At 38.7% G+C, this 113,246-nt stretch overlaps 1 protein-coding gene across 1 annotated transcript; it reads right to left on the reverse strand.

Annotated features, from left to right (window-relative positions):
- Nucleotides 1–19,983: 19,983 nt before the first annotated feature.
- Nucleotides 19,984–94,856, reverse strand: Otc (ornithine transcarbamylase). Its single transcript, XM_006976903.4, has 10 exons — nt 94,619–94,856; nt 81,909–82,047; nt 80,156–80,237; nt 70,099–70,186; nt 48,400–48,553; nt 41,119–41,241; nt 29,093–29,146; nt 28,856–29,005; nt 25,454–25,591; nt 19,984–20,173 (listed from the first exon to the last, which is right to left on the reverse strand). The coding sequence occupies exons 1-10, from the start codon at nt 94,693–94,695 to the stop codon at nt 20,114–20,116; spliced, it is 1,065 nt and encodes a 354-aa protein (XP_006976965.1). The 5' UTR covers nt 94,696–94,856; the 3' UTR covers nt 19,984–20,113.
- Between the last annotated feature and the right edge of the window lie 18,390 nt (nt 94,857–113,246).

Here is a 113,246-nt window from a genome sequence, read left to right on the forward strand (position 1 = left end):
TGCAATTGACTCCACCAGTATCCTCAGAATGAAGGCTACAGTGACCTTGGTTTTTTTTTATTTTTATTATTATTATTTTTTTTTTTAGCTCATCAACATCAGGCAGACTAAACCACCTACAATGAAATGAAGGAGATGTGGACATTTCTAAGCTTTAGGGACTTCAGAGAAAGATAAAGTCTGTGGCAAAATCTTTCTTGTTCTCAAATACCGAGGCTTCACTTCCTTCCCATCTTTGTCCCTCATCTTCACCATCACACAGCTTTTTTATGTTCCTAATGACAGGCCACATTTTAAGTAGCACATCTTTCAATAATACCCACATCAAGGAAGCTATTGGCACAGTATTCAACAGCTCAGTGAACTGGTGGAGATAAATCTATTAACAAATAATATTTTTTATTTTATAATTTAATTTAATTTTACATATCAGCCATGGATTCCCTTGTCCTACCCCCTTCCCGCCCCCTTCCCCCCACCTTCCCCCTAGCATAGTACAGAATACAATATGTAGGCTAACACAAAACGTGTTCAACGTGTTCTAGACATGGATCTGAGTTTGGAGGGAATCCACTGAAACTTTCAGGATCTTGTATCCCAAGACAAAAATCATATCAGGTATACATGTTAAAAAATAAAAATAGAGATAGTTTATCAAGGAAAGGAAATTATTCCTGGGGATGAGAATGGACTAGTGAGAAGGGAAAAGATATCTGCTCAAAAGGTGCTGAGCCACAAAGCTCATGACTTCATGACACTTGCTTACATAGAACTTACATAGAACTTGGCTCTACTATTTGAATGTTGTGGTTTGTTAGTTTTCCTGAATATGCTCTATCTGTTGCACATAGCTAAGTAGGGAACAGTTTCCATTCTTTCTCTGCAAACTGGCTTCTTTTATATCTTAATCTTTATGTTGCTTTCTCCAGTCCCTATTCTGGTGCCACAGTAGCACATGAACATATTTGTCCAAAACCTCACCTACCTGTCTAGAATGGCACATGCAGTTCACAAAATGCCAAATAAACTATTTAATGCACATGGACTATTAGGAATGATTTTTTTCATTGACAGAAAAAAATATATACTCAAATCAAAATTTTCTGCAATCTCTTTGTTTGTTTTGCAAGATGCTCTGTGAAATTTAAAAAGAAACAAAAAGCTCACCTGGGCTTAGTGGTGTATCTGTAATACCAGAACTCAGGTGGCAGAGAAAGGAGGATGGCAAGTTCAAGGTCTGCCTGAGATACATAGTGAGAACTTGTCTCAACCAAAACAGAGAGAGAGAGAGAGAGAGAGAGAGAGAGAGAGAGAGAGAGAGAGAGAGAGAGAGAGAGAATTTCTCATACATATCATGAACAAGTTTTGGTGAATGAAGATTCCGAAAACTTCCAACTCAATTACTGTTGGAATTCTGGCTGACAAAGTAGAAACAGGGGCTAGTATTATTCCCATGTTATATGACTTAAGAAAATGAGAACCACCACTCATGGCAATGAGCAACCAATGCACTAGGAACAAGTTTTAGATGCATCAACATGTAATATAGCAGGGAGATAGGAGCCAGATCATAGTGGAATGGAGCCTAACTTGATGGTTTCTGGCTATTCCCCTCCAGATTTCCTCTCAGATGGACTATTCTCTTAATGTGCTCTTTCTGACCCCCCAAGAAGAAATTTCTGAAGACAGCTTTGTTTGAGAGCATCTGTGTTCAAAAGCCATAAGATAATGATGAAATAAAGTATGTATGCAAGATTTTCATAGAACCATGAGTTGTAATAAGTGGATTGTTATCATCAAAGTGTGGATGGAAAGGAACACTTTTGGGGGTTTGCTTGTTTATACATGAAGAATAAAAAAAATGAAGTTTGAAGAGGATTGCCCAGCACAACATGTTTTCTTTCATGGACTGAAATGTATTGTGCAGTTCACCTATTGTAGTTCTAAGAAATGTGCTCCTTTAAATGTGCCACGTGATGAACTGTTTTATCAATACTAGCTTATTACTTCCTTTAAGTCAGTAATATAAACTAGTAACATTTGGCCTGTCCCTGTCAAAGTGTACAGTGTTCAAAGTACCTTCTACAGCAGAGCTACTACATCTTCTTTTAATAATGTTGAAAAATCTGGTTCATCATAGACTTGTGTGGCCTTTGTAACATCGACTCACTTAAAAATTGGGCAGCTTTTTCCTGTATAAAAATATACAAAACAGAGAAGAGGTAAGTGACATAGTATTAGTTTTACAAATGACTAAATTTAGGTGCTAAAGAGTGGATGCTTGATCTAGGGACACTTGGGGGAATTAAGTGCTGGCATAGACTTCTAATATATCTTTTGTTCCAAAGAGAATGACCATGCGACTTTAGCCACTGGTGCAGATGGGTATGGGCACAACATGGAAGAGGGTTCCCATCAGTGTGCTGTTCTCTTTTTCCCCAAATCTTGCTACCAATGCCAGAATGCTTCACAGAGGTATTGCTCTTAACAACAAATTATTTATTCCTTTCCATGCTTTCATAAAAGGCTCCACCTCTGCTTATACTCCAGACCCAGCCTCAACCTTTCTTCTGCACACAAGTGACCCTACAAAAGCCATGCAGTCAGCTACATGAAACTGTGTTAGCATCTGGAGGCATTGGGCCATGGAAACACTATAAAGTAAGATTTTTACCAAATCTTTTCCAAATATGTCTTTGCGTATTTGCATGTGTGCACAGATGTATGTAGGTGTTTGCACGTGCATGTGTGGACTCAAAGACAACCTCAACTATCATCTTCAGGGATGTCAGCCATGTTCTTTGAGACAGGGTATTTCATTTGCCTGGAGCTCATCAATTAGGCTAAACTGGCTGGCCAGCAATCCTAGACATTCTCCTGTCTCTGCCTCCCCAGCTCTGGGTTTAAAAGCTCATGCTACCACACTCAACATTGTAACATGGGTTCTAAGGATTATACTCTATCCTTGTACTTACAAGGAGAGCACTTTGTGGACCGATTTAGACCCTCAAAACTCTACTTAACTGTTTTGAAGGCCAAAAATTCAGGAAACATTACCAGAAAAACAATGTGATGGCACAAGGAGAGTGTACAGAATTTGCTTGACACTACTTATATTTTATTATGCTGCAAAACCTTGGGATAATTTCTAATAATATATACATGAATAATTAGGTCAAAGAGATGCATTCTGAATTAGCACTGCCACTAATAAGAGAGAAGGGAATTGTCATCCTTGAAAATCCTCTCCCATGGGGAACAGATCTATTAGGTAGCTAACATGCCTGCTCTTCCAGCAGAACACAATTAATGTCAGAGAAGATGTTCAAGGCTGGTCAGTTTTATATATATATATATAACTGACTGTCTAAACCCTGAAATGAATGCATTTAATTTTCTCCAGAAATGGTTTGCAGTCATCTTGCCTTGTCACTGCATTGCACTTTCTAGGATGGGGAAGCTTGTGTCTTTGTGTTTGCAGTACATTCTTAGAGTAATTGATAGCACTACAGTCTTGGATGATGATGGAAGAATTTGTAGTCCTGTAACATATTGCTTTAATAAGTTAACTTAAGGCAGACTGCTTCTGCAGCTTAATTGCTTCTGTGACATTCTAACCAGTGCCAACTGTTCATACAACAAGGCTGACTTTGTTGGTAGGGTGACCTACCTGGTTAAAGGGAAGAGAAATTACTTTGGGGTATAAACTTGCTCCCAGCATTGACTCATTTTCCAAGATGCTGCATAAAGTGTCATCTTGCCTAGGGATGTATCAAGAGGTATTCACAGTTTGGTCAAGAACTCTTTCATATTCTCTTGCTGGCTCTTGCAAGGCAGCAGTTCTAACTCAGCATCTAGCCAGTGGGCCATCATCAACTTTCTCTTTGTTATAGGCATTTAAGTATATAATGCAATATTTGCTGTTTCAGATCCTCTGAGATAGAACTGGCTGTGGAAGAGTTTTATTTAGAGAAAGGCCTTTAAGGAAAAATGGGGGTGGGGTAGGCGTGATCTGAGGGAACCCCTATAAATCCATAGGCCAGATCTTCCTCCATGGTCAAACTCAGAAGGAGAAGATTAGTGAGATGACTTATGAGCCTTGGGGCTAGATTGGACTTGAGACTAAAGTCACTGCCTATCCTCTTCTCTGCTAGCCGTTCTAATTTTCTATCACCATGAACTCTCATCTATACAGGTCTTATTGGCTTTACCAAGTAGTTTGACCTAAGTTATCTGTCATCTCTCAGTGCTTTGAGTCTTCCACAATCACACCCTCTGACATTAGGGTGACTACAATTGCCTGTTATGGGGGCCCACAGAGGTTTCCTAGTAATATTTGAGCTTGATTTACCCAGCAGGGCTGCATTAGGGGATGGATTGACCACGTGTGTGGTTACCAGGTGTTTGGAAGGGTCTGCACTTGGCTGTGCTAGGGTGAGGTCTTTTGCCCCGACCCTTGGCATTCCTATAAAAAGTCCTTTTGAAGAGATAGAAAGGGCCAGTGGATATTGATCCAGGCCCTCCCAAAGCTATCCTTTTTTTTGTCTGTCTCTTCTCCACACTATCTTTCTATCTAAATATTTCTTATCATTTAGTACCCCAGGAAAAAGTGGTAGTCAGCCTCCTGCAGCCCATTCATAGTCATCATTAGGCAAAGGAGTACTGAGAACCATCCAAGTGTATCAACTGGATAACACTTGGCCCAGAAAAAATTAGTCCTAGTATATGAGAACTGGCCACAAAAAGGTATGAGAACAAACAATGAGAGAAAAAGATACAAATTGTAGAGTTCCATTCATTTGGGACTCACAGATAAAAATGTAATGTGGGTATCAGTAAGACCAGTGAATCACTGAAATTCAGGTCATAAGAAGGAGGCTTATATAGTGGTTAGGATAAATGTGACTTTCATCTGAGCTAAGATGTTATCTGGTTTATTTCAAGGTGAAGTAAAAAAATTATCTGATATATTCCTGGTGCTGACAGCAACAGATCTGGCCATAAACTTTCATGTACCACTGGCATGTTTTTATTTATTTGTATTATTCATGAAAACTAGGTAAAGGAAACAGAGAAGGGATACTCTCTCTGAGGAAGTCATGGTGGTTTCAACTCAAGATCACTGCAATCAGGTATAGCTGGATACAAAACATGTCTTCTCTCATTGGAAGAAATCAACCCCTCTTTCTCTTGAAAATAAGTTTTGCCTCAACTTGCTTGGTCCAGTTGGTAGAACTGTTTGGGAACAATTAGAAGGTGTGGCCTTATTTGAGGAGGTGTGTCACTGGGGGGTTATCAAAAGACCATATCAGGCCCAGCTAATATTTGTGTTCTTTCTCTCTCCTTCTCTCTCCCCATGCTTGTGGATCAGATATAACCTCTCAGCTACCTCCCCAGCATCATGCCTGCCTGTCTGTTACCATGCTCCCTGCCACGATGATCATGTACTAACCTTCTAAAACTATAAGCAAATCCCCAATTAAATAAGTTGCGTTGGTCATGGTATTTTGTCACAGCAATAGAAAACTAAGACAATGGGTGAAGGCTTGCTCCTTTAATAGCAATTGTCTTACAAGAACTCAAAGAGTCAGATTATAACTAATACGGAAACTCCCACAAGCTCTCTCATGCCCCCAATGACCTAAGCACCTCCAATTACATTCAACATCCCAAGGTTTCTGCCACTTTCCAACAGCACCACCCTAGGGACCAAATTTTAATCACAATTGACCATAGATATATGCCCAGACCACATCTAAAACATAGCACTTGGTCAGCTTTCATGGGAATCTTGGCTTATGAATTAGGCTTTCTGTAGTTTCTTCGTGACATGTTGGGTGAAGTTTGGAGGCAGGAAAGACAATCGTACGTTGGAAAATGTATTCATTAGTGTGAGGACAAATTACTAACCCCTTATGGAAAGGCCCTTTATTGTTAACTTGAAACCAGGAGACCAGGAGGAAGTGCTATGGGGATTATCTGGGGAGTTCAGTATGGTCACTGTTGCTAACAAACTGACCATTCAGAAGCATCTTCAGCTAGATTAGCCTTGGAAAGCACTGCTGGCCAATGTCTTTGCCACTATGAGCACCCTGTATATATGTCTGTTGTACTAGTTTTAAATGGTGTAGCTGTCTGGCTAAGTGGCCAAGTCACTATGCCGCCTTAGGTGGCACTTTCTGTGATGGGTACTTACTGGTGGATATTTTTGGTGTGATGTGGAAATCTTTACATGCTAAATTCACTTTCATAGGTCTCTCCACTAGCCTCTATCCCAGAACTTCTTATCTTTTTATCTAGCTTTCTCTTCGGCCTTCTGACCATACGGCCAGAAAATATAGTCAGTTGCCTATTAATCTGTAAGTACTGTTAATATGGCCTACATCTCTTCTCGGACACAATGGATAATCAAAGGTACTACAGTTCCACGTGTTTAGAAGATTTTCCCCTCTGTCTTTCAGGATACTAGATGTCACCATCATCCATTTACTGCTTTCACACCATGTTGATCAGATCCCTCTGAAAACAAACCAGAGGCTTTATTCTTCTCTTCCAATTATTTATTATAGAAGAGCCCCCCCTGTGTGAATGGAGGTGAGAAGCATAGAGGAGAGTACCAATATAACTCCCAAGGGTGACGTGAGGGTTTGGCCTCCATGCTCATGTAACTTACTTGTGTCCTTGGGTGTTGTTCGGGTTCCATCCTAGGCGTTCCATTTCCGTCCTAAGATGGATTGACATTAGGCCGGTCTGACTTTCTCACTTGGTTTACTACAAAGTACCACTCAGAAGAGGTTGCTCAAGCTACATGATTATTTGCTACCATTGCCAAGTATTCTTTGTCAGGGCCTAGTAATATACTGGGACCTATTTCTCAAAAGACATTTATTACTGTGGACTGCAAGTCCTTGCCCCAGATCCTAAGACTTACCTTGCTTTTCTCCTGTTGGATCGTGAAATCCATGCTGTATAGTTCTCCATCACTACCAATTGTTAATACCATCTGCCCACTCAGTTCCTCTATTGGGACATTTTCTCAAGTTTCTATTACTGAAGACTTTGGCACCTGATCCACAGTCTTGTTCCAGGGTTAGTTATCGCTGCCTATCAGCTGGTACAATGTCCTCTTTACATACTGGATAGTAAATGCCTGAGTCCCAAGGTTACATCCTACTTCTTAGCGTTTCATACTACACCTAGTACTACTTGTATAGTCCTTATTTTCCATGAATAGACATTACAGTGGGATTAACTGTGCAAGACATGTAATGTGAACAGTACCTATTAGGAAAGTTGAGAGCCACCTGCCTCTGCTTTCCAAGTGCTGGAATTAAAGGCATATGCCACCATTGCTCAGCACTCAAGGAATTCCTGTTAACGACAGTCAAGACCTGTATCTTTTGTTGGGAGCAGTCTACGGGAGCATGGCCTTTTCTCAAACTTGGTGCTGGACTTCAGAGTGCTAAGGCCATCAGATATATACTACTCTAGGAGTAGGCATGGTGTGTTTTCAGGACTTTCACAAAAGCTTAGATTTTCTTCCCAGGCGAACACCAATATATATGTAAAAATGCCTGGTATCACTAGGTTCATAGATCCTTTTTAGAACTTTATTTCTAAAATGGCAAAAATAATTTAAAAATGAACAAACATGTATCTATTGCTTTTCTTGTGGTAGTTAAGTAGCATAAAGGAGCCTGTACTGGTTATCATATTTATATGCTTGTTACAGCTAGTATCATGCTTGAGTTCTATCCATTTTTGTGAAACAAGAGCCAAGAATCTGACAATACAGCTTACATCTGCTGGTTTTTTAAAGTATAGCAGTATGGCCACAAATAGGTGAGAGACTTTTCTTTTCCTCATGATAATTTCAAGTTAAGTGTTTGATCCTTGTTTTGACTTTAGACCCAAGCACAAACCTGCCAGTTTCCTCTTGGCCCAAGTCTTCCATTTCCATGACTTCTGCTCTAATTCAAAGAACAAGGAATCATGAGACTGACTCCCCCCACCTACAAAATCAACATGGTATTACCAGACCAACCTTGATACAATTTTACTTTGACTGCACATTTCTTTTAAGCCAAAGCTTGCAGTAAAAAAAATTCAAACTTAAGTCTTGATGATGAAGACGTACCTTAGTTTAATACTAACCAACTTCCACACACAAATCCCCTAATTGTATGACATAGAAAATTCCATTATCACCAAATACGCAATGAACATTCTCATCTCACATATTTGCTCACAGTCCTCTCAACTTGAATGCCTCTCTCTTTGCCTATCCAATTTTTGGCAGAGATTGACTTATATTCACCTATAGACTTGAACGGTTTTCTTTCTTCCTTTTGTTTTATTTTTATGTTTGTTTGTTTGAGACAGAGTTTCTCTGTATATCCCTGGCTGTCCTGGAACTCGCTCTGTAGACCAGGCTGTCCTCAAACTCACAGAGATCCGCCTGCCTCTGCCTCCTGAGTGCTGGGATTAAAGGCATGCGCCGCCACTGCCTGGCGTTGAATGATTTTCTTACTGGCTTTAAAGGTGGTAATTTCCCTCTCCTCTTGAGCCTTACTATGTTTCCAAGTTGTACCAAGCAGACTGCAAATATTTACAGAATGCAATTTGACATAGTAGATTAGAAAATAAATGATATATTCCTTAAGTTAAAAGAGGCCAAATATAAGACATAAACACAAACATTTTAAACAGGTAACAAGGAAAGAATTAGTAACTATATATAGCAGGCCATGCACTAAATATTTCCCTTGTACTTGCATGTGTATTTCTTTAAGTAGGCACAACAATTCACTATTTATGGGTGATGGATTTGAAGATATATATCTTAGCAAAGGTTATCACATCAATAAGAGGAGAGGTGGAATTTGAATAGCCAATATTCTCATTGCCTAAGTTGTCTTCTACTTCTGTATTATACTTAAGAGGGAATAAAACGGTTTGATTGCCCTATGAGGAAATCAGAGAGATATTCAGTGGGTTAAAATAGTAATAGAATGGTGAACAGAGAAATGGAGAAGCATGTGTGGCAGGAAACACCAGGAATATGGGCCTCTGAGTATGCCTATGGGAGGCTATCTTACTCACATTAATGGATGTGGAAGACTCATCTTAATTTTGGCTGAATCATTCATTGGGCAGAGGATCCTGGACTGTGTAAAACAGAGAGAGTGAGTTGAGCACTAGCCTGCCTTCATCATTCTGTTTCCCGATTGTGGATACAATAGAACACACTGCTTCAAGTTCTCACTGCCTTGACTTCCTCATCACCATGGACTATGAGCTAAATAAACCTTTTCTCCCTTAAGTTTACTGTCAGAATATTTTATCACAGCAACAGGGGAAAAAAAACTAAGGTTGAGAACTAACAATGTAGAAATAAGGTAGAGTGAAGTACGAGTCAGGAAAATTGACTGTCCCCCACAATACACATTCATCTAGGTTCTTTCTTGGCTCAAATTTGGTAAGATATCTGTTTTTCAATTTAAAGCTGTGGAAAATGGGGTTTTGTTTTGTTGGCTTATCAACAGTTAAGTAGACTTCAAGGGATGTGTCATACCAATTAAATAGCCAAGAAATCCATGTAATCATACACTTAGCATATGGTGTATTAGTTTCTAATGACTAAATTTTATGATGCATAATGATGTAATTTTATGATATATTGACTCAAAGTTGTCTTCACAGAACATTTCTAATAGATAGGCCCTTATTGATACCCTCCAGTTGAACTGAAAATAAAACAAAACTTCTTCCATTAGCCTGAAAGGTCAACATGGGGTAACCCCAGGCAAACTTTCCAGAGTGTCTCTGTGTTTATCTCTTCCTTGCTCACTGCATTTTCACACCCTGTCCTCTCAGATCCTTGAAAAATGCAATTTCCCTTTCCATCTCACACCCATCTATTCAATATTCTCCCCAGCTGGAATTCCATTTCTCTCCATTCTTCACTTAATTATATGGGAATCTGAAATTAAATACTTTAATTTCTTTTACTGACCTTAGTTAAAGAAATGTAATTTTTACAATTATATTTAATGAAAAGCCTTAAAGGGAAGATAATCTTATTAGCACAAGTACTTTGAGAATTAATTTGAAGTGTCATGCTGGTTGTTAACCTTAGCAACACAATGGAGTGAATTTCAGAGAACATTTATAGTCTACTGAGCAAGTAAAAAGATACTATGAGAAAGATAACCTGTGTCATTGGTTGTTTTTACTCTTTTTACTTTTTACTCTTTGCTTTTTGGTGGGCCCACCACCCAGCTCCCAAATAAATCACACACGGAGTCTTATTCTTACTTTTGGCTAACAAGTTTTTTTTAAAGAGTTATTTATGCTAAGCAGTGGTGACACACACCTTTTTTTTTATTTTCGAGACAGGGTTTCTCTGTTAGCTTTGCGCCTTTCCTAGAACTCACTCTGTAGACCGGGCTGGCCTCGAACTCACAGAAATCCACCTGGCTCTGTCTCCCGAGTGCTGGGATTAAAGGCGTGTGCCACCACCGCCCGGCTTATTCTTATTCTTACTTTTGAATGCCTGGCCTTAGCTTGGCTTGTTTCTAGTCAGGTTTTCCTAACTTAAATGATCTCATCTACCTTTTGCCTCTGGGCTTTTACCTTTCTCTATTTCTGTATATCGTTTATCGTTTTTCCTTCTTATTCCACGTCTGGCTATGTATCTGGCCCCTGGAGTCCTCCTCCTTCTCTGGCTCCTTCTTTTTTTTTTCATTCCTTGATCTTTTCCTCCCAGCTTTCTCCTTCTATATAATCTCTCTGCCTGCCAGCCCCGCCTATCCTCTCTCCTGCCTTGCTATTGGCTGTTCAGCTCTTTATTAAACTATCAGGTGTTTTAGTCAGGCACAGTAACACAGCTTCACAGAGTTAAACAAATGCAACATAAAAAAATGCAACACGTCTTTGCACCATTAAACAAATGTTCCACAGCATAAACAAATGTAACACACCTTAAAATAATATTCCACAATATACCTGTTAGGGCAAAAGTTTATAAAGATGTACAGTCTGTCGCATTTTTTTTCTTTAAAAATATAGCTTCACATATCTTTAAGCATATTTAAATGTTACATATTTTACATATGTGATCAGAATTCTATATTTTTATTTTTGAGATAAACCCTACCATACACTCCTCCTTGTTCTCTCTCAAATTCATGGCCTCTTTTTTCATTAATGGTTGTTACACGAATATATGTGTGTGGGGGGTTGGGGGGTTGGGGGGTGGGGGAGTGTGTTTTCTAAATATAACCTGCTCAGTCTGTACGCTGTTACTTGTATGCATGTTTTCAGGATTAATCTTTTGGTATTGGATCCAATTTTAAAGAAATAAATCTTTCAGAGAAATATTTCATGTTAAGACTTGTGTATATCCAATATTTATGCTCAAAACTTCTATTTGCTAAAGGAACATGTAACTTTTAACTAATGTAATAAAATATTTTTGTGATAAGAAATGGAATTCAGGCCCGGAAAGATGGCTCAGTGGTTAAGATCACTGGCTCTTTATAAGGACTGGGGTTTGATTACCAGCACCCACACGGCTGCTCACAGCTGTCTGTAACTCCAGTCCCAGGGGATCCAATGTCCTCTTCTGGTCTCCATGTATACTAGGCATGTACATGGTGTACAGACTTACATGCAGGCAAAAAATAAATATTTTTTAAAGAGAGAAATGAATGGGATCACCTAATGACTCAGTGAACCTGCCAGTCCTATGGGTGAGCCTTTAGCAGAATAGCATCTCCTCCAACAAATATGACCCCATTCCAAGAAGCAGCCTTGACTTCATAGTTGGTCTCATAACTCTGGATTCACTTTTAATGTCACCTTCTTTGAGAGGTTTGCTTTGTGTACTACATTTCAAGTAGTACTTCTAAAATTTTGGAAATCATTTTGTAAAGCCACAGAGACCCAGACTCTCCCTACTTCCACAAGCCAAAACTTCTCTGTTCTTCATTAACTCTCTAAGTGATCCCATTACCCACTGAAAGTGGAGACCTACTGATCCAACTGTGCATTTTTGATGGTATCCCTTCATTTTTCTATCACATTTGCTTCCCACACAGCTCTTGTCACAACTTGGATTTACATGTGGTTGTCAGTCTCAGCTCCTAGGCAAGGCCACATGAGACAATAAACAGATCTTCCTTGCCAATTAGTTTCATCCTAAACCTCAACCCAGTGCCTGGCACAAACCTGGGACCAAAATCTTAGATTAGTAAGATATTCTTCTTAACAATATGTCACAAACTTTATGGAATCCAGGAGAATGTTTTTGGAAGATAAAGTAGAATACAGTCAGTTCTAGTTTAATCAAGAATGTGCATTCCAGAGCTTTTCTCATTTGGCTTTTGTTGGATTCTCAAGGGCATTATAGAATCATGATTTACAAAATGTAGTCTCTGGACCTGATGTATCAGGGAACGATCTGAAAGGAACGATAGGTAAAATTCTTGACACTTTAGCGTAAGTTGAAGTTGGACAGCCAAGAGCTATTGTATTCTTAATCACACAGAGGCACTTTGAAAAACATCTAGGTTCACTTTAGAAGGTCCTTGATTAAGTTGTAAAAAGTATAAGTATCAAATTTCAACCTGTGAATACACATCATTTTTATATTCTCTGTGTTGAAGTTTAGAATGAGCATTAGACCTTTTACTGCATAATGAAGTATGTACATGATAAAATTATACTTAAAAGGACATTTGTGCAGTTCTTTGAGTTATGTATTGAGCAAGTCAGCATTTTTTAAAAATTAGGACACTCATTTTACTTGGAAAAAATGAATAACTATGGTCATTTGGATTTGGATATTTGCAAGACATTGCCCTCTAAAATGAAGAGGTAAGGCTGCTACTTCCAAGAAATCAACTGATTACTGTAAAAGACAAAACTTCAGATTTTAAGAAATATTTCAAATTCTATAAATTTGTATCAGCTTCCCAATACTTAAAAAATTCCTATTCTCAGCCGGGGCGGTGGTGGCGCACATGCCTGTAATCCCAGCACTTGGGAGGCAGGGGCAGGCGGATCTCTGTGAGTTCGAGGCCAGCCTGGGCTACAGAGTGAGTTCCAGGAAAGGCGCAAAGCTACACAGAGAAACCCTGTCTCGAAAAACAAAAAACAAAAAACAAACAAACAAAAAAAATTCCTATTCTCTTTTTCTGGTGATCCCATTCTTTGTACTTATGTTTATATGAGCTATTCTATATTTGTCATGATAGGATATATATATATACATATATATACATATATTCATATATCTGTATATGTATACACACACACATTCTTTTTCTTCCACCCTTTATAATTCTTTTAAAGAATTTAAGTATTAGAAATGCTCAAACAAATAAAAGGTGAATAATATTCACTTAGCATTTTTTTCTGGACCCAATCCTAATACATAATACTACCCTTAATCTTCTCAATAACCCTGTGAAATGAGATGGACATTATTGATTGCATTTTATATATGATGAGAGCATAGCAAAAGAAAGACAAAATGCAGGCCTCAATGACTTCAAAGACTGAGTAATAGTTACAACCTTGGGTTGCGTGGACAGCTCTACAATTTATTCTTCATGTCTGTGGGGATGAAAACAGCTTCCACAAATCTTCAGACCTACCTCAGACCAATGATTCTCAAAGTGCAATCCCTGGACCAGCAGCACAGTACCAGTAACCTTGGGAATCTGCTAGAAATGGAGACAGGGCTCACAGGGGCTCACAGAGACTAAAGCAGGAAACATGGGGCCTGCATGGGTTTGTACTAGGTCCTCTGCATATTTGTTATGATTGTTAGCTTGGTGTTTTTGTGGGATTCCTAACATTGGTGGGGGGTGATCTCTGGCTCTTTCACCTGCTCTTGGGATCCTTTTCCTCCTGCTGGGTTGCCTCTTCTAGTCTTGATATGAGGGTTTATGCCTAGTCTTATTGAATCTTGTTATGCTGTGTTCAGCTGATATATCTAGGAGGCCTGCTTTTTTCTGAAGGGATAGGAGGAGCAGTGGATCTGAAGGAGAAAGGAAGTGGGGGTTTGGGAAGAGTGGAGGGAGGGGAAACTGCAGTTGGGATGTAATATATGAGAGAAGAATAAAGAAAAGAAAAGAAAAGAAAAGAAAAGAAAAGAAAAGAAAAGAAAAGAAAAGAAAAGAAAAGAGAAAAGAAAAAAGAAGAGAAAAGAAAGTCAACCATGCAACATGTGTTGTCAGGCCCTAGAGGATTCTGCTACACAATCAAGTGAAAGGACAACTAAAATATGCCAACCCTACCACAGAAAGGCAAAGCAAAGGGCAGAGCCACTAAACAGTTGTAAAAATTACCTATCTATAGCAATGCTAGCTCACCATAGTAATACAACGTAAGTACTGTATCAGTTAGCTTATGCCTGCTGCTCTGCAGGGAAGTAGATTGCTCTCAATATGTCTCATCTAGGTGATACATTCCCTCGTGTGAATTTGAACATGTGAGAGGAAATATTTGCTATTACTAATATTTCGAATACTAGTGTATGATGTTGGTAACTGCAATGCTTATTGCTAAATACAACCTTGTCAATATTTGTCTAATGGCCTCTTCCTACTTCTCCTTTGATGCCAGAAGAATGAATAGTATAGTACCTCCCACCTCCCAAAATACCTTATTCCAGGAAATCTTTGCTCCAATTCCCTGGAAGCAGAGTCTGGGGTGGGAATTCTGGGGTAAGCAATGTATGAGGAAGCATTCTCAGAAGAAAGGAAATAGATTAGAGCAGTGAGGGGAAGCTAAGCATGTTGGTTGCAGGGTGGCAGTGAATGTGACTTCCTGGCTAAAATTGTTCTCTGAAGCCTGAGAGCAGTACTCCAGACAAATGAGCAGCTAAGAGCCATTATCAGGAAACCATTAATGGCTGGGGGTGGGGGAGGTGAGTGAATAATTCCAGGCAAAGGGATCTAGGTGGACCCTCACCAGCAACTATTACATGAATGAATGTTTTTGTGACTCTGTTTATAGTTTTAGATACCGGTGTCTATCTGTGCCTCATGTGAGAGTTTCTCCTCCTGTTCTAGCCTCTGATCCCACAGAACCATAACCAGCCAGATTCCTATTCTCAACCACACCTATAAATAAATCAAATCAAGTGGCTATATGCTAAACAGTTTATAAAGAAGTATTTAGCCCAAGAATTACCATTCTCAGTTGGATATATATTAATTTTAGAAACACTATTGTTATTTCTTTTTTTACCTGTAAGATGAAAATATAGACTGAATTACTGTTAAATACTGATACACTTTTAAAATTCATTTACCTAATGGTTTCTCTTCAGAAAATAGTTGTACAAAAACATGGATTACAAACTAAATCTAGTATTATCGACAAAATCAAATATTAATAAGACTGAAATGTTTTAGCCCACAACAGGGAATCCCATGCCATTTAATAGGACTATGATCATTTTAGCAATAATTGATACTGTTTTTTCTTGATAATTTTAAAGAATTTCTTTACACTATCATAGAACTGCAAAATTGATTTTCAAATCTTTGTTTCAATAATTTGTGTCATGTATACATGTCACGCAAAGTTATCAAATACCATCATTTTTCTACCATAGGCTCTTTTTTGCATGTGCATATCTACTCTTCTTTTTTTAATTTTATAATTAATTAAATTTTACATATCAGCCACAGATTCCCCTGTCCTCCCTCCTCCCCCCGTCCCCCGCCCTCCCCCAGCCCACCCCCCCATTCCCACCTCCTCCAGGGCAAGGACTTCCCTGGGTATTCAGCTCAATTCAGTCGAGGCAGGTCCATTCCTTCTCCTCCCTTCACCCAGGCTGAGCAAGCTCCAGAAGTCCAATTGGCGAGAGAGAGGAGGGATTGTATGAGCGAGAGATGTTGAGACCATGATTGAAAAAAGCAGAGGGACAAATAGCCAAACTAGTGGAAACACACCAACTGTGAAACCAATAGCTTAGGAGCCCTTAACTGGACCAGGCCCTCTGGATAAGTGAGACAGTCAATTAGCTTGAACTGTTTGGGAGGCCCTGGCAAGACCTGTCCTTAGTACTATAGGCTCTTAAAGAACACAGCAGGAAATGAGGCAAGACATCAAAATGATTGCTGCATTATTTCTGTGTATCTTGTCCTCAAGTACAAGGTCAAGTACAAGGTGATATTGAAAAACTGCCTGATGTAAGTTGTAGATGGCTGATCTACTCACCAGTGGATACCAGCCTTTTTGTCCATAAAAACAAAGCACCTATTCAGGCATATGCAACACTGAAAAAATGTCCTCACTGAGGGGAGAAATTCCAATAGCAACAAAAAAAGGTATTTCTCCTGGCTGAAAGGCCTGTTAGGCAATACAAGAGTGTCATTTGAGGTGCAGATAAGGTCTCAACCTTGACTTGCACTTTCCCTTGTGGTTTTTGCACAGAGTACAACTTGCACAGCACCATATGACATTCCTGCTTGTAGGACCCCTTGACTGACTTTCCATTTTCACTATGACCCTTCATATTTGTCAAAAGATAGCAATCCTGAAGAACCACTGAGCCATGCCATCTCTCAAGTTGTGACCTCAAGGAGTCATCAATGAGAACTTTTAAGACAAAGAGGTCCTGAAGGAATGTGTCCTGGATGTCTTCTCAATCAATATATACTCTCCACTCTTATAATCATGTGAAAAGACTTGCCTTAGAATTTTAGCAATGGAGCAAGGGATCCCTAGCATGTTAACTATGGTTCCAGGGTCTTGTGCCATTATGATTTGACTATGAACTATCCCTCCATGGACTCATGTGTTTGAACAGATTGTCCCTCATAGGTGACATGTTTTGGAATGCTGTTGAACTTACAGGATGGGAAGGTTCACAGATAAAGGTGGGACTCTGGGGATAGGTCTTTGAGGATTAGAGCCTGGCTCTATGTCCACCCTGAGATCTTTGCTTCCTGAAATGTTGAGACATGAACAAAGGTCAAGCCCCTGCCACCGTGCCTTCCCAGCTGTACCTTCAGGAGGTGAGCCAAAACAAACCCTTAGTTTAAGTTGCTTTTGTCCGGTATTTTTGTCACAGTGATGCAGGAAGGAACTAATACACATGCATAAGAAATATAACATGGTGTCAGTTGTCGATCCTCTGGGAAGCTGTTTCTACCCTGGGATTTGTACATTAGTCAAATCATTAGAAATATGTACATTAGAAATATCTGACATTAAATTGTTTTTCTGGAGGTAACTAAAAATTGATCACCAAAAAAAAAAATAAAATAAAACCTCACTGATGTTTCTTTCCCAATGTAGAAATCACTGGAGTGCAATTTTGTATGGCTTTCTATTCCCAATGTTACAGTGAAAAGAGCTTGGAAGACAATAACTCTTTGGCTAGTTTTGTTAATGAAATGTATAGGATTTCTTATGCATGTCTGGGGCCCAAGGGTCACTGTTAGAGTTTTGTTAATCTTTGGAGTTGTAGAAGTTATATAAGGGGTGGGCAGAACAAAGAGGAAAGTAGAAGAGGAAGATTAAAAATAGCGTTGAAAAAACTTTAAGGTCCAACTTTCTTCTTTCACTATTTTTTTTTTCACTATTTTTTTTTTCTGATGACAGAAACAATGCTTTCTTGAAAAGAAAAGTTTTCGGAGCTAACAATTTCTTTCCAGTTTTGTTTGAGATAGAAGTTAAATCATGTGCAACAGATGCTTGGAGAATTCTGAGGAAAAACACTGGACTGGTGGCGCACACCTTTAATCCCAGCACTCGGGAGGCTGAGGCAGGTGGATCTCTGTGAGTTCGAGGCCAGCCTGGTCTCCAAAGCGAGTTCCAGGAAAGGCACAAAGCTACACAAAGAAACCCTGTCTCAAAACACCAAAAAAAGAAAGAAAGAAAGAAAGAAAGAAAGAAAGAAAGAAAGAAAGAAAGAAAGAAAGAAAGAAAGAAAGAAAGAAAGAGAGAAAGAGAGAAAGAGAGAAAGAGAGAAAGAGAGAGAGAGAGAGAGGGAGGGAGGGAGGGAGGGAGGAAGGGAGGAAGGAAGGAAGGAAGGAAGGAAGGAAGGAAGGAAGGAAGGAAGGAAGGAAGGAAGAAAAAGAAAAACATTTATCAAAAAAATGATTTCAAGTTATTTCTGGTTTAGGAACAATGCTAGGCCATACCTGTGGCTCAGGTAAAGTAGGAGAGCCCATCTTCATGGGAGACCATCTGGTACTTGGAAGGATATGACTGTGTATGTGTACACGTGTTTGTCCATGTGCGGATGTGAATGCCAAAGGTCAACATCTGATTTCTTCCTCAGTTGCTCTCCACATTATCTTTTGTTTTGTTTTGTTTTTGGTTTTTTTGAGACAGGGTTTCTCTCTGTGTAGCTGTGGAGCCTGTCCTGGAACTCACTTGGTAGCCCAGGCTGGCCTCGAACTCACAGAGATCCACCTGCCTCTGCCTCCTGAGTGCTGGGATTACAGGCGTGCGCCACCACCGCCCGGCTTCCACATTATCTTTTGAGAAGGATCCACTCACTAAAGCTGGTGCTCATCTACTGGCTAGACTGAATGTCCAGTGAACTCTGGGTGTCAGCCTGTTTCCGTGCCCCAATTCCCCCATGGCTGTGTTAGTGTTACAGACACACAAATCACACCTTGCTTTTTTAAACATGCATTTGGAGATCAGAATTCAGGTCCTCATGTTTGTGTGGCAGGTATTTTACTATTTTACCAACTGAGCCATTAGCCTAGCCTCGTTACTTTTCATGTAGTAGTTTGAAGGTGAGCCTTCATAGTCCATATAGTATCTGCTGGTTGAAATACTTCAATATTCTTTGCTGAAAGAAGATATTCCAGTAAATGCCATTCTATTTCTCTTTTAAGTGTTTCCAATAAACTTCAATAGATGTGAAGGTCACCTTTGACATTTACTGAAAAGTTTGATATTTTTCATGAGATTACAGAATAATGTTTTATCTTCATTGAAAATCTAATTTTTTTATTCATCTCTTGCTTACTCACTTAAGTCATAAATGTCCGTTAAAGAATATCAGTCAACCAGACTGAAAACATTTTTTTTAAAAATAGAGGTGGAACATAAAGTAAATTACATTAATTGGTCCTGCATAAAATTGTCATTTTTAAAAACAACAACCTATCTTATTTAAAATTTCAACTAAAAACATTTAAAACCATATCATAGTCAGTTGATGACACAAATTTCGATCATCCACAAAGGTAGATCTATTCAAAGTGTGATCCCAGGTAGGGAGAAAATGACAAACTAAAATATGGCAAATAGTAGATTATGGAAATAGTCAATGTGTGGTATGAGTAGATTTGTGATAAACACAGATGTGAAAAAAATTAAATTGCTCCCGGAAAAATCGGAATCAAGGCCTACATCAGTCTCTTATCGACCTGAATTCCTGGATGGGTACCCATAGCTTTACCATATGCTAACAGAGCTTCTTTCCACTTGTAATATGAAGTAGTCAATACACAAAGAGATATATGCTCTTGAAGGACTACCATCTTCCCATAAATGATTGGAAAAATACTTCAGTATGGTTAACTTGCTATTTTTAAAGAATTTCGTGATCTCTCTGTGACTGTCTGTCTTCCTCATCAGCCTGAAAATGGTACTCTATTTGCAGGATGTTCATTTAACTTCCTCATTGGTCTTAAGGCCCATGAACATAGCCCACAGACCTACTAGCGGTTGCCTGCCTGGCAAATGTTTATTTATAAATGAGCATAAATTATCATTTATTAAGGTAATAAGGATAGATTACATTTAATGAGTTAGACATTATGCATTGTAAGCATAGTGATTTATGTTTAATAGAAGGAAATGTGTATGATAATTAATGTGATAACTAAATGTAATTCAGAAATTGTGAATTGAAGAGTGAGTTTAAACCCAGTCAAGCAGGTTATTAAAGTGCCTTGGCATTTAAACTAGAGGCTTCAAGAAAATCTCACAATAGAAAATCAATAACATATATTACTCATATCATGTATTAGGGATTTGTTACATTTTAAATTCTTCTTTTCCCATAAACTGATTTATTCTGTTCCTAAAGAGCATTGTTTTTCTCTTGGCATGCATCACAGCATCAAAACTTTGGCTTCTGGAGCACAGGTGAGTAGTCTGTCAGCAGGGATACCATGACAGCCTGGGATGACATAAAAAAAGAGAGATAAAAGTATAAACATTAGCAATAGTCTGCTTTGGGACTTAAACCAAGAGAATTAGGTTTTAGTTTTTCACACCTAGAGTTAAAATGTGTTTTCCCAAGGACATGAAAAGAGAATAGTTCTCAACTGATATTTATGTTCGTTTGGATAAAGGAGGGTCCTGAGGGATTAGACAAACCACAGCATATGCTTAAACACCATGCTTACTTAGGACTCATTCCAGGTCAGAGACTTGAAATGTGATGCCATGGTGCTTAAAATGATTGTTTTTTCCAGTCATTAGTTGGAACATGGGTACTGGTTTTATAGCCTATCCCAGCTCCTCTGTGGTTTGGCCACTTGAAACCTAGAGAAGTTTGGGAGAATCCCAAAGTATAAGTAACAAATATATAAGTAACAAATGTAAACTACTCATTCTAATGAATAATGCCTGCTCTCTGAATTTTTGTCCTCTGGAAAAGAGGGCTAGGTTTATAGACAAGAGTGTAACTTGGTCTTGCGCGATCAACCACAAATAATTATTGTCACTTTTACTTTATTCTTCCCAATATCCATGCTAGGGACAGTAGAAATTTATCAGAAACAATAATACCGAATACACACACACACACACACACACACACACACACACACACACACACACACACCAAGTGCTCATATAGTATACAAAATACCTTATTATGTGTCAGTCAAAAATATTTGCCTGCCACTAGGCTAGACAATTGGCTGAGCTAGAAGTGAACTGTCATGCATTATCTTATTTAATGAAATGACCTAAGGTGGGTGTCTGTAGTTATTAAGAAATGAAAAAGCAGACAGTGCAGAAGTGGGTTTAAAGCAGAAGTCTCTGATCTGCTCTTAAGAAGCAGTTGTAGCCGGGCGGTGGTGGCGCACGCCTTTAATCTCAGCACTCGGGAGGCAGAGCCAGGCGGATCTCTGTGAGTTCAAGGCCAGCCTGGGCTACCAAGTGAGTTCCAGGAAAGGCGCAAAGCTACGCAGAGAAACCCTGTCTCGAAAAACCAAAAAAAAAAAAAAAAAAAAAAAGAAGCAGTTGTAGTGCATCTGAAGTACATTATTTTCCAAACAAGTGTGCTGAACAAGTGTCCACAGGTGACAGCAGAAATGTAGTGTTTCAAAGAAGCTCACTGAATATACTTTAACAGATTTTAATTGTGTATATGTGTGCATCTGTGGCTGGGTATGCGCATGTGATTGTAGTTATGTGCAGGTGCACACAGAATCCAGAAGAGATCTCTGGATCCTGTAGCTGGAGTTAGTAGCTGGTTATCAGCTTCCCTTTGTGGATGCTGGGAACTGAACTCATGTCCTCTGCAAAAACAGTATGCATTCCTAACTGCAGAGCTATATCTCCAGGCCCCTGAATGTACTTTTAAGCAACTAGCCTGTGCTGAGTGGTTTCTGTACATTATACCATTTTAAGACCTTTTATATTATATGAAGTGGTAAAGAGACATGAACTATAAACAATAAAGATGAGGTGCAGTTCTTCTGAATGGTTGGTGGTAAGAAGTGGATTTGTACTTGCTTATCCTGGGAATCTGATCTCTGTGTTCAGATAACTCTTTCCTCATAAAATCTTCTAGACCATTTGAATTTGTTTCTGTTTTTAGCCTCAGTTTTTTCATGTGAGAAAATTTGGTTAAATGAAGTTAAGATATTTTCCCAAGATCAGAGGACTAAGTTTAAACCCACTTTTCAAAGCCCTCGTTCCCAAACCAGTATCATATACTGCCTTTAGAGTAAAAAAAAAATGCTTCAAGCACATATTTCGGTTATATTGCAAGTACTCTTCTAGGCATAATGCAGAACATCACAGACAAGGTCAATGTTCTTAGGAATGATCATTTTCTTTCATTTCAGTAGGAGAAAAAGTAATAGACAAAGAAATAAAATCTTCAAGGTGTTACTTTTGGGCAATAAAATTTTAAAGTGGTTAAAGGGATGCTAAAGAACCTAGGGAGAACTTGGTAAAGAGAGACATTGATAAAAAGGACCTAGGGAGACCATTCTATCCTCAGGGAGAATAAAAACATAGCAGGCAAAAGTGTTTAAGCTCTTTTAGGGTCTTATAGGTCTACATCTTCTGTTTTCTTTTATTGCTTATAGTCACACAACATGCCAAGCTGATCTTCACACACACACACACACACACACACACACACACACACACACACACACACACACAATTAGAAATGGGCAGTATTGCCAGACAGACTCAAATTAAAAATTACATAGAGATGGCAGCTAAACAGTACATTTTTTCACTATAAGTATGTTCTAAATACTGTATGGAAAATATTAATATTAAAAATACATTGTTGATTTGAAATTGCAACTTAACAAGGCATAGTGTATTTAATCTGCCAATCCTAGCTTAGAGAGGAGTGAATGATTTCAAGTACTATGAATTGTATTTGCAAAGGTGTTCCATACTTAAGGGCCATTTAGATAACAGTGCTTTTAAGTATTTGCATTTTTTAAAGAGTCTCTTTAGGCTACTTTAGTAGAATGGGTTTAAAAAATGTAGACATAGGGAAAAAAAATCTACCAAGAGTTTTGCAAGTATTGCTTTCTTATGAATCACATGAAAATACAAAACCAAACTTTCTGGAGAGGAAAGGATGCCTTTTGTTAATGTTTTTAAATGAAAAAGCCCAAAGACCCATGCACTATGGAGATAATGATATGTTCATGAGAATGCTAGGAACGGATCTGTGGGAAAGTACTTAATGTGGAGGCCTTACAAAGAAACTGAATGAGCACACTTCTGCTGAAAGATCTTACACATTTTAGGAACAGGCTCTACATTCTGGGAATGACACTAATAGTCATTGTATGCATCTCAGACATGGAAGCAAGGTAGTATCTTTTCTTCTTCTTTCCATCTTGATTTTAAATGAAGTTATATAGTAGAAAATCATTCCCTAGAGTAGTGTTGTTCAATAGAATTGTCTGTAGTGATGGAAACACACTGCCTGTGCTGTCTAATATGGTAGCCACTAGCTACAGACAATATTGAACACTTAATGTGGGTTTCAAGGTTAGGTTGACCGAGAAATTGAATCTTCAATTTATTAAGTTTAATATAAATGTAAATAGCTATGTGTGCCTACTGGCTCCTGGATTGGTACAACAATTGTAGGGTATTGTCCATTTAGAGCATCCTGTAAAAATTATCACAGTGGTGCTGAATCCAAAGGCCACTCTGAACAAGTAGAAAATTATTTTATTGCCTATAAAACAAGGATGCAGTCTAGATGACCTCCAAAGTCTCATTCTGCTTGCAAATGTTCTGCACTTATAAACTGTAACAGGCTATGTGAGGGCTGCATATCATTCTCTTGTGTTTTTCTTGAAAGCCCTCAGTGCCTGGCAGGGCACTGGGCAAAGGTTTGGAAACTCAAATCATGTGGCTGAAATGAACTGAACTCCAAGCATAGACACAAGGAGTGTAGCCAAGTGCTGGCAAACTTTTCATCACTCATGTCAAGCTTGTTAATTAACCAGTTAGGCCCCCTCTTTGTGTTCTACACCACAGGCAGACACAACATTTCCCTCCACACAGGACTCCAAGTAGCCTATTGATGACATTAGTGACCTAAATAAAATGAAGCCTCAATTATAATCCCTATGACTCAGTGAGCTCATTTTATGGGTAAGAAGATTGGGACAATGTACTCGGGGTAACACAAATGGTTTGTATTGAAACCGTTTGGTAGAAGAGGTTTCTTCATAGCTAGTTCAGTATTCTTTCAACTTTAGACTCTCTACATTCATTGTAACATGGTTCTACTTTCTAGATTTCATTAAGATAAATCTCTTCCTAATAGGAGTATTCCAAAGCAACGGGATGCTGAAACAACAGTGAGACCTAGATAGGCAAAGTGGGGTGTAAAAATTCACTGCATGAGTGTGTGTTCTTATAAGCATTTTAACCATATCAATATATTAGACATATCAATATATTAGACATGTAAGTTTGGAAGTAAACCGAACTTAAACATGTTGTGTAATAAGCTTTCAAATTTCAGAAATATGGACCATCCCTTGTATTTTTACAACCTTCCTTAGCAGACTTACTTGGAAAATCTTTGAAACGTCAGTTGCCCTCTGATTAAAAAAAATAGAGTCTGAGGGGAAACTTTACAGTCTTTTCCTAAGATGAATATTGGAGAGTTTCTGTTTGCTATTTTTCATCATCTAGATCTTTAATACTCAAATGGTGTTCCAAAATGCAATGGCACCTGAATTATCTAGGTTCTCATTAGAAATACCAACTCTCCTACAAGAAGGTAAGGCCACCCATGGGGAGGTACATTTAGTAGAGGCAGGTCCAAGCCCCTCCCCTGCCTCAAAGCTGTGTGAGGTGTCCCATCATAGGTAGTAGGAGTGGGGGGTGGGTGGGTTGGGAGGAGGCTGGAGGGGCAGGAGGAGGGAAGAGGGGGATCTTTGGTTGGTATGTAAAATGAATAAAAAAAATTCTTACAAAAAAGAAATACCAACTCTCCAGCCCCATCTTAGAACTAGTAAATCCAAACTTTCACTTAACAAGATACTTGGGTGAGTAAAATGAACATTAAATCTTCAGAGACTAGCCTAGATGATAGAGCAATTGCAGTTTTAGCCAAAATTGATGTCCTGCTGTTCACTGTATCAGATCAACCCTGAATAAAATAATTATGGTACCAATTATGATAATACTTATAATATATTAGGCACTACACTATTTTTTCATGTATTTTTTAATGTTTACAATGATCTTATTCTCACTGATAGATAAAGAATAAGAAGATAGTCCTTCTTGACTTGCTTTACTCTACTGTGGTGATGAGAAGCCCAGATTTCCTTGAAGCTTTAGTACAGGAATGGTAATAAGTTATATCTACTAAAGACTTGAAAATACAAGTGATACTAGGCTAGCAAAATGGCTCAGCAGGTAGAGACAACTTGCCACCAACCATGAGGAGCTGAATTTGGCCCCCAAGACCCACTGGTAAAAGTAAAGAACTGACTCCTGAAAAAAAACCTCCTCTGGCCTCCAATTATATGCTGTGTTAAATGCATGCCACCCTTGTACATTCAAAAATAATTAAAATAGAATTTCAAAATAAAAAATAGATTCCATATGAACAATCAGTATAGTTAGATAGCCTTGGTTTCTTACCCAAAAGCATGAATTGTCAAGTTGCAAGCACACTTAGAGTTTCTTACCCTTCTACACACACCCTTTTCCTTACCATGATTGTCCACTTTCTATTTTCTGCCTCTGGGAACACTAATGACCGTGGAGAATAAAACACTTCATCATCCACTTCTTCTGGCTTTCTAGGCAAGCAGTGTAAAAATGTCCAGTCAGATGCTGCAACTTTAGCAGTCTAAAGAGATAGGGATAAGATCACATTTTAAGTATTAACTATTATATATGGCAGTCATATATATCTTCTTTAGTATTTAATAACACATTTGTCCTGGCATAATATATCATTACAAAGCAAAGGGACAGAGTGAAGTTTTTAGCTAAAGACACCAAAGATAATGAATTAATTAATTCCTTTAACCTATGGCATTTTGTAGTCACTCTTAAATTTGGGAGCATCACTCCAAGATAAACCAGTAATTCACTTTTCTGATATTCCATCTAGCAGGGCCATAGACATTTTTAGTAATGAACTATCCTGATACATAGTTGCTAGCAAAAGTTTCCAATATACAAAGAAGTTACTTTGATGCATTGGTATTATATTTTGAGCTTTTTTTTTTCAAATTACGAGTTTTAGCATTTGAAGCATACTTTGTCACAAATTAAAATAATTTTGAAGAAAGCAGTGAGGTAGGAGTACATTAAAAGGATTCTGAGCACTCTGCACTAGTTATTTTCTTCCCAATGCAAATGTACTACCACTCTCAATTTTCACCCCCAGTTAATTCCCAAAAGTAACGTTCCCCCATCCATTTCCATTTTTTCACGTACAGATTCAAAACTACATTGCCTTATGCATTCTTACCTCAAAATTACTGCCTTTGTACTGAAATTTTATTTCACATTAAAGTTGAGAATAATTGAGCTTCTAAAGCACTGGCAAAATGAGATGGAAAGGAAGTAACATTTATACCTGTCATACATCAGTAAAATTATTATTCTGCAAGCTTACAGTACCAGAATCAGAAAATCACCCAAGGCAAGCAGGAGGTAAACCATAGGTAAGTTAAAATCGCTCCACCAAATATTTGAAACCTATATGACAAAAGACTAACCATAGTGTATAAAAAGCTCCTGCAAACGGTGATAAAAGGTGGGGGATAGAAACCATGTAAAGACATAGAAATGGAAATGACCAATAAATATGAAAAATGCTTAGCATAATCAGAAATAAGGCAAATTTTAAAAACAGCAAGATACCATTTTCTCTTCAATCTACAAGATGTAAAATGTAAATAACAAAGATGTATAGAGAAAGAGCAATAATATACATCTAGAAGGGTTTAAACTATTCACCCTGTTTAGATGAACACCACTTGTATTTTTGAATATATATAACACCTCACACAAAAATTCTTCTTTCAGAAACTTATGTTCTAGTAACACTTCAGAAAGAAATATGAATAAGGTTTTTCATTGTAGAATTGTTTGAAATTAGCATTTGTAAATACATAGATTAATAAATCAATAGGAATCATTATGGACACATTATCATTTACTTATACTTTGGAATTCTATGTGCAATACTGCAAAAAAATAAAATATCTAAATAGAATTGAGTTGTGACTGGACAGAAGCATCAGGTGATGTTTCTCCATCTAGATGCTGGGAGGAAATTCACTTTGTGGAAATGGGATCATCTTTATACTTACGGTTTGTGCTTTTTTGTTTACATGCATGCTGTTCCTTAATTAAAAAAAAAACCTTCATTTAAAAATATCCAAGGGCAGCCGGGCGGTGGTGGCGCACGCCTTTAATCCCAGCACTCGGGAGGCAGAGCCAGGCGGATCTCTGTGAGTTCGAGGCCAGCCTGGTCTACCAAGTGAGTTCCAGGAAAGGCGCAAAGCTACACAGAGAAACCCTGTCTCGAAAAAAAAAAAAAAAATCCAAGGGCTGGAGAGACGGGACAGCAGTTAAGAGCATTGGTTGCTTTGTCAGAGGAGCTGGGTTCAATTCCCAGAAGCTCACAATTGTCTCTAACTCCAGCGCTAGGGGATTTAATACTCTCTTCTGGCCTCAATGGGCACTGCACACAAGCGGTGTACAGACATACATGGAGGCAAAAGACTCATAAAGATAAAATACAAGTGAAGGGAAATACACTTTTACAAACTAAAAGTATCTAAGTGAATTGATAAGAAAATCTAAATTTTGTCACATGAAAAAAAGCAAATGAGAATAATATGTCTAAAGTATCATGTATCAAAAAAATCAAATCAGTATTTGTATGTAAATGGGCAAACATATTGTAAACATGCAGAAAAGGTCTGAAAAGAACCACATTATATTGTTACATAGTAACTATCTGTGAAAATAATCACTGTTGGGAGAGAAGTAGAGAGAGAGAAAATAAACATGTTTGTATACATTGTTAAAAGGGGGGAAATGGTTTTGCTTTGTTTTTCAAACTTCCATTCCAATTAATATGTAATAAAAAGAAAATTATTTCTGTTGCTTTATTCATAATTTGTGTGTGTTTGTATAATCACTTCTCCACCCTAGTGTGCTCTTGTCATCTGGGGTACACTTTCAACAGAGGTTCTCAAAGTGTGGCCCTCACGTAGCAGAACTACATCACCTGGGAGTCAGCTACAATGCAAATTCTTCTGTGTATGACCTACTGAGTCAGAACCTGTGGGGTTGGGGCTATCCAGCTGAGGATTAGCAATACACACAGGCCATTCTGATGACGGCTCAAGACTGATTGAAGCGGAGAGTGTGTGGAGGAAGATACAGCTCAGTGGTAGAGTTCTTTGCCTAACATGCACTAGGCAAGGGAAGGGAAGGAGGCAATCAGGAAGAAAAGACTGATCTTCCTGGAAGGCATTAGATTCAAAGGGTGTCCCTTAGGAATCTCTAGGGAGGATTGGCAAAGCTGTCATGAATTTAAGAGACATTGGAAAATAAAAGCAAGAACTAACCTGGCAAGCACAGTTATGGGGCTCTTCTTCTGGGAGAAATCTTACGAAATTGCTTGCACCCAAAGTAACCCAATGTTTCCAAACTTACACAGAGTAAAGCATTTTGAGACCTCTATTGTTGTTAGAAGGAGAAAAAATGTACTTGTCTCTACAGCCCAGGTATCATAAGCGTTTTTTTCCAAAGGATATCACTAATGTTTGGGAGTAGAGAGATCATGTTGGGATGCAGTGAGTTCTTTTTTTTTTTTAAGATTTATTTATTTATTTATTATATATACAGAAGAGGGCACCAGATCTCATTACAGATGGTTGTGAGCCACCATATGGTTGCTGGGAATTGAACTCAGGACCTCTGGAAGAGCAGTCAGTGCTCTTAACCTCTGAGCTATCTCTCCAGCAGTGAGTTCTTAATGGAATATGAAAGGTCAGTCTACTGTCCCTAAAGTGAATGAGTACTGAGGTGGTTCTAGTCTTTATGAATGCAGATAATGAAATTTCAGAGAAGCAGCAATTTGTACCTTCATTGTAACCTGGTAACCCTGGAAAGCCTGAAGACGCTTTTTCTTCTCCTCCTCTTGTCCCATACTTATCCAAGTATCTGTAATTAGTACATTGCCTCCACGTGCTGCTTCCAATGGATCATTTGTCATTGACAGCTTGGTACCATTCTAGCATAGAAAAATTTGCTGGTTAAAAAAACAGAAACTTCATGGGACAGCGAAAGGCAATTGGAACATTACAAGTAGAGAGCATACCTCCTTGGCATACTGCTCTGCCAGCTTGACTATATTAGGATCTGGCTCATAACCCTACAAGAAGAAAAAATAGCCATTATTTAGGCAATTAGATTAATTATATATGACACTATTATATCTTATACCTAATATATATCTAATGACTTAAAACAAGACAAAATAAAGCTCGAGAGTAGTCTCTTTCTTAGCTTTTTAAAAGATGCTCCATGTTCCATGTTCAGTAGAGCACACTGGCTTTCATGCTGTGCTTTGGATTTTAAAGGGCAAATAATTGTTCCATCTTTCCTCGGCTATCTGGTTTTTTTTTTTTCAGTTTTAAAGACAAATATACAGAGCATGGCATTTTCCACCTCACGACAGATCTCTCTTTGACCCTTTAATGGCATAAGAAGGTTAGATACATAATTGCACAGCCTAGTACATTTTTATCTGTGCCTTTGCACACATGGTTCTTTTTGTCTACCTAACACCCTTTTACTCACCCATTCCATGGACAATTTTTGAAGTCTCAGTTTGAATGTCTGCTCCCCAGAAAAGAAAGCCCTCTGTGACCACTCCAGCTAAATACTAATGGGCTCCTTCCTGCCTTATTCTTTTCCAGGAGAATGCGACTTGCTTTGAAATGTCATTTATGTATGTGTTTGAATGGTTTGGAGAGGTAAGCAAGGTGCCTATAAAGAGGTATTCATTCTTAGGATTAAATGATTTTGCATCCTGGGGGTCTTGTTTACTCAGCCTACTCCTAGCACTAATGGACATTTGTGGGCAACTAAAGTGGCTAAAGCTATTGCCATGCCGCCATGAACGCCCTCTTGTCTGTTTTGTAGACAACAGCCTCAATTGTTCAATACTTGCTTCTTACGTCAAAGCTGATTAAGAGTCTCCAGCCTCTCTGGCTACATCTCCTGGTTCCATCTCCCTTAATTCTTCTCAAAGTACTGCCACAGGAAAGCCAATCATCTTGCCATCCTTAGACACATTTTGCCCTTTTTTTACATCTCAGCCTTTCACCCTTGAACACCTCCTGATGGGTGTCTTCATCAGAACATGATGAACTCTAGCCTCATCTGCAGTGCCTCCATATAGAATTCATGTCAGATCAAACACCACAATTATGCTCATCCTTCTTCATCTTTCCCAATTTTTGTTTTTTTAAATTTTTCTCTATTAAGAATTTTTTTTTTCATTTTACATACCAACCACAGATCCCCAACTCTTCCCTCCTCATACTCCCCTGCCAGCCTTCCCTGTCAGCAAAACCTGGTACATTCAGTTGAGGCAGGTCCAAACCCCTCCTCCCTGCATCAAGGCTGTGCAAGGTGTCTAACCATAGGTAGTGGGCTCCAAAAAGCCATCTCATACACCAGGGATGGATCCTGATCCTATTGCTAGACCGGTCCTTAAGCAGACCAAGCTACACAATGGCCTTGCTTATGCAGAGGGCCTAGTCCAGTCCCATGGAGGCTCCACAGCTGTTTATCTAAAGTTCATGAGTGCCCACTAGCTTGGTTCGGCTGTCTCTGTAGCATAATCTTGATGCTCCTTGCTCATAGACTCCCTCTTCTCTCTCTTCAACTGGACTACTGGAGCTCGGTCTTGTGCTTGGCTGTGGATCTCTGCATCTGCTTCCATCAGTTACCAGATGAAGGCTCTATGATGACAGTCAGGGTACTCACTGATCTGATTACTGGGGTAAGCCAGTTCAGGTATCCTCTCCACTATTGCTAGTGGTCTAAGCTGGGGTCATTCTTGTGGATTTCTGGGAACTTCCCTGGCATCCAATTTCTCCCTGTCCCCATAATGTCTCCCTTTATCAAGATATCTCCCTCATTGCTCTCCCACTCCACCCCTGTTCCAGCTCAACCATCCCATCCCCTTATGTTTTCATCCACCACCCCGTACCCTCTATTACTCCCTTCACCCCCAGTTTACTCAGGAGATCTCATCTATTTCCCCTTCCTAGGGTGATCCATGCAACCCTCTTAGGGTTCTCCTTATTACCTAGTTTCTCTAGGGCTGTAGATTGTAGTCTAGTTATCATTCGCTTTACATATAGTGTCCGCTAATGAGTGAGTACATACAATGTTTATCCTTCTGAGTCTGGGTTACCTCCCTCAGGATATTTTCTAGTTCCATCCATTTGCCTGCAAATTTCATGATGTCATTGTTTTTCTCTGTTGACTAGTACTCCATTGTGTATATATACCACATTTTCTTCATCCATTCTTCAGTTGAGGAGCATCTAGGTTGTTTCCAGGATCTGGCTATTACAAATAATGCTGCTATGAACATAGTTGAGCAACTATCCTTGTGGTATGATTGATCATTTGTTGGGTATATACCCACGAGTGGTATAGCTAGGTCTTGAGGTAAATTGATTCCCAATTTTCTGAGAAAGCGCCATATTGATTTCCAAAGTGGCTGTACAAGCTTGCACTCCTACTAACAGTGGAAGAGTGTTCCCCTTACTCTGCATCCTCTCCAACATAAGCTGTCTTCAGTGTTTTTTATCTTAGCCATTCTGACAGGTGTAAGATGCTATCTCAGAGTTATTTTGATTTGCATTTCCCTGATGACTAAGGATGTTGAGTAATTCCTTAATGTCTTTTGGCCATTTAAGATTCTTCTGTTGAGAATTCTCTGTTTAGCTCCCTAGACCATTTTTTAATCAGATTGCTTGGTATTTTGATGTGTTTTTTTTTTTGAGTTCTTTATATATTTTGGAGATCAGTCCTCTGTCAGATGTGGGGTTGGTGAAAATCTTTTCCCATTCTGTAGGCTGTCGTTTTGTCTTATTTACCATGTCCTTTGCCTTACAGAAACTTCTCAGTTTCAGGAGATCCCATTTATTAATTGTTGGTCTCAGTGTCTGGTGTTATATTTAGGAAGTGATCTCCTGTGCCAATGCATTCAAGGCTACTTCCTACTTTCTCTTCTATCAGGTTCAGTGTAGCTGGATTTATATTGAGGTCTTTGATCCACTTGGACTTGAGTTTTGTGCATGGCAATACATATGGATCTATTTGTTGACATCCAGTCATGCCAGCACCACTTGTTGAAGATCCTTTTTTTCCATTGTATAATTTTGGCTTCTTTGTCAAAAAATCAGGTGCTCATAGGTGTGTGGACTAATGTCAGGATCATCAAATGATTCCATTGGTCCTCATGTCAGTTTTTATGCCAATGCCAAGCTGTTTTTAATTACTATAGCTCTATAGTAGAGCTTGAGTTCAGGGATGGTGATGCCTCCAGAGGTTGCTTTATTGTAAAAAGATTGTTTTAGCTATTCTGGTTTTTTTGTTTTTCCATATGAAGCTGAATGTTGTTCTTTCCAGGTCTGTGAAGAATTGTGTTGGAATTTTGATGGGGATTGCATTGAATCTGTAGGTTGCTTTTGGTAAGATGGCCATTTTTACTATGTTAATCCTACCTATCCATGAGCATGGGAGATCTTTCCATTTTCTGACATCTTCTTCAATTTCTTTCTTCAAAGTCTTAAAGTTCTTGTCATACAGATCTTTCACTTGCTTAGTTAGAGTTACCCAAGTTATTTTATATTATTGGTGGTTATTGTAAATGGTGATGTTTCTCTGATTTCTGTTTCAGCCCATTTATCATTTGTATATAGGAGGGCTACTGATTTTTTTGAGTTAATCTTGTATCCTGCCACATTACTGAAGGTGTTTATCAGCTGTAGCAGTTCTCTGGTAGAATTTTTGGGGTCACTTATATATATCATATTATCTGCAAATAGCGAAAGTTTGACTTCTTCCTTTCCAATTTGTATCCCCTTGATCTCCTTTTGTTGTCTTATTGCTCTAGCTAGAACTTCAAGTACTATATTGAATAGATATGGGGAGAGTGGACAGCCTTGTCTTATTCCAGATTTTAATGGAATTGCTTTGAGTTTCTCTCCATTTAATTTGATGTTGGCTGTTGGCTTGCTGTAAACTGCCTTTATTATGTTTAGGTATGTTCCTTGTATTCATGATCTCTCCAAGACCTTTATCATGAAGGGGTGTTGGATTATATTGAAGGCTTTTTCAGCATCTAATGAGATAATCATGTGGTTTTTTTTTTCCTTTCAGTTTGTTTATATGGTGGATTACATTGAAGATTATCACATGTTGAACTACCCTTGCATCTCTGGGATGAAGCCTATTTGATCATGGTGGATAATTTTTTAAGTATTCTTGGAGTCTGTTTGCCAATATTTTATTGAGTATTTTTGCATCAATGTTCATGAGGGAGATTGGTCTGTAATTCTCTTTCTTTTGCATCTTTGTGTGGTGAGGGTAACTGTAACCTCATAAAAAGTTTGGCAATGTTCCTTCTGTTTCTGTTGTATAGAACAATTTGAAGAGTATTGGTATGAGCTCTTCTTTGAAATTCTGGTAGAACTCTGCACTGAAACTATCTGGCCTTGGGATTTTTTTGGGGGGGGTTGGGAGAATTTAATGACTGTTTCTATTTCCTTAGGGGCTGTAGGTCTATTTAAATGGTTTATTTGGTCTTGATTTAATTTTAGTATGTGGTACCTATCCAGAAAATTGTCCATTTCTTTTAGATTTTCCAATTTTGTGGAGTACAGGTTTTTGAAGCATGACCTGATGATTCTCTGGATTTCCTTGTTGTCTGTTGTTATGTCCCCCTTTTCATTTCTGATTTTGTTAATTTGGATGTTCTTTCTCTGCCTTTTGGTTAGTTTGGATAAGGGTTTGTCTATCTTGTTGATTTTCTCTAAGAATCAACTCTGTTTCATTGATTCTTTGTATTGTTCTCTTTGTTTCTATTTTATTGATTTCAGCTCTCAATTTGATTATTTCCTGGAATCTATTCCACCTGGGTGAGTTTGCTTCATTTTGTTCTAGAGCTTTCAGGCGTGTTGTTAAGTTGGTAGTGTGAGATTTCTCCAACTTCTTTATGTCTGCATTTAGTGCTATGGATTTTCCTCTTAGCACTGCCTTCATAGTGTCCCTTGAGTTTAAGTATGTTGTACATTCTAGGAAGTCTTTAATTTCTTTATTGCTTTCTTGATCCATTGGTGATTCACCTGAGTGTTATTCAGTTTCCATGAGAGTGTAGGCTTTCTGTGAGTTGTGTTGTTGAATTCTAACTTTAAGCCATGGTGGTCCAATAAAAAAAAATACAATTTTTTTTGTATCTGTTGAGATTTGCTTTGTGAATGAGTATGGGGTCAATTTTTGAGAAGGTTCCATGGGTTGCAGAGAAGAAGGCATATTCTATTGTGTTAGGGTGGAATGTTCTGTAGATATCTATTAAGTCCGTTTGAGTCATAACATCTGTTAGATCCCTTATTTCTCTGTTAAGTTTTTGTCTGGCCGATCTGTCCATTGGTGAGAGTGAGGTGTTAAAGTCTCCCACTATTAGTGTGTGGGGTTTGATGTGCAATTTAAGCTTTAGTATTGTTTCTTTTACATATGTGGGTGCCCTTGTATTTGGGGCATAAATGTTCAGAATTGAGACTTCATCTTGGTGGATTCTTCCTGTGATGAATATGGAATGTCCTTCCTGATCTATTTTGATTGATTTAGTTTGAAGTCTATTTTGTTAGATATTAGGATAGCTAAACCAGCTTGGTTCTTGAGTCCATTTGACTGGAAAGTCTTTTCCCAGACCTTTACTCTGAGGTAGTGTCTGTCTTTGAAGTTGAGGTGTGTTTCTTGTATGCAGCAAAAGGGTGGATCCTGTTTTCATATGCATTCTGTTAGCCTGTGTCTTTTTATAGGTGAATTGAGTCCATTGATATTAAGGGATAGTAATGACCAATGATTATTAATTCCTGTTATCTTTTGGTGGTAGTGTGTGTGTGTGTGTGTGTGTGTGTGTGTGTGTGTGTGTGTGTATTTCCCTTCGTTGGGATTTACGGCTGTGGGGTTATCTATTACCTATGTTTTTGTGGGTGCATGTAACTTCCTCTGGTTGGAGTTTTCCTTCTAGTGCTTTCTATTGGGCTAGATTTGTGGATAGGTATTGCTTAAATCTGTTTTTGTCTTGGAATATCTTGTGTACTCTGTCTATGGTTTGCTGGCTATAGTAGTCTGGGCTGGCATCCGTGGTCTCTTAATGTCTGCATTATGTCTGTCCAGGATCTTCTGGCTTTCAGAGTCTCCATTGAGAAGTCGGGTGTTATTCTGATGGGTCTGCCTTTATAAGTCACTTGGCCTTTTTCCTTTGCTGCTCTTACTATTCTTTATTTATCCTGTATGTTTAGTGGTTTAATTAATATGTGGCAAGGGGACCTTTTTTTGCAGGGGGCGGGGGGCATCTAGTCTGTTTGGAATTCTGTAAGCTTCTTGTATCTTCATAGGCATCTCCTTCTTTAAGTTGGGAAAGTTTTCCTCCATGATTTTGTTGAATATATTTTCTGTGCCTTTGAGGTGGTATTCTTCTCCTTCTCCTATCCCTATTATTCTTAGGTTTGGCATTTCATGGTATACAAGATTTCCTGGACGTTTAGTGTTAGACATATTTGGCTATAGTGTTTTCTTTGACTGTTGAATCTATTTCCTCTATTGTATCCTCCACACCAGAGATTCTCTCTTCCATCTCTTGTATTCTGATGGTTATGCTTGCATCTGTAGTTCCTGTTCATTTACTCAGATTTTTCATTTCCAGCATTCCCTTAGTTTGTGTCTTATTTATTGTCTCTATTTCAATTTCAGATCTGGAACTGTTTCCTTCACCTGTTTAATTGCTTTTTCTTGGTTTTCTTGGCTTTCTCTAAGGGATTTATTGATTTCTTCCAAGGTTTTTTTTCTTTTCCTCAATTTCTTTAAGGGAATTTTTCATTTCCTCTTTAAAGGCCTCTATCAGCTCCATAAAGTTATTTTTAAGGTTGCTTTCTTCTATGTTGTGATGTTCAGGTCTCACTGTTGTAGAACTGCTAGGTTCTGGTGGTGTCATATTCCTCTTTCATTGTTGTATGTGTTTTTTTTTTTTCACTGAAGTCTACCTATCTCTTCCTCCAATAGGTGCAAGAGATGTCTGTGTCTGAAGGACCTGCTCTTGGTCCAACCTGTGCTTACTGTGTCTGTGTCTCAGGGGGCCACTTTTGGTCCAATCAGAACTCTTGGTCCAATTCGGGCTGGCACATTCTGTGTCTCAGTTAGTCACTCTTGGTCTAATAAGAGCTGGTGGATTCTTCATCTCAGGGAGCTGCTGAGGTCAACGGTTAGGGTGTGGGTATATGGGTGGGTTTGGGGGAGGGAGTAGGTCTTGTAGATTTCAGGGTCCAAATGGGGGTGTTGGTGGGGAGGCCTGCCCACAGGATTCTTCCCTGCTGGCCTACAACTGGGGCAGCAATGGATGGGGGTAGAGAGGTATGGGTTGCACCCCAGGGCCTAGTCTTAGAGACAGGACTCTCTGGGTGCGAGAAGAGTCACTCACCTCTTGGTCCAATAAGAGCTGGCAGATTCTGTGTCTCAGGGAGCAGCTGAGGTTGCAGGGGAATGGGTGGGTTTGGGGGAGGGAGTTGGCCTTGTAGATCGCAGGGTCTGATGGGGGGTGTTGGTGGGGATACTAGTTGTGCTCCATGGCCTAGGTCCTTGAGACAGGACTCTCTCACATTTCTCATTTTTGAATGCCTAGCATTTATTACGAATCAATTTTTGTACATTTTAAGTATGGATTTCTGCTGAATGTTGTGATATCCTCTTCACACCCCCACCAATATGGATAATCATGATTAAAGGACTTACTTCTCTCAGTTGCTATGGTAGCGCCAGAAGGTGGCTTTATCCAGCCCCCTTTGGACATTGACTCATCTATAGAAGATGGCCTCACTCAAGCAAACATAGCCTTCTAGGGCCCCATATATTCAAGGGTTGATTGATAGGAATATATGAAAACCAGAGCCTCTCTGCCCAAGCCCAGACTGTTCCAATTGACCATTCCGTATACAAAATGCTCTGTAGGTCGACTGAAACTGTGGCTTGGGAACACATCATATCTCAACTTCTCCCCCTGCACACTCCTGCTTCCTTACCCTGCTCTTTTCCACAGCCACTGATTTCAAGGACATACTGTCATGGGCATCTTATACATCTTACACACTAAACTCTCAGATTCTACTTTCCAAGAACATCAGCTTGTGACAGGCATGCTCAGGTCTGTTCATTTGAAATCTGACTTCTTTACACATGCTGTCTATGATTGTTCTCCCATCATCAATTTCGGGAGGAAAGAAATTGCTGAGATATTGATTATGATAGCTGGAGACATTTTAAAGCAAGCTTTGTTATGCTCAAAATTCCATGAGCTTTCAGAGCCTGGTTTGTAGTGGTTTGGGGAAAGTAATTAGTAAAGGTTTGTGAATTTGGTAACAAATGGTGTGAACAATTGTGCTAGTAAACATGAGTAAAGAGACTTGGATATTACACCAAGTTCCCACTGTTCTGAAAATGTAGTCTTCCCCACAGAGAGCAGGTTTTGGACTCTTTAAAAATAATCATTCTTAGAGGAGGAATCAATAAGTACTTAGAGAACTGACAGAGAGGCTTGGAAATTAGGAAATCATCCAACCTTGCACACTCTGAGCCGTGACTTAGAATGCAGAGACAGATTCTTCTCCTACATCTCAGTTTTCAACACTAGACCACCCATTGGCTTCTCCGTAAACCAGATGAAGAAGGTGATTAACAAAGCCAGTTTAAATGTTCACTTAGAACAATGTTAAAAGGCATTACCGTCGATGGCTTGCGGAACACTGCTGCAAATCGTGGACAAAATCCTTAGTTTTTGAACGTGTAAGTTATTCTTGGTTGAGGAATGAGGAAATGGATTACTTATGACTTTGGAAGCTGTTCAATTTTTCTTAAATTTGCAATAAATCTCCTAGCTTTATCTTTAAGGGAAATTGTTCTACTAACAAGAAAAGACTTACAAATTGATGGACCAAATTCTGCACTATCAGACTTAACAGCAGGATTTTTTTTTTTTAACAAAACCTTGCTCTCACCAAGATTTAAGTGGATTTTTGTACATTTTATCATTTAAATGAGTTTCCATAAAAGAACAATACTGAAATTACTTTATAATACTGGAATTTTTCTTTTAATGTTAATAAAACATTTTTTGACATGCAATAAAATGTTTAAATTGTATATTTCTTCAACAGAATGGAGCAATTCCAAAATAACCTTATAGCAGGGAACAATTATTGTCAGTGCACATTTTAACTATAAAAGCAAATGCAGTCACATTTTGCCTTAATGTGGAGTCTTTCTGCAAACCAGTGTTCTTAAGAGTGTGCTCAAACATGTCACACCTGAGCTTTTATTTCAGTGCATGTTAAATGAAAGGGGTATGATGATTGTTGTAAGGGTCATCTCTCTGAGTCCCTAAAATTCACTGTAACAGAGCTTCCAGAGCAAGCTAGTATTGCATGTGGTTTCCATTTGTTCTACAGCATGGCAGGTACATTTGGGCAAATAATGTCCTTAGAAAAGTCATGCCCTAGAGATAGAGCATAATTCGGTGGCAAAATACTTAGGTAGAATATATGAGGCCCTGGCTTTGATCCCCTGCACCACACACACAGACACACAGACACACAGACACACAGACAGACAGACAGACAGACAGACACACACACACACACACACACACACACACACACACACACACACACAAAATGCCCAGTGGGAATCTCAGACTGTAACTTTATTTAGAAACAGGGTCTTTGCATATTTAAGTACTTTAGATGAGGTCATGGTGAGTAACAGTAGAATTAAATTTAATATGCTATTATTTTGAAGAACAGGAACATTTGCACATAGAGATATATGGACATAGAATGGAGATGATAGAGGAAAGGCTTGGAGTAATTCAGGAAGAAGCCAAGAAACAAATGGAATATGGATATACACAGACCTAGATTTCAGACAACATATTACTATGCTTTTTAAGCCATCCAATTTGTGGTAATTTGTTTTCGCCACCCTAGGAAACTAAGAGAGGACACAGTGACTCAAACTGACTCAGCTGTAACACTAGAGAAAAAGATGTAGTGTTTTTTGTTAACTTGTTCGGGATATAGTAGCCCATGCAAGTATGTTTCCAACACAGAACCTGAAGCTTTTTTCTGAAGGCCACTCTCTGGCTACCGAGCTGCTCTTCTCACTGTAAATACTAGAGAACTTGCCACTCTATTATGCCTGTTGTCACTCAGCAGTAACCAGTGAGAAGGATGGAAACCTGCTCTCATGTCTCCTGGTTGGGACAATTCTGAAGCATACCTTACACTCTAGAGCTCACTTGTATCAAGTTAAGTTTCCTTCTGTTGGACTGAACATATCATGGCGCTAGGGTGAGCAAATCATCCTGGTTTTCCAAAAATTCTTGAAATTTTAGCATTTAATGCCTTTCATCTCCAGAAATACCCAAGGTCTAGGGTGACGAGGATGGTTGGTCCCTGTAAATGGTACCCTTCTTTGATTCTTTCCTTTCCCTGATCTTCTTCCACTAGTTCCCTATAAATCTCCTAAATTCCTACCAGGGATACATTAAGAGGAAACAAAGCCTAAGATACAGGTTTGATCTGGGTGAAACATGCATGAGATACTCAAGGATTGAGTGATTACTATTCAAAAAATTCAGCTATTTGTCTTTCTGTTATAATTCATGTCCCTGGTAGTTGGTAAATAAACATCAAATTCTAAAAGCAGAATCAGAGAGAAAAATTTTGAAGTTCCCGTATAGTCAGCTCAGATTGAGCCACAGGTGTGAGCCACAGGTGTGACTATTGAGAAACAGCAAACATGTACTTGATGAAAGACACTGGCACATAATCATTGTGTACAATTGTCTCCTAATATGATGGTCAATTCTCTTACAATCAACACTTAGTTTCTGAAATAGTTTCTTCTTAGGGAAATTTTCCTTTTTAAAAGACTCCCGAAAGAACACCAGAAGCTAAGGAAGAAACAAAATGGAGAGAATAGAGCAGTGGATCTAGGTGTTTAAAACATTCCTTGCAGGGTCAGCTTGGGCTTGATTCCCTTGGGTTAACTTCTACCTTTTCCAAGTTCTGTTCATTCTGTGAGGGACAAAGTTAACTTAACATAGGGTTACTTCTAGCGGGGGTGCATGTTTTTTTATTTTAGTTTATTTATTTACACACTTATGTATTAAGAAATTCACACCATATAAAAGAACATTCCCTGGGGGTCCCTTTTACCTTGATTCTCGAACCTTCTAGTTCTATATAGAGGCAACAACCATTACCATCTCCTTATATAGCAAGAGTTAAGATATGAAAGAGTGGGTTTCCCATACATTCTATAAGAGTGTATAATCAGGGTAGTTTTCACAGGCACATGAGTCTCAGATTTAAAAATCCCAAGAGACCCTGGAGAAGAGGTTTGAATCTTAAGTTGGATTTTTTGTTTGTTTGTTTGGTTTGGTTTTTCGAGACAGGGTTTCTCCGTGTCATTTTTGGTGCCTGTTCTGGATCTCGCTCTGTAGATCAGGCTGGCCTCGAACTCACAGAGGTCCTTCTGGCTCTGCCACCCTAGTACTGGGATTAAAGGCATGCACGACTGCCGCCTGGCTGAACTTTAAGTTGAATGTAAGCAATGAGCGTTTCACATAAGATTGACTTTTTCTTTATTTTTTTAATCAAATTGCTGTGTTGGACCGATTACAGCACCATTTTCCAGCACTGAGGATTCTACATTGTCTGGTTTTCACTGCTTTCTTTGGCCTGTGTGGTGATAATACACAAAGATATGATAATGACCAGTATTAGGTCATTCAAAGGCATAATTTGGATGTGCTTTTATCACAGACTCGAGAAATAAAAGGCATCAGCCAAGACTAGCTTCCACTATAGAAATGGAAAATTGGGCTCTTAAGAAGCCAGATAGCCATTCAATAGAGGAGTTGGTAATGTAGCTTAAATTGTGTGGCTTCAGCTATGCTGTCCTTGATCAAAAGCTTTGTTTCCACTGGGTAATAGCATCTGATCAACAGGGAAGTTCTTTCAGGGCATAAAGTTTTCCTACCTTTGGAGTAGCTGCTTGAAGATGCATCCCAAATTTTGCAGCACTCATCATGATGGAGTGCAGGATGTTGTTTCCATCCCCTATCCAACTGAGGGTGAGGCCTTTGAGAGAGCCATAGTGTTCCTAGGAAATCAAGAGGTAAAGGGGATTAAATATGGGGAGGAAATCCACTTTTATGAAACAGTTACTAGAGTTAAGATAAAGGAAACAGTTTTTTTACTGAAAATAAATGCCTTATTGGAATGAATAAACTGTGTTTTGCATTAAATTCAATAATATGGACATACAATTACAAAACAGTAGTTAAAATGTCTAATATCTTGATCAGAAGCCCATCCCCCAACTGGGTTGGAGACCCTCTACTCAACCAGAAGCCACTCTGGACAAAAGACCAGAGAGGAAACAGAAGCCAAGGAACAAAACACCCATCCAACAAAGACAAACTCAGAAATCGGCACCGATACATAAAATCACTCCAAACCCAGATGCCTAGACCCCAGTGTAAGAACACAGCCAACAACATCCAAGGCAATATGTCATCACCAGAGCCCAGTTATCCCACTACAGCAAGCCCTCAATATTCCAACACAGCTGAAATATAAGAAAAAGACCTTAAACCCAACTTTATGAAGATGAAAAAGGTCCATAAAGAGGAAATAAATAAAATCTTCAATGACATCGAGGAGAGGACAAACAAAAAATTGGAGGAAATGAATAAGTAATTTCCTTAAAGAAAGCCAAGAAAAGAGTCAAATTAACATTTGAAGTAAATGAACAAAACTGTTCAAGACCTGAAAATGGAAACAGAAGCAATAAAGACTACACAAACTGAAGGAATTCTGGAAATGAAAAAAATCTAGGTAAGTGAACACAAACTAGATGCAAGCATCACCAACAGAATACAAGAGATGGAAGAGAGAATCTCGGGCATTGAAGACACGATAGAAGAAATTGATACTTAGATCAAAGAAAATGTTAATTCTAAAAATTTCTGACACAAAACATCCAAGAATTCTGGGACACTGTGAAAAGACCGAACAAAGAACAATGGAAATAGAAGAAGGAGAAGAAGCTCAGCTCAAAGACCCAGAAAATATCTTCAACAAAGTCATGGAAGAAAACTTTCCTAACTAAAAGAAGGAAATGCCTATTAAGGTACGAGAAGCTTACAGAACAACTAATAAATTGGACCAGAAAATAAAGTACCATTGGCACTTAATAATCAAAACACTAAGCATACAGAACAAACAAATAATATTAAAAGCTGCAAAGAAAAAAAGGCCAAGTAACACATAAAGACAGACCTATTAGAATTACACGCAACTTCTCAATGGAGACCCTAAAAATCCAGAAGGGCCTGGACTGTAGAAGGGCATTGAGATATGCCCTGCAGACTCTAAAAGACCACAGATGCCAGACTAAGATATTCAGTAAAATTTTCAATAGATGGAGAAATATTCCATGAAAATCCTGGAGAAAAAATCCAGAAAATTCAATGAAAACAAAATATTCCATGAAAAAGTCAAATTGATACAACATTTATACACAAATCTAGTCCTATAGTAGGTACTAGAAGGAAAACTCCAACCCAAGGAAGTTAACTACATACATGAAAACACAGGAAATTAATAATCTCACACCAGCAAAACCAAATGAAGGGAAACACACACACACACACACACACACACACACACACACACACACACACACACACAAAACCACCACCACCACCAAAATAACAAGAATTAACAATCACTGGTCATTGATATCTCAATATCAATGGACTCAATTCCTCAATAAAAAGACACAGACTAACAGAATGGATTATAAAACAGGATCCATCCTTCTGCTGCATACAAAAGACACACCTCAACATCAAAGATAGATATTGCCTCAGAGTAAGGGATGGAAAAAGATTTTCTAAGCAAATGGACCTAAGAAAAAAAGCTGGTGTAGCCATTCTAATACCTAACAAAATAGACTTCAAACCAAAATTAATGAAAAGAGATAGGAAGGAAAATTCATACTCTATACTCTCATACTCATCAAAGGAAAAATCTACCAAGAAGATCTTTCACCTTTTAAAATTGTCTATGCCCCAAACACAGGGTCACCCACATTTGTAAAGGAAACAATACTACAGATTATGTCACATATCTACCCACACATTGATAGTGGGAGGCTTCAATACCCTATTCTCACCACTGGACAGGTAATCCAGCCAAAAACTAAACAGAGAAATAATGGAACTAACAGATGTTATGAATCAAATGTACACAACAGATATCTGCAGGACATTTCACCTAAACACAAAAATATATCTTCTCAGCACCTCACAGAACTTTTTCCAAAATCTTGGTCACAAAGCAAATATCGCCAGATACAAGAAAACTGAAATAACTCCTGCATCCTATCAGATCACCATGGATTAAAGCTGTACATCAACAACAGAAAGTCTACAAACTCATGGAAACTGAATAACCAACTACTGGATTATTACTGAATAAAGGCAGAAATAAAGAAACTGAAGACTTCCTAGAATTCAATGAAAATGAATGCACAACATACCTAAACTTACGGAACACAATGGTGCTAAGTGGAAAGTTCATAGCACTAAGTGCCTACATAAAGAAATTGGAGAGATCTCATACAGCAACTTAGCAGCACACATAAAAGCTCTAGAAAACAAGTAAGCACACCCAAAAGGAGTAGAGGGCAGGTAATAAACCAAGGGCTGAAATCAATAAAGTAGAAATGAAGAGAACAATACAAAGAATCAATGAAAAAAAAGAGTTGGTTCTTTAAGAAAATCAACAAGACAGACAAACCCTTATCCAAACTAACTAAAAGACACAGAAAGAATATCCAAATTAACAAAATCAGTAACGAAAAGGAGGACATAACAACAGACATCAAGGAAATCCAAACAATCATTAGGTCATACTTTAAAAACCTGTACTCTACCCAAATTGGAAAATCTAAAACAAATGGATAATTTTCTCGATAGATACCATTTACCAAAGTTAAATCAAGATCAGATAAACAATTTAAATAGCCCTATAATCCATTAAAAAATAGAAGTCACTAAGTCTCCCAACCAAAAATAAAAACTAAACAAACAACAAAACAGGGCCAGATGGTATTAGTGTGGAATTCTGGCAGACTGTCAAAGAAGAGCTAAAACCAATACTTCTCAAATTATTCTACAGAATAGAAACAGAGGTAACAGCCAAATTCTTTCTATGAGGCCACAGTCACCCAACCCAACCAAAGACTCATCAAAGAAAGAGAATTACAGATCAATTTCTGTCAGGAACATAGACACAAAAAAATAATAGAATCCAAATCCAAGAGCACATCAAAAAGATCATCCACCATGATAAAGTAGGCTGCATCCTAAAGATGCAGGAATGGTTCAACATATGAAAATAAGTCAATGTAATCCAACATATAAACAAATTGAAAGAAAAAACACATAGTCATCTCATTAGATGCTGAAATAGCCTTTGACAAAGTCCAATATCCATTCATGATAAAAGTCTTGGACATATTAGGGATAAAAGGGACATACCTAAACATAAGAATGACAATTTACAGTAAGCCCATAGCCAACATCAAATTAAATGGACAGAAACTCAAAGCAACTCCATTAAAATCAGGAACAAGACAAGGCTGTCTACTTTCTCCATATAGTACTTGAAGTTCTAGCAGGAGCAATAAGACAACTGAAGGAGATCAAGGGGATACAAATTGGAAAGTAAAAAGTCAAAGAATTTCTATTCACAGAAGATATGATGGTATATATAAGCAAGGGCAAAAATTCTAGTAGGAAACTCTTACAGGTGATACACACCTTAAGTGAAATAGCTGAATACAAAATTAACTCAAAAAATCAGTAGCCCTCTTATATACAAATGATAAATGGGCTGAGAAAGAAATCAGGGAAACAACACCCTTCACAAGAGCCACAAATAATATAAAATATCTTGGGGTAACTCTAAGCCAACAAGTGAAAGTCTTGTATGATAAAACTTTAGGTCTTTGAAGAAAGAAATTGAAGAAAATATCAGAAAGAAAGCTCTCCCATGCTCCTGGATTAGTGGGATTAACATAAAAATAGCCACCCTACCAAAAGCAATCTATAAATTCAATACAATCCCATAAAAATCCCAATGCATTCTTTACAGACCTTGAAAGGACAATACTCAGTGTCATAGAGGAAAACAAAAAACCCAAGATAGCTAAAACAATCCTGTACAATAAAGAAACTTCTGGAGGTATCACCATCCCTGACTTCAAGCTCTACTATAGAGCCGTAGTAATAAAAATAACTTGGTATTGGCATAAAAACTGACATGTGGACCAATGGAATCATTTGAAGATCCTGACATTAATCCACACACCTATGAACACCTGATTTTTTTATATAGCAGCCAGAAATACACAATGGAAAATAGAAAGCATCTTCAACAAATGATGTTGGCATATAGAAGAATGCTAATAGATTCATATGTATCATCCTGCACAAAACTCAAGTCCAAGTGGATCAATGACCTCAACATAAAACCAGATACACTGAACCTAATAAGAGAGAAAGTGGGGAATAACCTTGAACACATTGGCACAGGAGACAACCTTCTGAACAGAACACCTATATCACAGGCACTAAGATCAACACTTGATAAATGGGATCTCATGAAACTGTAAAGCTTCTGCAAGGACACCATCAATAGGACAAAACAGCAGCCTACAAAATAGGAAAAGATTTTCACCAACTGCACATCTGACAGAGAGCTAATATCTAAAATATTTTTTAAAAATTCAAGAAACTAGATATCAACAAACCAAATAATCCAATTTAAAAATAGGTACAGATATAAACAGAGAATTCTCAACAGAGGACTCAGAAATGGCTGAGAAACAGATTCCTAACAGTGGGAGAAGATGCTGTCACTGACTCTTTTACTGGCTTATAGAACGCTACTCCTCATACTAGGTTGCCTTGCCCAGCTTTAATACATGGGGAGGTGCTTAGTCTTATTGAAACTTAATATGCCATGCTTTGTTGATATCCATGAGAGACCTGCCCTTTCCTGAACAGAAACTGAAAAGGAGCAGATTGGGGAATAGGAACAGAGTGGGCTTGGGGAGGAGGAACTAGGAGAGGAGGAAACCGCAGCTGTGATGTAAAATAAACATAAAAAAGAAATGTTCAACATCCTTAGCCATAGGGGAAATGCAAATCAAACTACTTTGAAATTCCATCTTATACTTGTCATAATGGCTAATATAAAAAACACAAGTGCTCATGCAGGTGAGGATATGGAGCAAGGGGAACACTCCTCCATTGCTGATGGGAGTGCAAACTTCTGCAACCACTATGGAAATCACTGTCAGTTTCTCAGAAAATTTGAAATTGAGCTACCTCAAGACTCAGCTACACCATTCTTGGGCATATAACCAAAGGTGCTCCATCCTACCACAACAACATTTGGTCGGTTACATGCATATCAGCTTTATTCATAATAGCTGGAAACTGGAAACAACCTAGATATTCCCCAATAGAAGAATGGATAAAAAATGTGGTACATCTACACAAAAGAATTTTACTCAGCTATTAAAAACAATGACATCATGAAATTTGCAGGCAAATGGATGGAACTAGAAAAAAAATCATCCTTAGTGAAGTAACCCAAACTCAGAAAAAAAAAAAAAAACCTTTGCATGTACTCACTTATGAGTGGATATTAACTGTAAAGAAAAAGATAATCATGTACAATCCACAGATCCAGAGAGGCTAAGTAACAAGGAGAGCTCAAGGGGGTAGGTGGGTACATTGATCTCCCTGGGAAGTGGAAATAGAATAGATTTTGTAGGGGAACTGAGGGTAGGTGGGGATGGGAACAGGAGGGTTCAGGTGGGGAAGGAGGTGGTGGAGGGAGAGAGTATTTGGAGAGAGAACCTGAAAGCATTGCACAGGGCCAGCAAGAGACCCTATGATGAATAGAAACAGCTCATGCCCCACCCCCAGTGAGCTCATGATTTAGTAATGATAAAGTCCCAGTGAGAAACATGAGGCCATCTAGTGTCTGCATACATTTCACTAAACAACAGCAACTATTCATCTGACATCATTGTTTTGTCTTCTCTGTGTGGAGCTTGTCTTAGTCTCTAAACAGAATTTCTTTTGCTTGACCTCTCATTTCAATGTTGACAGCTTATTCAAATGAGAGGGAAGATGGGCTTATCCAGTTTGACCTGTCTCCTTAAAATCATCCAGATACACAGAAACCCTGACCATTAAGATTCCAAGTGACAAAAACATGCAGTTTGGCTGTGTCTAATCAAATAATGTAAGTCTTAAAAAGTTATTCAAGTTCCTGATGTAGGAGTACATGGCTGAGTTACAGCTTTAACTCTACAAAGTCTACATATTCTTCATTCTACTTTGAATCAATGTAGAAAATGACAGAAAATGTTCTCCTCTTTATATTACCAAGCAGTAATAGACCATCTCGAGCATTTGAACTGAACTCCTCTGATCTTCATTTCTAAGTTAGAGTCTTGTGAATGTCGGATCACTATATTGGTTACTTTCCACAGTGCTGGGATGAAATACCTGATGAAAGCAACTTAAGGAAGGAAGAAAAGGTATCCTTTTGACTCAAAGACTCAAGGATACAGCCTGTCATTGTGGGGAAGTCAAGGCAACCAGAGTTTGTAGCGGCTGGCCACACTGCATCCATAGTCAGGAAGCAGAGAAAAAGATGAATAACAGTATTTAGTTCACTTTCCTTTTTTTCACTTCCAAGCACCAGGTCATAGAATAGTGCTGCCCATAATTAACATGGCTTTTTCCACCTCAGCTGACCTATTGTAGACAGTCCCTCACAGACATATCTAGAGACTTGTCTTCTGGGTGATTCTAGAGCCTACCAAGTTGACACTCTTATGTCAGTTCTACATGCAATTGTATTCCTTATTCATCCATTGTTAAACTAAGCAACAGAGAGCAAAGTGATTGAAAGAATAGATAATGTGAGAGGAGCTAGAAGGGGTTTGGAAATGGGATTGAGAAGAAAGGGATCATATAGTCTGTTTATAGTAATGCACTGTTTTCTAGATCTATACCATTCATATATATGCTATAATTATTTTTAAGATAGAAGTCATTCAAAATTATGATTAAACATCATTTAAGTACATGGTTCCACTTGATGGTAGTCTGGAATTATTTGCTGATTTTTTTTTCTGTTTTATAAAGAAAAGAAATACACCAACCTGGAGTGTGAGGTAATCAGCCAGGATCTGGATAGGATGATACAAGTCTGAGAGTCCATTGACAATTGGGATGGATGCTTCCTTAGCCAGGGTGTCCAGATCAGATTGTTTATACACTCGAGCTAACACTGCATCTGTCATGCTAGACAACACACTGTGGCAAACCAAGAAGAGACATTCTAAGCAAGTTTTGCTTAATAACTAATAACTGCTTCTTTAAAAGCTCTTTAAAGATATGAATAACTGTTAACAAAGTAAAATATGCATTACAATATACCTATGAACATGACAGATCAAAAAACTAACACTAAACATATAGTTATTATAGAAAAGAGATATTGTTCTACCTATGTCTTATCCAGTGACCATGTTAGATTTTTGTGGAGATAAGAAATACATTTTGAGCCCAGCCGACATGATAAATTATACTAAATAAATGCCAGTTTGTCAGTTTATCTAAATTTAAAGGGAGAAGACCAAAAAGAAGACATTCAAAGAAACATTAATGACTTCATATGTGGCTAATTTTCTCTTATATTAGCCTACAGGGGGAAATTTTCACTGTTTCTCTGAAATATAAAGCATCCATGTAGCAGCTGTGGAAACACACACAGACTGTCCTACAATAGAGAACCCGCTGTATAGAAAACCATCCACTGACAGACTCTGGATGTCATACATTCTGCATCTGCAGCATCAAAGCCAAGGCTGCCTTCTCCACAGGCTATTCCCAACCCAATGACTTAGTTCAGCAAGGAGAATAGAGCCCAGCCAAGTTCTTTTCAAAGCTGCATTGGCACCTGGACCTCTCCTACTCCGACCCAAGTCTTTTTCTTGACTTTCTACTGTATGTAGGTCAGTCCTGCATGCTGGTATGAAGGCTCTATCCCAATTCCTTCAGGCTTTCTACCTCTTTTATCTTCCACAGGATGTTTCCCCTAATATATGTGTTGCATGGCTACTTCCATCTTGGAGTCTGCTTCATAGTAGGCCTGTACTAACAGCTCAAAATGAACTCGGTGCTTATAAAATTTGAGATTCTCCAAATATTTCTTGCTTACAGGATCAAAGATTGAAAAATATATTCACATTTAAACATTTCCTAGACATTTTGATTCTTTCAAATGTTTATAGATTGCTCACAGCTATGATTCCTAGACTTCCAGATTTTTTTTTGATGATCAAACTTTCCAAAAGCATCTGGAGATCTATAAAATATGTTCAGCTCCCTGACTAGTAACTCAAAGGTATTAAAAATGATTAAGTAATATATTGTTGCTTAAATGTTCTCTAATAAAGTAGAGAACATTTAAGACAAAAAAATGTATGGGGAGTGATCTTTAAAACCCATAAATTGAGCTGCCTGAAATTTACTTTATTGTTTTACTTCTTTTTTATTTTATTATTGATCAGAGTTTCTCCGTAGTAGGGCATCAGCAGAAGAATCCAGATAAATTGTAGCTCTAAACTATGGAAGTACATTGTACATTATAGCATGAAATAGGTGAATAAAAAGCCACTTTATAGTTTAGGTGATGTCACTCCTCTCCAAGGCTTAGAGACCATTGCAGAGGAAAGAGTTGGAAAAATTGCAAGAACCAGAGGTTGGAGAACACAATAGTAAATCAGTGTCCTCTGGCCATGCCAGGACCACTTCACTCATGAACTCACAGCAGCCGTGGTTGCCTGCACAAGACCTGCCCGTAATCAAGGCAATCAACATTCTAGCATGGAGTAGGAAGGGGTTTATGAGCCCCTACCACTGAGAAGCTAAGGACAGTTGATGGCTTCTGGGGGAGAAAGGGTTAATTTTCTTTAAGCGTGTGGTTCCTGGTAGCTCAACCCACACTTCACTGGATAGCCCTATACTGAGGGATATATGGGCAGTACAAAATGGATTCCATGGGTTATTGTTTTTAATAGGACAAAAGTTGGGTGTTAGTTGGGTAGTGGGGTGGATTTTGAAGGATTGGGGGGAAGAATAGGGGTGAATATGATCAAACATATTATATCAAATTCTTAAGTAATTAAAATATTAAATACATAGAGTGTCTGTTGTCTTTTGGTGGTGTACTAAGACAAGGCATTTCAAATCTTGCTCCACATTAAAATCATTTGGAATGTTTTTGAAATTTTTGATGCTGACTCTATGTAGTATTCATTATGTCAGAAAAATCAATCTCTAGGCGATGGTACTTAGGGATCAGTGTTTTTTGTTTGTTTGTTTGTTTGTTTAATTTCCAAGGAGATGCCAATTTCCAGCTAAGGCCCAAAACAAAAACTAGCACATTGTTCTTCATATCAGTATTGGTAGCACCTGGACAATTAGCAGTGACATGGGATCTCAGAGTCCATCTAGATTTACTGATGAATAATTTCCAATGTAACTGGTTCTCCAAGTCCAAATTTGCACATTAAAGTTTGAGGTTTTTACTAAAAAGAGAATCATGCAGGGACTCTTGGCTCAATCTGGGAGGAGGGGACTGGACCTGCCTGGACTGAGTCTATCAGGTCGATCCCAGTCCTTGGGGGAGACCTTGATCTGGAGGAGGTGGGAATGGGGGGTGGGCTGTGGGGAAGGGGAGGGGGGCAGGAAGGGAGAGAACAAGGGAATCTGTGGCTATTATGTAGAACTGAATAGTATTGTAAAATAAATACAAAAAAAAGAGAATCAAAGCTACCATATGTTAAAAAAAACATTGATTCTTTTCTTAGAACACTAACAATTTGGGGGGGGAATCAAGAATATAAAATGCTTCTGAGGTAAGAGCCTATAATAGATGGTAGAAAATACTTTCTGAGTCAATTAAAATAAAAAAGTATCTCAAATACTCTGAGTATACAATGATTCACCAGTAAATATTTCCCAGTAAAATCTCAGTAGAGCATCCAGCTACCCATGGATCTGATAAGATAAATCTTTGTTGACCTGTACTTTGTGTTGAGTAACAGAACTTTCTCCAAATATAGATGATGACTTCTGAACTCCTTAGGTGTTTCAGATAACCATTCCAAGTTTAAGAACCAAGGTACTAATAGCTATGTTAAATAATTTTATATTTTCTTTCCCTTTCTTGGGAATCATAATACAAACATTTTTCCAAGTAGAATGCAAGTTTCTAACTCAAATGTGGAAAAGTAACTCAATGGATTTAGACAACTCAATAAGATCTAAATCATAACCAACTGATAAGTACATATTTAAAGAGAATGAATTTTATGATACCTATAATCTCATAAGAGAGATGTAGAAGTATGTTTGACCTTATCTGTCATATTTTAAATTTCTTTAAACATGCATGACTTCCTAAAGTGTATACAGATACCCCCCAAACCCAGTGGCTTTGCCTAGGTCCCACCTCCTAAATTTTCATCACCTCCTATTATCCCAGCAGCTTATAATTCATCATTGAATGTGTTAATCTACTGATGAGGTCCCAGCAGCCATGATTCAATCACTTCCCAAAGGTCTCACCTCTGAACATTTCTGCAATACAGACTAAGCTATGAACCTGTGGGGAATATGTTAAATCCAAATCACAACAACTCCTGTGTAGAAGAGTAGGCAGGCATGGAGAGGATATGTTTATGGTTTGAAAGTTTATGTGGTTGAAATGAGAAAAAGACAGCCTTGGACATGGTCCTAGGTTTGGAGCAGGCAAGGACGGTGTAATGCATCTTGGGAGGATTATGTTCTAGAAAATTCTTTGCACTGTACGATCACAAAGTACCTGGAGGAATCTTGTAGTCACACTACAAACCAGCCTTAAGAAAGCAAAATCAACTTATGCAGTATTCCAGCTGTTGAGCCATTTTGGAGAGGTATGAATGAACTCATGAAATGTCTGCTAACATATGCTCTACAAGTTTGGTGCCACAATAAAGGAATGTAAAGATTAAAAGCTGGCCAGAAAAACTGGGAGTGTAAATCAATAGACAACTTGTCTAAAATGCCTGGGCTCTAGTTCTAACAGCAGCACCGAGGGGGAAAAGTCGGGTATGGTAGTGCACACCTTACTTACAGCACTCTGAAGGTTGAGATAGGAGGATCACCACCAGTTCATGGCCAGTCTTAGGTATATAGTAAGACATCTCGCAACCCCACACCACAACACACACACACACACACACACACACACACACACACACACACACACACACACCAAGTAGACATAAATCGACATTCTAATTCCATATGCAGGGTGCAAGGAAAACTATCATTTGAGATAATCTCTTCATGCAGAATCCAGCATCAGAATACAAGTTTGTAATGACAAAATGGTAACACTACTCTTCAGGGATGTGCACTTCTCACTATTGATTCATTACAGTGACTCAAATACCAGAAAGAACCTGGGATATTCTTTAAAAGTTCCTCTTGTATTAAAAAAGAGAGACAGAGACATACAGAGACAAAGAGGAAGGGAAGGATACAGGAAGGGAGGGAGGGAGGGAGGGAGGGAGGGAGGGAGGGAGGGAGGGAGAAAGAGAGAGGGAGAGAATAAAATAAAATAACAGCATGATATGATAGACTGGAAGGATTAAGATCTTATACACATATTAAGTATTTTCATTTCAGCTCAGTCAGTTACCATGAGTGACAGTACAGAAGCTGGTTATTTTTTTTACCCCCTAGATTTCTGCAAGCATCTTTAGCACAAAAAGTTTGGTCTTTAACAATGTTCTATTTTTAAAAAATGGAAAGGGAACCATTAGAGGATATTCAATTCAGTGTCCTTGGCAGGATAAAATCAGAATAGGCCTGTAACATCACATTGTTGCCAGGAAGCAAGAGAGGCTTTTAAATGGCAAGGGCACTGCTAATGAGGAGGGAGTGAACTTAGAGCTTCAATTTTCTAGCCATAATTATTTTGAGCAGTAAAAAATATTACATGAAACAAGTTCTATTTGTAAAAGGAAGTGGTACTTGTAAGAAATGGATTAATATGAAGAAAATGTACAAACACAAAGGAGAAATAGGAAAGAGAGATGAATATTACCTCTGCATTTAACTTTATTTAAACAAGTAGGAATACATTCATACACGAATGTATTTTCAGATAGATATTTTATGGATATTTTTGTTAAATATATTTTCTGAATATTAAACATATATATCTATTATTTTCAATCTGCATAAGCCATAACAAATTACCCTAATTTATCAGCCAACTGGTCCTAAAATAGGCCCTATCAGCATTGGTGGCCTTCTACAAAAGAGGAATAGCAGAGACACCAGTAGTTAACCAGCACCAGTTGTCATGTGACTTCCAATAGAAATGTGATAGAACTGTTATTCTAAAATAACTAGTTTACTGTCAATCTAAAGTTTCAGATTCACTTTCCTGTTTCTCTGAAGGGGAAATATTTTCATGACTTAACTAATTCTAATGCAATGCAAAAAGCAAGGTGTATACTTTAACATATTGAGAGAGGACAAGAGTGGTATATTACAAAGCTGTGGCAATGAGTCATGTACAGTCAGAAATAAAAGGCAAACTCCAGAATATACATGAAATATATAGTAATAAGGATCCTGTGGTAAACAGAATAATAGGTTGCAAAAATGCCCATGTTTCAATCCTCAGAACCTTCACAAAATGAATTGCACAGATATAATCAAAGTAAAGATTTGGAGAGAGGAAGATTCCACTGGGTTGGACTCCATAGAATCTCAGATGCCTTTTTAAGATAGAGAAAGAGATGAGAAATGGGGGAAGATACAGTGGTGTGAGGTTTGGGGATGAGCTGAAGGATGTGGGCAATCTCTGGGAGTTGGAAAGGGCAAGATTCAAATCTTCCCCAGAACCACCAAAAGGAAGCACCTCTTCTAAATTTCTGACCTCCAAAACAGTAAGTTTGCTTTTTAATTGCATAAGCCATGACATTTGGGACAGTATGTTAAAGAAGCAACAAGGAACAAACAGCCCCATGACAAAAATGAAAACTATTGGGATAACAAGCTACACAGCCCAATAGCCTACAGGTGGAGTTCAACTCATCTTGATCTTAGCAACCAGGTCTCACTAGCCAATCAGAATCAAGCGCTTAACAACCCACTTAAATTGTATCCCTGTGTTTCTGAGATTTTTTTTTCTTTCCATCTTGGTCAAATTATTTAAACCCTGAGAGAATGCAAAAGCACATACAGCCCAATGTTTAAATTTCAGGACTGTGAAAGAATAAAGAAAGAAGGTATAAGAATAAATAAAATAATATCTATAAAACTATAATAACAGTACAGTCTATTTTATCATCAAAATATTAATTGACTCTGTGACCAATTTTATGTATGCATTTTCCTTTGTAAAATGCTTAGAGCATTCAGGGAAATACAAAGTGGTAAGCTGTGATTAAATGTTGAAAACATTTCATTAAGTTTGCAATCAATACTGAAATGTTTGAGATGTGCTTTGTTCACTTATTACACTTATTACACATTTGATTGTATAAGCAGTATGGGTCTTTTTTTCTTTTTTGTAGTACTAGGGATAGAACCCAGGACCTCATGCATGCTACAGAAGTACACTGCCACTGAGTTATACAGTCAGCCCTTACATACACATTTTTAAAGAAACACAAACGAGTGCACATCAGAGTCACCAGGAGGGCTTGCAAAGCACCATCAGCTCTATTTCTCATCCAGAAGGTCTGGGTTCAGGTTGGACAGTTTGCCTTTCTAACAAGCTCCCAAGGGTCACTTATGTTTTGCTTTGGTAACCACATTTTGAGAGTAAGTGATTCACAGGAATGCACGCATTCTGTATTCTATTTAAAGGATTGGAAAATGTTTAATAAATTCAAGTGGCTAATATATTACACCATAAACAAAGGACAGTTTAAGGAATATTGCAAAACAGAAGCATGCCAAAGCTTTATTGAAAGCACCACTTGGTCCCCCTTTAGCCATAAAAGGTGCAGATGAGGTGGCATCCAATGATGTGGCTATGATGTAGGACAACTGGGAGAAGCATTTTCCAGAATGTTTTTGCATTAGAAACACTTGGGGGAACAAAGATATTGAAGACACTTTTAGGTAATTAGTGTATATTATTTTGCCTGTGGCATTGGTTTCTCCATGTTTACAGTTGCTAGAAATAAAGAAATCACTCTTTCTGGGCTTCCAGGCCAATAAAGTCATTTTAAAATATAAACAGGCCCTCTCACTGAAAACAATGACAAGCTTGCCGCTAGAGCTGGGAGCTTCATGTAGTTCTCTAGTCATACAAAACCCTAGCTTTCAACATCTTAAGATCTTGATTATACTTGTTACAGATGAAAGGCTGACAAGTTAAAAATACTTCCTGGCTCTGTAAAGATTTTTCATTTTGGTCTCTTTTCATTTCTATTGAATGGAAATGGAGTTCTGCTTGACTTCCAGTAGATTCCTGCAAGTTTTGAAATGCTCTCAGGCCTCCACCAACAATTACAGCAAAACAGCTTTGGCAAAATCTACATTTCCTGTATTTAAAACACCTCTATACACACCAGCATGTCATAGGTATTTAATAGCCAATACTGGAATTTTTTAAAGATACACACAGCTTAAAATATTTATCCATCATATTTTGTCTAGATGTTTGATATAGCAAACATCATTTGTTCCTTTCTGCTCAGTAAAAGGGAGAAATAGTTGAAGACTTTCAATGGAGAGATGGTAAAGGATGGTAAAGATGCTAACCCTTACTATTTCTGGATGATGGTGGTATCATTGCCTACAATATCTTTGAGTGATTTTTATCAAAAGGAGTGCTACTGTAATATTCAGAAAATACATGTTTATATTATTTTAGAAATTAAAAATGATTATAAAAATTATCATTCAAGAAAAGAAAAAGTTCTACTTGTGGTAGTGGGTACATGCCTGTAATACCAGCACCAAATGTACTGAGGCAGGAGGTTTGCTGAAATCAGGGCCAATCCTGTTTACATGTTGATCTCAAGGCCACCAAGTGATACATATCAAAACTATGTCTCAAAGAGGGAGGGACAGGCTAGGGGTATAACCCAGTGACAGGGTGGTGCTCACTTACCATATGCAAAGTCTCAGCATGGTATTAAGAAAATTTCTCTCAAATATGATTTTAAAAATAACTGAAAGTGGCATAGAGCTTCTTACATTAATGGCTAAATCTTGGCCCTGTTAAAGAAATAAGATGATTCTGGAATGTCATGTCATTAAACATGAATGGAGCATGTTTCAAAATGAGCCAATTGGATTTTCCAAATGTGAGACATTAACATCCATAAGGATAACAACTGTGTGCATTGAAACTTTTAAAACCCATGAGTTTACAAAAATGTTAAAATAGAATATTAAGAATTATAAGCCAGGCGGTGGTGGAGGCAGAGGCAGGCAGATATCTGAGTTTAAGGCCAGCCTGGTATACAGAGTTCGTTCCAGGAACTAAGGCTACACAGAGAAATCTTGTCTCCAAAAAAAAAAAAAAAAAAAAAGAGTTATGGTTCTCCTAGCTGATCACCCCAGTCTCTAGGCTGCAGGCCCAGGATCACAACTCATGGCCCCATACCCCAACCAATTGCAGCTCCAGTTGCAGGCCAGCAGGCAGGATTCCTGCAGGCAGGTCTAACTACCCCCACCCCCATCAAACCCTGTAACAGACAAGCCCCACTCCACCCCCGAAACCCCACCCATCCTCTGATACCACAACTGCTCCCTGAGACACAGACTCCAATAGCTCCAATTGGACAAAGAGAGCCTTCATCCAGTAACTGATGGAAGCAGATGCAAAGATCCACAGCCAAGCACCAGGATGAGCTCTGGGAGTCCAGTTGAGAGGGAAGAGGGCTTCTATGAGTAAGGGGAGTCAAGATCACGATGGGGAAATCTACAGACAAATGAACCGAGCTCATAGGAACTCACGAACTTTAGTGGTGGAACCTGCATGGGACTAGACTAGACCCTCTGCATATGTAGTAGACAGTTGTGTAGCTTGGTCTGTTTGAGGGGCCCCTGGCAGTGGGATCAGGATTTGTCCCTGGTGCAGGAGCTGGCTTTCTGTATCTCATTACCTATGGTCTGACACCTTGGCACCCTTGAGGCAGGGAGGAGGGGCTGGGTTCTGCCTCAACTGAATGTACCAAGATTTTCTGTCCCGCCCCCATGGGAGAACTTACCCTTTTGGAGGAGGGGAGGAGAAATGGAGTGGGGGTTGGGGGGAGTGGGAGGAGGGATAAGACAAGGACCTTTGTTGGAAAGTAAAATGAATTAAAAAAATTAAATAAAAAAAGAAAGTTAGACACTCAAAGATTTCTCCACAACCCCCAGATTATATCAAAACTATTGCATTATTTAATGGATTTAGAACTGCTTCAATAAACTTACATTATAAAAGTAAAAAAAAAAGAATTATAATAAAACCAATTTATAGTCATTTTGAAAAAGTATGTAAGTTCTTGGTCTGAAAAGCCAGACTACATGAAAAAGGAAGAAGGTTGTTCACTGTGTCAAGAGTGCTCTGTGGCTGGAGAGGTGGATCAGTGGTTAAGAACACTTATTATTGCTGAGGACCCGGGTTTGATTCACAGCACCCATAGTGTGGCTAACAACCATTCATAATGGGATCAGATATGCAGACCAAGGACCCTGTACATAAAATACATAAAAAACTCTTTAAAAAAAAAGAACGACCACAGTAACAACAAAAAGAGTGCCCTAATGATTGGCATATCCATGCAGGACCCTGATCATTGAAAGGGTGGCATGGAAAAGAATTGCCAAGTGTGGTTGATCTAAATGAATCCTTTCCATCGCAAAGTTTCTGTTGTTCTTTGGTATGTTTTGCTTCCACATAAGACTGTAAACCTATTTAGGAATTAACTTAAACACCCTTAAAAACAAACAAAAGCAAACAACCAAGTCTCCTGTGGTCCAAGGGAGGTCTGGTGCAGTCTGTGGGATTAAGTGAACACATTTTTTAAAAGCACAGGTCATGTTCTGAGACAGATCTTAAGAGCCAAAGCTGTGGGATGGTCTGTATGTCAAATCACTCTGATTGATCAATAAATAAAACACTGATTGGCCAGTGGCTAGGCAGGAAGTATAGGCAGGACTAACAGAGAGGAGAAAAGAAAGAACAGGAAGGCGGAAGGAGTCACTGCCAGCCGCCGCCATGACAAGCAACATGTGAAGATTCCAGTAAGCCACAAGCTATGTGGCAAAGTATAGATTTATGGAAATCGATTGATTTAAGCTATAAGAACAGTTAGCAAGAAGCCTGCCACAGCCATACAGTTTGTAAGCAATATAAGTCTCTGTGTTTACTTGGTTGGGTCTGAGCGGTTGTGGGACTGGCGGGTGACAGAGATTTGTCCTGACTGTGGGCAAGGAAGAAAAACTCTAGCTACAAGCCAATGTGTGTGTTGATGAGATGAACAATCGCACAGCAGTTTTCCTGTCCTCAAGAAATTGTTGAGGAGTATCTGACACTGATAAATGAAAACCAGCCACAAGGTGCCCTGAGAATACAGAAAGAGGTGTATAAATCAGAGGCTGCATAGTGCACAATTCACTGGAGATTTGCTGATGGTCAAGTTAAGAGGCAAGACTTGAGTAACAGGGAAGATATTCTTAAATGTGACCAGGGCAACAGTGACTGGCAATCAAGCTGATTTACATTTACCTGATTATATGCTGACACAGTCCAACTTTAAAAAAAAAATCAGCCACATTTCAGTACCTAAGGTGCCAGGGTTTGGTTATAAAATCCCATAATACTGCTCTCATGGATTTTGTGTATGTATCAAGAGGCAACAATGTTTTAGGGACAATCAGGATGGCCACAAATTAGGATGTTCACAAAGATCAAGATAGATCCCTACAAGGACAAAAGCCAAAAGCAAATGTAGGTTTAGTCTTGTAGGGTCCTGCAATTCACATCTCCCCTTGTTCCTATCTTACCTTCATCCAGACTATGTACCTTCTGGACTCCAGTGTGCTACCAGTGACACGTATTACTTGAATAGTTGACTAGGAAACAGTGGGAGGCAATTTGGTTGTACATAATGATAACAGTGAGAACTTTGTAATCATTTTCAACGTGGATATTTTCTTTCCTTCTTTTTTTAAAAAAATTCCAAAGCAGTCCAAGGTCCTACAGTAGACACACAGTCTTTCCAGTGTAAATTGATCAATACTCTCTAATGAGTATGTTCCAGGAAAGAAAATATCTCAACCCTCTAGCATCTCTAACCAGGTTAAAATAACCTTAACCCCTTTGGACTGTATTAATAAAAGTTGATAAAGAAAAAATATAGCTTCAGGAAACTTAAATGTAGTCTTCTCAAAGGGATTGGTGTTGAAGAACTAGGGTTGAATTCAATTGCCATATTCATTTCGTTATGATATTACCTCTAATGACCAGATAGTTTTGGTTTAGATGTTAGATACTGAGTCTGAAGAATCCAGAAAAAAAATCTAAGGTATTTGGAACGACCTCCCTAGAAATTTCAGAGTTGAGTCCATGAAAGTTGTCTAGGAAACCACAAAAATGGCTGGAGTTGAATCATAGACTCTCTCTGAGATTGAGTTAAACCATAACTTGCTTCAATCAACATTATATGAATTCCTTCTGTGCCCATGTCTTTTACAACATGAACTCATTACCCTACATAAAGCTCATGAAATGCTATTATCTCCATATTACAACTCAGAAAACTGGGAATCAGAAATAACTGAGCCAACCCATAGAAGCTAGTATGTGGAAAAGTTGTGACTTGAACTCAAAACTGACCCTGCTTCACAGTCTTTGCTCTTTACTCTATACTGTGATTCCTTTAAGAGAATATAGCATCATTCAAGCTTGAAGAAATTGGCCTTTGTGACCATTTAACCAAGGCTGTTCAACTGTCCTGACATGTCATATAGGTCATAGCAATTTATTAGTATCTAATTAGGCACCTATTTCCTGTTAGGTGCAATTTTGAAAATGTTTTACCAAAAGCCTAAGGAATTTCACCTTTCTGATATTAATATCGCTAACATAAATACTTTAATGATAATATTCCATCTTTTTATAGCATTCCTTTCAATAAGATGATGATTCACTATTCTCTTAACTGTTTCCCACGTTCAAATCCCTCCCTAAAGTTCATCATTTGAAGTGCCAGCATGGCACTGATAGGAAGTTCTTCCACGCTGCTGCAAGGATAAGTGTATATGTGGCCACAGTGGTTTGACTGGTGTCACTTCAAAACATCTGTCCACCCAGAAATTCAGAATGTGACCTTCCTTGCAAGTAGGGTCTTTGAAGACTAAATTAGTTAAGACGAAATAATACTAAAGTAGGAGAAATCCTAAAGCCAATAGATGCTGCTTCTCAACAAAAATTCAACATTTATTATTATTATTATTATTATTGTTGTTGTTGTTGTTGGGGGGGGTAACAAGGGTGGAGGGTGGACCTGGGAAGACTGGGAAGTGTGATCTGGGTGCAAGGTGTGAAAATTCCAAATAATCAACAAAAACATTATGTTGAAAAAAGAGGAGCAGATACATAGAAACACACAGAGAAAAAAGCTGAGGAGAAAATGGAGGCTGACTTAGAAGTGATGCAGCTTCAAACCAAGAGATATGAAGAACTGCTTGGAGACAGCAGTTAGGGAACCAGATGCTGCTGACACGTGGATATGGGTTTTCTATCCTCTAGAACTGTGAAAGACTAAAGAAAGTCATCTTCTAAATTTATGGCAGTTTGTTATGGTAGCTCCAGAAAACTACCACAGTGGTTCCTGCTGGCTTCCTTAGTGGCCCATCAGCAGAACACTTTAGCAATCACTGCCACAAGTAAATTACATCTGTAGAGAAGGTAATTAGAGTAGAATGCCATCACACTATTTGTTTTTATATTGAATCTTTCGCATATATGGCTCCTGGAGCCATATTACTAAATAGTGTATTAAAGTGAAAATGGCTGGGAAGCCATTATGCACCTTTCAATAGTGCATTCAGAACATTCGGTGTGAAGAGCTGTCATTGTGGAAGAAACCCAAAGCCTTAGAACTAGAGAGATAATGTGCCACCTTTGTAGCTGAGTTCCATCTGATTTTAAAATTCCAAAGAATCAGTGACTTGAGTCATAGTTAAGTGTCACTCTTGGAGTGGCACCTAAAAGCGCAATCTCAGAGCAAGGAACTCTTAACCCCAGTGTTCCACTGCAGAGAATCTAAAAATATCATCAAATCTGAAGCAAACCTCCTGGTGCATACATTGGGTGGTGGAAGAAAGATTTCAAGAAAGGGAAGGAAGAAGTGGGGTAGACTTTATTCTGCGGGATTCCAGTCTTTCAATGACCCATGCTCCATTAAGGAAAAGACTAAAAGCTGAAATTTTGCTGGGTCACTGAGAACCTAACCCTGTATATGCTCTAGGGCCCTGGCCTGTTCAAAAAATAAAAATAAATAAATAAAATGGGGAGTAATTGTTTAGAAAATGATCCCAAAGCTCTTGATGGTGTCGTTGTGTACAACCAAACTTTCTCATATTGTTTCCTCAGTAGCAAGGCTGAAAACCTTGGCTGTGCAGGAAAGAGCTATGTAGCAGTCTTGAAATGGCTGTTCTTTGAAATGGCCTGCTCACATGGGTGGCCCTTGGCTGGCATCTGGAAAGGTAGCATTTAGGAGGGTTTTCCTAAACTGGTAAGTATATGCGTGCTGTGATTATGTGAAACACCTTCCTTCTAGGAATGTGGATTTGTCCTAGGCAGATCGCTGAAGTGACCAGTCCCCAATAAAAAACCCTGGGATCTGTTTTTCTGGGGGAGTAATTAAGTGTGTTTATGTGACCACTCTCCAATAAAAACCATGGGAACTGTTTTGCTAAGTGAAGACTTAGGAGTTTGTGGCAGTTTGGCCCATATTTCAAAAAAATTGTAATTTTTTTGCAGTGTTGGGGACTAAAGTCAAGGCTTTGTGCATGCTAGGCAAATGCTGGATCACCGAGTTTTACCCTCCTATTGTGATTTTTCACTTGTAGTTTTTAGTTGCCACAAATCTTGGCCAAGAAGCAAGTGAAGCCTCCTAATGAACATGTATGTGGTGTTGAGAATGCTCAGCATAGCAGTTTCTCCCAAATATCACTGGACAGGTTAGGCTCATTATCTTTCTTTCTTTTCTTCCTTTCTTTCTCTCTTTTGCAGCTTGTTTGTGTTTCAAGGCAAGGTTTCTCTGTGTAACAGTGCTAACTGTCCTGGAACTCACTTTATAGACCAGGCTGGCCTCGAACTTACATAGATCCGCCTACCTCTGTCTCCCAAGTGCTGGAATTAAAGGTGTGTACCACCATCACCCAGGCTCTCATTGTCTTGCTTAATTTACCTACCTTAAGATTAGCCAGTACTCGACTCAGGCTTAGCTAAGGAGAATTTATCCTCAATATCTTGTATGATAAACAGGCTATATTGTTCTAAATCAAGAAGAAAAGAAGTAGACTATTTACTCATTAATTTTAAACTGGTCCTTGGGATACTTTTATACTAGTCTTTAAGATCTTGCTTGACTCTAAATATAATTTTTTAATGTGAGAAACATATGTAACATGAGAGCTGAATGAGAAAACCAATCAGAAAAGCAAAAAGGCAATCTTCAAGAAAAGAAAAAAAAAATTTGTGAAGCATGTATCTGAGTACAGGGGTCAAAATGCAAAATATTTAAGGAATTCCTACAACTCAATACCAAAACAAATTCTAATTTTCTGAATTGGCAAAGCATGTGAGTTGACATTTATGCAAAGAAATTGTACACTGGTCAAGATATATTATAAAAACATGTTCAGTGGTGGTCCTAAGGGAAATGCAAATTTCCCACACTGAGCTGGAATGAATGGCATCAAAAAAAAAGTGGAGGTTAAGGTGTGGAACACCGAAAAGCCTTGTATAGTGGGTGGGAATGTAAACAGATATGAGAATTAGGGAAAGGAGTAAGGAGTGTCCTTAAAATATTAAAAACGGAATTATCATATCACTTGACACTAACAAGTCTGGGTATTTATTCAAAATAATTGAGATTAGGACCTAAAAGACATTTGTATTTTCACATTCTTGGCATCATACTACTTGAGATGTGGGAACCACTAGACAAATTTATGGCTGCGAGATGAAAGTGTGGTATATACACACAATGCAATGTCAATGAAATAGGCCAGCCACAAAAGGCCATACAGTGCAATTCCTACTGGTATGACATATCGAAGAAAGTCAAACTCCTAGAAGTAAGGAACAGTGTGGTGCTTTCTAAGGATTTGGGGAAATATGAACATGGAAAGAAACAGAGTTGCTGTTCAATAGGCCTAAAGAGCTGGACATACAACATGGATGAGTACATTTCAGGGACATTCCATACAATGTACTTTGTGACGTTTAGGTAGTTAGTATTGAGTATTTTCATTCCCTGATTTGATTTTTGCTGTTTTGATATTCTGAAGCAGTCTTTCTACATAGCCCAGGGACCCTAAGCACTTGGGATGCTAAAGCAGGGTTCATGTGATTTTTCCTTCCTTTGGTAGGTAAGATTCAGTACACACACACACACACACACACACACACACACACACACACACACACGTATTTTTCAGATTTAAAATATGTTTACTTGCTAATTTTGGGACATTCCAGGCTTCCCTTCTGTTTCTGAATAACCAGCTTGCTGCTGCCTTCTTTCTCTGTGTGATCTTCTTTCCATGGCTTTTCGTATCTGGCTCTGTCTTTTCTTTGAGCTCTCAGCTTGACTGGCACATCCTTAGAGAGGCCTTCCCTGACTATCCCAAGTAAGATGGCCTCTACGCCACTGGCAGCTCACCCTGCCTTGGCTTTATTCTAGCATACCTTCCAATCTCCTCTGTTATTCATGCTTGTTTCCTTGTTTAATAAAGCAATAGCATATATTCCCACCCCAAGAAAGATCTTTGACCTAATCAGTGCTTGATTCTCAATGGTAAAACAAAGTTTGGGAGAAAAACCAGGCATTTAACAACTGTTTTTGAATAACTGAATGACTAAATCATTTGAAAGAACAGGTTATGTTCAGGAAATTGCATTTAACAGTTTTGTTTTTATCTCCCACCTTTCGGTGGCTGCATCTATTGAACCCACGCCCCCACCAGTGTCATATTCCACCAGCCTAAGGCACTTTTTTATTGTCCCAGGCCCCCAAAGCAGCCAGACAGGTAGATTGGAAAAGCACTACCATCAATCAGTGTCAGGTGTGCACTGTTCTCTTGACTAGAAAGGGCGAGCACTGTCATTCAAACACCACACAATGCCTTGCATCTTCCAAAATTAAACTTCTACAAAAAGCAAAGGATCCAGTTGCTAAGGGTTGTTTGGTGCACATTGCAGGGGTAGATGTCATTAAGATTCACTTCCCTCCTTCTCCTGTTCAATTGCTGCTGTGGAAGGCAGCACATTTCTCTTGTCTTCTTCAACTTGGGCTTATTGAATTTCTGAATCTCAGCATATCTTGTTTGTCAGATAGTTTGGCAGATCAAGTGGGATACAGAGAAGATAGTCAACGCCTACAAAAACTGCTACTCTTTTCTGACACGCCATCTCCCAGCCCAGCCTCTTCTTATATTGTAGTGCATGTACTCTCTTTTTACCCTAATCGCATCTGCTTTTGAGGTATGGCCTTCCACAATTCTCCCACAGTGAACCTGTGGAGTTCCTTTTTTAAACCACTGAGCTAATACATACTTCTCCAGCTCTCAACATCACCCAAGGTTATTATCTCCACTAGCATGTAGATAACATGTACTTGGAGGTTCAACCTTTAGTGCAAAATGCTCAGTAGCTAACCAATTCCTTCTCCCAAGAGCAGAAACACACACACACACACACACACACACACACACACACACACACACACACTATTAAAAACAAATCTGGAACAATTTAACTACCATTATTTTTCACCTTTTATAATCAGTTGTCATGAAGCCATGTAGATCTCTTATTATCCATCTCATTATTTACTATGACTTCATTAATAGATCACTGCTCAACAGCCTAGATTTCCCACACAGCTCCCCAAATTTCTCTCTCTCTCTCTCTCTCTCTCTCTCTCTCTCTCTCTCTCTCTCTCTCTCTCTCTCTCTCTCTCTCTCTCATGTTATGTATGCATATTTTCATGTATGTACATTCACATATGTGTGTGGAGGTCAGAAGTTGACATTGGTGTCTTCCTCGCTTGCTCTCCACTGTATTTGTTTGATACAGGGTATCTCAGTGAAGCTCATTGATTCATCTAGGCTGGTTGGCTGACTAATGAGCTACAATGATCCACCTGTCTTCATTCTCCACTAGCACTAGGGTTCAAGTTTCATGCCATAGTATCTTTTTGTTTTTGTTTTTGTTTTTTGTTTTTCGAGACAAGGTTTCTCTGTGTAGTTTTGCGCCTTTCCTGGAGCTCACTTGGTAGCCCAGGCTGGCCTCGAACTCACAGAGATCCGCCTGGCTCTGCCTCCCGAGTGTTGGGATTAAAGGCGTGCGCCACCAACGCCAGGCTCATGCCATAGTATCTTGCTTTACTGTGGATGCTGAGGATCAAAACTGGGTCCCTAGGCTTGCACAGCAGGCATTTTGCTGAACAAGCCCTCTCTCCAGCCCTCATGATCTCTCAAAGTGACTCCAGTTGCTCTTCTATCATTATTAGAGTCCTACAATGAGGGAGACCAGCTCCCTCTTTCCCTCCATTCCCAGGGTACTCTTGAGCAGGGTGAAATAAGGAATATGTACATAGAAATATAGAGGAGAGAGAAAGTTAGAAAACACAGGACAGTTTCAGGAGGGCCTGAGTCAAAACCCACCAGTCCCTTCTGTCTCTACTAAAGGGCTTTTAAAGGAATGCCAAGGGGTAGAACAAAAGACGCCCCCCCAAAACACAGCCAAGTGTAGACCATCTCAGACACCTGGTGACCATGCACTTGGTCAAGCCATGCCCTAATGCAGCCCTGCTGTGTAAAGCAAGCTCAGATCTCACTAGGAAGCTTTTGTGGGGCCCCAAGCTACAAACCATCTTAAACTTAACTGGGGAACAAACTTGTAAGTGTGGGGCCAGAATTTTACATTTTAACAAACCAATTCCCGAAGGTTTTAAAACCTGTCATTAATCTCCTTACCTTACATTTCTACCGTAATCCAAATTACTCTATATATGTTCAGATATATATATATATATATATATATATATATATATATATATACAGATGTTTACATTGGTTCTCTTTAGGGATCACCCCTTTATGTTACACACTACATGCATTTGGTAATAGACTGGTGAGAAGGCTCAGTAAGTTAGGACATTTGCTGCCAAGTCTAGTGACCTGATTTCAATCTTAAGAATCTACATTAAGGAAGGAAAGAACTAACTCCCACAAGTTGTTTCCTGATCTCCACATGCACAAATATATGATGTCACACACACACACACACACACACACACACACACACACACACACACACACACACACACACACTGCTAGCCACACACAAATAAAAGAAAAACTAAAGAACTGAAGTGACTCTTCAGGACCCAGACTCCTTCATCATATAGAGGACACAATGGTTTGAATTAACAAAGAAGACCTGACTCTTACCCTTTAAGAGACCTGAATTTAAGGCTGGATCTTAGAATAACATCTGGGAACTTCATTTGGGGGGATTTCCAACATTCCCAGGAACTGATAACACTGTGCCTAAAATGTTTTTATAAACAGTATGGCTTGAAATAAACACATGATTTCTGTTGGCAGGGGTCAGGAATTTGGTTGGAATGTGTTAATATGACCAGTCTTCAGCAAAAATTGTGACTTGAGTCTACCATGGGCCTCTTTTCTTGTCAATATTTCACACAAAGTGTTACATGTCATCACTCAGGTATTAAGTATATCCTCTGTGGCTCCACCAGAAGAATTTTGGAAGCTTGTAATTGGTGTCTTTTGAACTCTACTTCATGTGTCTTTTCTATTGCTGATTGTATCTGGTATCTTATTGGTATAATAAATCACAACCATGAATATGACTGTGTAGATTCCTATGAGGGCTAATATAGTGATTCACCAAATCTCAGCATGGTCTTAGAGAGCTCCAGCAGGTCAATATTGTCTATAACTTATTTCTTTCCATGCAATAGAAGCAGCATCAGTAGGTAATAATAAAAACATGGAAAACGAGACTGCATCTAAGTTTCATGACTTCTGTGTGTCATGGCTTGTCTATAAAACCGGGACAATAATGCTTACTTTGCAAAAAAAATTTTACAATGGTAACCCAAGAAGTCTGTGGTAAACATCCTTTAAGAAGTAACTATTATTTTTATTTAATCTTTTAAGTTGGATTTCATGATCAGAAAGAATTCTATGGATTCAATTTTATCCGTATTCTACCCTACACAACAACAGAAGTAATTGTATGAACTCAAAAGGTCACAGTTACATTAGAACTTGTGAATAGATTGTTTTTTTTTTTTTTCTGGATATGTGTCGGGCTTCTCTCAGGACCCACAGGGAGAATTGCTTGGAGAGAAGGCAAAGAAAAGCATATGTTTATATTCATCCCCAGCTCTCAACTGTGGTTAGATGTTTGTCTCTTGCTTTGAGTTTCCTAACAGTCCACTGATTTCTGGACCCTAATCTTGTTCTAGCTGCCAGTCTGCACTGCTTTACCTTTTCTTGGATGCTCGGCTGTTCTTTAAGCTGGGTACTTCTACAACCATTAGTTCACACATGAATTATTCACTCCTGCTCACCTGGTGCTTTCAAGAGGCACTCCATCAAAACATCTCTCCTAGGTGTAGCCCTGTCTTTTTCATTTCACTTGCTTTTGTTATTTGCTTATGAATTAAGTGTGCTTTACTTTTGTGGAATCAGAATTACCCAGTAAATATAATCTCAGTTAGTAGCAGCATACTTGGAAAAATATCCTACTATATGTTCCTTTATTCTTTGTGTCTCTACTGTCCAGAAGACAATGACATCACTTCTTAGTACTCTCATTGCTTTATATGAAATAACAAAAGATCTTCAAACATAAAAGACTTGAAGATGAGTTGTTGAACTCTCTTTAGCAGGTCAACTAAGGCAAATTCACTAGCATATACTGGAGGAACTGGAATAAAAAGCAGACATTATCTAGAAAGAGTTGCTTTGCATCATAAGATGTTTAGGGGAAAATTAATTAATTTATCTTCTCTATTACTATAAAACAATTAAGAAAGACATTTACTGTGTATTTATGAGCTAAAGATGATACAACCATAAGATCATTACACAGGAAGTCAGAAAGCCTATGTTTCAACGTTTCAATATTATATAGTGAGCTAGGGTCATTTGCCAGCTCAACTTTCTTCTAGCTGAAAGTGAGCTACTAATACTTGCCAATGTAGTGTTGCTGCCATTGATTGTGGTTCTTTTCTGGAAGATACTTTGAAGCAAATATAGCTTTGCCATGCTCTCTTCTAGGTTTTGACTGGAGGGTGATATCCACAATGACCTTGAAAACTACATATTGAATATGGGAGAGCCATTCTGTGCCAGAATTTCTAAGTGAATTTTAATGGTCTGTCATTTTCTTTTACCAATCAAGAATATCTATACTATATTAATATCTGTGCTTTCTCAATTAGTATGTATGTTCCTGATTATGTCATTTCACTTTTGTGGGTCAATCTATTTGGACTCTTACTAAGATTAAACAAGTTAAAATAATACTTGCCCATATAGTATCAGATGAGCGCTAGCTATTCGTATTATTGATACAGATGAGCTATGAGCCATTGAACATGAAAGTTTCCTTAGACTCACACTTTCTTGATTGTTAAATGTAAGAGTCATTTTGATAATTTTTAAATTTTATTAAATTTGGAATTTTTAATACACCTCTATAAAACTGGATGGAGAGATGGCTCAGTTGACAGGTGCATCGGTTGTTGTTCCAGAGGATCCAGGTTCAATTCCCAGCACCCACATGATGGCTCACAGCCTTCTGTAATGCCCATCCTGGGATTTCCAATGACCTCTTCTAGCCTCGGAGGGCACCAGACATTTACCCTGTGCACAGAAATGCATGCACGCAGGTCAACCAGATACATAAAAAAATAAGTAAATTGCTAAGGAAAAGACTTAAACTATTGTCCTTGTTAGATTTTTGTGTCTGTGTCAACTTGATACAAGCTAGAGTCAAATGGGAAGAAGAACCTCAGTTGAGAAAAGGCCTCCATCATATTGCCTGGGGGGGGGCACATTTTCTTGATTGCCAATCAATAGAGGAGGGCTCAGCTCACTGGGAGTGATACTACCCCTGGGCAGGGGGTCCTGGATGGTATAAGAACGCAGGCTGAGCAAGTCAGGAGGCGTGAGCAAGCATGCAGTGCTCCTCCACAGCCTCTGCTTCAGTTCCCACTGCCAGGTTTCTGTCTTGAGTTCTTGCCCTGGTTTCCTTCATGATGGACTTAAGATGAAATAAACCCTTTCCTTCCCAAATTGCTTTTTCCATAGCAATGGAAGCAAACTAAGACTCTCGTAGAAAGGGGCTACAGGACGAAAGAGGCATTTCAAGCATTAGGCAAAGAGTCCAGTAAACGGGAGAGGACAAAGGACAATGAGAGGAGAAACCATTATTTAAGGAGGAGCATCATCTTCTTTTTGAAATGAATCCATCCGAGTTTGAAAGAAAAAAACTGTTTACAAACCGAGCTGTGTCCGTGAGACTTTCATTCACCCCCAAATGAATGTCTTGTGTGGTAAGAAAACAAGGGTGTCCTCCCAGAAGAGCAAAGCCTGCAACAAAAGAAAAAGAAAGGTGTTTGCTTGTTTGTTTGTTTGTTTGTTTGTTTGAAAACAGAACTAAAGTGCAAAACAAAATCACGAGGCACCGGCACTAGTGCCATCTCCATAGAAAGCTCTTCAATCATTCTGTAGGGAATTTCCAAGCAGAGCAAAATGATAAATTGAGAGATGAATATGAAAAATATACATAAATATGAATACGCAAAACCACTTAACTTCCTTTCAAATGCATGCTTATCCCCTACCCCTTTTCAGGAGATGGCAATAATTGGACATTGTTTCCTTTGGGGAACTATGCTTACTTTTTAATTCTTCAAATTATAGAGATATCCTTCTTGGAGGACAGAGAAATAAACTGGAGTTATACGGGATATCCTGGGTTACAATGGTGTATTAATCAGTAATGAAAAAGGAATGACCCTTCGGAAAGGTTATGCTAAATGAAAGGGTAAATATTTAGTGTAGGGAAATGTCTAGGAGTGAGTATCTGGAGGAGAAGTAATTAAGATAGCTGGTGCTGTAGCTGGGAGGGTGTGATTGACTGGAAAGGGGCACTGCAGTATTTTCTGGGTTAACTGAAATATTTTACATCTTCATAGAGTTTATAGATTACACAGACATGTGCATTTCTCAACACAATTTTTAATTAACAATATTTAATATTGGCCATTTCCTATACAAAAAATATACTTTCAGTTAAAAAAATAAAGCAATTACTGAGATGGTAGTTGAAAGTCACTAACAGATAAAGGGTTACTGGCCATCATCTTCTACTGAAGACAAAGCTAAGTACCAACTGGGACATTGCCCTTACTGCTTTCCACCAAATGTGCACTTTGAGTATTACAGATGCTCTCACAACACATTCTATTGAGAGGTTAAAAGGGATTAGATATGGGGGGTAGGGGGGAGTCTGCCCAAGCCACAGTTAAACTCTATGAGGACACCAAGTAGAGTCTTTTGACACAGGCTCAGAGGCAAATTTGTAGGAGGTGGTGACAGCTGACTGGAACTTTATTATGCCACTTGAGACAGAGTCCACGGGCAGAATTGCTCCAGGATATAATGAAAGGTAAACAAGCATAATTTCAAGATAAATACTTGTACTTTGCAAATATACCTTGCCCTTTATATTGTAATGTGTCAAATTTATGTCCTGGAAAACATATAACTGTCATAATTTGTTAATCTCATCTGTTTAGGGGATTTACTTTGTAAGGAGAAAATCATTAATCATCCAGTGAATTGGGTGAGGAATTTTGGACCTACAAATGGGGGTTTGATTCAAACTTTCCTTAAACTCTCTACTGATTTATTAGCATAATTTGAATAATAAAATTTCAATATGGACTATGTCTTGGCTAGATTTTTTTTATCAACTTGATACAAGTCAGGGTCATCTGGGAAGAAGGAATTTCAGTTGAGAAAATTCCTCCATAAGATTGGGTTGTAGGCAGGTCTGAAGGGCATTTTCTTAATTAGGGATTGATGGGGGAGGGCCCAGCCCATTGTAGGCAGTGCCATTTCTGAGCAAGAGGTCCGGGTTTCTATAAGAAAGCAGGCTAAGCAACCCTTAGGAGCAAGCCAGTAAGCAACATTTCTCTATGGCCTCTGCTTCAGTTCCTGCCTCCAGGTTTCTGGTTGTCCTGACTTCCCTTCATGATGGACTGTGATCTGAGAGTTCTAATTAATATGAAATAAGCCATTTCTTTCCCAAGATGTTTTTGTACATAGTATTTATACATCAATAGAAACCCAAACCAAGATAGACTGTTATTAAATGTTATTAAGGAATCATTTTGTTAATGACAATGCAGTTCGAGACAGGGTTTCTCTATGTAGCTTTTGGAGCCTGTCCTGGAACTCACTCTGTAGCCCAGGCTGGCCTCGAACTCACAGAGATCCACCTGCCTTTGCCTCCCAAGCTGGGATTAAAGGCGTGCGCCACCACTGCCTGGCAATATTCTGTATATTTTAAATAATGTAAAGGAAGGCTTGGGGGATAAATCATAGTTCTAATTTGCATTAAAAATACTTTAGCAATGAGAAGAACTAATGCAGACAACATGCTAACAATTGTTAGATTGATATAAGGGGTATTGTGTGTCCTTTATGCTAATCTTTCTACTTTTGTATTTACTTGAAATCTTCTATTATAAAAAATAAATATCAAAAGCTACAATAATAATTATTTCTGTTACTATGTCTGTCATTTTCCTAGATGCTAGTGTGTGCTGAATCTTACAATACAAATCAAGAGCACTTTCTGGTACTTTACACACCTTTCTCCATTGATTTTCCTCAGAGAAGCGGTCTAGTAGATATTATTGTAGGAATTTTATAAAACATAACTCTTTGTTTTCTTGTAACTTATATTCTAGTGGTGAAATACCGATTATAAGTGAGTAACCTCTTATGTATTAGATATTAGATGCTTATAAGTAATATATAATTTGAGTAAGAAAGAACAACAGGAAATATAAGGTAGAAATTGCCATTTTTAAGTGTCATGGTCCCCAGAGATATTTGAGTGAAGGTTGAGGAACATGTGAGTGTAGACCATGAGAAGCATAAGATGGGGGAAGACAAACTAGTTGTTTGTCTTGTGTAAAGGTCACAACTGGTGGATTCAGGAGACAGCAAGAAGGGAGGCTGCAAGTGGAAGATAGGAACAAAAGGCAAGAACTGATTTTTGTCTGAGAAAAATGTAAATCTATTGAAGATTGGAGCAGATGAGTAAGACAATTAGTCCTCAGTTTTAATAAAATATATAAATAATAGGGCAGAATCAAGGAGACCAATAAGGAGAGACATTTGTTAATTTTGGATGAAAGTTCAGAACTGGACCAAATGACATCAGCTGAAGTAGTAAGAAAGTGGTGGTATGGTTGATATATATATATATATATATATATATATATATATATATATATATATATATATATTGAAGGTAGCAGTAGCACTAAACAGCTGGGCCAATTTCTTACCTCAATGAGGATATTACAGCTATCAGAGAACTTCTGGGTTCCTTAGCCACACTCCACTTACCTACATCTGTATCCATGTATTCTGCTTTATTTCCCATTAAACGTAGATGAAGTTCTCATCTGTCATGTTTCCATGTCTCTTCCTACTGTCTGCATATCCCCAGTTCACCCATATTCTTTAGATCTTTACTCAAAAGCTTAACAATTCATGTGTCATCTTTGTCCCATGCTCCCATTTCTACACTAGAAGTCAACCCCTTTCGACTGTTCATGAACGTAATCAGTTCTTCATCTCTTATGTCATCGCTATCAAGAACTACGCTCAATAACAAAAACATTTTTCTTAGCACTATGTTCATTTTTAGGTATCACTTTAATTCTTTGTCCCCTCTAATCTCTCTCTCTCTTTCTCCTTCTCTCTCTCCCTCCCCCTCCCCTTCTCATTTCCATCAAACCTAGCTCTGGAAAGCTTTGCTAGCCACTACTGCAGCGAAACTCCTCCCATCAACATCAACATGACCCACATGTTCTTCCATCTTTTTGCCCCCCTTTCTTCTCAATCTCTTTAACAAAGTGGAACACCAGCCTCTCTTTAATAATTGTCCTTTATACAAACTCCAAGATACCACACCTTCTTGCTTTTATACCCAGCTTGGCAATTATTCCTTCTTGGTCTTGATTTCTGGTTTCTAATATTTTCCTTGAATTCTAAACATTGGAGCATTCCAGGGTCAGTTCTTGGTCCTCTTCTCTCAATCTAACTTCTCTGGCTTCAAATACTATTTCTATGCTGATGAACCTTAAACATCTACTTCCAGGTCTTACTCTTAAATTCCAGACTCATATTCAAGTGCTTTTTCAACATCTTTCCTTGTATGTCTAACAGACATCTCAAACTCAATACAAGCAACAATGAACATCTGATCATTTTCTTTAAACCTGTTCCACATGCAACTTTCATAATTGCTCAGGCAGAAATCTAGAAGTCATCTTTGACATCTATCATATGCCCAGTAAATTTAATCTCATTGGATCTCCTTTCAAAACATATTGATAATCTGTCCCTCCTCGCTTGCTCATTACTACCACACTGGGTCTAGCCTTCCCCTCTCTCTCCAGCTCCCACCACAGTGATATATTTCTTTGTTTTTGTCTTGTTTCTATACCCCTAACACCCACAGTCTATTTTTAGCAGAGTAGTTAGTGTAACCTGATAAAATGCAACTTAGATTGTGTCCAGCTTTCCTCCAAACTCTCAGGTGATCTTCTATTTTATTCAGGGAAAAGCACAAATTCCAATAATGGTGCAAACCTTTCTGCTTTGTCATTAGAGCCATGCTCTGTGCTGAAAGTGTGCATTTTCAATCAACATACTCTATAATTCGCTTACTTATTATGTCTATTGTTTGTTGTCTCTGTACCGACTAGAAAGCAAGTTCCATGAGACAAGGGGGTTCCCTACACTTTGTTTATTGTTGAATGAGTCACAAACATTTAATATAAAGACTGCCAAATAGTAAGTGTATCAGGAATGCTTGTGGAATGTATGAATGAAGGCAGGATGGGCATTGACTCTGGAGAGAGGACCCATTTCCCAAACTGATAAGCCTTCACTCATTTCATCTCCATCAAACATCTCCATAGTGTTGATGGAAAGAACAGAAACTTCTTATCTGTGAAGTCAACTACTGAAGGTCAGTGACGATTGTAAACGATAATCATTCCTGAACACTACATTTGTATGTAAACATGCAAAGTTGCCCAAACAAATTTGAATACTGCATATTCATCAAGAAAATATTTTTTTGTGCACCTCTACCATATGCCAGGCAAAATGATAAGCACTACGGAGGGTTGTGACTCTAAAGAAAGAGGGCAAAGAAAATTCAATGACTCTTAAAGGATAGCTCATCTGGTATATGAAGACCTCAATTTGATTCCAAGAAGTATGTAAAAATAAAAAACTGGACATGGTAGTACATGTTTATAATCCCAGTGCTGGGCAAGTAGAGACAGGCAGATCCTCAGGGCTCGCTGATCAATCAGCCTAGTCTTTTTGGTGAGGTCCAGTCCAATGAGATGCTTAAATTCATAAAAACAAACAGAAGGTGGACAGTAGGTGAGGAATGCCACCCAAGGTTGTCCTGTGCCCTATACAATTACATATACACACACATGCACCCATTCACATAGAGATACCTGAATACATATGAAATACACACATCTATGCAAAAAGAAAGTTTAAGATTGCTTGTCATGTCTGATCCAAGTTATATAGCATCAGGTAGAAGTCATTCTCTGCAGCAAGTTGGGACTAATCTAATGTCCTTACACTTTCATCCTTGTGCTACAAGGTAGATTCCCATTCAGCATGAATGTGGCTGGTAGAAGTCAGAAGAAAGGTCACTTAGAAGTGCTTTAAAATAGCCGGGCGTGGTGGCGCACGCCTTTAATCCCAGCACTCGGGAGGCAGAGCCAGGCGGATCTCTGTGAGTTCGAGGCCAGCCTGGGCTACCAAGTGAGCTCCAGGAAAGGCGCAAAGCTACACAGAGAAACCCTGTCTTGAAAAAACCAAAAAAAAAAAGAAGTGCTTTAAAGCAGGAATCAAGGATTCCAGCAGCTCATGAGAAAGAGCAAATGTGTGGGGTCTGTCTTAGTTAGGGTTTCTATTGTTTATTGTGATAAAACAATAACGATAAACAACTTGGGAGAAAGGGTTTATTTCAGTTTAGAACTCTCAGGTCACACTCCATCACTGAGGGAATTCAGGGCCGAAACTCAAACAGGGCAAGGACCTGAAGGCAGGAGCTGATGCAGAAAGGATGAGGGGACACTGCTTACTGAAGGCAGGAGCTGTTCCACAGGCCATGGAGGAATGCTGTTTACTGGCTTGCTCAGCCGGCTTTCTTATAGCACCCAGGACTGGCAGCCCAGGGTACTATACTCTTCCACATCAGTCATCAATTAAGAAAATGCCCTACAGACTTGCTTACAGACAAATCTTATGGGGATGTTTTCTCAGTTGAGAATCCCCTTTCCCAAATGACTCTAGCTTGTGTCAAGCTTGACACAAAACTAGCAGGGTCGGATGCTTCTTCCGAGAGGGGGTTTCTCTTTTTCACTGGTCAAAAAGGAACTCAGACCCCGATCCAAAGCCTCATCAACTATTCGCTAATTTATCAGGGCTGGGTGATCATGTGGTATTCAAGGGGTGTTAGAGGATTTGAAAGGCGCTAATAGCGGCCATGGCAGAGGAGAGGACAGAAGGATGGGTCTCTTCCTCCATCCTTCATTCAGACAAATCCTTTAACGTCTTATATTTGTTCCTGCTGTCATACGAGGTATTTTCGTTCAATGGGTTTTCTCCTGTTAATTTCTCAATTTCTGTTTGAGAAAATAAAGTAAATCTTATGCTTATCTTTGTTTTCTTTACATATCCCTGTGAGCTTTGGAACAAAGGGTATAAGTAGAATCCATTCAGTAGAAATAGGAGGGGTCTGATGCCTCTTTCTGGTAGTCATTAACCTCTCTGTGCCCTGCTGTCATAGCTTCAGACTAGAATCCCAATTTTTGTATTTGTATCTTTGTAAAGATGATGAATTTGAAACAGCTGCTACAGTACCAACTTCAATTTCACCTTGAAGTGACATGCTCATGTTAAATAATCGGAAGAGCCATCACTTGGAATTCCCTGTGTGTTTTTCTCTCAGCTACTGCATTTACTAAGATTTTTTTTTAAAAAAAAATGTATCTGTCTATCAGCTCAATTAATTTGCAATAAAAGAATACAATTGCCAGTAGATACACAGGAGAATTGCCTGGTTTGCCAAGGAGCCATACACTGAGGGATGCAGAATGAATGGTCTAAAACTACACACAGAGAGATCGACATTGTCTTGCAAATATAATGCAGAGCAACGAAGCCAGACACAAAAGAGCACATGCTGAATGGTTCCTTTAATATAAAGGTTGAAAACAGGCACAGCTAATCTGTGGTAGTAAAAACCTAGATAATGGTTACCCTTGGATAGATGAGTAGCACCTTGAAGGAAAAACAAGGTTGATGTAAAGGGCTTCTGAGTCCTACTAACATTCTTCTTTCTTGGGTATTTGCTACAATTAAGTATTTACTTTAAGAATCCATTGAATTATCATATATATCGTAATCTGTGATCTGTACACTTTCCTGTAAGTGTGTTAGACTTTAATATATATGTTTCATAAACAATTAATATGGGTGGATAATCATTTTCTATTTCCTGAAATGAGTAGAAATGTTGCTGGATCCCTGAATCTCAGGCTTAAGATGGATTCCTTATGGACTATACTATAAGAATCGCCTCAACCTAGGGGATGGTATAATTCTGTGGCAGCAATGGACAATGAGATACAATCGATTTTCATTATAAATACCAAGGACCTGTGTTGTATCTGTTGAAAAAGTATACCAAGGGGAAACAGTTACTATGCACATACAGAGATGGGATGCAGTGCTGTGACAAAGCGCTCAAACAAGAACCTGGAGTCTATCCCCCAAGGATGTACATTTACACGGCAGAACTGCTTTGCCATGGCTTTGTCATTTCTGCAAGCATTTAAGGCAGCTTCTCATTCTGATTTGTCTGTTACTGAGTTTGGTTGGCAGCATGCCATGTCCAATTAGACCCACAGGGATTTACTGAGGATAATGACAAATACTCTGTGAACCATAAATTTTAAAGGCCAAATATTCCTGTCCCCATGCATTTGTTGATAGAGTTTGCAATTTTGTACAGGTTTTAGAGCACTTCTTTAGAGACAATTGTCACCTAACAAAATGCTTAGTGCAATTCGTAGGAACAATTTCATTAGAATAAAATGTGACCATCTCGTGCTTCAATTAAACTAGATATTTTTTTTAAATAAACTTAATAATTGCATCCAATCACATGTCTGCCATATGTTAGCTATATGGACTTGAACCATTTCCTGAACCTAGTTCAACCTGCTCTTCTCCATCTTTCATAGCATTGTCATGAGGATGAAGTGAGGTGAGCCATATAATTAATATGGAGCATTTGTCACGGAGTCATTATCCAAAACTGTGTTCTAGGCCCACTATTGCCTTTAATGATAGCTTTAATGCATCATTATGGAGGAAGCTATTCAGGGATATTTCAATATCAAGTATAATACTTAAACAGAGAAAATTGTAGAACAACCAAAACATATTCACTTGAAAAATTGAAAAGTTTTTATATACTGACTCCTTTGGTGGCTTGGAAAAAGACTCTCTCTCTTAAAGTACTAATGGTAAAATTTTTAAAAAGATAAAGTAAAATTCTGCCAGATTCCTAGAAGATCAGTGTTGGAAGGAAACAGTTTGAGAATGACTGGCAGGTTTATTCATTTCTCCCTACTGTCGATCAGATGCCAAAGAAATGTCGTACAGGAGCCAGGTTTAAAGAGAAAAATGGAGCCATCTGCTTCCTTCCTAGGACTTCTAAGATTAGGTGACATCTTACATATTCCCCTCTTCCCATTTCCCTCTCTCAAGGGGCAAGGGAAGTATTTTAATAAGAAAAGTGGTCTGGAGAACTGAATCTTAGTGCTATTTTTACTGAGTGAACTTGGAGGTCACTTCATCCTTGTGGAATTCTTTGCGGGGTCTATATTTTTGGTGAACTTCATTATTAATCACTATGAGGCCAAATCACATGTAAATAGAGTAGTAGTTCACATCAAAGCCTGAGAAAGTGCTTGCTGATGCTTGTAAGGTAGGGTGAGGCATTTGAGGACTGAAGAATCAGTCAGTGTTCCTGTGGTACTTCCTTCTCAACTCTGATTGTTCTTTTGGGTCACATTATTGAATGAATGGCGGTCTGATGGAGAAAAAATGCAGAGAAAAAGAAAAGAGGTAATTTGTGGCTTGTATGTTTCAAGATAAACTTTTGAAACTCATTGTGGAGTTAATAGCTTTAGAGAAAATGAAAACAACTAGTTTTGACTGCCCGGAGTCTAGGCAAAGACAGGAGTATTAGATTTGGAAGTCGGAGTGGGTTTGCTTCTAGCTAGTCTTTTCCCCACAAAACCTCTAGTACAGGAACCTGAAAGGGAAAGAAGGAGAGCCCAAGAGAAGAGGAAGCAGTAATAGGAAGAGGCAGACCTTTGTCACTGTACATGCTTTCCAAGGAATGGGGAACATAAAACCCTCATCTGTGCTGGCTGAGAGCATCTGCTTTCTGCCTTTAAGACAGAGTGCTGAGAGGCAGTAAAGGTTCTAGAGTTCCCTTGAGAAGGAAACAATTGGATAAAGATGGCCTTCGGGTATCTCGGTTCCAGTGAAGTGGGGAGCACTGTCAGGAGCTAAACCAAGGTCTTGTAACCAGAGTGAGACAAACCCTGCAGCAAACTGCAGAGCCAGTAGAGGTACAAAAGTCCCAGGAGGTCCAGTGTAAACATTAGATGGTGGTACCCTGATGACCAAGCACACTCGCTGATCCCTAGCTATCCAGACATCCAAACATCTACCATGGCTTAGGTGTAACTCGAGACAGGAAAAGGAGACCCGATAGTCACAACATAAACCCTGAGACAAATAAGCATTGCCTAATGCAGAAGAGGTTAAATTCGCACCATCTAATAGAAATGGCACAGAAGAAAATGTTCACGAGTAAAAATAGACACATTTCTCACATGAGTTTAGGGTCTTGGGGTTTGTGCCTGCTTACATGTTGCCATAAACGTGAAGCCATATTTGAAGTTTCTAGTGAACTTTTTCTACAGGATTCCTACAGATGAAGCTGATCTTTTTGCCTATAGCTTTTGCAAGAATTGAAGGACACCCTTGCACTGCTGCCCCCAGTGAAACGCTTGCTCCATGGAGACATGGTTGCTAAGGAGACACACAAAATTCCCCAGGGACTGAAGCCTGCCAAGTGCCCATCCTCCGGCTCGCTCTTCAACACAAATGTGAGCTGGTCAGAGGACTCACCTGTTTCTGTGGACAGTCTTGTTCGAGTACTTCTTTTCTCAAAAATCATTCCTAAGGATTTCCCTTGCAACAAAGGCAAATACTGAAAAACCAAGGACAAAAGTTACAATTAAAATGCAATATCCAATATCAAGGATGGTCTTAAAAAATGCTAATAAAAATACAAATCAATTAATTACTACTTCTGAATAAATGGTCACTATGTTATATAAAAACTGAATTTAAAGGTGTTTCACATTTAATATACACAGATTATTAGCATGCAATTAGGAATTGAGACTATTTTTGGATACAGGTTTCTTGTGTAGCCCAGGGTAGCCTTGAACTTGCTGTGTAGCAGAGGCAGGCTTTGAACTACTGAGCCTCCTTTTTCCATCATTCAAGGCCTAGGGTTACAGATGACTGCCGCTATGCCTGGCATATATTGATTACTGGGTTCATTCTGGAAGCTTATCCAAAGCATAATATTTCACACTGAAGCCATCATCATCTTACTGAACACTATTGCAGTCCCATTCAGTTTTCAGTGGTGCTGAAGGTGGTTGATTCAGAGGGACTTTCTCAGCTAGTAAGATCCTACTCTGTCACAACATGGGACACTAAGAGTCCTTCTTAGGACACTGATGAACCTCAGTTTTTCAGCTTCATATTCGTCAGCCTCCCTCATGAGAGTACATAACGGCTTTGTTCCTGGAAGTCATTTGAAAACACTCTGGGAGTTTGAGTAGTAGGTGGAGCTCTTCCTCCTTCCTCTTGTGTTATCAGACTTCCTGTTAGGATGTGTTCTGGTCTTTTTGTCTTCAGTCAGCAAAGCGTGAAAAGGCAAAGGTCTGCAACCTAAGGAGGCCTTTCCCCTATTTCAAGAACATCAGCATGTAGAAGTTGGAGCATAGCCTGACCTCTTCAGAACTTGGAGAGCTAGTGAAATAGATAAGAAAGCCAGAATCATATCAAACTTCCTCAGCCTGAAACCAAATATTATTTAAAAATGCTTTTGAGCCAGGCAAAGTGACACATCCTAGCACTGGGGAGGCAGAGGCAGGTGGATCTCTGTGAGTATGAGGCCAGTCTAGTTTACACAGTGAGTTCCAGGTCAGCCAGAGCTAAAGGGTGAGACCCAGTCTTAGAAACAAACAAACAAACAAACAAACAAAGAGCTTCTGAATAAATTCATAATACAAATCTGCTTTCACTGCATTAAGCTTTTTGAATCACAAATTGCTCAAAATGCAGAACAATGTCCATAGTTAAGCACCACATTCAATTTCTTCCCCTATTTGGCTAGCATTCACTTGTTCCTTTATAATTGGAATGCTTTTAAAAACATAATCATATCACTGTGAATATTATTATAATGATGACATATCTGATATATATCCAGAACAGAAATGTATTGTTAAAAACCAACATACCATCTTTAAGTTTTAACTGATACAATACAGAGAGAAAAAGGGATATATAAGAACAAAATCTTTCTAGACAATCATATCTCAGCTTCAGATCCAGTTACTAATGAATTTCGGCATTCAGCTGGGGAAAAAGGTGCATGGGCTTGTCATAGACTAACCGCTTTTCATGCTTATTTACATGCCTGTACACTCGGTGCTAATCAATTATCTTGCCTGTGAGGTTTCATTGCTTAGCTAACATTCAGGAATGTTAATGTACTTTGTTTCCCTCTGGCTTAGAAAAGCTGCTTCCAAAAGGGTTATTGGTTTGTAATAGAAGAGAAGAAAGAAGAAATGCCGCATACCTCCCCTTTGTTCTTTATCCGGAATTTCAGATCTGCAGATAGCCATAGCATGTATTGAATCTCCTCTCCAGTGAAGTCCTTCAGGGTGAGGAGGTCACGGCCTTTCAGCTGTACTTGGCTCTGTAGCGGCTTCCCACACCTACAAAAGAAGAAGAAGAAAAAAAAACAGAAGAGGAAAATATGTATTCAAGAAAACGATGCTGTGGGGTGGTCCATTGGCCGGTTCTTGAAATCAAACATAGTAAATCACATGGTAGAGCATGTCTCTCTGCAAAGTGTTAATAAAATTGATATGGCTGTGGTTTCAATTTTATATATCCAGTGATTGTTATGTTTTAGAGAAAAGAATTTGTGGAAAGAAATTGACACACTTGAATTAGCTGGATGGGCAGCTTTGCCACTTATTAAATTATACAACTTCAGGCAAGTTACCCAACTTCTTTCTGTAGATGTTTCTCAACAACAAAATGAGTGTAATAGTTCTCTAGTGTCATTGTGCAAGTGAAACTATTTAAGTCATGTAAACCAGTGCTCAACATAATATGCACTAGGCAAAACTTACCTACTCCTATTGAAATCTGTGCAAGCAAGATTTATAATGCACAACAGAAAACTGTGTTGTTTACTCCTTTCAGATCTCTTTGTGAAGAATTGTATTCCTTTTGTCACTAGGAGAAAACATGGCCAGCCCTGTAGCTTTTTTAGCACTGCAGAAAGAATTTTTAAAGTTCTCTGGTCATTTTTTTTTCACCAGAAAAATAATGATAGTAAAATAATAAACAATAATAATATAACAATGGTAAGCACTTTTTAGCTTGGGAAATTCATTGCAAGTTGACACCCTTTGTCTTCAGCTCATGTCTGATTAAGATTGGTCTCCTTTATTGGAGGAAGACAAGCCAGAACTAGGCTGCTTTCTCTTTGCCTTCAGTCTCTAAAGGTGAGGTCAACAGGAGAGCAAATCTACCTAGGTTCTAGTTTTCTAGTGTTGGCGTAGGTGTTTGAGGGCAACTGTTTATGTTGTGTTTATGAAAGTCCCCTAGAGAGACTCTCCCAGAACAGTTTTTGATGTGAATAAAAATATTTCCTCAGCCACCACCACCCCAATGAGATCTTTACACCTCTCCATGACATCTTTTGTCATGTTCAGAAACAATGCCATGCTACCAGTTCTTTTTCTTATTCCATCCTCTCTCTCATGGGAAGTGCTCCATATTGCTTGACTTGATGAGACTAAGGTCTTCTACTACGTTCTATTCTCCTCTTTTAATCTGCCATCAAGGCAGTGAACTAGTCAGTACCTCTTACTTTAATCTCTCTCTCTCTCTCTCTCTCTCTCTCTCTCTCTCTCTCTCTCTCTCTCTCTCTCTCTCTCTTTCTCTGTGTGTGTGTGTGTTTTCCAGGACTTATTCTTCCTGCCTAACTAATTTTGTACCCTTTCATTAACATCTCTCATTTCTTCATCTACTATTCTCACCTTCACCTCTTAAGAACCACTGTTCTACTCCCAAACTTTTTGTTTTGTTTTCCAGGACAGGGTTTCTCTGTGTGGCCTTGGTTGTCCTAAAATTAACTAGCTCTGTGACCAGGCTGGCCTCAAACTCACAGAGATCCTCCTGCCTCTGCCTCTCAAATGTGGTGATATTTTATTTGTGCTGAAATGTGGTGATATTTTATTTGTGCTTTAATAAATAAAGCTTGCCTGGAGATCAGAGGGAAAAGGCCAGCCATTATAAGTAGACAAAGAAGTCAGGAAATGGTAGCGCATGCCTTTAATCCTATTATTTGGGAGGCAGGGATCTGTTTGGATCTCTGTGCGTTCAAGGCCATACTGGAAACAGAGCCAGGCATGGTGGCACATGCCTTAATTACAACACTAGTTAACCATGGAAGTCCGGAGGTCTGTACAGACAGACAGAAAGTGACAGAGCTGTGTAGGAAGAGGAAGTGTTATAGCTGAATGGAGAGAGCAAATCAGATGGTAGAGCAAGGCATACAGAAGTAACTCGCATTTGGAAGCTGCAGAGTTGGTGAGGTGAGGTTAGCTGGTGGTTTTCCCTATTTCCCTGACCTCTCTAAGGCTTTCACCCCTATATTTGGCTCCATGTTTTTTATTTAATAAGACCATTTAGAAATTCATCTATGCCCACATACTTTTTTACACTTTAATTACAAGTAAGATCCTGAGGTATGTCTTTCCTGTTTATGGTTTATTTCACTTATATATAGTATTCTCAGTTGGCCTGGGGTGTCCTAAATGCCAGAGTTTCTTGGATATTTACAGGACAAATGATATTTCAGTGTATGTATATATGCCACACATCTTAATCCATCTGTCTATTAATGAACACTTAGGTTGTTTCCTTATCTTGGCTTTTGTGATTGATGTCTGTCAAGATGGCTGGACTAATACTTTTTAAAAAATCCTCTGTTAATCTCCACCCCCTGGCTTGGTTTCTATAACCTATTTTATATTATGTTATCAATGACGTATGTTATAAAGTGGATTCTTGTCTATTTCTTTGCAAGTCTGTTTTGGGGGCTCTGCCTGCTCACTTTGATCCAGTGAGAGTAAAGTCATTACTTGGCTTGGCCTGGGTACAAACTAAGACAGAAATAGACCTAGTTTAGCATTCTGTTGCATTGTGTTGATTCCTGTTATTTGAGGTAATCACTGTATAAAATAAATGGCAGGGTTTTGTTTAACTATTCTTAGTGTTACCTGTATTTAATAATAACTGATGTCTATCACACCAGGAGGTGAGGAGTAATTAGAAAGGATGATAAACTGAGGGAAATTGATTTACTAGGAACATACTATCACAAAATGATCATGCTTTGATTCTATAATAAGGAAAGAATTTAGGTTTATATTCTGTTGTGATTTATGTATACCTTTTTGCAGTAGTAACATGATCATGGGTATGAAAATCACAAATCACTCAAATTGTTGATTCCACTTTATGATGTCTGATAACCTGGACAAATTTCACTAAATGACTTTCTAGCAGAGTTCACTTGTTCATCTATAGTTCAATAAGTGAGTACATTTTTTTTTCAGAACACATGATAGGAGCTATATGTTTCAGAATTCTGAGTTGATAAAGAAGAGTAATTTCACCAGGATTGAGAGTTTGTGGGTGGGTTGGCTTGTTAGTTGGCTGTATTAATATAAGATACTAATGATATATTTCACTACACATAGAAAGAAACTGACCTTTTCAGTTTTTGTGTGGAAAAAAATTTGGTCTGCACTACTATTTCATAGATGTAAGACTCTTCAACTTTACAAAATACACAAATGGGAATTTCTTTCAAACAGTGGTCTTCGAATTTCTAGCTAACTTTCAACATGGGGCTGGAGAGATGGCCGAGTGGTTAATAGTGTTCTTGTAGAGGACTCTGGTTTTGTTTCGAGCACACATATGGTCACTCACAATGCTGTAACTCCAGTTCCAGGGAATCTGATGTCCTCTTCTGCAGGCTTTTGCATGTATGTGGTACACATACATACAATGAGGCACACACATATGCATATAAAATTTAAAGATATTCATAAAATTTTTGAATATAAATCTATAACATATACTTATTTATAATATGAGTTAGCATAATAACAGATTATCTATAACAAAGCATAATAAAAAATTAAAAGTAAATATAAAGAACAAGAATAAAAAATACTTAAAAATAATTTTTAATTATGCAAAACATTTTGTTAACTAAGAAGTTTCTAGAACAGACTGCTACTTCCTCCCTTCTACTGGAGTCCTAGTTAAAAGTATATAAAATTGTGTGCAATGCTCACAACTTTAGTCTCCATGCTAGTTAATCATCCACTGGATAACTTTAAGTCATAATATTTATATAGAAAATTAGAGTTCACATAATGAATTTGGTCATGCATTTGGTTCTGATAATATTAATTAATGATAATATTAGCAAACACATGGCATATATAAGCGCTGATGCTGTTGAGAAGTATGGCTTTCTCATGGAGCTCTATAAAATATATGAATAGAGGGGTGGCAGCTTAATCTTCACCACTTCACATTTAGGGCAGTTTTGAAAATACATTTTCTTCTGGAATATAATCTAAGCAATGTTTGATTATAGATGATAAACTCTTTTGACTTCATGTGTTATGATAATACATTACCATTATATGGCCTGAGACTTCCTCCAACATTATTTTTAAAGGAGAAAATATTCAGTTGGAAAACTCTACCCCCTGTGTTTCAGGGAATATGGGAAATGCCATTATAGCTGTTGGAGTCACATCTTCCAACAAGAAGAAAACAAACTCATGGGCTCATTTTAAGGCCTTACTTTAGGCTTGATGGTCAAGCTCCATCTTCTAGTTACTTTTGGAATACACAAAAGCTGGGGTTTCAAGCATGTGTCCCTGGTTGAGTTTCATGAAACACAATTGGAAATGACAAATGCTTTTTCAAAGACATTAAATTTTCCTCCCGATTTCTATGAAAGGAAACAGGAAGGAAGACCAATGCCTTTTAGTATGCAAAACTTCTAACTTCTAGATCTTATTACCCTCTTTTTAAAAAGACAGGTTGGAGGAGGGATAGGGTCTCCAGATCATCCTCATATTTGTTCTTATATTTCAAATCCCATGATAAGGCTTAGGGTCAGTGTCCTGCTGTTGAGACTCATTGGAAGATGCTGATATTGATATTTCTCCACTGACAGAAGATTTGAGTACAAACATACAAACAAGTTGGCAGACAAACATCATGTTTGACTATCTTTTGATCAAACCCTTTAATTTGTAAGTTTATATACAGTAGAAACTATTAATTCTTCTCATGAAGTGTGAGGGACACAAGACTCTCTTTATGACCCAAGCTAGATTTTCCACAGCATCAGCTGATAATGTTGTCCTGACTGTCATCACTCAAAGATGGTACTAGCAACAACCATTAGCAGATACCCTTTCCCGACTGAAGGCTCCCTGTGTCCTTTTAGGCTTTCTTCTGCGGTAAAGAAATCTAGTCTTTTCACAAATGTTGAAGTAGGATATACCATCATAGTAACTACAAACACTGCACCACACAGAGCTTTCAGGACTTCTTTGTGTAGCATAACTAAAACTTTATATTCATCTGCCTCATTCTCCAGCCTCACACCCACTGCTGCAGTCTCTGATTCTCTAAGCTGGACTATTTTCCATGTGACATGTATGTGAAATTATGAAGTAGTTGTCCTTCTGAGGCTGGCTTGATTTACGTAGCGTAAGATCCTCCAAAGCTTGTTTTAGAAAACATGCAAGAGTGTTTTCTGCCTTGGCATGGTAGTGTCAGATTATAAATAACCATTACATCTGAAACAAGACACACCAAGCTTAATAATTAGTGGAAAAATCACTATTATTCTGTTACTTCTAAGAAATCATCACCAAGACATTAAAAGCTCTCATATTTTCCACAATAAACGTGTAGAAGAATACAAAAACATCACAGCAGATGTATCTTTAGTACACTGCAATTTTGAAAGAAATAGTGAAACTTGAAATGTTCTGTTCCTTTGTAAAATCTATCAAGAGCAGTTTTCACAGTGCTTGATTATTTTTTTTAAATCATAAATCTTCCCAAACAGAGCAAAGCTCTCTTCTAGTCTTTGGTGATTTGCCATATTCCTTCCTCAGATTGGTTTATCCTTTGCACTTTCAATTTGTATATTATCTCTCAGAATTCTTTAATATCGAGTACATAGTCAGTATCACTTACTCACAGATGACTTTGTTCTTTCCTTACAACCATTTTCTGCATTTACATCACTAAATTATTCTTCATTAAGTTGCTCTGGCTGTATAATTAGTGCCTTTCAAACAGAGGCACAATCACCAATCCCATAGCCAGTTGTTTATTCTACAGTTTCATGTGGAATCAACTCAAAGACTTGTGAGGCATGGAAAATAATTAATTGTGACCTAGGATATTGCTAAAGCTGAAACTCCCCTAGGACTCAGTTACTCTGTGACAGGATTTGATCTACTGAGAACAATGAATGGGCATGTATTCAGAAATGAGAGTACATCCTAAGCATATCTCTTTAAGTCATGTGCCCAAACCGAAAAAACCTGATGGGAAAAAAAGGTGGGATCAATGTGTGTCCCCAGCACAAAGATGGCAGAATTTTGACCCACAAGCCCCTTTTGGACAGAATAAGTTGCCATGGTTCTCAGTGCCAAAAAGTGTAGATAAATAGATATGCTACATTTTGAGACATCGGTATGTGAGGGCTTGACTTACTGACCTGAAAAAAAGATTAAGATTAAATGTACCTCACTTGATGAAGGGAGTCATACTGTTTATACCATTGAAAGTTCATTAGTGTAGTCATTCCCTTTTTGAATTCTATCCAGGAGGTGGGGCAGGAAATGTTCGCTTGGGAAAACGTTGTTTTTCATAGATATCAAGAACTAACCAGGAAAATTTATCATTAAAAGGAAAGAAAACACAATGGTCTTAGTTTAATTCTTATCCTGTTTATTATCAACTCATAGAACTTGCCTTGGCTACAAAATGAAATTGCCACACCTCTTTCCTAAGCTAGCAAGACTTAGAGAAAAGTGCAAGAGCTCCACAATTGGGCCACATTGAAAGCACTCAGATCCATACCTCTTTATTTCTGGTCCTTGTTAAACATTGTCCTCTTTGGGGGTGACAAACCCACATTCCAATTAGCCAGGTAAAGGTGCTGGCAGAAAGTTACTAAGTCCCAAATCCATCAGACACAGCTCTAGCTCAGCAGAACTGAAACCAAGGCACAAATCACTCTTTTTAAAAAGAGATTTATTTAATTTTTGTTTGTGTGGAGAGGTATGTGCATGGAAGTATAGGTTCCTGCTTGGGCTAGGGATCTTGGACTCCTCTGGGGCTGAAGTTATAAGAGTTTGTGAGCTGCCAGATATCTGTGCTAGAACCAGACTGTACAGGCTCCTGACCACTGAGCCATCTCTCCAGCCCCCCATGAAGTATTTACCCTTATTGTACTAAAGCACATAAGAAACTAGAATTAAACAAGAAATCACCTCTCAAATCAGAACCAAGCTACATTATCATTCTCCTTTTTTTAGAAGTACATTTGATTTGATGTGATCTCTTGAAATACTGGAGATTTCTAGGGCCTTCTTGTGCATGCCAGGAAAGCCCCCTGCCCATGAGATACAGCTACAGCCCCACATTCTCATTCTTCAGCTCACATATAGCAGAAAGAATACAACATTGGGGTCAATGAGAATTATGTACAGATTTCCCATCAATGATATCAAGGTGATGTGTCTACTAATTACCTATAGTTGGGCTTTACTTAATCTCAGATTCATATACATGAGTCTAAATATATTGTGCCTTGTAAATATACACAAATAGTATGTGCCAATTCAAAACTAAAATAAGATTTAAAAACCAATTTGCAGTCTAATTAGAGCCAGAGCCTTTGAGAAAAGCACAATTAGTTCCTCAAATTACACCATTTGAAAAAAATAAATGAAGAGCTTTCTTAAGCCCAAATCACTAAATACTAAGAAGCTCCACAAAGTCACATATGAGCTTTACCTAAATACCTTTCTAACTAGAAAACGGAAGCACATGGGCTCCTGGCAGAATAAAGCCTTTCATCACTACAGTCTGCATTTTCCAATTCTGACAGGTTAATTGGGGGGGGGGGACTTGGATGTGTTCTCTGGAATAATTGTATTTCATTGGAAGAGAAACCGCTTGATTTGAGTAAAACGTGTTCAGTTAGAAACTGACTTTTCAAGAGAAGGGAAAATTTGAGTGTTAAATGTTCCTCTGATCTCTACAGAAAATTTGATAAGACTTTAGCTTCTGGAGACATTAGAGAGAGCCAATGAGCCTCAAGGCTAAGATTTTCATGCTTCTTTAACTTTGAAGTAATGTGAAAGTTAAGGTGTATTTCCTTATTTTTGTTTACTTACTGATATATTTTGACTATATCTGAAAAAGGATATTGGACCCTTGAAGGTAGGCCAAATTCATCAATTTGGAAAAAGCAAAGTTCCAAAGTAGGAGAATCACTTTTTTTTTAAGTAGTTAAATTGCACAGGAATAAAGTATGACTTTGAGAAGGTCATTTGCCAACTCTGACATTCATTTCTTTTCTAAAAAGCTGAACCAGGGAACTAAGTCCATGGTTCTTCATGTCTTTGTCTTCCACATCCATAAAGTTAAAAAATACAAGAATTTGCAATGGCCAACTTCAATCTCATTCACTTTCTTTCTTAAAAGGGCTCGTCAGAAAGCAGTTAAGGGGCTTTGTTTTTACAAAACTCTTGAATAAGCCGGGAGGTGGTGGCGCACGCCTTTAATCCCAGCACTCGGGAGGCAGAGCCAGGCAGATCTCTGTGAGTTCGAGGCCAGCCTGGGCTACCAAGTGAGTTCCAGGAAAGGCGCAAAGCTACACAGAGAAACCCTGTCTCGAAAAACCAAAAAAAAAAAAAAAAAAAAAAAAAAACAAAACTCTTGAATGGATTCCGTTGGTGTGAACAGACAACCACAGGTCTTTTCCTAAATTTGGAAAATTTATTACCAGCAGTTATAATAATTTTTAATGAAATTATTTGAAACTTTCCTTACTGTTTCTATATACACGTGTGCTATAAATTATTGTTGATAATTCAATGACTATTTCTCAAAACAGTTTAGAACATCATAATTGCAAACTTGTGGTAATTCTTTGAGAAATGGAGAATATAGATCACCACCAGCTTTTCTAAAAGCCTGAAGACTTTTTGTAACTGAAAACACAAGAGTGCTGAAAAGATATGGCTTCCATTACTTTAATTAAATTACTAAATGGCAGATGGAGGAAAATCCACTATTGGCCTAAGGAGATCCTGTTATCTCCATTCCAGTTTGGTCCCATGCCTTGTATGGTTTCCTGAGGTTAGAATAGGAAAACAATTTTAAGGCATTTGAATTTGGACATTAAAACACAATCAAAGATCATTCATGCCTTTTTCTCCTGTATGCTCTGTCTGTGATCACTTCATCTGAATGTCTTTGTGTGTGTGTGGGGGGGTGGAAACATAATGAGTCATGTGAGTCCTTGTGGAGGTCTGGAATGAAATACCCCAAAACCAGTCACCTCCGGCTCCAATCCATAACCTCTACAGAATTGGCTGGCTTAGCTCAATATTCTCTGAAGAAATTTCTATTTGGAAGATGAAATTGAAGTGCACTTATAAATTGGTCTTCTCTGACAAAGAAGGAGATTTTTAGTGGTTTCTTTAAAAGCTATAAGTGGTTTTCCTAACTGGCAACAAATCATAGAACACTATTATCCAAACCCAGCCAGGCTCCACAGCCTCGTACATGAGCTGGAATGCCTGATGATTTGCTGTTTTCACCGTTCTTGGTGTCTGATCCTATTGATTTCGAAAAGAAAAGAGAAAAGAAAAAGTTAATTGGCTAAAACGGATTGATCCAGGTGTCTGTGCGGGTGGCTTCAGCATCACTTCTGGGTTGTTTTACAGTGTGCACCGCAGTAGGAGACTATACACTTCTGTTAAATCTCAGTTCTATGGCACAGCCAAATCCTATCCGCATAGCTCCTGTTAGTCTCTAATGGTAAATTCGTACGGTATTTTGTGTATTAGGGACCCTCCATTTACCCCTGAAGATGGAAAAAAGAGGAAGAAGTCAAATTTGGGTGAAGGCCAAAAATCAAAGCAAAAGTGTAACAGTGTTTACAGGAGGCTTTTCTCTGTTGTCAGGAGTCTTGTCCAAGTCTGAGGATCGTGATCGAGACTATCAGTTTGGAATTCATCTATATGGCAGGTAGTATGCCGAAATAATGCAGCAGCAATGCCAAATACACACACAAATGAGAACACCCTATGCAAACTGTCTCAGTGTGTGTTCATAGCTTTTGTGTCATTGTGATGAAACAGACAACATAAACAACATAAGGGAGAAAATCACTTTGTCCAGAGTTTCAGGAAGTTCAGTTCATTGTGTTAGAAAAGATATGTCCAAGAAGAGCAGCTTCCATTCTGGTGGCCAGAAGGCAGAGAGAATGGGCAGGTGTTCCTAATGAGTTAATCCTCTCTGACACACCTAGAGCTGTGCTCTATGAATATCCTAGATGCTCCTCAGTCCAGTCAAGTTGAAGAGATCAACCACCCCATAGCATTATCTTATTTTTAAGAGGACATATACTATTCAGTTTCTCAAAAACCTAGATGACTCTCGTATTTTCAAAAAGCCAATACAGATTTGGACTAATTTAGCTGATTTTGCTCCATATTCTATTTGGTTTTAAAAATGGCTAACTAGGATTTTTAGAAATGCAATCTGGCTAGTAGAAGCTAAGAAGAGACTATTAGCACTGAGGCTAGTACACATGAATAAGAGAATATTAGCACTGGTCAAAGAAGACAAATATTTGGGAGAGGTTATACTTGCAAAATTCAACCTGCTAGGATTATAAAATTAAAGCAGTATGTAACATCTAAGTTCTAAGTATTGGTTATTTATTCACCATGGTATTTTTGATTCAGTGATTTTTCTTTGTTGAAAACTATACAGTAAAATTGAGTCACCCTTTTATCTGATATTACCCAGTGAGGCGGAGTGAAAAACAGGGAGCACTTATCTGTTATTTTACAGGTTTTGCACAAATTATTTCATCGATTATCACTAGAGTGTGATTTCATGTGACTGGAATGAAGTATCTTATGTCTTAGTTAGGGTTTCTATTGTTGTGATGAAATGCCATGGCCAAAGCATCTTGGGGAAGAAAGGGAAGCTTATGCTTCCAAAGCACTATTCATCACTGAAGGAAGTCAGGACAAGAACTCACACAGTTCTGGAGAACCTGGAGGCAGAAGCAGGTTCAGAGGCCATGGAGGGGTGGTGTTGACTGGCTTGCTGACATGGCTTGTTCAGCCTGCTTTTTTATAGAACCCAGGACCACCACCCGAGGCATGGCACCACCCATAATGGGCTTGGCCATCCCACATCAATCACTAATTAAGAAAAATCCCCTACAGGCTTGCCTACAGCCCCATCTTGTGGAGACAGTTTCTCAGTTGAGGATTACTCCTCTCAGATAACTCTAGCTTGTGCCGAGTGAACAAAAAACTGGCCAGCACACCTTATCTACCATTGCATCTCTAACATGATGCATACTGAATGGAACAAAATCAGCACTCAATATATATTTGTTGAATGAATGACTGAACCCCCCTATAATATGGAGCATATATTATACCCATACCCATTTTATATGTGATATACATTGCAGAAAAGTTTTTTGATTTGCTCAAGGTCATCCAGCCAATTAGTAATGTTGCCAAGCCTGGAGGCCAGCTCTATAGATTGCAAAACCTCGATGTGAGACTATACTTTCAGGAATTATTTCTATAGTTTGTTAAAAACCCGAGGGGTTTTTTTCCCAGGTGTTTTTCAAGATTATTTATATGATTTGACTCTGGCACTAATTGATAAGACACCACAATCTCTCTGAGCTCCACTTATCCTATCTATCTATAAAACAAGAGAATGCATGATTAGATGACTTCTCAGCTGGTCTGATAACACAGGATTCATTTACAATATCATGTATAATATTATTCTTGCAGCTGAGAGATATATACCAAAGAAGGGGTGCTAAAGATGGAGTCCAGTGAACCTAGATCTATCAGGTAGTTGAGAGCAAGGAAACCCAAGGACCACAGTCACAGATACATTTATTTTTGCTTATTTGTTTTTCAAGACAGGGTTTCACTGTGTTGTATAGCCTTGGCTGTCCTGGATGTCACTCTGTAGACCAGGCTGGCCTCGAGCTCCAAGAGAGCTCTGCCTCTGCCTCCTGAGAGCTGAGATGAACCATATGCACCCATCACTACTGCCTGGCAACAGATACATTTCTTATAGTGAGAGAAAACTGCCAGCTGGAACCTGCCCTTAGTAATCCTGGGACATTGTTTTGCTGGTATGTTTAGATTGCAAAGTAGCTCTGGGGAAGTTCTGATTGTCATCTATTCTAGAAGCTTCCTAGCCCCCAGGTCTGCACCTGATGGCTGTGCCGACCGGCTAACTCCTCTCCCCTCCCCCTTACCACTGGTGCATGCCAACTTCAGCCATGTGCTCTGTGGCTCTTGGTGGTCAGTGGATAAGCTTTTGCGATGGATTCATTGGAAACAGACTCTTTTGCTGTATATGCCACCAATAATTTCAGAGATGAATTTCAAATTTTTAGTTCACTTTTTAAAAAAAGCAGCTGCAGATACCAGTAGCCCCAGTACTTAAGCTTCCTTTTCAGCAGCTCTGTACGTATTCACTTCACTTCCATTGGAAGCTTTTTTGTCTTTTCAGGACCGAATTAGTCCCTACACCCTAGAGTGACATACTATTTTCCAGAAAAGCCAAATAAGAATTGAAGGCCCTTATAAATTACCACCGCTGGTTTCCTTCAGCCAGTAGCTCATTTAGAATGTACTCAAATGGAAGATGTCAAGAACACTTAGTCCGTTGTACTTACCTTGGTGAGCATGGTATAATTCAACTACAGAATGACGGAGAGATGAAAACCCAGCTAGAATTAGAGAGAGCTGTGTCACGCAGTTGTTAACTGTGGGGCTACATTTACTCCACAGAAAGAAGCGCTATATGCACTCCCCTGCAGTGTTCTGTACTGACCAGATCCCATTCTCTGTCACTTACCAGAAATTTCGAACCACGGAATTGTGACCCTTTCTAAGAGCTGCATTGTTGAACAGGATCCGCAAATTAGACAGCATCTTCTTTTGCTAGTGCTAAAGAGGAAATCTGTGCTCTGGAGAGCTCCTCAGCCAGTCAGGCAGTGGGGCCACTGGCAAGCTGAGAATGCTTTCAGTTGCAGAGAGGGAGCAAAGGTCCTAGCACCTTTCCACCACCTTATCAGATCAGCCTGCTTAGAGATAGAGCAGGGCAGGGTGCCGGACCACTTGAACTTTAAGCCTCACTCCAGTGTTACTGGCTTGTTTTGTAAAGAAAGAATCCTAATTCTTTCAGAGCCCAGGCTCTCCATTTTTTCACAGTGTATTTATGCTGTCACTTGCTTGTATAAAATCAGTTGACAAGTACCCACTGAGCATATAATATATGCAAGGCACTGCCGTGCTGGCTGCTGTGAAGGTACACAGAAATAACTCATTCAGAAAATGGGAATTGGCAGTACAAAACCCCAGATGGAGATATGACAGCCCTGACTATTCCTGTTGATTTCACTTTCCTACCTGGCACTCCCATCCTTTCCACAAAAACAAATAGGATGAGGGTCGATTCGAAGTTGGGTTTCCATGGCAAAAAGCTAGAGAGACATAGAGGTATAATGAAAAGATCTTAGTCCCAGGGCCCCTTTTATGTCTTGCACATAATAGGTCTTTAATAAATAAGTAGGCATTTATTGATTCTGGTATGAGCTTACATAGAGTACCAGTGACTCCCCCAGCTACTCCTCGGGTCACATCCATTCATTTATCCATAGCTTGAAATTGACTGGTTTCAAATTCTCATCTGTGTCAGACAGCAGGGTAGACTAGAATTTCAAAAAAGGAAATGACCTCATCACTGCAGAGCTTAAGATTTCAACAACGGTGGTAGCATTTGTAAATAATATTCCCATATGAAAGGTCCAGATAAGGTTGTCCTGCATAACACAGAAGAGGGAAACCTTTAAGCCAGGAAGGGTGGAAGACAAGGGAGGAGGGAAAAGGGAGGCAGCTGCCTGCTCTTGTCAATTCATATGACTTAGCAATGCCTAGTACGCACCTGCCAGAAGTTTGTAGAATACCACAAGTCAATGCCATTTGAAAGTCAGCTATGGCTACTTCAGGAGCAGAGATGGTTATGAGATCAACACTGATATTGCCAGGGAAATAAACCTTGACTCTGGATGAACAGGGGGGAAATTGAATTTCCAAACCTCTTCTAAATCTTATGTTCTGGAAAAAGCACTCCAGGGCGAATGTTCCAAGTTGAAGAATAGATGGCTACATGTCTGAAAAGACAATAAAGAACCTTTGAAGTGGGACAGCAGGCCAGCTGGACAGGTCTCAGGGACTGAAACTATTCTCATAATGCAGGGAGGGGAATTGTACGACTGTACAGATCCTGAAGAGCACATGCCTACAGAGAGCTCACAGCATCACCCCCATATTGTTAGTCATTTGTGCTACCCACACAAACAACTCACAGGTACAATGTTTGGGCAAAAGGCAAGACTTGTCTGTAGTTTTAGGCTAGAGAATGTGGGCAGCATTTCAGAAAGTAATTCACCAGCTCTTCTAATTTTAAGGAAGTAGAAGCCCAAAGTCAGAGAGGGCTAAGAGAAACTGAAGCTACCACAGAGACTGGGTAGGGGTGCTGTACCACAGCTGGGAGGGTACGAAAGACTCTTTCATTGACTCTCAAAAGCAAGCTATTTCAGTGGAATGGAGAGGTACATCGCAACTAGCCCACTTCTTCTGATAGAACCATACATGGAGTTTGGTTTTTGCCATATAAGCTTTTGTGTTTGTATTAGTTACTCCTCTCATTGTTGTCACAAAACACCAAGGAAAGATAATTTAAGGAGTAAAGGGATGATTTTGTTTTACAATTTGAGGGGGATGAACATCATATGATGAAGAAGGCATGGCTCCAGGAGCCTGAAGTAGCTGGTCACATTGCATCCACAGTCAGAAAGCTCATCTCCTTTTCTTCTTTTTATTTATTCCAGGACTCAAGTCCTTGGAATTGTATTGCTCACATTCAGGGTGGGTCTTCTGCCCTAAATAACCTAATTTATAAATTTCGTCTGACAGAGATTGGTGTCCATGGTGAATTCCCATCAAGTTGATAATCGAGATTAACCACCACAGTGGTCATCTTCAGAACTCATCCATGTGTACTTATTGATCCCTCCATTTCTCCGATTTAATGCCAACTACCTTCTTTGGCTCCCCGCCTTTCCACTTTCACACATTCATTCATTTATCTCTACCACAAAGAAAGCAATAGTCATGCTAAACCGCTGTCCTGAGTAGGCTCTGAGAATAACAACGATAAACAGGGAAGGTGGGGCACTATCTATGTAGACTTCATGATTTGAAATGACTTAAGACTACAACTTCTATCTCTGTATGAATATCCTAACTGAGCCCAAGCAACTTGCCTCTTACTCTTTTGCTTCAAGGCACATGAGACACCCACTTCCCCAGCTTGGCCTGATGACTGTGTGGTAGAGGATGGGTTTCCTAAACAAGGTATTATTGATTTTTGATGAGTTACAAAAATTGGGGGCTTTCCAGAACTGTGGAGAACTATGGAAGAGAGTACAGCAAGGAAGTTGAGTGTAGACCCAAGGAAGGAACAAATGGAACATACGAGTAATCACAAATCATCACACCAGGAAGGATGGACACCCTCCAGCCACTGAGTGTTTAAACGAAGCTCTGCCTCCATCAAGCACATCAAACCATGATGTATGTATCCTGTTTCTATCTCCTAGTGTCCCCTTCACCACACTCACAAATATTGTCCTCTTTATAGTTCAAACTTTCTGCTTGAGAATGAATACCCCATTTTGTTCCCTGCCCCATGTATGAACAGCTGTAAACTATGTTCAATACATGCCTCTTAACAGTGTTCACTGGATTTCATTTAATTTCCTTCATGGTACATGGCAAGTTGGCCACCAATATACCTACTCTTGGTGGCTTTCCTGACTCATTTTCCTCTCTATCCTGCTTCTGCTTTCTAAGATTTGTGCTGGCTCATTTTATGGCAACTTGACACAAGCTAAAGTCATCTGACAGGAGGGAACCTCAATTAAGGAAATGCCTCCATAAGATTGGGCTGTAGGCAAGCCTGTAGAGCAGTGGTTCTCAACCTCTGGGTTGCAGCCCCTTCACAAACCTCTAGCTTCAAAAATATTTACATTATAATTCATAACAGTAACAAAATTACCACTTTCAAGTAGCAATGAAAATAATTTTATGGTTTGGGGGTCACCACAACATAAGAACTGCATTAGGAAGGGTGAGAACCACTGCTGTATGGTATTTTCTTAATTAGTGAATGATGGGGGAGTGCCCAGCCCATTGTGGGTGGTACCATCCCTGGCCTGGTGGTCCTGGGTTCTATAAGAAATCAGGCTGAGCAAGCCAGGGGGAGCAAGCCAGTAAGCAGTGCCCCTCCATGGCCTCTGTACCAGCTCCTGCCTCCAGGTTCCTGTCTTGTTTGAGTTCCTATCCTGACTTCCTTCGGTGATGAACAATGATATGGAGGTGTAAGTCAAATAACACCCCCCACACACCCCAGCTTGCTTTTGCTTATGGTATTTCACCATAGAAATAGAAACCCTAAGTAAGACAGATCTCCCTCGTGGTGTCTGGGTAATTCAACCTTATCCTAACTCCATCCTTCCTCCATTTCAACCCCCGATTCCATTGTGTTTCTCTAAAGTTTGGAGTCGAAACGGTCCTATCTTTGACTTTGAGGTTATCAGTGTCATCATCTTGGTCTCCCATACCTGCCACACTCATTCTCAAAGTTAGTGTGAGTTGGCTTGAAACTGCTGGGAAATGCTTAAAATAACTACTTCTCCCAAAACAAAACATTCTGATTCATACCACTGTCTTCTTTGTGTCATATGAATATTCTTATAACAGCCAACTTCAAGCTATGGATGTGACTTCAGTAATTACAGAGTTTGGAAAAATTGAGTGGAAAAAGGTTTCCTGCAAGCTGCTTTGAGCAGGCATCAGTGGTACTCTGCTGCTTACAGCCAGTTCCCACCCTTTGTTTCCAGGCTTGGAAGGCATTACTGAAGCTACACTGTCAAGGGCCTTCAAAACCAGGTGAGGAGTAAATTTAATCTGTAGTCGAGGAAAGTTTGTTAAAGTTTTAAAGCTGGGATAGACGCGAAGACATACATCATTATCTTCATTGTGTATCGAAAACATCAATCTTTTGAGACATACAATAAAGAGAAAAATAGAAGCAAAAAGTAAAGAGGTTATTGTGGGGTAAGAAGGAGGTGAATATATGAAGGGTCTGTAAAAAGAAATAGAAAACAAGAGGATGGGTGAGATATAGATTTAGCGACAAGACCTCATCTTTGAGAAAAATTGACCAGATATTGAGGGAAGGGATATTGAGAAGGTAATGAGGTGAAAGGATTTCATATCTGTACTATGATGTTTGTTTGTTTTGTGACAAGTTTTAGTGCTTTGGGAAGGTTAAGTATGCTAGCCATACAGGAGACAGTATCTAATAACCTGATGTAGCTAAAAGGAGGGAGCTGCCTGTAGTGATGTCTCAGTGGTTAAGTGCACTTGTTGCTCTTTTAGAGAACAAAGGTTCGGGTCCCAGCACCCACATGATTACTCACAACCATCTGTAACTCCAGTTTCTGGTGACCTAAACACCTCTTCTGATACCAAAGGGCACCAGGAATGCACATGCTATACAGATGTACTTACAGGCAAAACATCTATACACATAAAATAAAAATAGATACATATTTTTAAAAGATTACAAATTTGAACTCTATATAAATAAGTTACATTACAGTAGTGGTAAGTTCTGATTCATTTCATAGTGTTACTAATTTCATAAATAATTTTATAGCATGTTCTCTGGAATCTTTATGATTTTTAGAAATCAGGGCTAGACAGATGGTTCAGTGGTTAAGAACATTGCCTGCTCTTCCAGAGGACCAAATTTCAGTTCCTAGAACTCACTTTAGATGGATCTGCCTCAAAGTTCAGCTTCAGGAAATCCAACACCCTCTTCTGGCATCTACAGGAACACACACACACACACACACACACACACACACACACACACACACACACTCACTCATACACTCACACACTCATACATGCACATGGCATATACTCACACAGACACCTCCCTACATACATATATAATAAATATTTAAAGAGTCTTAGAAATCACAGCATTTGCATACAGTACATGAATAGATCTTAAAAGTTTTGTGAAATTGTTGAGGGTGATATACCTTAAGCTGGATTTGAACAAAAGGGGCTTGTTTTGCTGTCTGAGATGTGTAAACAGGAGGGGAAGCAACCTTAGAATGAGGCTGTGATTGGCAGTGTCGGGAGGAGGGCATGAATCTTAGTCATTCATGACCTTATTAAATTTCAACACCAGCGAACCTCATGACCTTCTCTACCACCAAACTCTCTTGCAACATAAAATAATAAATGTCTTTACTATTTAAAGAATTCTGAACTTGGATTTTTTAAGATTGTGCACTGGTAGTCAAATGCCAACAACATATAATTAGCTTAGTGTTTGAAGGTTTATTTCTCACATAACAACACAGAAATAGCAAAATCCTTCCAAGAGGTGTGGATTCTGGTTCAGATCCATAGTTATTGATTGAATGACCTTGTACAAGTACGTTTCTTCACTTGCAAATGGAAAACAATACTTATACAATTTTATTTTTGTTTAAACTAATGTATTTGATCTTTAAAGACTTAATTTTTAATTTTTTCATGTGTGCATGCATGAGCACATATACAGGCACTTATGAAGGTTGGAAGATAGTGTTGGATCTTCTGGATCCAGTTACAGATTGTAAGCTGACCCATATGAACGCTGGGAACCGAATTTGGGTCCCTTTTAAGAGGAGTGTGTACTCTTAACCACTGAACCATATCTCCAGCCTGATATACTTTATTGTTTATTAAAAATTGTAAATTAGTATATCACAACTTTAACTTTGTTCTGTGTTTACATGACTTTTAAGACCTACCTAAATTTGAGAGCAGACTTTTGAAGTACGCCCACTATATTACTGTGTATTGTGTGAAGTGTACAGACTGCATAACCACCACTACAACTGAGGCGCAGAATATTCTAACGACAAAAGACTACCTTTTAAGTGAACATGTAATCACATTCTCTTCTCTCCTAAGCCATGAGATATTAATCTTTGCTTTCTTCCCTATTGTTTTGCTATTCCCATAATGTTATACAAACCGAACCATACAGTATATACTCTTTTGAGACTGCCTTTTTCAATCACCATAACGTCTTTGAGATTTATCTTTTATCCATATTATTGTGCTGTCACTACTGTATTCCTTTTTATTGTGAAGCAGTATCTCACTCTGTGGATATATAAGTTTATTCCCCAATTTCTTCCATTAAGGAACATTTCAGTTATTTCTTGTTCAGAGAGCTTGTCAATACATCTTCTGCAAACATCTATGTATAGATTTTGGTCAGAATATAAATATTATTTATCTAGGGCAAACACCTATAAAAGAATGGCTTCATTACACAGTAGATTATGGGCTTAACTTTTGAAGAAACTATCAGTGTTTTCTAGGATGAGTGCATGATTTTACAGTATCATAAGAAATACAAGAAAGGTCTAGTTGCTACACAACCATGTCAGCATTTGGTATTGTCAGTGTTTTTTCATGATCACCATCCTAACTAATGATAATAATTTGCATTTCACTAAAGGATAATAATGTAAAGAAATTTTTCCTGTAATTAGTTGTCATCCCTGTATCTCTTTTTGAGAAATACAGGTTAAATCTTTTTGCCTGCTTTCAAAAGCTGACTTGTTTGTTTTCTTAGTATACATACATACATACATACATACATACATACATACATACATACGTACAGTGTGTGTGTGTGTGTGTGTGTGTGTGTGTGTGTGTGTGTGTGTGTGTATGTTTTCTTGGTATAAGACCTTTACTGGATATTATTTTTTTATTCTTTAATTATTTTAATTCTCAGGACAGTACCTTTCATAAAACAACAAAAAATTGTAATTTGATCAAGTTCAGTTTATCATCTTATTTTGTTGTCTTCTAAAGATTTTATAGCCTTACATTTTACTTTCAATTCAGATCCATGATCCATTCTTAGTTGTTTTATCTAAAGTTTTAGGTTTATGTTGAGCCCTGCCACCATAAATTGGTGTTCAATTTCCCTTCTCTTATGGTCCCTTTATGTCCTAGGTTATATCGACATGCTGGAGAATCTAGTAATTCTTACTGTCTTGGCAGTGCTTCATAAGCTGGATGCAGCTTGGATGTGCATGAGAACAAAAGGAAATAAAACTGAATCAAGATAGTGACAAAGACCAAATTACCTATCATCTGGCTATATTTTTCTTTCCACGGATAAATATGTCATCCAAGGAGCTCATGATTTATAGAAAACCTGAAAATTACTGTTCAATTAACAGATGGTAATGGGACTTTGACTAAAAATATTGACTCAGGGATGTTTTCTTTCTACGTCACTGCCAAATATTTGTTCAAACAGGCAGGCCCCAGGGAAAACTGTGAAATCAGTAAAGATTATCTCCACCCCCTTCCTCACCATACCCTTTCAATTGAGACATTTGAAGACCAATGTTCTGAACAGCGGGAAATGCTAATTACCGGATTGAATTCTAAGATTTCTCCTCTCTTGTGAATGAAGTCATTCTCCATTTCTCATTCACTCTAGCAGTTCTTGATTTTGAGCAGAGCTAAGAATTTTTCAGAGTTTAGAAAGCAACAGAAAAAAAAAATCTCCACTGTTGCCGAGTGCTTTTCATTTTGTGATCTGGTAAATTTCAACAAAACAGAGAAGATTGTGAAATGCATAGCACAATTATGAGATTGGAAAGAGGCAACTAAGTATGATAAGTAATCCAAGTTTGTGTCTGAGGCAGATGAGATGCACAGGGCCAACTCTCTTTTAAAGATACCTTTTGTTTGTTCAAGATCCCACTCAGAATTCTAGAGCCATCTCCTCTCTCATAGGCTGATTCCTATCCCACCCCTTAGAAGTTCAGAGATCAACCTGTGCATAAAGGAGATTTATTAGCACACCAAAGGCTATCAGGCATTAAGCAAACAGGGAAATCACGAAGGTTTAAAGTTCATCAAACATCTAAGTGACTAACAGACACTTCCATAGCCAGGATAATGGAGGCCCTGTGAGAACCTTGGCATTGTTTTCCATTGACAAGGGCTTAGTAGAAAAGTACTGTCTGGGTAATAATTTCCATAACAGTATTCTCTCTTGGAGCCTAGGTCACATGTTCTGGAATACCCTCAAAAGTCATTGCTTGGTGAATGCCCTCTTTCCCAATTCTAGTCCTTCATGAAACTTGTAGTCATCTTCTGGTTGATACTTGTGTCTTAAAGCCTACTTGTAAATTCATCTTGCTCTTCTCTGGGTTATCTTAGATCATATCTGCTAGTCAAGGGCATTGCCTCGCCTTAAGCTATTGGTTTGCTCCAGCTATCTTTTCTTTTCTTTTCTTTTTTTTTTTTTTTTTTTCGAGACAGGGTTTCTCTGCGTAGCTTTGTGCCTTTCCTGGAACTCATTTGGTAGCCCAGGCTGGCCTCGAACTCACAAAGATCCGCCTGCCTCTGTCTCCCGAGTGCTGGGATTAAAGGCATGCGCCACCACCGCCCGGCCAGCTATCTTTTCTTAAGGCTGTTTGACTAGTAACAATTCTGTTGTCTGTAGAATGGGACATAGACACATCTAGAAGATAAACTTTATGAAATCTTTTGTATCCAATATTAAAGTTTGCATAGAACTTTGTTGAGGCTTATTCATTGGGTTTGTATGCTCACTATCCCTGATTTCCTCCTTCAAAATTCTTCAGTGGAGTTCAGTTGGAAAAGCTTCTTCCAGGGAATCAAGTGGATATTCAGTCACCCTGGATTGTTACCTAGTATACTGCCATTAAGGAATATTCAGGTCACATGGAAATCATTATAAAGAGAACTGATCCAATGGTTTGGGAGTCAGTTATAGGTTGGAGAGAATATTGTTGTACATGAATTATTCAGTCTTTCTAAGTCTCAGTTTCTTCCCCCATTAAGAGGTGACACTAGCAATTTCTGTTGGCAGTATTGTTATAAGGATTAAATATTATAGTAGATTGTAGAGTGCTGTAGTAAAGTGCCTATTTCAGCACTTGATAAATACCAGCTTCTGAAAATAACTACTACAAGTATATAGGGAGCCCACCTCTGTCCTACTTGTAGGCAAGTTCTAGTTATTTTCCTAGTACTAAAAGTATTGGTGTCTCCTTTCTTTCATCTATTATTTGGGATTGCATTTAAAAAGTCACTTTAAATCTAATTTCCAACCTCTAAACTAATCAAAGATCAAAAATAAACAAACTCAATGTGTCTCGGTGAGAAATGGTGTCTTCTCATGGTTTCTTTTTCTCTATAAATGGTGTGAAAACACAGAATGCTGCTCTCAGTACATCATCTGCCTAATATTGAGAGTTTCTAATCTCTTATTGTTCTTGCATAACCTTGTCATGCTAATCAACCTACCTCATTTGAGATAGAAAGGAGATAATGTAATTAATGATTGTGAAGTGCCTCAAAAATACAAAGCACTCTATAATGCCAAGAGCAATTTTTGCCTGCCAGTGAAAAGTAGAAGTATAAAAATGACTCACAAAACCACTTCACTACTATGGCCACAACCCTACTCTTCCAGTTAAAATTTACAATTAAAGCCTGCTTATTCAAAGCAATGAGAGACATGAAAACAATCCAGCCATTTTCTAAAGTAGGTTTCTCCCAATCAAGATCAGATGACAGTAATGTGTGAAGATCACCTTCAATTCCCAATAATGTCACAGAGTCACCTAACCCAGAGTCCCTTTCTGTAATTAATGAATGTGCTGCTCACATCTCTTTTGCATGTATTGGTTGGTTTTCAAATGTTCCTCAACTTATAATGGGGGTTATGTCCAAATAAGCTTATGCATTCAAAATGCCTCCTCTCCGGAAAGTCGTAGCTTAGCAACAGAGTACACGGGAAACAGCTGGTTGTTTCCCTTTGTGATCATGCAGTTGAGTGGCACTGTGGCTTGCTTGCTCTTGCTGTCTAGCATAGGAGCTTATCGGACTGTGTGATGCTGGAATGGAAAAAGGATTAAAAATTGAATTGCATGCTCATTTTCTGTTAAATTTGTATTGTTTCATACACTGTAACATTGTAAATAAGTCACAAGTGAAGATAGATGTTGCTACCATGAATTTTTTCCCCTTATGTGCTTTGAATCAGAGCAGCAGGACCCCAGAGAGAAAGGATAACTAATCCAGGCAATCTGGTTTAGGAACGGGGCAAAGGGGGAAGTGCATTATTTAGTTTAAAAGAAACTGTATGATTGACGTAAAACAAAAGCCATTTGCTAGCTGTCCTACTAGAATCCTAAGTGGAGCAGCATTTTAAACTTGCCAGATGAAACTGTCTGGAAGCCTATCCAATTTTGTGTTTGAAGGAACCCGGGGACTTTCATAGGAGTCTACAAAAGATCACAGCATGTGAAAGGATGAAAAAAAATGTGTTTTCCTTGAAGGGCATTAACATGTCCTTCACTCATGATTTAGGACTACTCTGGAACCAAAGTCACAGAAGAATATTTCACAATTTTGAAACTGACCAAAATTTTCTGAACATTCTGCTGCTTTCTTGTTTTCATCCTGACAGTGCCCTTCGTTTTGCTAAAGTGATGTTGGCACCTGACATGGTTCCTTAACTCTATTAAGTAAGTATAATTAAAAGTTATTTGTGTTCAATTATTTGCTTATCTGCTTGTCTGATTGTGCTTTCTCTTTTCATCAATACCAATTTTACCTTTATTTAATCAAAGTGGTAAAATAATTAGATAGATAAGAGATTTAAAGTAAAACTCTTGCCTCAACCTTGGTAAGACCTTAAGGCCTCCTAAAATATCAACTTCCTTTATCATTGCCCTCCTCTAGATTCACCTTGATTTTTATATGCATTTTAAATTAGTAGAGAAGAGGCAAGTTATTAAGGAAACTACTAAAATCAATAAGAAACGTCAAGAAGCAAGTAAGGAAAAATGCTTCTGGAGTTAATATTATAGAGAAATTCAATAAATACATAGAATCTGGCATGTGTAAAAGTCTCATATTCAATGAGGAACTGGCTTAGCACGATTATTTGAAACAACACATTGAATAAAAGGGAAAATCTTACATGGTGTATTTCTTAAATTCTTAATGTGAGCATAGTACCTTCCAAACTACAGTCAGGAGATGTCGGAGATCGTGTTTTAGACAGAATATCTTAATCCAATATCCTGAATGTCTTAATCCAATTTTCTTCTCCAGGAACACTAGAAAAGTACAGTGACATTCTCCAGGGTCTAAAAGGTAGGGAGAAATAAGAAATAGAAAATAACTTTGGTGTTCCTAGTAAAAATCTCTTCCACCATGGATTGAGAAATAAAAGGAGTTTTTAATACACAGCATCAGAGCCTCACATCCAGTTCCCATTGTGTGCCTTACTGTGCTTCTCTCTATAACCTATAAAGCCAGGTTATGTGCGGAGGACCCAGAAGATGCTCCCACATAGGACTTTGAAGAAAAAATGCTGGAGAGATGAGATTTATAGTATCCATAACAACAAACAGTGCTGATTATGTTGAGTTCTTAGCCTGGCCTTGCCTTGGCAACCAAAACCAATACCTGTATACTATGCAAAGGCGTCAACCGTATTCAGACCCAGTCTTCTGTTGCTCTTGCCTTCCTGCCCCAGTTTACTACCTTCCTCCAGGCACTTCTCTCCAGAGTGTCGGTTAATTCTGAGTTATCTCATGTTTTCTTACTAAATCCTTTTTTTTGCAAGAACCGTGGTTCAGAAATTGCTGTCGTAAACTAAGCTGCAGAACAACTTGATAAAAATCAGAATTGGTTGACAGGCAGTGTAGGGAGCCGCTATTCTAAGATGGCGCTGGCTTCCTGGTAGCCTAGCTGTAAACAACTCCATATTTGGCTATGATGCACGAGTATGGTAATTGGCCTTATGTCCTCAGCCTATCCCGTGGCTCCACGTGCTTGCATTTTGGCCGGACCCAATCACAGTACGGCACGTTTGCCTGATTCCCTATATAAGCAGCTGCAGTTTAGTCCTCGGGGCCGCCCCTCACCTCCCGCTCTCCCTTAATCAAGAGGCGCTCCAATAAAGTGTGATCTGAGAAGAATCCTCGCGTGGTGGTCGTTCTTCCTCGCTGGTCGAGGAGCGTGCCGCAACTGGTACCGAAACCCGGGAAGGAAAACTTCGGACACCAGGTGAGGGGTCAAGAGGATTCAGAACTCAACACACGGAGCGGTGACGTCAGGAACGGTGACGTCGGTAGTAAGTTCGCCAGGAACAGCTACGACGTCGGTATGCTGATTACTATAAGGGGATTAATCCGCAGCCCTTCGCTCAGACATGGTAAACGGGTATCGGTAATGCGGGCGTTACCGCGACAAGGCAGTAACATTAGAAATACAATAACAAATTAGCTTAGCAATTGCCTACAGTCACCTGCAATGCCCACCATGTATCTAACTCAGAAAGAAAGTATGAAGGGCCTGAGGAGTTAATCCAATGACAGCTAATGAGATGCTCTTTATAATAAATAGCTTAATAGTATTAAAAAACGCCTTAGTAGAACTGAGATGGTCAAATATAAATTCAGACTTTGATCCAGTGTGTTGATGAATTGTAATATCAGTGCTATTCCAACCTTGACAGGTTTCAGAGGTGCACATTGTGGTATTATTTGGGTTAGTTTGAAAGCTGAGAAACTGACACAGAACTAACTATATGGGAGGATATAGAAGGCCCTATGAAGGCTGAATCCTTAATTCTCACTGAATCTCCCTTGCCAGATTAAGAAATCTCTCCTACCTTGTCTGATGAAACAGTTGTCACCTTGACTGAAGATATTAGTTCACCTGAGGGAGTTACCCCACCATGTGAAACCCGTTCTCTTCATCCACTTCACTTTTTAACATGACCCTGAGGAGGTGACGTTAATCAAGTCAAAAGCCAGAGAAAGCCAACACATTTCTAGATTTCTAGTTTATTTTGTAAAACCCTAGGAAGTGTACATAGGGAAAGATTATGAGGATGGTTAACCAAGGTTGAGAAACATGATTTTAGATTGGGTGTGGATCGAACACCTCAAGATTCCTTGTGGATTGGGCAGCTATCCTGAAACCAAGGTATGCATAAGGAAGAGGATCCAGTGAACAACACTTCCCATGGAGCATTTTCCTTGGAGGGAGAGAAGACCTGAGGCACTAACCCATAAACCTTCATGAGTAACAGTTAATAGTTCCAGAGAAGGGAAAACACGGAAGGAATAAAATTAAGGGCTTGGGGCAAAAAGGCTTTGAAAAAAATGTGAACAAACTTTTCATAAGGTAAGACCATTGATGGTCCTGTGAATGTACACTAGAAGACACAGCATGCGGAGGAATCGTAAGTCTGTCTGTGTGTCATACTACTCCTATATATTTCCCAAATAAACCACTCTGACTCTTAAAAATGTTACATTGCAATTTAAGGCTATACACATTTTATAAATGTCTATGTAAATGGTGGCTAAAAGAAACCCAAGATTATATTGAAAGTCACGTGTGTTCATTGAAGTTGAGAAATCAGTAGTCCCAAGGGTTGAGTGACCTCATGTATGTATGTCAGTTGCCCAAGATTTGAATTCCTAACTAGATGTGTAACTTAGCCCTGCCTTATTGTATAAAGATCTAGAATGATAAAGGTGGAAGGGGCATTCTTGAGAACAGGAAATGGAGGAAGGAAGGAAATGAGAGAGACAACTTGAAACTGCAAATACAAAACCAGGCACTCTGTATTCTCTATTGTCTTACTGTTGTAGATTAATAAGGATTTAAAAGGCCATTTAGTAGTGAAGACCTCTTTTTTAAAGAAGGGACAGAATATTGTTCTGAACTTCATTTATTTACTGGCACTGAGGATTGAACCTGGTACTTTGTGCATACTTAAGAAGCACTTTACCACTGAGTTGTAGCCCCAGTCCTGAACTCTTTTGTTAATATCTAGAAATCTCCAATTATATAAGTTTTTAAATATGAGTATTGAAAGAAAGAAGCACATGGTTTCCAACCAGGGAAGTTTAAGGTGGTTGATATTGTCTATTCCTCACCCAAATGCATGTTTTCACTCAGGGCTCTGCTCTTGAGAATGTGACCAAATGATACAGGGACAATGAAATTATCAGTATGCTGAAAGCAATTCTGTGCCTGGCACTGACGTCCTACCCAGTTTGGTCTTGCTAGGTTGCCATTCTAGATCCCTGTCTTTTCTTTTTCTGAGCCCCACCTTCTCATTTAGTCTGTGTATCAGCTGATAGCTTCAAGTGGTAGGTATACTGCCTATGAAGCCCATGCACATGGGCAATATCAAGGAATTATCATGTCTTCCAGCTTCTGCCTGGGGTTGGCCACTGCAGTCGTACAGGGAGAATGGAGGGATGGAGTGAAGTGAAGTTACATATTCTAACTCATTCTTTCACTCATATGTTGACACCTTGGTTTGGCTTATTCTCAATAGAAATGCAGTTTTTCTCAAGGGGGCACCAGTCTGGTTCTGTCCTTTCAGGTTCTACCAAATGCTCTATTCCTTCTTTGCGTTGGGCTACATGATATTAACAGCCCTACTGATGAGTACTTGTACCATTCTTTCTAACCACCTTTAGAATTCATTATGTCTAAGTAAATTCTTCTCAGATTATCTTAATAATAGACCGCTATCTGTTAGTTGGAAACTGGTTAATGTTGTCATAACGAAACACAACAGACTTAGCATCCTAGAAAGAGGGCCAAGAAGGAACAATACCTCGGAATTGACATGAAAGGTGAAAATTGTAGTCAATGCTTATAAATTAAACTGAATGTATTTGAGGGACCCTGTTGTACAAAAGCCACTAATGACCAATAAGTGAGGAAGGGGACAGGAAAAAATAATGGTAAAGTATATCATGTACTTGGATGAAAGCATCATTTAGAAACCTGTCATTTCACTGAATATATGCTAACAAAAATGTTACTCACACAAAGGCACAGATGAAAATAGTTCAAAACACACTTAGAAAGCTTAAAAGCCTGATTTCCAGTCACAAAGTGCAATGACTACTAGCTGATATAAGAGTTTGTATTCATAGACACACAATTGGTTAACAGTTGGGATATTCATTTTGAAGGGTCTGACCGCCATTATTTCTCCCTCCCAACTCCTATAGTGCTGTTCAAAACATAAAATGCATGTAGGTTTTTTCCAGATGCCTCCTTTCCAGTTTTCTTTGCTGTCAAAGAGAAAAGCTGTGCTGTCATGAGAAAGCTATTAATCTGGCTCCATCTAGATGCACCAAGTTTAACTGCAGGGCTGCCTCCATTTGAGAACGGGAGTGTGTGCAAGCCATGAGATTTCAAAAAAACACAGGCTACAAGACACAAGAAGGAAAAAGAAACCAGGCCAAAAAGGTAAGGAATATGTAAAGAGCTTGCTGAAAGCAGGCCCTGTAGAATTTATTCATAGCCTCTTGTCTTAAAACACGCAATCCTGCAAGTTAGAGGTTAGAATCCAGATGAAACAGATCAAGAATGAGAGGGAGAGCAGAAACAACTGCCTGGGCTACTAAAGCAGAAAATAACATCTTGGTTATTTTCTATCTTGGTTGAAGAAATCCAACAATAAAACATTTAGTTATGCTTACCATCGTAGTTTGCCTTCTATTGCTGTGATAATCACCATAATCAAAAGCAACGTGGGGAGAGAAGGGTTTATTTGGCTGACAATCCCCATCACAGTCCATCACTGAGGGAAGTCAGGGCAAGAACTTGGAGGCAGGAACTGAAACAGAGACCATGGAGGAACTCTGATTACTGACTTGCTCCTTTTTGCTCAGCCTGCTTTCTTATACACCCAGGACCATTTGCCTAGGGATGGCACCACCCACAGGGGACTGGGCCCTCCCACATCAATCACTAATCAAGAAAACATCCCACAATCTTGCCTGCAGTCCAATCTGATGGAAGTATTTTCCCAGTTGTGATTCCCTCTTGTTGGATGACCCAAGCTTGTGTCAACTGACCAAAAAACTAACCAGCACAGTGATCATTATTTGTTTCTTCTTGATGGTGTTCTAAGCGCTCATCAGCTTAAGCTTCAAAGTATTCTTCAAAGTAACTTTGTTTTCTAAACATTAATCAAATCTTCTTTTTAAAAAAACAAGAAAAGAAAAATGTGTAGACTGAGTATTCTCTATACCTGTGGCTTTTTGTAATGTATCAGAACATATCTTATGTTCTAGCATCTGTTTAAAACAAAGAGTCAAAAAAATTCTTAGTAATCAAAGCAATGCTAGGCTAAGTGATCTGCTAAAAGACAGTAAATGTCTCATTTGGATGCGTAAGTTATGCCTGTAAGAAGATAATTCTCAAGGTACTGCAAAAATCGTACCCTTTTATTAATGCATGGTATAATGGGAGAAGTCCAGTCATCCGTGTCTAATAAAACTAGGAAGGACTGAATCATGGCCCAATATTTTCTAATAGAATCACCTACAGATCACTAACCTCTATAAAGTGAGTTAATAGTTCCTAGGACATATTTATTAAGTCATGCCAGCTGGTGCAAGCCTATAATCTCAGCTACTTGGGAGGCTGAGGTATTGAGACTACAAATTCAAGGCCGGCTTAGTTGACCTGGTGAGACCCTGTCCCAAATGGAGAGCAAAATGAGGGCTGAGGAGCAGCTCAGTGACACAGCACTTTTCCAATCTATGCCAGGCCCTAGGTTTCATTCCCTGTACCACAATCCCTACTATTAAAGAAAATAGAAAAAAAAGCAAAGAAAGAGAAACTGAATTGTTTTCTTATTTTATTGAAGTCATTTGGACATGTTTCATTTTATTCTAACAATGATATACTTTCAAGAACACACTGTTACAAATATTATTTGCTTACAAAGAATAAAGTTTCATTATGACATTCTATACCCCCTTTCACAACTCCTTATTTAAATACATGCACACATTAAAAGTTAGCAGCTCGCTGGGCGGTGGTGTCACACACCTTCAATTTAATTTAATTCCAGCACTGGGGCGGCAGAAACAGTGTCTCTCTACCTAGCCCTGGCAGTCTTGTAACTCACTCTGTAAACCAGGCTGTCTTTGAATTCATAGAGATTCACCTACCTCTGCCTCCCGAGTGCTGGGATTAAAGACGTGTGCCACCACACCTGGCGACTTTCGGATTTTTTTGTACAAACTCCCTATCTCGTTTTATATATTTGGTCATAGCAATAGTAACACTAACTAAAACAACTCTGGTCCTCCTGGAAAGCAAGTGCTCTTAACCACTGAGTCATCCCTCTAGCCACTTAGGTAATTTTTATATATGATATAGTGCACATCATCTTAATATTTGTTTCTATTAACATGGCATTTTTTGAGAATGCTCCCTGTTCATGGATGTAAGCTAGTTCATTCATTTTAACTATTCTGCTATGGAAATAAACAGTCTCTCCATCTTCCTCTACTGGTGCAGAAACTGGTTATGTGTGTTAGTGACAAAACAGCTGAGATGAGAAGCTTACACGGCGGGAATGTTGGGTTTCCCTTATAGTTTCAGATGTTTCGGTCTATGTCTGGTTGACTCTATTTCATGTGCGCCTGTGACAGGGAATGGCGCTTCCTACCACCATAGTGGGAGCATGTGGCAGAGAAAACTGCTCCAGAGGAAGTCAGGAGGAGAACAAAGACCCAAGAACCCTTCAAGGTCACATTCCAAATAAACTAGCTTCATGTCACCAGGTCTTACCTCCTAAAGTTTCCACCACCTCCTGGTAGCATTGAAAGTTGGCATCTAAGCCTTATCACATGGGCCTTTGGAAGACACTTAGAAAAATGTAGCAGGTTATTTCTACATTTTTTAACTAGGATAAATACCATGATGAGGCTCTTCATTTGTGCCTCTTTGTACACAAATTATCTTTTCAATTTTGCTTAGTTCTGTGAATTATTTTCCAATGTGATTATACTAACTTCACCAATAACACTCCAGCAAAGATTATTATCTACATGTCTTCTCAAAAGCACATGAAGTTGTATGTATTATTATGTTATATTCAATGCCAACTTTGTGGATTTAACAATTTTCTTGTTATTATTTATTTTGCATTTCCCTTATTTCAAGTAAAGTTGAACAGGTTTTTTTTTAAGATTTTATTGGTCATTTGGATTTTTACCTCTCTGAAAGCAATATGCTTTACCCACTTAAAAATGTCTTACCTTCCTGCTTCTTTGCAATTGACCTTTGATGTCCTACACATATTCTTCACACTAGATCCTTTCTCTGTTAATATGAACAATCAATTTATAAAAAAAAGTATTTGCTTCTATAAACTAGTTTGTATGCCATTCCACATCCCGTGATAAGTATGGTCTATGAACCAGAAG

The sequence above is a fragment of the Peromyscus maniculatus genome, chromosome X, assembly GCF_049852395.1.
Source record: "Peromyscus maniculatus bairdii isolate BWxNUB_F1_BW_parent chromosome X, HU_Pman_BW_mat_3.1, whole genome shotgun sequence".
NCBI classification, from domain to species: Eukaryota; Metazoa; Chordata; class Mammalia; order Rodentia; family Cricetidae; genus Peromyscus; species Peromyscus maniculatus.

Bases quoted from the DNA above. Each gene is read 5' to 3' on its own strand.
- Otc (XM_006976903.4), bottom strand. From the start codon at position 94,695: ATGCTGTCTAATTTGCGGATCCTGTTCAACAATGCAGCTCTTAGAAAG. The intron at 82,048-94,618 runs GTAAGTGACAGA...CTTCTTTTGTAG, and splicing joins TCCGTGGTTCGAAATTTCTG to GTGTGGGAAGCCGCTACAGA. The intron at 29,006-29,092 runs GTATGCTCTCTA...TTTCTATGCTAG, and splicing joins CAGAGCAGTATGCCAAGGAG to AATGGTACCAAGCTGTCAAT.